General features: G+C 40.3%; 12 protein-coding genes across 20 annotated transcripts; 4 read left to right on the top strand and 8 right to left on the bottom strand.

The window, feature by feature from the left end:
• Positions 1–457: 457 nt before the first annotated feature.
• LOC112573979 (zinc finger protein 367-like) lies at positions 458–11,831 on the bottom strand. 2 transcript variants are annotated; one of them, XM_025254734.1, is made up of 4 exons: positions 11,184–11,831; positions 5,459–5,578; positions 5,041–5,188; positions 458–4,504 (listed from the first exon to the last, which is right to left on the bottom strand). In XM_025254734.1, the coding sequence occupies exons 1-4, from the start codon at positions 11,494–11,496 to the stop codon at positions 4,270–4,272; spliced, it is 816 nt and encodes a 271-aa protein (XP_025110519.1). In that variant the 5' UTR covers positions 11,497–11,831; the 3' UTR covers positions 458–4,269. The 2 variants fall into 2 exon arrangements, with proteins under 2 accessions (XP_025110519.1, XP_025110520.1); XM_025254735.1 differs by lacking the exon at positions 11,184–11,831 and adding an exon at positions 7,562–7,914.
• Positions 11,832–11,913: 82 nt separating this feature from the next.
• On the top strand, positions 11,914–17,947 carry LOC112573974 (plasminogen activator inhibitor 1 RNA-binding protein-like). Of its 2 annotated transcripts, XM_025254726.1 has the most exons (7): positions 11,915–12,241; positions 12,698–12,860; positions 13,096–13,338; positions 14,847–14,918; positions 16,033–16,119; positions 16,352–16,565; positions 16,904–17,947. In XM_025254726.1, the coding sequence occupies exons 1-7, from the start codon at positions 12,025–12,027 to the stop codon at positions 17,147–17,149; spliced, it is 1,242 nt and encodes a 413-aa protein (XP_025110511.1). In that variant the 5' UTR covers positions 11,915–12,024; the 3' UTR covers positions 17,150–17,947. The 2 variants fall into 2 exon arrangements, with proteins under 2 accessions (XP_025110512.1, XP_025110511.1); XM_025254727.1 differs by lacking the exon at positions 14,847–14,918 and having other exon boundaries at positions 11,914–12,241.
• An 802-nt stretch (positions 17,948–18,749) lies between these two features.
• Positions 18,750–33,441, bottom strand: LOC112573973 (intraflagellar transport protein 74 homolog). The gene is made up of 23 exons (XM_025254725.1): positions 33,350–33,441; positions 32,979–33,034; positions 32,658–32,704; positions 32,166–32,220; positions 31,872–31,949; positions 30,421–30,466; positions 30,132–30,230; positions 29,637–29,697; positions 29,291–29,350; positions 28,567–28,628; positions 28,078–28,156; positions 27,633–27,755; positions 26,623–26,656; positions 26,134–26,364; positions 25,753–25,806; positions 25,190–25,230; positions 24,667–24,723; positions 23,770–23,890; positions 23,126–23,289; positions 22,691–22,816; positions 22,377–22,437; positions 19,794–19,940; positions 18,750–19,590 (listed from the first exon to the last, which is right to left on the bottom strand). Coding segments are annotated over exons 1-22 (1,776 nt in total). The 5' UTR covers positions 33,352–33,441; the 3' UTR covers positions 18,750–19,590; positions 19,794–19,821.
• A 21-nt stretch (positions 33,442–33,462) lies between these two features.
• On the top strand, positions 33,463–46,248 carry LOC112573972 (transmembrane protein 214-B-like). Its single transcript, XM_025254724.1, has 16 exons — positions 33,463–33,620; positions 34,546–34,736; positions 36,016–36,169; positions 36,468–36,599; positions 36,775–36,857; positions 37,385–37,490; positions 38,512–38,593; positions 38,900–39,041; positions 39,243–39,344; positions 39,721–39,812; positions 40,377–40,539; positions 41,179–41,296; positions 41,982–42,078; positions 42,405–42,573; positions 43,040–43,191; positions 43,562–46,248. Exons 1-16 carry the CDS (start codon positions 33,497–33,499, stop codon positions 43,680–43,682), a joined length of 2,028 nt encoding a protein of 675 aa, XP_025110509.1. The 5' UTR covers positions 33,463–33,496; the 3' UTR covers positions 43,683–46,248.
• Positions 46,208–52,772, bottom strand: LOC112573977 (putative deoxyribonuclease TATDN1). 2 transcript variants are annotated; one of them, XM_025254731.1, is made up of 12 exons: positions 52,341–52,771; positions 51,993–52,013; positions 51,404–51,448; positions 51,184–51,233; positions 50,954–51,017; positions 50,433–50,576; positions 49,681–49,723; positions 48,983–49,109; positions 48,521–48,597; positions 48,061–48,131; positions 47,682–47,814; positions 46,208–46,923 (listed from the first exon to the last, which is right to left on the bottom strand). In XM_025254731.1, the coding sequence occupies exons 1-12, from the start codon at positions 52,381–52,383 to the stop codon at positions 46,821–46,823; spliced, it is 921 nt and encodes a 306-aa protein (XP_025110516.1). In that variant the 5' UTR covers positions 52,384–52,771; the 3' UTR covers positions 46,208–46,820. The 2 variants fall into 2 exon arrangements, with proteins under 2 accessions (XP_025110516.1, XP_025110517.1); XM_025254732.1 differs by lacking the exon at positions 51,993–52,013 and having other exon boundaries at positions 52,341–52,772.
• Positions 52,773–60,802: 8,030 nt separating this feature from the next.
• On the bottom strand, positions 60,803–64,374 carry LOC112573625 (protein toll-like). The gene is made up of 3 exons (XM_025254160.1): positions 64,370–64,374; positions 62,095–63,508; positions 60,803–61,604 (listed from the first exon to the last, which is right to left on the bottom strand). The coding sequence occupies exons 1-3, from the start codon at positions 64,372–64,374 to the stop codon at positions 60,939–60,941; spliced, it is 2,085 nt and encodes a 694-aa protein (XP_025109945.1). The 3' UTR covers positions 60,803–60,938.
• Positions 64,375–64,777: 403 nt separating this feature from the next.
• LOC112574585 (toll-like receptor 13) lies at positions 64,778–70,817 on the bottom strand. Its single transcript, XM_025255762.1, has 2 exons — positions 69,126–70,817; positions 64,778–66,951 (listed from the first exon to the last, which is right to left on the bottom strand). Exons 1-2 carry the CDS (start codon positions 70,521–70,523, stop codon positions 66,286–66,288), a joined length of 2,064 nt encoding a protein of 687 aa, XP_025111547.1. The 5' UTR covers positions 70,524–70,817; the 3' UTR covers positions 64,778–66,285.
• A 3,346-nt stretch (positions 70,818–74,163) lies between these two features.
• Positions 74,164–77,698, bottom strand: LOC112574584 (slit homolog 3 protein-like). The gene is made up of 2 exons (XM_025255761.1): positions 76,004–77,698; positions 74,164–75,643 (listed from the first exon to the last, which is right to left on the bottom strand). Exons 1-2 carry the CDS (start codon positions 77,396–77,398, stop codon positions 74,963–74,965), a joined length of 2,076 nt encoding a protein of 691 aa, XP_025111546.1. The 5' UTR covers positions 77,399–77,698; the 3' UTR covers positions 74,164–74,962.
• Positions 77,699–78,693: 995 nt separating this feature from the next.
• On the bottom strand, positions 78,694–82,808 carry LOC112574581 (slit homolog 3 protein-like). The gene is made up of 2 exons (XM_025255756.1): positions 81,375–82,808; positions 78,694–81,077 (listed from the first exon to the last, which is right to left on the bottom strand). The coding sequence occupies exons 1-2, from the start codon at positions 82,782–82,784 to the stop codon at positions 80,397–80,399; spliced, it is 2,091 nt and encodes a 696-aa protein (XP_025111541.1). The 5' UTR covers positions 82,785–82,808; the 3' UTR covers positions 78,694–80,396.
• LOC112574582 (protein slit-like) lies at positions 82,799–90,190 on the bottom strand. Of its 4 annotated transcripts, none has more exons than XM_025255758.1 (4): positions 90,068–90,190; positions 89,227–89,309; positions 85,660–87,172; positions 82,799–85,140 (listed from the first exon to the last, which is right to left on the bottom strand). In XM_025255758.1, exons 3-4 carry the CDS (start codon positions 87,076–87,078, stop codon positions 84,475–84,477), a joined length of 2,085 nt encoding a protein of 694 aa, XP_025111543.1. In that variant the 5' UTR covers positions 87,079–87,172; positions 89,227–89,309; positions 90,068–90,190; the 3' UTR covers positions 82,799–84,474. The 4 variants fall into 4 exon arrangements, with proteins under 4 accessions (XP_025111543.1, XP_025111544.1, XP_025111542.1 ...); XM_025255759.1 differs by lacking the exon at positions 90,068–90,190 and adding an exon at positions 89,930–89,952; XM_025255757.1 differs by lacking the exon at positions 90,068–90,190 and adding an exon at positions 89,897–89,947.
• Positions 90,191–93,043: 2,853 nt separating this feature from the next.
• LOC112574586 (neurocalcin-delta-like) lies at positions 93,044–102,253 on the top strand. Of its 3 annotated transcripts, none has more exons than XM_025255764.1 (3): positions 93,044–94,912; positions 98,541–98,938; positions 99,657–102,253. In XM_025255764.1, the coding sequence occupies exons 1-3, from the start codon at positions 94,843–94,845 to the stop codon at positions 99,864–99,866; spliced, it is 678 nt and encodes a 225-aa protein (XP_025111549.1). In that variant the 5' UTR covers positions 93,044–94,842; the 3' UTR covers positions 99,867–102,253. The 3 variants fall into 3 exon arrangements, with proteins under 3 accessions (XP_025111549.1, XP_025111550.1, XP_025111551.1); XM_025255765.1 differs by lacking the exon at positions 93,044–94,912 and adding an exon at positions 95,774–96,993; XM_025255766.1 differs by lacking the exon at positions 93,044–94,912 and adding an exon at positions 97,035–98,313 and having other exon boundaries at positions 98,545–98,938.
• Positions 102,254–102,385: 132 nt separating this feature from the next.
• On the top strand, positions 102,386–107,795 carry LOC112574588 (neurocalcin-delta-like). The gene is made up of 3 exons (XM_025255769.1): positions 102,386–104,448; positions 104,615–105,024; positions 105,266–107,795. The coding sequence occupies exons 2-3, from the start codon at positions 104,635–104,637 to the stop codon at positions 105,494–105,496; spliced, it is 621 nt and encodes a 206-aa protein (XP_025111554.1). The 5' UTR covers positions 102,386–104,448; positions 104,615–104,634; the 3' UTR covers positions 105,497–107,795.
• Positions 107,796–108,406: the final 611 nt, after the last annotated feature.

Raw genomic sequence — 108,406 nt, 5'->3', positions numbered from 1 at the left:
TTAAATAACTCTAAACACCAAACTATATGACAATGTAAAGATATTTGCATCACTAACTTATTGGTAGTAATTTTAAAATTTCCATCAGAATGGTCACTCAGAATAAGCAAAATAATAACCCAGCATCTTCCCAGTTTTCACACTTATTACCCTGGGTCAGTTCTCCAAACTATCCAAAAAAATTGCTTCAGTTTGGAAAACAATGAGTCAGGAAAAGGCAGCTTTGTTTCTAAATGGCCTCGAGTCTTCATTATCTTGGGGCCTAATGGACAGAGGGGGACAATGGCAGAAGTCTATAAGTAGACAAGAAATACTCCATCATTGACAGAAAATAGTAAGATATAGAGGTGACATCCCACTTTCCCTACATACAATTTAGCTGAAGTCCACAAAAAAAGAAAATATGATGCAGGCCCCTGTACTGTACAGTATTCCATCATAGCACTTTTTTTTTTGTGCGCTTCTGCCATTGTCTTACATAATGCGTTAGGTCCCTCATGTTTCCAGTTTAGAAATTGTCTTTGGTATTACAATGCAGTCCAAGTAGCTGATTCTTGATGTGCGATACCCACTCGTTCATGTTAAGGTCTGGCACTAGCTGCATTTCACATTATTAGCTGCATGAAATCTTCTGCCTGTCTGAGATTATCTTGCCAATTCAAAAAACATAAAAATGGACGGAACAGACTTTAATAACCAAATGGACGGTCTAATGATCAAATGCTTGAATTTTTTGCACCATTAGATTTTCTTAAAACAGGTTTTAAAATTATGTAACAGCACCATATCTGATATTTATTCAGGCTTGTAGAAATACTAAAATGAGGATTAAAAACAAATATGTTTAAAATGGGAAAAAAAACCAATGAGTTTCTTCAGCGCTATAAAGATCCTGATAAAATGTACAAGAGTCAACAATGATACATTAATGTGTCTCACTCATCTAATCAACATATAAATGAACAGTATAACAATCACTTCTTGCCATCTTGGCTGAACACACAACCAGTGGAATGTTAAATCAGCAGTGTATTAATAAATCACCAGGCGTTAGTAGGCATCAAGCAAAAAACCACCAACTACATATGCTACACATAGGGGTTTTTTAAAAATTCTAAACAGATAGAACAGTTAGAGCAAAAAACTCAATCCTGCAAACATTTTATCAATGCTTGATGAAGAAATGCTTTTGAGTACAATTGTTAGCACTAAGTAGCAGGTTAGGAAAATAATGGCTGCATAGTGCTAGACACTAGAGACTTAAGAAAAAGAGGTTAAAATGAATACTGTTGTTTAGAAAGATAAATAAAAAAAAGCCCAGATGAAAATCTGGAACTTAAATATTGCTTTGAGAAAATCAATCTTGCTGAGAGAATCAACCTTGAGCATCAGGTTAGGAAACAAATGACTGCATAGTGGTAGACACTATAGCCTCTTAAGAAAAATGATATTTGAAATCTACTGTATGTTGTTTAGGAAAGAAATAAAAAATAAATAAAGCAGATGAAAATATATTGCATTAAGAAAATCGATCTTGCTGTTCGAGATCACTTTGATTTATGTTTCCTTAGATGGAAGTTTGTTTAGCAAACACATAGGATGGAGAGAAAGAATTGACTGTAAAAGTGCACCAAGTATGTGTAAGGCTAGCTAAAAAAACAAAATGTACACTACATTAAATTCTTCCTGTGTAACGCGCAAAAAAAAGTTCAAGAGTTGTAAAAATCACCCCAGATAACAGATTAAATATTCAAGAATACAAAACAATGTGTGCACGTTTGTTAATGACATTTTAGCACAGAGGAGAAGGAACAGAGTGGCAAGAATGAAACAATAAAGTACACTTTTCATTGTAAACTTCTTTAAATCTTGTTCACTGCATTGCATGAATTATGGCTCAACATTTATCTTGCTAACAATTTCTTTGACTACTGGCAAAAGAAAATCTCATTCTAACACACACCCACAAATGAAGGGTTTGTTTAGAATACTTAGTTGCAGTGTTCTCACTGGCAGTGTAAGCAAGTGTACATCCTTATTTATGAAATATGTGCCTAATACAGGCCACAAGTTACAGTTCACATTTTTACTACAATTAAATCATTTCACAAAATCAATAAAATTTGCATATATAAATGTTCCAAATAAATTATGCAAAGAAAAAGATTTAAGAAACAGTCTCTGAATACAGGCATTAGTGATATGTGGACAGCACAACATAATATTGAATAAATACCAAAATTTTTGAACACATTGTTATCCTTATGGTTTAAAACCAGTAATAAGTACTAAAATGAGTAACTGATACCATTGATAAAATGAAGAACATAGATAGGCAGGATATACATTTCAGACATCTGTAGATGTGAGAAAATTTTAAGACAGTGTAGAATCATCTGTTCCATTCCCCTTACCTCAGTACTGATGGTTAGAACAAAATCACAGACTTTTTTATGCCAAGCATATAGGCCTTTATAATCTGATCTTTTTTGTCATTGGTCACATAATGGAAGTGCCCCAAGTTTTTCTTGTTCAGATTGATTTTAGCCAAATATTTAACTACAACTGATAGAGGTAAGATTTAAATGGGTTCTCATAATTTGTAATTGTATCAATATGAAGCATGAGCAATTTATTTTTTTAAAAATTTAGATTCATACACATTTATGCTGACACATGAGCTGTCATAATCTGCATTATCTCCTACACCTTGCAACACATCACCCCGACAAAAAAAAATAGTTTCAAAATTTATTATAATTTTTTGAATTTGTTTCAAAGTATTAAGATGATTCTTAATGTTATCCATGGCTCTTTTAACTATATCAAGATAAAAATGTTCTGTGATTTTAAATTATTTGGAAAGATTACTTTTATGATAACTGCTAAGTTATCAAAATTCTCAAAAAAATTATGAGAGAGAACAGTTTTTGAGGCAAGCATTTATTATCTCTCCAAACAGGGCTGATGTTCAATAAGAGAATATTAATCTTGAAATCTGAACACGTATGGTGTCATTAAAAAAAGATCTTGCAAAAATGGCAGCCTGTTACTCAGCAGTGTTTTTTGAATGTTAAATTTGCAAAAAAAAAGCAAACTTTGAGATGATTAACTTGACACATGAATACATTTATATCACTCTTAAGAGTTTATCACCTAAAGGTAGAATAATCACAATTTAAAGAAGAGCATGAATATGAAAATATTGCTTTTTTGGCTGAAAGGATGAATTGTTTAGCTGTTTGTATCAATGGTCAGACAACCAGAAATTTTGTTTTTGCTGGCTTTAATGGCAAAATCTTTCCAAAAGTAGAACCTTCTGAGCAAAAACATCTATGTAATTTTCTTTCTAAATCAAGAACTACATATCTTCTGTGACTTTATCACATCTATCATAGTAACTCAATAGTATCATTATTCTGTTTTGGTTGCTGTAGTAATACGAACTGCAACATCTTCATAAACATGCTGAAAGTAGTATGTGGCCAAAATTTGATGATTATTATGTTTAAGGCAAAAATGCTAGCACAGTATATCTTAGGAATGGAATGTAAACATGTTTATAAGCTACTGATGCATGGAATTATATAGTATTATCTGGAGGCAAACTGATGACCCAAACTGCAATCTTCAGCAGGCTTTGTTAACATATTTTAAATACAGACTGTTGTAGTACATGCAGCTGGCCCAGAAGTGTATGTGTGTTTTAAAGCCGACTATATCCTAATATTATATCTTTGTAGCTTGCTTTGGCAGCTACATTGACATACAGATGATTTTGCAGCTATCAGAGCAAAATGTAATGGACGGAATACACTTTCATGTGGCAGATGCTGTTTAAAAAAATATTAATGAAATTATTCACTGTCCATCCCGGCCAAATGTCACAGTGTTTTGTCAAATGCTATCGTTTGCACATTTTAGTAAATGCAGAGTTCCTTTATAAAAAAATTGACAGAAGATGGAAATTGAAAAGACACATGCACAGTAAAAAGACAACAAATTATTATGTCAGTATTTTCAAAACATTAAAACAAGAAATGGATTTCAGTCTTCAATCGTAATTGTTTCAGAAGTGATGTGATTGTCCTCTATTTTACAATTTTCTGCTCTATTCAGTCACCACACTGAAACAATTAAAGGGGGGTACACTAGCCAACTACAGCAAGTTCAGCAACACATAGTTTCAACAACGCCTCAAGAATTCGACCAGGAATTTGATCCCTTGTTAATCAACCCCTTTTGGAAAGGGAAAGCCAAACAACTTATCTAGATCATGGTGCAGCCTGTTGCAAGTTCAATCAGTGCAAGGGCACTGATCCACTTGTCGTGCTGATCCTTGTTCATGTCTAGTTTTGTTTGGATGGTATCAGGGTGAACATTTTTTGGATTTGAATTTGAATCTTCGTCGGATGTTTCCTCTTCCTCCTCAGCGCTGTGTTTCCGCTTTAGTTTGTGGGATGTGTTTTTGACTGGTGATTTGCTTTGTCTTTGTTCCGCCTGTCTAAACAAACAAAAAAAGGTCAACATGCTAAAGTTCTGATCTTTTATTTTGAAGTTTTGAAGAAGTGCATCTTCAGAGTGTTCAGTGCCTTTGGCTGTGTAATAAAATAAGTCGTGGGAATGAAGATGCTGCTGCTTTATTGTCCATTAAAATAAATGTCGCAATACAAATTTTGATTTCACAGAAAAGCAGACACTGTATAAAGGAATGCATGGCACAAACAACAAGAGAAGAACCAACAAAAAAATTAGGGAAGTTCCCCAGCAATATTCCTATTACCCTTTACAGTGGACACACCCTAATGCTAAAATCCATTAAAACATCTATATACAGCATGATGAACATCATGATGATAAATGATAATGATGAAATCATTGCTCCAAAATATTTTGATAATGAACTGTCACAGAAAGCTTAATGGCCGAGTGTGTTTTGAAAAATTAAAATCTAAATTAGTATCAGTGCATTTGATCAAAAAGGAAGTTTATAGTACATTCAACTTGTCAAAATATATTTTATTACATTATGAAACTTACTTCTGTAGCCATGTCAAAACTTCAGATTTGTCACTGTTTTCCCAGAAACTCTCTGGCTCCATTGAGACCTGTGTCTCCACCCGCTGTAGACTGGCATAGGGATGGTCACTACAATGTCGATTGGCATGAGTGAAACGGCTTTTGCAGCCTGTTCAAAAGAGTTTTTCACCAAACCATGCCAATGAAAGTAAATATTTCAAAATTACGCTACACTAGCGATCCATCTTTGTATAACTGCTAACTGGCTGATAAATGAACAATCCAAAAAGAGCACAGGTGCATGGTTAGAAAAATAAAGTTCTATAAAAGATAATAATTTAGAAAAATAAAAACCTAATATGCTAGTAGAAGATTTAAAGAGAAACTGCCACATACATGTCCATTTAAAAGAAAAATGTAATTTCATGGCAACACATACCATTGACAGAACAGACAAATGGCTTTTCTCCTGTGTGCAGGCGCTGGTGTGTTTTCAGCTGTCCACTTTGACAGAAGGCTTTTCGACAACCAGGAAAATCACAGGCATATGGTCTCTCACCTTTGTATAAAACAAGAAACAAAATCCATAAACTTCTAAACAAAAATACTAGCAACTTTTGATATTTCCTGAAATATGTCAAGATAAAAAAATTTGTCATATAAAAATATATAATGAAAAGTAATGTGAACTTCGTGAACAATTTTGTTTTGTTTTTGTTCTAGTGAATATAAAGCTCCCGTGTCCTTTATTGACATGAATTCTAATCTCATCCATGAATTTGATGGCTTCCACTAAATATCTGTAAGATCAAATCAATTGAAAGAGGCTGTATTGCATACTTGAACATTATTTATACGTATCAGGTGAACATGAAATAAAGTCTGCTCTACCTGTTCTTTGCAATTGCTTACAGTGTGAGAAAGCTTGCCATGTTCGCCTGCATTTTAGAAGTTATAACCTGACGCTTTCTTTTTCATCTCCATTAATTGCATTTTAATAGCAGACTGGTGTGTCATAGCTGTTTTAATGTGAGAGGCTTGTACACATAATGTAAGTTCACTGCCGACAGCACAATTTTTCCCTTGGGTTGCTGAGTCAGGCACCCCCTGTCAGGGGATACCAATGACCAGAATAGAGTTGGGGTTAAGTCTGAAACTTCATAGCTCAAGGCCAAGTAGAGATAGTCATGAAAGTGAAAACAATCAGCGTCTAAGTGCTCAATCTGTTCTTACTGTTTGCATGAGCTACACCTGAGCACTCAATCATCACAGGCTCATGCATGTATAGCTCGTCCAGTCATTGTTTCCCAGTGGACAAAATGTTAAATTGAGACGATAAGATGAACTTGACCTTAGCAAGACTGGACTTCAGTGGTGAATTAGTGCTGAGTGAGGCCAGCCACATGGAAGCGTGACGATTACACAGTTTTGTGACAGGACTGCTCCCAAGATGTTTAATTCAGAAATATTCTCTCCCCTATACTCCACCACCCACATTCATCCAAAATGTGACCTATATATAATGACCTCTTTCCGTTGACGAGATATACTGTAGACTTAAAGGAGTACAACCTATTAGGTCACGATTGTTTCCGACCCTAGCTCTCTCATTGACGGTATCCCTGACGACGTGAGCGAGCCAAAGTGACGTCACGAGAATCGACCCTTAGTTATTTCTGCACTTCGATGTTTAAATCTTGTGAATGGAAAGGTAGAAAGGAAGTTGTTTTAAGATTTGAACAACTGCCACCTTTGCATTAAATCCAGTCTTTTGAAAACAACATATTTACTCGATCGGGTGGGTCTTTGTTCAGTTCCAATCAGCAATATGTCCATTTAAACACCCGGCCCTCTATGACCACCAGAGAGATATAACTAACGCGCACTCGAAGATTGTTCGGGGAAAGGGAGGGGGGTCAATTTTTTCTTCCTTTTTTCATTAAATCAACCTCTCTCTCCTCTCGGACACGCAATATGAAAATATTACTAGAAACCAGCGTCTGTTCCGAAACTCACGAACCAGCGAACACGTGGTTCGATCTTCTTCGACTGTGCAAGGAATTAAGCGATTGAAGGCCACCCTTGAGACAGCCTTCCACGCGGCGCCGAACAAAAGGTAAACCAAGATAAAAATTAAAGCTCGACCCCAATGATAGGTTAAACTGACGCACAGCAATAAGAAAAAGAAAAAAATTGGCACGCAACGTCTGTGCACACGTATACAGGTCTGAACAAGTTGGGTAGATTTTCTTCCCTTTTTTTCCGCACATACTTATAATTTCAATACGGTAGTGCCAACTGCGGCACTCCACAGTAAAGAGGTGTACATGATAGACAGGTAACACAAGTCGAACAAGTTGCTTGGGGTAACATGACTGGCAGAAGACGTTGAGACTCGTTGTAACACGCTATGAGCACGTTTTACGAGTACGCGCGGTCTTTCAGACTTCTGTTCACATGGTCTGTTGCGATAACAAACTCGTCACAGTCATGTCACTGAGTCTCGGTCCTAGTAGTGAAAAAAAATTCATCCAAACTTTACAGCGTTTCGCCCGTCGATCTGAGTTGCTAGGATGAACAATTAAGGCATATCTTCCTTGGCCACTCTGCATTTAAGATGAACATGTTGCGGTCGTGCATTTTCTGGCAAACTTCAATACAAAATGTGCCTTTAAAAAGTTCACATTTCTGCTAAGCTTTTTAATTGTTGTGTATAAAGTTGTATTTAGCCGCAGGATACGCCACTGAGCAGAAAACTTCACTAAAAGTTTATGCGCCGTGCCGTGTGAGGTCAGCAGCTGCAAGGCCAAGGCCGGCGCTTGCTTTTTATTTTGAAGTTGATAAACATGATGGAGAGACATATAGGTGGGCAGACCACGCACTGTAATATCCCTGGACTGCTGGCAGACGATGTTTTTTTTCCCCGGTTAACTGCTAAAACGAGGCACGAGACAAAAAAGCTTCCGGTTTAGTCACCTTCTTTGGTATGGCTGACCGAGACTAACAGCGGATCATTTCGCAAGAGGCTAAGCGTTGGTCTTGGCAGACAGACAGCAGTCCATCAATACACGTCCTTGAGTAGACAGACGATCGGCATAATAATTAGGTATTAATACAGCGTTTTAAGGAGACTGTTAGTGACCGTTATGTCCGTATACGCATGTGATTGTAAGTCTTAATCGGGGCCACTTTCGGAAAAAGTTGTGCAAAGAGTCGCTGATCCAACTGCATAGTGTATTTATCAACAGAGATGTCTTCAACGGGTAGAATACATTTGTCCATCTGGGGAAGTTGTTAGAGGGATATATAGTCTTCTCTTTCTCTGACTGCATTTGCACACCAGCTTTGTTCTCTGCGCATGTTTCTCTTTTCGTCTTTGGTGTCCGCGTAACCTCCTGGGGCCATAGTCGTCAAGCGAGGGTAAGTATTTGCCCGGGGGCAACACGAGGAACGATAGGAGAAGCACACGTCTTGCTTCCGAAACTGTAAAATGGAGTTCCAGACCCCCCGTTTGTTGTTTTACCCCTAAAGCAGCAGTTCAAAGTGGTGGAAAGTTGCCCCAAGCTGTAAAGAAACATGAAGTAGTGACAAGGGGGGTGGGTGGGTGGGTCTGGTTATCACACTGTTACTACGAAAATAAATCGTTTTTCTGCGAGTTCCTCATTTTGCCCTTGGGAAACGACTTACTCTCGATTCAGAACTACGGCTCCAGGAGGTCTGAGGATTAGTCAGGACAAAATGGGAAAATATAGAACAACCTCTGAAAGTCGCTGAAGCTACGAAGCGGTGTCTAGAGCCCAGTGGGTAGTTCTTTATTACTTTACTCCCGGGACATATTTTGCCCCTGCTTTATAACTGGACACCGGTTTATAACTACAGAGACTTCCCCTTGATCACCCCCCTCCACCAACAGTGCGAAATCGCCTTAAGGAGGAAGCACTTTTTCCTTCCAACAACAACAACAATAATCTGCCCCTAATTTCGTCCTCTCGCTCCGGTCTGAGCAAATCCCCAAGTTTTTTCTACATACTTGCAGTTTATACTACTCGTAAACATAGCAAAGTGGAAATTCTTCTGGCATACATAGATCCTTTGTTTTCCTCAGGTCTGTACTCGCGTGTGTAATCTCTCAATTATCGCTATCCAAAAAGTCCCTTACACGATCCCTGAATGAAAAAAAAAGAAAGAAAAAAAAAAGACAGAAAACGGCCATCTCTGTTGTGTGAACCTATGCTACTAACCACACCTTGCACATTAAATACATAAATGTTTTGGAAAGAGATAAATAAATTAACCATAACCACATACCAGAACGAAATTATCTTTATTCATGTGTGCGTAGTTGCATCGCATCTAGTACGTTTCATTAGTGAGTGTTTTTTTGTGTGTGTTATTTTCATTTTTATAGGTGGAGGGAGTGAGGCCTGTAACTGTCGAACCATTTAATTTGCTCTGCTTCAAAACATTTTCGCCTGAGACACAAAAACCGACCGATGGCAATGTGACTTTGCCCCAAACGTTCACCACACGTTCACCGCACGTTCACCACACGCTCACTGCGACATCACCAGGATCACCGCGGCTCACGCGAGCGAGTTTGCACTCAAACATCGGGAAATCGAGCAACTGACTTTTTTTCTCTGTGTTAGTCACTGTATCTATCAGCAACACAAGACATGTATACATACACTACTAAGGTGATGAAGACTTATTTGTTACCAACCCTGTCTGCTTGCAGCTGGTAAAAGCTTCTAAAGTTATCCCCTGTATTTGGCAGTCTGAATAATGATGCTAAATATGTCGAGCACTATAGCTGGGCAGTCTGGCCGTGTGCAGCTAGCACTAGCACCAGCAGCACTCCAGCCATGCACATCCATGTGGTTGTCACCAATTGATTTTTCTCTGACAGCATCGACCGACAACTCCACTCCAAATGGCCGCCACTCACCATCTTGTATAGCGGCCTGTCACACCCTGCGACTTTTTTTTTCTGTCACTTTCCAGGTCGCTGTAAAGCCTCTACATCCTTACCGCACCCTAATAGATTACTAAAACTGATTTGTAGTGATCATTTTATGTTAAGCTGTTAGTGTAAACAATTTTTAGCAGAACTTCTCCCCCCGCCCCCCACCAAAAAAAAAAAAAAAAAATTCCCTGCGACTTTAGCCTAATCATATCATTACGTGATTGGATCCGGGTTAAGCCCAGCCACCCACCCACCCACCCTCAAGACCTAGATATAGATCAGTCGTTGGGTGCTACTTTCTTGCAGAGAGGGTGGAGGTGGAAGAGAGGTTGGAATTGGTGTAGTCGGTCGTCCGTTTGGACAGGTTTGGCCTAACTTATGCAGCCCATGGCCAGTTAACAGTAAATTGATGTGTAGTAAAAGTGCGGGAGTTTCATGAAGTCCACAGAGGTCGCTAAATGAATGCCCGATGGCAAGTGCCACGTGCACTTTCACAAATAAAGGCGGTCCTCGACCAGTTTGCAATCCCATGACAGTCGGTACCAGTTGCAGAACCAAGCCAGGATGACAACATCATTACACCTGGACCACCTTGCCCACGTCAGCAAAATATTCCTCTTATGAGAAACATCTTGTCTGTCCACTTTTGATCTAGTTTAATTCTTGTCCAGTCAAGCGTATAATTATGTTTATGAACTTTTCCTCCCACCAGCGAAAAACCACGGTGTTTAGAAAGCAGTTAATTCGTCTTCATTAGAGTACTGTGCTAGAATGCCTTCGACAACACATCAGTCTGCGACCAACACAATCCAGTCCAGTTACGGTGCATAACACTTGGCAATCCAAATAACGGTCTCGACTGGCAAGCGTGAAGGGCAGTCTTCTGATAATGGCAAGGTGAGAGAGGGCTGGAAAACCACAGTTTGTTCTTTCACCAGCAAAACATTTGAGAGAGACGATCGAGCTTAAAGGGATATAGAACAGATTTAAAAATAGTTATGTAACATCTATGTGGTGTTAGGTTAAAGGATTATTGGTATGTGTGTGCGTGTGTGTGTGTGTGTGCACGCGCATGCGTATGTAGTTTTTGTTATTTATAGAAAACCACGTAAGGAAAAAAATCATTACAGGAGCTCTCCTGTTGCTGTCGATTAAATAATCCAATCTCGAAGCGCTCTTCACATATATGATTTCTTACCTGTGTGAGTTCTCATATGCGCCTGCAGCGACTTCTCTCTGGGGAAAAGCCTAGTGCAGATTTTGCATCGAATTTTTCCCTCCGTTGCAGATCCTTCCAATATCAAAGCCGACACAACATCAGCACGAGGCCGCCCCCTTTTCGTGTAATCCATTTGTCTGGTCCCGTGCTGGCGTGTGCTGATCGGTTTTTCATTATTTTTCACACCGAGTCGATTACCCAGGAGTCCAGTCCTACCATACTCCACTTCACTCTCAGAAGTAACGGACAACTGAAAAGTTCTCACAGCCGCAACCATATCCAGCGGGTGCATGTTAAATGTCCTACCATCCCTACGTGAGCGAGATGGAATGTCTGCTGGCTCAATCGACCTGCAGCGTCTTTTAACATAGGATGTAAATAATTCCACATTGAATCAATTCGCAGCATGTTTATACCTGCACCGAAGCTAAATATAGTCCACTAACCCCTCACTTCGACCTCGGGAAACCCCCTGCCCAGCAAATGTCGAGCACTGAGTAACGCGCATAATGAGTTAATTTTTTAATCGGATAAAGCACGTAAAATTCTATGCTGTGGGATTGACGTGGATTAAATTTTTTTTATGCAGTGTATTACAAAATAAAGTGAGAGGAGCATTGTTAGAGAGAAACAACCGAACCTGAAGGGTAATGTTGCTACTGCCATATTAGGTGTGAGACGTCACAGGAAACGCGACTGAACATCTCTGCGCATGCCTAGACTGTTTGTGCGGGAACACGCCATCTTGCAGCGCTGAAGTCTTCGTCGAGAAAGGCCGTAAGGTCCAAATCCGCTGTCATCCTCTCTTCACAGAGGAAAAATGGACCTCCAATACGGCATAGCAGTTACCAACAAATATGCTCTCTTCATCGATGACGAGGAGGACCCTCTTGAAATTCTGAGACAGAAGGAAGAGGAGGCCAAAAACCAGAAAAAGGATGGTGGTGATAAGAAGACCAAATCCAAACAGTCGAAGAAAACGGCTGTTGTGACAGAAAGCAAGGTCAAAGCTGAACCACCTCCACCAAAGAAAGAAGGTATGATTATAACATGGCTTGCTTTCGCAATGTGCGTTATGCATTGAGACATAAGAAATATTTCCTTGCTATTTGCTGTGCAGACCGCCATTTTGGTACCATGTGGTATGTGTACTGTATACTAGAAGCAAAGAAGAACATTTATGAAATGTTGTTCACTCGTGAGTGGTAGCTGTAAGATGCAGCCTATTAGGATTTTTGTTATGAGTGCATCATTTTTATTATTATTAACGGATATTTAGCTTGAACATACCTGTATAACTTACGACACTATGATTTGTGGACCACGTGCTTGGCCTTGGAGCTTCTGGCTTAGTAAATCTGATACGCAAGACTAATACAGGAGGCAAGAGCAGCCTGCATGCATAATAGTAATATAGGATAGCACGTTAAGGTTATGACGAGGAGCGTGCTCAAAATTTGCTAAAATACAATATAAAAAAATTATTTTACTAGATAAGCCGAACCAGCCCAGACAAAACGATCGTGGAAGTGCCCGAGGAGGTCGCGGAGGCCGAGAACTGAGGGAAAACGATGGCAGCAGGCCCCCTCGGCGGCAGGGTCCACGTGAAAATAAGGAACTTAAAGGCGATGATGAAAATGTTCCACCAGAATCAAGGCATGTTCGAGTAAATTATTAGAGGGGTTTTGATAGGTTTTCCCTAAACACTTGGTATAGCAGTAATATGTTCATTCTGTTTGGGCATACTGTAATTGCTTTCACACTGAGGACATTGTACATACATGCAAGATTTCAGTTTCATGCTCAGTCATTGAATGGTTTTTGGTTTTTTTGGCATGAAATAATCAAACTGTTCACAGTATATTTTAAAATTAGCCATAATCATGTTTAGGGAACGAACCGAAGGAGGAATTAGACGAGAACGCAGAGAGGGTGGTTTTGAGCGTAAAGACGCTGGTTTTGAGCGTCGAGAAGGTGGCTTTGAACGAGAAGGATTCGAACGTGGTCGTGGACGTGGAGGACGCGGCAGAGGCAGGGGTCGTGGTGGGCCTCGTCCAGAAGGTGGTCGGGGTGGCTTTGGTGGAACTGGAGAGCGTCGACGTGAATTTGATCGTCATAGTGGGACGGACAAAACGTAAGAAATATCTTTTATGCTTATCTGTTTTTCAGAACGGCTATTATGATAGCCTTGAGTGTAGCAATATCATTTAATTTATGCCAGTAAATTTTCTACTGGAAAATTTCTGTAAATTATATTTATTTTGGTTGCTATGGAGTCCTCTTCAGAACCCATTGTGAGCAATAAAAATTAAAACTATTTAGTAACAAGCATGATTCCTCGTAAAATGGGTTAAAAAAAATGGCTTTAAGTCCTTGTGATAGAATTGCAGCTCAACATTCCTGTTTTGGAAATGGTGTAGGTCTGGTTCTCAAAGTATTTTGGACTATGAGCCCCTTTACTAAAGTAAAAAATATGGCAGACCACCAGAGCCTAAAATAACTATGGACCGACAGTTTTCACTACAATTCAAAAGTACATGTATTTTGTGGTATAGTAATAAGAATTACATACTTAGCAAAGAACACTTAAGAAGAAAGGGTTATTAAAAGGTAACCAATGACGCGCTTAAATAACACAATTCTCATTCTGTGACATGAAGCAAATACTTTGTGAACGAGTAGATTGGCGTCAATAAAATTTAAGCAGGTGTAAGATCGATGCTGGACTAAATAGCATATCTAGCGATTTTAACAGCACTTTAATGACATGACTATCAGCTGCAGAGCAAACTTTGAGAACCACTGGTCTAAGCCATGGAAAAGTAGTACTTCTTATAAAGGTTAGGCAAAAACTTAATGTGTCTGAATGTCAGATCTTTAAGCTGAAGGTATAAAAGTTGTTACAGGATGTGAGCAGAAAAGTTTGCAAGTTCTTGTGGTGTGTACAGTATGCAGTTTTGTAGATGTAAAAGTATATCTTTAGATATGTTTTGCATACTTTATATGCATGTTTGTAATAGCTTTTATGCATGCTTAAAAATTATTTTTCATTGCTTATCCTACATGATACGGGAGATGCAGTGATTTAAATATTATCCCGTAATTTCCCTCCATGAATCGTTAAGAATGTAGCCATCCTTTCCTTTGGTTCTCCTATAGATATAACAGGCATGCTTTTAGGCCTGGAAATTTAGGAATTTTTAGTTTATAAAAAATACATTTGAGGTTTTCACCAGTAGATTGTTGGTTTCTTTTATTTAAGGTGCTTTCATCACATTGCAGTTCTGAATAACCTGCAACTTCAAGCTTTTTCTCACAGTTTCTGCGTTAAAAGACATGCAATTGCTTAAGTTCATTTGACTGAGACATCTGTGGTCATTGAAGAAATGCATGTCGTCAGACTGTACTAGATGGTGCTTTCCTTGCAACTCTAGTGGCTTTATTAACAGTGTTCAGACAAAGTGTGGTGCTTCTCTAATAATTGGTCGTGCAAGAGTGTTGGCTTGCTTTTGGGTCAGCTGCTAAAATGTGTATTCAGTGCATGCCCTTTTTTTTTTTGTAAGCTGCAAAAGATGTGTATACAGCAGCAAAGCAGTGGGAAAGCACAGTAAATTCCATTCTTTGCATGCTTTTCCATTTCAGTGGCGTGAAGCCTGTTGATAAGCGGGAAGGCAGTGGTGCTCATAACTGGGGTACATACAAAGATGATGTTGAGTAAGTCTCGATCTCTTGCAGCTTTTGCATTTTTCCCTTATATTCTGTTTTGTGTATATAGTCTTTCACTGCATTTCCCGATCGTATGTAGTTTTATGTATATATGCCTGGTAGTGTCCATTGATCTTTAGGCTTGATGTGATGATCACGAGTGCCATCAGACATTTAGTGATGCTATTTTATTGGATTCTGATCAAGCAATTTTTAAAAAAGATTTGTCAAAGTCATTAAGGCCATTGACATTCAGCGTGAGCTGTGTAAGATAAAGAGAAAAGGAGCCGTTTCACACGAAAGCAATTGCATCAGCAGACTTTTCAGTGTTAGTGTGTGTTGCATATATTCCAGATGGCAGAATTGAAGCAGTTGCTAGCAAGATGTTTACATGAGAATTTGAAAAGAATATCTTGAAGTTGCCGGAAGTTGTAACAAGCTGAACGTTTGCATCGGAGCCATTGATTTCAGTTGACTATCACACTTTCACAAATGTGGTCTGATGTTTAATATTTGCTTGGCTTTGCAAAAGCAATACAGCCTAGGTATCTCGGATATCTGTAGACCTTTAGAAGTACAAACCTGTAGCTTTCAAAGCCAGGCAAGCAAAGGATTCCATCCGGCATTGCACATTAACTAAGTCTTAGTTAACCCTTTACATTTTTTTACAGTTTTTTTTTATTAGCTTTGACTGGACAATTGATCTGTTAAATATGTGCAGTGTAGTCACTTTAATGTATAGTGGTTTAGTGGTTGGTCAGCTGATTTGAATTGTGTGATCTAAGGGAACTTGACAGCCAGGCTTGACATGATGAACATAGTAGCTTCAGATAGTTTTTGATGACATTTTACCGGATTCTGATCAAGCCGTTTTTGAAATGGAGTGTATTTTAGTGCATTGTACAATTTTTCTACGCTGAGAAGCAGTCCAATGAATACCATTTTAAATTCCTGCAGTTCTTATGTGGTGTATTGTGGGAACAAATGTCATTGCTTTTTAGATCTGCAGTGCTGATTAAACTGTTTATATCAGTTATTAATTTTTATATTGCTGTTTAAATACATGCAGTTTCATGTTAAATGTATAGTGTACATATACATTGCTTTTAACTTAATCTTGTAGGGAGCAAACTCAGAGTCAGACTCCAGCTGAGGAGTCTACTGAGTGGGCTAACGCTCCTGCTGAAAATACTGAGGCACCCACACTGAAGTGAGTAGCTAACTTCTGTGTGTTTCTAATTTTTTATTTTTTTTTTTAATGTATGTACAAACTTCCTGGTTGTTGGGGCGAGTAAGATAAAGAGAAATGTTGCCTCTGCTTTTCCCAAGTAAACTGGTTTTTAGTGTGTTGCAAATTCCTCAAAAGTACCTTTACTTTATATTACAGCTTATTGTGGGTGTCATTGTCATTGCTTTAAGTTGCTGGTGCTTGACTTTTTCAGTGAAAGTGGTGAAGGTGACGTGCCAAAGGAGGACGAAAACAAGGAGATGACTTTAGATGAGTGGAAGGCGCTGCAAGAGCAGCATCGCATGAAGTCGAGCTTTAACCTCCGCAAGGCTGGCGAAGGAGTTGACAACGCTCAGTGGAAGAAGGGTATTGCTTACCAGAAAAAGCAGGAAGCAGGTGAAGATGATGAAAGCGACGAGGAAGAAGAGGTTGGTTCAAATGATGTGCTTATATTGCTCTGGATAATTTAAACACCGTTGGCGATGTGCTTTCTGTTATCAATATTTTTAATTAAGGTCAGGGAACTGCTCCAAAGATTAAAATGTGTTCAGTGGAAGGTTAACAGTCTGCTATCCATAAATAAAGTTTCGAGGACGTGTAAGAAAATATAAAAAGGCCCACCATTCTTTCAGAGAACCAAAAAAAAAATGCAAACAGCACTTGCTAATTTGTAGTTACTTGATCTACAGATATGTACAGCATTGCTGAATGGCATGTATAGTCATTAATTGGTTTTATCTGAATGGATGCTCGCTTGCAATGTCAGGACGAAGATCGCCACGGACATCGCAAGCAGCTTTTGACAGACATCCGTATCACGTTTTCCGATACCCCACGACGCGGTGGACGTGGTGGTCGGCGAGGTGGCAGAGCTCCTGGTGGAAGAGGAGGTCGTGGAGCAGGCCGTGGTGGATTTGGGGGCAGTGACCGGTCTCCAAGAAACTTGAAGGAAGCAGCTCCTCGCATGGATGATGAAACTGATTTCCCTCGTCTGGTGAAATCTGAAGCTTAAGCTGAATTCAGTCAGCAATATGTCTGCTGCAGATTCGTTGCACATGGTCGTATCTGGACAGTTTTCTGTTGTCATCGTATCGTCTCCTCTTGTGGCTGTTTTGTGGAGAGGAACACTTCAGTCTTTGCAACCTAGCCACATTTATTATTAAAAAAAAAAAACAAAAATATAAAGCATTTTCAAGACACTGGGAGATTGGGATGCCTCAAACTTGTTTTCACATGAATTGTGAATTTATAAAAATGGTCTAGTTTTGACATTTAAGTTCTTATTATTCTGTAACCCCTGTGGTGACCACGCGTCTTTGTATACAGGTGTTTGCAGAACCAGTCAGCTCAGCACTGCTGATTGATGGTATTGGGGTGCAAATGCATTTAAGAAGTCTTAAGAGCAGGAAAAGTGTAATTTATCATCACAGAGCTTCATTTTTGCTTTGTCATATGTCCATAGTGATCACCCCAGCACTGTATTTAATTTCCTGCAGATGAGATTTTAACAGCCTCTTCTTTGTAGGGAGAGGGACTCACCTTTTTTTAATAAAAAAAAATCTCTATTTGTAATTAGATGTCCAGTGGGCATAAGAATGATTGAAAGCATGTGATGGCAAGAGTTCTATAAGAGATGAACCGTGTCGCACTGAAATATATGGGGCAGATGATGGGAAATGCTTTTTTTTTTCTTGAAAGTTTCCCCCAACATTTTGAATTTCCAGCTTAGTGAATGTTAATATTTTAAAAAAATACAGTGTGTGGATTTCTTATGCATCACAACAGTTTAAGAAATAAACATTTCATAATATAGCTTGTTGTGTTTTGAAATGCTAGATAGTGTTTAGGTAGGCGCTGAATTTTCTAAAATGTACATTACAGGACTAGTTCAAAACAAAAAAAGTACCCCTGCATCCAACTAGTAATTACAAGTCTACCTTGACATTCTATTTTGAAAAACAGCTGATTGTATATTAAGTCTTACAAAGGCATTGAATTGAAAATTTCAATTAGAAAAAATATACTTGAAATTTTCAAACAGGAAAATCGCCTGCTTGCATAATGGAGTTTAGTTTATTCCTTGTTGCTCCTTTGAGGAGCATAGGGCTGCAATAACAGCTTACCAATTATGTAGAATAAATGGATTTTCACTTCACGCTAAGCACAAAAGGAGTTATAGAAACAGGGTGGGCGCTTAAATAATAAACAACTTAGGGCCTCACAAGATCTAGCAGGATTCTGGCTTATCTACTTACAATCTTATTTTTGATGAAAAAGTTCTTTTCCCCTCGAAAACTACCAAAATCATTTTGTGTAAAGCAGCAGCAACAAATCGCTAAGCTGGCCTGCCCTTGGTGTAAATCATTAGATTAGGCTAATTAGGGCGAGAAACTGGAATTTGTTCCTAAGTAATATTTTGTTTGTTCTTTGCCACTAGAGCTGGTAAGGGCAAACTTTGGACCTATGGACATCTTTGCATTGTCCCATCAGCCAAAATGTTTAATGCACCATTTCCATTTTTTAAAATTTAGCCTATTTGAGTGAAATTCATTAAGTACAAGAGTGCTAGAAATCAGCAGTCTGTAACAAACAGTACAAAGATGGCTGGCATATCTGATGGAGTACGAGAGCACTGGGGGTGGCTCCCTTCAAAAGAAAGTTTTATTGCGAGTAAATTCACACAGCTTAACTTCACAAACAAAAATTCAGTAAGCGAACACTGTTGTGTAATCATTTGTCCATTCCTATATCACTAGGTGTGTTGTGTAGTCACCTGGTCTGGATTGTTTGGTATTTTACCGGCCCACACAAGTAAACCTTGCCCACCCCTGCACCAGAGGATGTTCAGATTCTCGGTGTGTGTGATGTGCTTCATACTGAGGACTAATATTAGATGAGAGCACAATAACAGAATTCCAGTCTTTAATTACAATTTTATATATAACAAACACTGGACATGCCATTCAAGTGGCAATTAAAATTTCTTGGGGTCTTGATATTGGAAATCCAGCTTAACATTTTTTGCGTGGTAAGATCATGCCATTTAGCGCAATACAAAATCTAAAACATCAGCTATGTCTACACCAAGTGTTCAAACACTTCTCTCTCACTGAGAAGAGATTGATATTCTGAAGTATTCTGGGCCAGCACATGATTTCATGCTTGTACCAAGTTGACACTGGTGATCACATGATCCTTTAGTTCCCCCTCAGCAGAACCCATCCGAAAATGTTAAACTGATGAAGCAATTTCAGCTTGAATTAACTCTGCTCAAAATGTACATAAAATAAAAGCGCAGAGTAAGAAACATTCTAGGTACCTTATTAGCAATTGTTTCAGAGCTGCAAACAGTTGTTTTGAGAACGATGGTTTAGATCACAGTTTTTAACTTTATGGATCCCAGTTATCTCCAGCTTCGCCGTAGGATGTCTTTTTTTTTTTATTTATTAAAATCTGCAAGAAAAAGTACACTGTTGTGCATTAAGTTTACATAGAAAAGCTTATATAAATATTTTAAAATTCAGTATTAATTTATAAATTGCTTAATGTTTCTTTGTAAATGAATGATTAGCAAAAATGACCCCTAAGCCTTGAAAAAATAATCATGAAACATTTTTGAAATTAGACCTAACCCTCCAGAATGAAAATATCCATACCTTAAGTTTTGTGGAGTTAGCACTACATTCAGTAGCTGGCTTTTCCAGACATAAATGTTTGTAGTCTGTTGTTGAAGTCCTCTATTTTAGTGTAGACTTGAGTACTAATGGGATGGAAATCACACTCCATTGTTCTGGCAGAAATGACTTTGCAAAGGTAAGGAAAACCTTTGTAAGCAGCTTTACTGAATTTGATTTTGTACTTTGGAGTTACCTCCCATCAGCGACACAGATCAGGTGCTAGAAAGATCCATTCTTTGGTGTTAATATAAATACTGGCATTTTGATCTTGAAATACATGCTAACCTGAGTTCATCATTATGCTCAAAGTTGCTTGACGTAAGTTAAATGTGCCAATGTATATTTTTATTGTTACCAAAATGCACAGTAATTAATTTTTGTAGAACATACACGTGAATTTGCCATGGTTCTAGTGTTTGACAACACCACAGACCAAACCAAATGTGGGAACTTATAATTTTACAGTCGTGTTAACCTTCAAAGCATTCTGGGAACTATGATTAAGGGTAGAGATCATATCTGCTCAGCACAAGAATCTACTGATATGTTGAAAGCATCAGTACATTTTAGTTCTTTAGTTCTGACTTTTAACCTTATATTATGGCCCTTGACCTTGCTCATTTTCCCATTCTCTAAAGAAAAATAACTTTCGATGAACATGTCAATGATAACTTTTATGTCTGCTGAAAAGGTGGCTAAGTGCAATTTGTGCATGCACACAAAGAAACTATTGCACAATTCCGTCTTGCAGAAAGTCAACAGTTTTTAAGGTTAAAAAGTCATGAAATCATACTGATTCATTGACGATGTTTTAGACCATAAACCATTAAGTAGTTAAACCTACAAACTGAAAAAAATTGTTGCAGCATAAGAATGATTAAAGTTTGCAGCAGTTACTAACATTAAGTTAATTCACTGAATGTCTCAAATGCATGGAAAACCCATTCAAACGCTCAATTATTTACATATGACTTGGTTTAGATTACAAGATGTTAATTCCCCAAACGTAGCATGAGCACTGTTTTGAATTGAAAATGAAATTAAAACTTTGTTTCTATGAATTTACAAAAGTAGGTTTGATGTATTATCATTTATTCATTTGTCCCTTTTTACTGGTACAGGTTGGTGGTAGGAGGCACAAGGACTTGTGCCTGTCTTGGGTGATAGTGAGCAGGTCCTGTGTGGGATGGGCAAACCATTCCTTAATCATATTAAGCCAGTTCTTCTGACCATGGTGTCGACCCCCAAGGTAACCTAGAGTAGGCATGTCAAACATGCAGGCCGCACAAAGGACACTGTAGCGATTCACAAAATCTGTTATGTAGGTCTATATGCCTTCCTGAAAAACTTAAAAAACTTCAGGAAGTTTTCCACAAGGATTATAGCAATATTCGGTTCTACCTATGTGCGAACAGTTATTTTCCTTCATGAAATCATCAAACACAAAGAACAACACTGATCAACACCTCTCATCTCAGAACTGCACAGACATTTCTGACAAATTGTCATTAAAATTAGGTGTCAAGCCTCAGGATAAAACTAAACTTAAACTAATTGCCACTGTTGCTGTAATGATCCTGAAGTGTATATATGTTGATGAGGATGGCACCGAAATGTGAATAGCTGTTTGTTTTTGAGCCATACTTTATTCATGTAGATCTTTGTTTTGCTGTCACCAGTGGCCATGACTTTACTCTCTGTCACTGCTGATCTCCATTCCATATATGTTCAAACTGTCAGTCTATTGGTAAGGTCATGCAGTTCTGTTGCCTGCTACCATATTGATGCAAAGTGTGTGTTACAAATCAGCCTTCCACCAATGGAAATGGAAGTATGATGGTTGTGAAGTGCTTCATGTATGTTCTTCATCTCCAAAACGTTATTCAGCACAGGTGCTAGTAAACCACCTTGATATACACCTGCTGTTGTGTGAAAGAAAGCTCTCATTTGTTATCCAGCAGTATTGGTTTTGTTGATTTCTAATACAGTGCTTCAATGACTTGGACAGCAGGCCACTGATGGCAATTATTGTGTGCTTTAAAGCTCTTGCTTCGGCTGGATTCTTCTATGATGTAGGCAGTATAAATGCTGGTCAGTTCATATTTGCTTTTCATTTAAAAGAGAAAATATGGCTTTTGGCATGTGATGTTAGGCTCTACAGATGAGTTACCTTAATTTTTATGTTAAGCCTTTAAGGGTCTTAGAGCCGTGGACCACGTGGAGAAATTAGCCTGAAGGAACCCGGTAAAAGCATGAAAGTTTCACAGTCTATAACTCACACTAAGGCTCATACTTGCACCTAACAGTGTGAATGGATTGTGAAAGGTAGTTGAAGTGGACTGTACTGAATTTGTACACTATGTTGCTGAGATCTACTAAAGACTTTTAACAGAGGTATTCTAATGCTCACCAGGGCTTTTATAAAAAGCCTTGTTATGAGTGTAAGGGATATGAAAGACAGGCAAGCCTAAACTTATCTGTAAATGTGTGCTTTAGATATGCACAAAAACTTGGAAAGCTTGTGGGTCTCCATTAAAACTTTGCAAAATATTGAAAGGATACACTCCTTCATTGAAAAGTTGTTTTGTTCATGATGCTGCCATTTTTTCTCCAGATTGCACAGCTGCAAAGACCAATAACATTTACTGAAAAGAGCAAAAACCTTTTTTTTTTTACCATCCATTTGTTCAGATTTCTAAAGTTTTTATCAGTAATACATTTTGACCAGGAAAAAGAAGCATGGGATGGGTTTGGTTGGCACAGAAACATGCCTCATTATGTTTTGACAATGCTAATTGTTTGTGAATCTTGAGGGATAGATGCAGATTTTAATAAATTCCATGTATTTTTTGTAGTGTAAACATGCTACTACTAACCTGTGTGTATGTTTCATTTTCCATGAGCTGAGCTTTCAGGCTGTTGTAATCTGCATTCAAAAGCTGCATCTGTTTCTTAAAGGTATCCCGCCTCCTTTGTAAAATTACACGGCTCTCCATTAGTTTCTGTAAAACCAAAAAAAAAAAAAAAAGGTTAAACAGTAGCTCATCACTTCATTATGGAAACAGAAACTAAAAATGAAAAAAATCGTGCATCCAGAGAAAAAAGGCCTGTGCCAAAGGGGTACAGCTCTGGTGAGTTAACACATGGTACAAAGCAGCTCAATTTTTTTTTTTAAACATGTGTATCATCTGAATATGAATCCGGTAAGCATATGGGATATGTTGAAAATAAATGAGATACTACCAGTATCACACATTTAGTTTGCTACTTTAATGTTCACAGACTCATTCCTGATGGACTACTGCAAATACCTGTTTCTTTGCTTCTGCATCAGCCCGCAGTTTTTCCAGATCACTGTACATGGCCACATCTTTTTCCATCTGGTCTGCCTTCTTCTTGATTACCACTAGCTCCTCCTTCAGTTTCTCCTCAAACTGATCCATCTTCTGAAGGTCTTGCTGCAGTTTATCTCGTTCTGCATTGCATACAAGGTTAATTCAATGACTGGTTAGAATGATATCTTGATGATGTAAACTTCTCTGTACTTAGACTCTGCTCTCTTTTAGACTCTGCTCTCTTTGCTGCTTCTGATAAAGATGGTAGGAATTGGGGAGGGGGACATTAACCACTCCATGACTACATAATGCCCATTTCATAGCATTACTACTTAAATCAGGAATTGTGGGCAATCTTGTTATAGTCATTATATTGTTGATAAAGATGCATCTTCATTATTTTTTTTATCCATGCAAACTTCTGCAAGATGTACACATTTTCTGCAAACAGTTAATGCATAAGACATTTTTGTTCCATAAAGATCCATACTTACCTCTAAGCCTTGCTATCATAGTATTACTTCTAATTCAATATCTTGAGAAAGAAACTTTTGTCAGCAGCCTTCAGTATTTGCAGTGGAAACAAGCTCAAGCAACTTGAGGAATGGTGCAGAACTTACGTGTTGCTAGCTCAATGGTGGTGGTTTCTGACTTTTTCATCTCATCTTCTTTGAAAGCCAAGTCTTCCTTCATTGTCATAAGATCTTTGGGAGTTGGCAGATTTGTGAAGCGGCCCATGTTCTGCCATTGATTGTAGTAGTTGTTAATTTATTACTGGCTACTTTAAGACAACAAGCTTTTGCAAGGTAGGGGTGATAAATTTTGGCAAACAGAACTGCTATTGCAAGCTAAGGATGAAAAGGACAAGACTGGTTCAAGGACCAGCGGGGTGCATTTTTTCTTCTTCTAATGATTAGGTACAGTTCAGTCCAAGATATTCCCAAAATCTGTGTGAATACATCTATTCTTGAGAAATGCACCTAAAAAACATTTTAGCAACACATTTGTACCTTCAATATTATTTTTTTACACATCTCCATATTTTTGTGATATCCACACAACAATAGCCCTGTTTAAGCTCAAGAATTGTGTAGTAATGAACTTCATCTCAAAATTGTAACAGAAGCAAGGTATTAATAATATGCTTCTATTTAAGGGGTTTTTAAATAGTAATAAATTGTAACCCCATGTGGATGTGAGCTCAATGTGCTGCATTTGAAATAGCACAAATGAACTAGCAGTCAACCAAACAAGAAACATAAGTGTCAGAAAACAGTGGACACAAAAACATGAATTAAGTGTTTGGATAAAGAACTAAGGAACGAGCAAAACAGTACTCTTGATTGTGAGGTACAGAGAGGAGGGCTACACGACTGTGGACATGGGTGGTAAGGTGTCTGTAGCTGGACGCATAATCTGTAACACATTACCAATACCCACATTGACTCTTCCTATGAAATTTCCAATCAAATCGCTGCCTTTTATCTTTCAAGATGCTTTTCCTAACAAACACTTACCCTGCTCATGTGCTCCAGAAGTGTTGTGATATTTGTTTCCAGCTCTGCTATTTTTTTCTGTATATTATAAAATATTACAATGATTTGAAAGTGGTTTTAACAAATATGCAACAAACTCTTACCACATACTAATCAAACCTTCCTGCCACAAATATTAATTCTTCGCAACAAGGAGGAATGATAGAAAGACATTATTTCTTTATTGATGTTGATTCCTCTGAGAATATATAAGATTAAAAAAAAAAAAGATTATGCATGACAGGTCAAGGTTAAATCTCCAAATGGGCCCTCACTGGCCGATCAAGGCAAACATCATCAGTAGTACTGAACGACATGAAATATAGGGAAAAGAGAGAGGAACAAAAACTGAGCATGGACATTCAATATTTCTATCACTGAAAATTATCTAGCAATATTTCTATTTATCAGTACAATCACTGTAATTATAAAACCAGCAATTGATTATTTTTAAAGGTTTAAAAGATATACATAAAGCACAGTATTTGTGAAGTTTTAAACTCACCAGTTCTTCTGCTTTATTTTCTTCAAAACTGTTCAAAAATTCTGTTGGACAGAAAATAAAACATTCAAAAACCAAATCTAAGGATGATAACAGACCAGTAAATGAGGTTTAAAAACATGCATTTCTGTGCTCATGACCAACCAAACAACAAATGATAAAGACCCCAGTAGCCTAAATGTTGTAAAACAGTGATTATTCAAGCTTGAAAGTACATTTGCCAGCCAACAAACAAACGTGAATTTATCTAAAATCTGGTAAAGTATCCTCATCATTCATGATGAAAATTTTCAAAAGTTAAAAATTATTCTGTAATTAACTTTTACCCATACATAGTCTACATATCAGTGCTTACTAAATCACAACACAGATTATGCATTCAAAATATCAGTGTCACACTTCAATTAATTATATATATATATTTACACATAGTAAATTGGATGGGTTGGTGTCATATGACATTAAACAAAGCCTTAAAATGTAAATTGAGTACAATTTAAAAGCAAGCTGAAAAAGTTGCCCCCCATGAACACGTTTTATGAAAACTTTGTACACATCCTTCTCACCATCCATGCTCTCCTCCCTTTTCTTCAGTTCCTTATATTTTTGGTTTCGTTCTCCTGCAAACATGACAGCAATAACATACAAAATACAACAACTATAATGGGATATTTTCTATCCTTAATATGCAACTTTTTATTTTTTATTTTTTAAACACTGGATAGGATTAGAAATCAATCAAATCACAGATTCAAAGTAAGAATACTTTTAGGTGCCTAAATTACTGTTTAAAAGTGAAGCTGATTACTACATTACTTTTTTTTAATATCTTAAGCCATGTTTTGAGTACAGATAATTCCTTAACTCTTAACAGTTTCAAGTTTCTTGCTGATCCATAAAGTACAGATGTGTTAAAGGAGAGTTCTCAAAACAGGGGCAACTGTTACCTTGACTCTCTTCAATGTCAAGGTCTAACTGTGAAATTTCATGCTGCATTTGTTCAATCTTCTCCTGCAGTTCCCTGGACTGGCGGTCCATGGATGCAATCTCCTGGTTGTCCTCTTTCACCTGTTTCAGAAGTTTCTCCCTTTCTTCAGCTGGTGAACCACGTGTTTTCGCCTCTTCCTGCAGGGCATTTCGTTTAGACTCCAGCTCGTGGAGTTGATCATAAAGGCGCACTGTTTTTAAGCAACAGGATAGGTTGTTCAGAAAAGAAACTTTCAGTCAAAGTATGAAGGTGTCACTCACTTTTGTAAAAAGTTTACATTTTTCATTTGCAATTACTATTTACTGTTGTCTCCCCTTAATATGGAACCCTGATTATAAAGGCACAAAATGCTGGTTCCACCAGAAACATTTCGAACACACAAGAATGCTTTTAAAACATGAACTCGTGTTCAATAAGGATTTCTTCTTAACACAGAAAAAGGTTATACCTGCTTCTTGTTTCACTTGAGACTGAGAGAGTTCCTTAAAGAAAAAGCATACAATAATGAAAAAAATAAACTTTAAAACTTAAGGAATTTTTCTCAATCATAAATAAAAAATAATACTTGTAACAACAGGAAATTTTGTATGTACCATATGATAGCAAGCTCTGAATTATTTAATTATTTTACTTATAATACTTATAACTAATGCTTGTACTTATAACTGCAACTAACTTTCAAGTGCATAGTTCTGATCATAATTTAAGTGTTCAAAATTAGTGTCCACATAGAAAGTTCTCTTTGATAATGACTCTGTATTTTTTAAAGTTTAACTAAAATGATGCAGATCTTTAACATATAAAAATGAGAATAAACAAAATATCTGGAAAAGGCAACAAGGAATAGAGAGAAACTCGTGTTCAACAATATGATAGCTGTTGTCTAAATTGCTACAGGGTGAAAATTACCCTCCTGGTGGGAGCATGTGTTTCTTTTTAAATAAGGTTAACAAATGCTCATCACTCTTTCATCATATGAAATATTGTTTCACTTCTTGTCCCCCGCCCTTAAAAAAAGAGAAAAAGCTATATATAATAGGTAATAAGGTAAAAAGGAAGGAGTAGATAAAAAGTTTGGTATTTCTTCATATCTGTTTTCAATATGCATTACATTAAAGATAAAAGTGGGTCAGGTAACCCTTCCTTGACTCATTGTTCATTCTAGCTTCTTCCCTCCCCTTCTTAAAGTCCTTAGATTTGAATTCAACAAGAAGAAATGCTCTAGAAAATTATCAGTTTTCATATTTGCAAGAACTGGTGTTTAGGATGATAATGAAGTTTTTGCTACAATTTTCCTTGGGCATAAAAAGGCATAAACATATACACAACCTCCACCTTACTTTTGGACTTTCACAAACATGGTTACATCACACTCAATTTGTGACAGTGTATTCAGAGATAATAGATGCACAAATAATTGACCAAATATAGTACAAATGCATGTGAGTGATTACTAACTTCCTGAAGACCCTCAATGCGAGAGTTGAGCTGGTCTAGTTCCTGCTGTCCTGATTCTAACTGTCGCAAAAGGTGCTGATTTAGCTCTTTCAGTTTCATATAATGCTGTCTCATTTCTGGTTTCTGTTTAAACAAAGAAGTAAATATATAAAAGTGTGTATGTGTGCATGTACATACCTCGAACATGCAGGCTGGAGTATCCATTAGAATAAAATCTGCTATTCTGTAAGATTTCCTTTCATAATATTAGATGTAGCCACATATATATTTAGTTAGTTACTTGGTCACTTTTTAAAATATAACATTTGAAAGCATTCATGTCAATTCTTTTGAAAATACACCATACAATATATTTAACCATTGTGGTCACAAATCTTGCCTTTTTATTTATTTCCACAAACATTCTTTTTTTCAAACAAATTTTACATGTAAGAAAGCTACTAACCATATCATTCACCATATTATCTGCCATTCGTCGCTCCTGATCCATTTCTGTCTCTAATAGCTGAATCTGATCCTCTTTCCTGTTAAGTTACAACAAACAGGATGGGAACGTCTAAGTCTTTCAAATGTTTCTGTTGAAGAAAAATCTGCTGCCTGACATGAATTTTTCTTAAAAAGAACACCTCATATGAACTAAATATTATCAAAAATAAACCGGAATTCCCATATTTTAGAGGAAAGAACAACTGTCATATATATATATACACACACACCTAATGAGTGAATAAGCTGAAAAGAAAATCCCACCTACACACACAGAATGAAAAAGCTGAAAAATTACATCACTGTTCCAAAAACACGCTTTTCGAAAATTAAAAATCCAACACACTTCCATTCATAAAAATCGTTCTTAAAAGAAAACTTTGAAAACATACTGCTGTTCAAAAAAGGTCCTCTACAAAGTCACATTCACATGACATAAAATACTTACTGTTTTTTTACGTCAAATAACTCCTCAATCTTTTTGGCATCTCGGTCATTCTGAGACTTCAACTGGATGATATTCAAAAATGTTTATAATGGGGAGGGAAGGCAGGAGAAATCAAAATCACAGTAAATTTTTAAATTCTACTTGATCATACAAAAATACTGTATATATACACACACAAAAATGCAGGCACACTTTAACCTAATGCCTTTAATAATTATAGCTGATATTATAACTGATAGGATTGATAAAGGATTTTGACAAGTAGCCAGAAAATTCAATCAATAATTTAGTGGGTTTTATGAGCCTTTTATGGAAATTTAAAAAAGCTTTCTTACTTTTGTTTATAGGTATTGTACATTTGTGGTGACAAAGATGGCAGAATAATTAATTCTGACAAAAGCTATCTGAGCAATGGAGATGTCTGGGCAGGGCTCTCTCTCTCTGCCCCTGGCAATTCTATAAAAAGGCTATAGCTATCATTTGTAGACCACAGAATGCTTTCTCTAGCCGCTTGAATTTGCCTCCAATCTACATAAGTGCAGAACATCAGAAGCCAAATAGTGACGAGCCATTGTCCTTGCAGACCCAATGTAGGAAATTATGGGTGTAAACCTGTCTTTCTAAAATAGGTTTATCATACATTAAAATATGTTCCTTGATATGAACTGCAGTTTATAAATTAAATACTGCAGACAACTTGACTTGACAAGTTTGCCACACTCACATTGTTGCAGTCAAACTCAACATCTTGAATGTCTTCATCTGTTGTCAGCTTATCCACAAGCTAGGACAAAAATAGTTGTTAAATATAGTTAAAGTAAGTTTTCTTATTTACTCCATTCGTTTACATGGTTTTGAATAAGCAGTTTATGATCTTCCACTTAAGCAAAAAAAACAACAACAAAAATCAAAAGGAAGAAGAAAATTGCAAGAAATTACTGATAATTTATGAGATGTACCACATTTTATAAATTATGAAAAAAATATAAATTTGCTGAATGGGCAGAAAAATATATAACTTCTGATGCAGAATAAAGAGCCAAGAATGATATAAAAATTAACAAACCCACTGTGTTATAGTCGCCAAGTTCCCCCTGAAGATCTCGAATTTCAGTAGCAAGAGCTTCTGCCCTGTTGGGGGGGAAAAAAGAACTCAAGTCTATAGCAGAGGAAGCATATTTGATTATGCTGTGACTGGTGCAGAGTAAACCCAAGTCTACAATGGCCCTGTTGGTATTTTTTATAATTTCATGCAATTTGTAACATGATAAATTTTTTAAAAAACTTATTAAGTCCAATGCATACAATAATTATAATGATTTTTTTTAAAAAACCAAACTAAGCTGTAAAAGTAATGGAAAATTACACAAACTTCAGGCACATTATTCTGCAACAAGTGAATATTGGGATGCATGCACAAATGCATCAACAAGGGCATAATATGCACTTATACAAGGGATTTAGCTATAGACCATTCCTGCACCCCCCAAACTCTTCCCAATTCATTGCTGGGACAGGTCATGCAAAACGAAAGAATACTCAATTATGAATGTTAAAGAAATTACCTCTTTTCATAAGCTAAATAGCTAGAGTTTTCCTCGCTGGCATTTTCAATATCCTTGGTTAGTTTGATGATTTCTGCATTCAATTCATTGATTTTGCTTCTGCAAAGAAGAAAAACAAGAACTTTAGATACAATTCCAAGAGTAACTGCCAAATAGAAATAGAAATAAAGTAAATATAAATAACCAAGTCGATTGGCATTTAGTAAACATGCCAGGTAATGAATTATTAGCTTAATCAATGGAACTGAACATCCCTTTAGGTTATAAATATACACAGAACACAGAATACCTAATCAGACCCAGGTAATAAGTTTTGTCCTGAACCTGTCTGCCACCTGAAACACAAAAATAAAGAAGAAGGTACAAAACTAATTATTTGATTAACAACTTTAGTGTTATTCCTGTCACAGGGTATAATCATTTGATGTTCATCTGAATGTTCATATTGAAAACACACACACATATCACGTTCATCATTAACATCATTATTGTCGGTTGGTAAAGGTCTGGAGCTTGTTGTTGATGGTGCTTGTCACTCTCCAGAATTCAGAACCAAACAGTAGGACTACCTTCACATTGGTGCTGAAGATGCAGATCTTACTGTGGAAGGATAAGTTCCTTGCTCAGGAGTTCCAGATGGGCCTGGCTTTGTTGATGCAGCTTTTGATCTGCTCCACCGTCCTTGTTGATAATACTCCCCAGATATAGGAGGGTTTTGTTTCCAGGTTGTTCTCTCCTTGAAGATGGATTTGAAGTTTCTGTTTGTTGTTGATTCTCATCACTTCAGTCTTCTTTCTCTTGACCTTTAAGCCAGTCTTCTTCACTTCCTCTGTTTGGTTTGTGCATGCTGCTGCCGATGAGACAGAAGACTAATGTCAACTGCAAAGTCCAGGTCCTCTAGCTATTTGTTGACAGTCCACTGGATAGCGGTATTGTTGTCTTCGGTCAACTTGCGCTTAATCCAGTATATGACCATTAGGAAGATTATCAGTGATAATATGCAACCCTGTCTTACGCCAGTCTTCATTACAAAAGGTTTAGTGAGTTTGATGCTGTGGATAACTTGGCAGGATGAGTCTTCGTACAACCCCGGGATGTTTTTGAGCTGAGGCAGAATACCATAGTGGATCATCAGCCTCCAGATGACATCCCTATCTACACTGTCAAAGGTCTTCTCAAGGTCCACAAAAGTTATATAGAGGGAGAACTGCCATTCAATAGACTCCTCAATGATGATAGGGTGGGAATATGGTCAGTGCATGACCTATACTGGCAAAACTCTGCTTGTTTTGGCTTCAGTCTCTTATTCCATGCCTTCTTCAGTCTCTGGTTTTACCCTTGTCAGGACTTTGCTGGGGCTATACAGTAGTGTGATCCCCCACCAATTGTTGCACTGGGAGAGGTTGAAATCAAGCTGCTTGTCAGTATTATCCTATTCCAGCCCCCAACCACCCCTTAACACACAGACAACAGAGCAGTAATATTTTTGTTGACAGAACACATAGGATAGTGGCATTAAAAAAAGCATAAGAAAAAAAGACTCAAATCTCAGGATCAAATGTTAAGAAAATGATGCACTTCCCTTGTTAAAATACCTTCACAGATAAAATAAAAAGAAATTCAAAGAAATGTGGCAAATATATCTTGATTGAAAAAATGTTCAAACAAAGTGTGAAAACACTTGAATATTTTAGTAAGAAGACTGAATACCAGAGGTCAGCCATTTCTAATATAATTGACCTCTTGCTGCTGTCTTCATCCCCCCAAGTCCTTGCTGAGTCGTGGGTCGGTCCACCACAGTCACTTGGGCATTCAAAGCTGGAAAAGACAAATGAAAGGTTTATATTACCTGAAGAATGTCCGTCATTACAATCACAGTCAGCATGTATATGCAAAGACAAGAGTGTGAATGTTCAAGTGCATGTGCAGATTTATATGTGTGTGAGTGTACAAAAATGAGAAAGAAATAGATACAATAACAAATAATTACTGTCCCTGCATGCAATGAATTTTACACACTCATCACCAACTCACCAACACCACCTGCGACTTGTCCACCCCTTGTGCCAGGTCTTGCTGCTGCAGGATTCTGGAAAAAAACGAATATGAATAATGAAACTCTCCATTGTGATTCAATCTTTGAGACTTTAAAAATTGTTTCAAAATTATACTTCTCACAACAATGAGAGAAGCCTGTGCAGACAAGGTTGTGTGTGTTTGCATCTTTGTGCATATACTGTAAGCATCGTCTATCGTGAAGGTGAATTTGATGCTATCCCTAAAAAGGTGTGTGCTCATGGGCCTGTGTCTATGTATGTTAAGCACTTTAAGCCTGGCTGGTGCTGGGAAAAAGTACCATATAAATGTGTTGTATTATTATTCTTTTTATCATTAAAAAGATACAGACTCGATGTCAAATGTTTGTGGTATGCACTACAACTATTCAATACATTAATGCTCTACATACCTCCCTCCCACAAAAAAAAAAATCTTTGCTGCTTTAATGTCTATTAAGGAAATGATTACCATGGCTGTCGTAAGTCGAGTGGCAGTTCCAGGCTGTCGACCAGCCGCTGAATAGAGTTTGAAATTAAAGAAAACATGGGTGATTCAAAATGGTGTGTCACATATTTTGAACTCAGTGCCAATAATAAATGTGGGAGTCGAATGAACAATACATTTTTAGTGCACAAATTTACCATCCCATTTAACATAAAAATCTATTAATGTATATTCTATAGGATAATGTATAAAATAAAAAATGCTTGGTTTTATTAAGATCTACATTGATTTATTAATTAATACATTATTTTAAAATAGTACATCAAGAGACAGCGTAAGGTCTACCTGTTCCAGGAGGCTTCCCTGTGATGGGACGTGAGCTCGTGGGTGGCCTCTGAGACCTGCAAAATATTTCTATTGTAACTACATATTCTAATTTTTATATAAAAAGCCGTTTAAACCATCACATCAACCCACAGACAACAAAGGCATATTTAAAGTGTATTAGTAATTAATGCATACAAGGAAGTATAAATGATATGTTCAGATAATCTTCAGTTTTGAAAGGCTTTATCTAAAGTCAGTAACCACACGCTCAAGCTAAACATGTAAGAAAATATCTCAATTTTATATTAATGCATTACAAACTAAAAATTCAATGTTTTCAAAGGTTCTTTAGAGCAATACAGTTAGTATATATGAAGAAATAAATGTACATTGTCAAAACTTTTGACGACGTTTCTTTGTCGTTGTCAAGAACTCTTCCGTTGCTCACAGACGCATAGGAATTCACCGGAAGTAGAAATGTTCGACGGGAAAGTTTCGGTCTTTTCACGCCTTCAGTCCATCAAGAGCTGTAAGACATGGCGTCCGCTAACCAGTGGGAAGTTGTAGGCAAGGGGAAGAAAGGGAAACCTCAGGTTCAGCCTATGACTAAATCGCAGAGGAAGCAGTTCTTAGAGAAAATGCCTCGGATTGAAGCAAAAGGTGAGGTTTAAACTATGAACATTTATTTAGGATTGCATGCCATTTGGTGGAAGTAGCCAGGGGCGCGTGATTTCAATTTGCGTTGAAATCTGGTTGTCACGTCATCACTTTTATTTTCGTATGGTATAATCTGCAACATTTTAGGAATATGTTGCAGAGTACTTGGTACGCATTGTTATGGGAAATTTAATGAGGTGCTATCGTTTTATGTTTTAAGAAACTTTATAATTTATTTCACGATGTCGACTGTTCTATGTACAGAAACGAAACCGAGTTTTAACGATCGCGCAAAAAAATAAAGCTTTGGAGTTGAGATTAAGATGAAGTATTTTTTTTAATTGTATGCCATATGTTGACATAGTTTTCCTTAGAAAGTCTTTCTGAGCGATCGATCATCTGTAGACTACCAAAAATTAAGGATAAGATGTAAGACAAAAATAAGTAGTTTAACGTTCGAGATGAATACTTTTTAAATGATTATATGCATGTTGATTTAGTTGTTAAAGTTAGCTACATGACTTTGGAAATATGAACAATCGATGAAAAAAAATACTAAGGTTTTCTAGTAGCAGCCTTTTCCAACCGCCATATCCTAAAAGTATTATTTTGATAATTATGTTGTTTCTTAGTGTATGTAAATGATCGTTACTTAAAACAAATTAGTATGCCAGAAAAGTATGTTAAGCTGATATCAGTCAGTATATGCAAATATTCAGACAAGTAAATGAGTTGAATCAGACAAGAACAGAATAATTAAACTATGCGCAGTTATTGTTAAGGAGGAAAATTCCAGGTTTAGAACTAGCAGGGAATATTTCTGAAATTGTTTTTTGTTTCATTATATATGTTCTGCAGTAGTTTCACGAAATCATGTAATTTAACATAATGATTCTGTGAGTTGTAGTTTATATAAAATGTGTTGCAGATCCAGTAAAAGAAGACCGTACCATATATGATGCATTCAATGCATCAGATGGTCCCACAGAAAAAAATGTTCGTCCTAGTGCAGGAGATGCTGGTGGAAAGAAAGGTGCACAGGTTTCCAAGAAGAAAAAGCCCGAACAAAATGGAAAACATGTCTTAAAGCCATTGCCCATTGATGAGGCACTTGCAAAGGTATATTGAACAAAGTACTTGTAAGATATGATTATCTGCTTTGAATAAACTTTAGTTATTTTTTTCTATAATTAGATTGCTAAATTATCATTTTGGTTTTTATGTTTTTGTATTTTTACATTAGACAGTGTTAGTCATAATTGGAAGGGATATTCCTGATATATGTTGATTCCCGAAGCAGAAGGAGGCATTAACATGTTTTTGATGAGGGATGTTTACAAGAAGTAACTTTGCTGCCATGTTAAGAATCATTCTTTCATTCCCTCTTTAGTTGGCGAAGCTTCCTTAGCTCTTTTTATATACTTTCTTTGTTTTCTTTTTACTTGTGTAGAAGTCTAGTTTGGGAGAGTTGCTCAGGTTTGAGATTGAAGACTACATGTCAGAAGAAAGCATGTGTATCTGTAATCTCTATTGTGTTTAATCATGTCTATTTCTTTTATAAAACAAAATAGTTATAATTACTGTTTTCTTTTTTTTTTTTTTTTTTCTCGATGTGAGAAAAAAGATTTTTCTTTCTGGCAATAAATACCGATAAAGTAGCTGGGGTTGATTTTTGCTGATAATGCATTCAGCAGTAAATTTATTTTCAACTTTTGATCTCTCACTTTATTTGTGTCAATGTAATGAGATGAAACATTTGTATTTTTGTGGTCCTTTAATATCTAACCCTGACAACTTGTGTTTAGTAATGGGAATACCACACTTCAAGTAAAGAGGAAGATAAAAACTCTGCTGGTACCATGCACCTTGCCTGTTCATTAGCTCGTTTATTTGTCTCTACTCCACAGTCTCTTTCCCCAAATGCCTTTTGCTTTTTGAGAATGCTCTCTTGCATTATGTTGTCAAAATTTGTTCTGCACAATAATATGTTGAAATTTCTTCTGCATAGTATTTGTTCACTTTAGGGCACTAGCAGCATTTAAAAACAGAAAAAAACATAAACAGGGCATTGCATATAAACCATATACCGCAAGAATATTTCTGCCAAATTGTGTGAGATCAGGCAAAGGTGCTCATCATAAACACATATACATGATCACCATCTAGATCAGACCTGGGCAAGGATTAATAGGCCGGATCAGGCCCGCCTCCTGTCTCTGACCGGCCCGCCCGCTGGCCCGCCCGTCAGTATATATACTACACATACAGTATTGGGTAAAACTGAGTTAACTGTATTAGTCCAGCCCTCTGAAACCATCGCAATTTCTCATGCGGCCCCATGAGAAAATTAATTGCCCACCCCTGATCTAGATTATTTATAAGATTTACATTTTAACAGATTGACCATGCAGAATTGGAGTCCATTTTAAGCCAGTCTCAGCTACGTTTCCCCGATAATCAGGATGTTTGGCTTAAAGACCTTGCTTCATATCTCAACATAAAGCTGGAGAAAGTGCAGGAACCTGAGGGAGCTTTTAAAGGCAGAGAGAAAGGTACAGAGCCATAGCTAAGTGACAGGAATTTAGTTGTTTATAAACCACTTGTCTTTTACACTTAGTATCCATTTAATAATAGATTTGGAGAACTGCCTTTTTGTAGTCCAACCCTTTGCATTGACCTATGCATGCAAATTTCCCCATTATTTTCTTATGACAAAATAAAAATTTTTAGGCACTTGTTCTCAGTTGTCATTCTTAAAATAATTTATATTAGATAATCTTTTATTTAAAACTGAAAATCTCTTATAAGCTGTAACATTTACCCAAAGAGGTTATTGTTTATTTTCTATAGATTATCCGATGGCGCGGCTGTCCGGGGGATGTAAAAAAGTGATTTTTAATGTGTTCAGAAAATGCTCAAAAGAAAATTTGGATCACCTATTTTACCACTGCGTTCAGGGCATGATCACAGAGAGTAGTAAAGGTATGGTCAACAAGTGTAAGTTTAACTATTTACATGAAGAGAACTGTTTTTTTTTTATTGTGGAAAAGTGGAAGTGATCAAGCAGTTTTAAATATGATGCATGGATGTTAAAATGTATCTTTTGCCCAAAGAAAGGTTGATTTAAAAAAATTTACGTTATTACACATTTGTATAGGCATGTCTGTCATTGGCTACAAGGTCTTTCTGCAAATGCTGGCTCATTATAAACCTAACATCGTTCTTCAAAGACTACCACAGGTGAGTCTTCCTGGAATATTAAAGTGCTGTTTTGTATTTACCATTGTTCAAGTCTAGAAGATGGATTCATCTGCGGCTAATCCATTTTGATTAAATTCTGGGGTGAAAGGCAGTGATGAGTATGGCCCCGAACATCTCCCTCAATGTCAGGCTGAGAAGATCAGTTGCCAACCTACACAGCCTACTCAAAACACGATGTGGGACATAGTTAAATGCAGAAAAAGCTTTTGTTCTCCTTTTCTATCATTATTTAAACAAGTTATGCCAGAGATGAAATTAATGTGTTTAACTGGGACTTGTGCACCCAGATAATTGTCATCAGTTGCATTTTCTTATGAGTATGTTTTCGTTTTACTCAAATGTAATATGTTGCTCTTTACAAACTATTAGTAGTGTTACAGATATATAACCACCATATTTGCTTGCATACTCATTCACTCATGGGCAGCGCACACACATGATATAGCTTAATAGGTAACATGCTTTCTTTTTTTAAAAAAAACATTCTCTTTTGTTACATTGAACAGTACCTGGAACTGTTGAAAACATCTCAGAACCGTCCAGCACAATGCCTATCTATCCTGTGGGTGCTTGGCCAGTGTGGAATTACTGATCTTCGCTGTGGTCTTAGAGGTAATCTTAGACAAAATAGATCTCTGCCTTATGTTTATATCAGAGATGATAAAAGATCACAGCAAATTATCGTAAAACACAAGTCCATGAGGATCAGAAAAAAAACTTTACAAGTTGGTGGAGTTTGATAAATGATTTTCATATTCTGAAAAAGTCGGTATTTGAAGAAATTCACTAGAAAATGAGGAAGAAGGGGGAAAATTCAAAATATTAATGTGGAATAGTTTCTCCTGCTGATTTCAATATCATTATTTGTTGTTGCACATTGTCATCTATACATTAACAGTGATGTAAATGTCAGATTATTTTAGTAACTGTGGCTCACAAAAAAGTCTTTTTAAAAGCCATTTTGCCATGGCTGCGAATAGGGCTATATGACAAAAAAAAGCACCACGGGTTCTCTTTGCAACAAGGAAGGAAACTGTCAAAGATGGGTATTGATTCAGTATGCAGTAATGCTGAAACAATACAGTAGAGATTATTATATGATTTGGCAGGATTAGTGCAAAATTTCACTGAAGGGTGCAAAGTATGAGAGCGTGCACAGGTCTTGATGGCTTAAAATAGATAGAACTGTATCATACAGGGTATGACACAAATTGATAATGGGAATGTAATACAGAAGCTGTTAATATAGTTTTAGGTTTTGAGGTGACTAATAATCAATGCTTAGATCAGTAATAGAAAAGAGCAGTCAATCTCTACAGTCCTTTAATTTTGAAATAACAATAAGTGCTGCACATATATAGAAAAAAAACCCAGTGAAAATTGAAAAAGTCAGGAATTTATTTTCTGATAGTACTAAGTAGTCTGGACCATAAGAACTATAAAAAGAATAAAATGTAAAGTATGTTTGCATGATCATGCTTATCATGAATGAGTGAGAGATCGGGGGGGGGGGGAGGAAAGCAGTGGGGACAGTGGAGGTGGGTTCTTAAGTGGGGTAGGGAGAATCAGCCATACAGATCAGAAGCAACAGACATTGGATTGAAACAGTCTTCTGTTTATTTCCATATTTTAGTGTGGCTAGATATCATGCTGCCGTGTTTGGGAATTCGATCTGTTGCTGCTTACCCGGTGGAGTACATTGAGAATCTCTTCCAGTAAGTGATGTAGGTTAGGTTAGTTTGTTGTGATTTGCTGTTTGGTTTTAAGTATATGCCTTTAAGATCTATTGAAATTCTTAAGAGATTTGTGAATCTTGGACTTTTAGGCATGATTTTGTCTAAAAATTTTGTCTGAGTTTTCTTGTTGCTGCAGTAAAATAGAAAGCCATGATTGAGCTGTGTTTTTAAAGTTTTCTGCCTGAAACCTAGGGCAATTTGTTGCTGGTGAAGTGTAGTAATATAAAAGGCCAGGTTGGCAACATGTATTTTCCGCTCTTAGAATGCTCATATTATGCTGTGCAGGTGGCACAAATATACTCAGGAGGCCTACAAGGAAATGGGAATGCGTGACTATTTCCATGTGCTGGACACAGTCTTCTCACCGAATGTTGCCATCCCGACAGACCTCCGCAAGCGGCTCCAGGCAGTCTACCCTGACATTCGGGTAGGCACATGTGACAGCTGTTGATAATTTTTGTTTTCATTAAAACATTTTTTATGTGTTATTTTTCTTTCTATTACTATTTTCAGCAGTACAAAGAGAGTAAAATTACCTCCTTTTTAAAGTGGATTTAGACCATGCAGTATCATTTTTAGCTTGTAATTTTAAATTTAATGAAATGCTGCAAATATTGCATTTTTACAGACCATTGCCTATGGAGCCAATCCATCTTCCAATCTTCACAATTTCTTTGCTTCTTATCTACGGAGAGCAGAACCTTCTGCACCACTGATCATGAAGCAGGAGGTAAAAACATGAAACATCTTGAAATATCTGTGCTTGTAACTGTAGTCTTTGCAAAGTGAGATCTCTGCCTACATATCACATCATGTTTTAAAGTTTTACTGTCAGATATAAATACCTTAAAAACTGAAACTGCTGAAGCATACATAATATTTCCTTGATCCTCTAGTCTCTTAGAACATTTGAAAGAGAAGAAGTCATTTATTTATTGAGAACACATACAACATAAAGCAGTAAAAGCAACAGCAGACTGTGAACTTGTTGTTTTAAATGTGGGTTTTAGATGTTGAATATAGTAAGTTAGGAATCACTGGGTTAACAGAATGCAAAAGATTTAGATGCATTAATGTTAGTCCGTCTACTGACTGTACATCTGTAGGTGCTGTCCTGTCTGATGCAATGCTTGGTGAAAGATAAACAGTCGAGGAGCACCTGGTGTCAGATGTACACTAAGCATCTGCGACAGTCAGGGTAATGATGCCGCCACCACCATGTCCTTTACATTTCACACATTCTGGTTTTGTTGTAAATTTTAGGCTATAATGTAGTGATGGAGTGCAGTGTTTGCATGTTTGTATAATGACATACAGTTGTCATTCTGACGGTGTAAATATCTGATAATGCTTTTATGACAGTTTGTGTTTTTATCAGTAGTAAAAGTTTTAACATAAAATCTTGTATTAAAATTGTGACTAGACTGATAAATTCAGCACCATCTTCAAGTTTTGGGACCAGTTAGGAAAAAAGCCTTCAAAATCTGGCCTTTTCAGAGTTTTATATATATTTAAAAGTATGAAGCTTTTATTTCTTCGGTGTAAAAAGTGGAACACTTATTAATTTTAAAAGTACTAAAATACTTCTATTGCGGCCCAAGGAATAAACTTATACTTCAGATTTGCGGTTTTCACAGCAGCCAAAATGGTGTATCAAAAGGTACATTCAATGTACTTGAAGGTTGCCGTGGAAAGAGGGGAGTGCTTCACCCTTGCAGGGTTTGATTATGACTGGTATATATGTGAGATGTTCATGTTGCAGAGTTTTGCTACAGCATTTGCTGGAGAACTGGGATCATCTTAGCACAGCCAACCGCCAGATGCTGAGAGAGATGCTAAGGTCCTTTTCAGTCACAAACGAGGAGCTGGCCTCTCAAGGTCGTACATCACAAGAAGGATTTGAACTGTGCAACGTTGCTACCCAGGTATTAAAGTCTTGCATGTCACAGGCATTTGTAACTAACTTCAAATCAACTTTTTCCATCCTCCCACTTATTTTATCTTAATTTTATTGTATTTTTGTGTTAGGTTGACATTTTTTGCAGTATTCTTCATATTTTCCTTAAGTAGCTGCTTCTAGTTCCCAAGCATGTCCCTTTCAAAATTATAAGCTTTAACATTTCAGAATAGTAATCTTTATGCAAACATATGCTATTTTCTTGCAGATATATATTTTTTTCCTAGATGCACTTGTAGGTACATTGTTTTTATTTTTTTCTGGAAGAGAATGGAGTAGATGCTGGGGTGAGAATAGTCATGAACATTTTGACTAGGTCACAAAATTAGTAAAAGAATGTTTTCTGTGAAATATTTTAGCCCTGGTCTAATGTTTTATTTATATGTAGGCAAATGGAAAGTATTATTAATCTGGTACTTTTATTTTTGGTGTATTATAAGGTAACCTTAGATTATTGGGGTTCTGTGTTAAAGCAAGAAGTGAACAATAATTATTGGGTTTGTAATAAACTTTTTCATCATATGATGTGTGTGTATATTATGAGAGCTTATATTTTTGGAAAAAAAAGCAAATCTACAGTCATCTACACTCATTTTGTTTTTTCCAGGAACTGCTACAAAAAGCAAATCAGAGCCGTTTTCTATGGGGTTTTCTCATCTTCTTTTCCCTGTCAGTCTTAGTAGCAGTGGTGGTGTACGATGTTTTGACCAGTCCCAACATTAGAGGTATGCTGATAAATTAAAAATGTGAATGATCATGGTGTTTTAAAGCAACCTGTGAACTAAAATTATTATCAAATTATTTATAGTAAATGTTCTTAAATGTTAGACTTTAATTTAACAACATCTCTCTTGCACAAGGCCTTATCTTTCTTTAAGAAATATTTATTCAGATTCTAAGCAAAACGCTTGCACAAGCCAGACAGTGAACTCCAATCAAGAAGAATGAAACTGAGCAATGGTTTTCTGAGTCAAATTTTGTTAATGGAAAATGTGCATATCGTATGTTACCAATTATTAAACAATGGCTTCTGCTGTCACCTTTAGCCACTGTGGCGCCCTTTTGTTACTGCCTGTTGACACAATAGAGTCACGATTTCACAGTCAATACCCAACATGATGCATGTTAATGACTGAACTTAGCTGGGATTGTTTAGGCTGATAATAAGACAAAGCCAAAAGACAAGCAAATATGCTGTTCAGTTTCCTATCACTGGCAGATATGATGCACTGCATGTAGTACTCTAATAGTGGCAACAAAATGTTAAAATACCTTCTAGATCCAAAGGCAAAGTTTTGTTTCTTTATCCTCTCTTCTCAAGTTCATATTTACCAGACATGTACACATATAAATGTATGCACATGCCACACCACTAATTTGTGTTTAACATACTTCTGGTTCATTGATCAGCCTCAAGGACTGTAAAATTCGTTGAAGATTATGGATTGCTGAATGCTATTGAGCAAGCCTGGAACCGCATCACAGTCTTTGGCAATGTGGTCATAGGGTATGTTCAGCTGTTGACACCATTATTCTGACATGGATTTAAAGGCATTTTTCATGCCACCATTGAGATCAAAAAGAGATTGTTTGGGTTAGGGTTAGGTTAAGAGGTTGGTTTATTTTCAGTTGACTTTTGATGTTCTTGCAATGCCTGAGGCACTTTTTTTGATATAACAATAAATTATAGTGAGCCTTTATGAGATACAGCAGCAACATTTTAGTATGTGAGGCCTATGAAAGTAAAATGGTTACTGTGTTTCCCTGTCAGTGTTGAGCATTGTGTCCTTTTGTTATAGCTGGCCATATACACTATTAGTTGCTTATGTTCAGATGGTGCAGACAGAATTTCCCTTGCTGCTTCCACCACGTTCAGGAGACACTGGGGCCATGGGTCAGGCAGGCGTGGCAACTGTCTTTGGACTTTGGCACATACATTGTCAATGTTTCGCACCCTCACAGGCTGTGGGCTGTGGACAAGATGCAGCAGGCACTTCAGTGGGTGAGCATGCAGCTTGTTTGGTTAGAGAGGAGGTCCCAAGTACAATTAAGTCAATGCATAGCTCTTGACATTGATTAAGGCATATGTATTAGTGTACCTGATGCCGCATTGATCTTTGTAGATGTTGTGAGCCTGTTTTTATTTGGGGTACAGTGCTATTTATGTTCTCTGATCATTGTCAAACAAAATTGTATAGATTATACATCTGATTTGAATGACCCACATTACTATGTTTGGTGTGTTGTAATCATCATTTTTGTTGGAAAATGTTCTCTCCCTATAAAATGTTTAGGTGGATTTTACAAGGTCCTATTTTGTCATTTAGAGACTAATGTATAATCAGACTTAATTGTGCACAACTTTTCTGTGTTCAATACAAAGTCAAACAGAATCTTAACTCAAATTTTAATGGTTATCCAGAGATACCAAAAGAGCACCTGCTTTTAAAGGTCTGTTTCCTTTAAAGGTGTACAGTTTGTCACCTGAGTCCTGGGAGCAGTGTCGAACTTGGTTGTGGTTGAGTTGGGATTACTTGAAAGACTACACACATTGGATATGGAAACATGTGTTGCACCTGCTGTTCTCTCTCCAGCACTGGTTGGAGGACCATGTTTTTATGTAAGCAGTTTGTTAATGTGATGCAACGCACAGGCTCAGCTGATAAGCAGGCCCTAAGTCCATATGCCAAGTCCTAGGCTTGCAATGAAAGGTTGAAAAACTGGTGGGCTAATATGATGCCTTTGTTTCAGTTTTCTTAGGCTAAATTGGAGAGATGTAGTATTTTTAGGAGCTTTTTGTGGTAGGGGGAAGTGAAATCACAAGCTTTTAGATGGAGACAATAAAGAGAAATCATTTACCAATAGCATCTTTGCCTGTACTTACCTGTTCACAGCTGCTTTGGGGGATATGGAAATCACGTTTGGAAACTTGTACTGATGGAGGGAATTAAATATGCAAGTACGTAACAGGCAGCCTCTTTCTCTTGCAGTGGAAACTTTACAACAGACAAATTACAGCAGACGGCTGTGTGGGGCGTTGAACAGATGCAGCACTACACAGTCTCTTTCTTCTCCTGGTGCAGTCAGATGCTGTCTGCTGGTGGCAAGTAGCTTCAGCTCACAGTCACAAGCATGAACTGTTAACTTACACCAAAAGACTCATTTTATTTATTGGATATAAAATCTTGGCTAGCTGTGTTAAAAATTGATGTCTTGTTTTCATATCCATATCCCACCTCTCCATCAATGTACCGTGACAGTGGAAATTTGCTTAGTTTTTTGGATTTATTAAAAATTTTAAGCCACTACTGATATCAGTGGTATCCAGCCGAAATGAGGATGGTCCCATCATGTTCAGGCCTAAGTGGCACACATTACGTATGTCCAGTCTTTCTTTGATTTTTGATATCAGGTCCTAAATATTAGCACAATTCAGTAGAAGAATATTACTACTTATCAGAATTTTCCTAAGCAGCATGGTTACAGTTAGATGCAGACTTGGTAGATCTAATTTAAAAACATGTTCAGCTTGTGTTCAAGTTTTCTGCTGATCAAGTCAGAATATTTTTAAAAGGCCAGCAATATATAGATTCAATAGCAGTTGAACCTTTCCAACCTAAAAATGGGCTTCAGTTATTAAAATTACACAGATTTTGTATTCAACTTTGTGGATATGTGAGTGTGAGGGGGCTTGGCCAAAGAGTTCAGCCAAGTAGGGTTTTTCTGAAAATTATAATTAAGAATTCATTAGGTTTTTCCCGTAAAAAGATACTTCTTCCAGTCACGGGCTCTAAAACATAATACTTGCACTATGTTTTTAAAAAATGTTGGCTGCCTTCTAGACCCATTTTGAACAGCCCATTCAGAATTTTATGTGAGTCGTTCATTGAGTCTGTGTGTACTGGCACCATCAGCAAATCTTATTAAAATCTGTATAATAAGCTGTTGTCTTGTGTTCTCATCATGTACTGTTTTTCAGAACTGTTGGGTTTTGCAACAGTGTACAGTTAATGCAACTGCCATCAGCCTACTTGTTACAATAAGTTCTTTTTTTAAATTTTGTTTTCTGATAATCTGGTTCTGTAAATACTACACTATGATGAACCGGGTACAGTAAACCTTTGTTGCAATAGTGCTGTTTTAGCAAACATTATCTGGGTATTTTTTTGACCACATCTACCTGTTAGCCTGCTAGAACTGCCATTTCTTTGCTCAGACAGCTGAATATTACTCTGGTTTGATATGACTTTAGATCAGTCTTTGTAGATCAAAGTCTTAATACATGGAAGAATTGTGTGAAACTGAGGGAAAGTGATGCATTTTTGTCATTTTTTAGGATTTTCGGAGTGTGACTGACAAGGATAAAGCTTGCACCTTTAGTTTTATGCACCTCTTGAACATCAAGAACACGTGCAAAACAAATTTCGGGTATTCAGACAGTAAACAGGGTTTATATTAATCTATTGAAAACTTGTTAACTGCTTTAAAAAAAGAGTTTTTTTTTGCTGTGGTTGATGCCCTTCTGTTACCTTGGTCTGCAGCAGCCCAAGCAGCATTCTATTTAAGAGCATAAAATATCGAAAAATGTAAGTGGTTAACAATGTTAATGTCAAAGTTTAAAATGTATTAAATCTTAAGTACACCAATAGAACAGTTGTCCATGTCTTTTGGAAGCCTTTTTCTGCTCAAGTTTGATCATCTTACAACAAACCTTTTCTGATTTACAAATGTACCACAAAATGAAAAGATTATAAAATATCAGTTTGGGGCTATGGGTTGTAACAAGAATGTCAGCATTGTTAAGCAGTCACATCCTTCTTGTGCAAGTCATAATTTTGTGCACCTAGACACTGTTTACCCAGTTTATGGAGACAATGTGTTATGCTAAATTTTAACAAGCTTATGGTACTTGCCTTGATGCGACCACTGGGAATTTCTTTCCTGGTACTATCTGCACCACAACATATTAAATATGAGCCCCATTTTTGTTTTCTCACGATTTTTACAATCTTCTGCAAGTAGGGCCATTGTATATTCGGTTTCAATCAACATCAAGCCACATTCGATGAGTTGCTGGTTTAGATAATTTTCCCTAGTCCACCCTACTTTTTGGTGTTTCCAAATTTTAATCTGAAAACATTAAAAAAAGCACATCTTTGTCTCCTTGGGGATATCTTAAACTCAGATGTACATCTTTTCTTTTCAGAGATATTTTAAAGTCAAGGTTCTGTACAATGTATTACTCATTTTTAAATTTGGAAAGTAAAAAGTAAAGACTTTCAAGCCATTTCATGTTCCTCTGCCATGTGGGATTCATCTACTTAAATCTTTGAGAAGTTCAAAATATTTTAATATATGATGTGAAAATAGCTCAGATTGTCCTGTTTATATTGGTATTTACAAAGTGAAAGGACTTGTATTACTGAAACTTGCATAGGTTTTTTTTTTAAAAAAAAAAGTTTAATTACTTTGATGGAGAAGAGTGAACAGTTAAGAAACTAATTACTGGTCACAAAGAGCATGAATGTTCCAGTGCCATATAAAAGACTAGATTGAACTGAATCATGGTTATGTTGGCCTGATGTTACTGAAGACCCAACTCCATGTGCATCTTTACACTGTTATAAAACAGAGTGTAATTTTCAAATGGCATTTATTAAAGCAAACTGTAAACACAGATGAGTTGCTTGGTATTTATGTTTACTGAGTTTTTTTTATGATGTGTGCTTGGAGATGCAAGAAAGGTGCATACATCTTTTGATTAATTTAGATATCCAAGCAGATACAGTCATTGAAAGTACAAGGTATCTTCAGATTGGGTGCTAGCATTGCCATAGACCTCAACATGAATGAAATCTACCAATCAAACACTTTAATTGAATGGATGTTAAGGTAAAATGATAACTGTTAGCCTCTTTGTGCTTTTCTTCAACATGGTTGTCTAGCTTTGATGGCCTGCTTATTAGCTGACTATTGTGTCCACATGATGACTTTTGAGCTTGTCACCCATACAATAATATAACTTTGTGTCCTCTCTAGGTGTCTCTACACGTAGCACCTGTCTACAGTGGCTAGTTGCTTTGTTGTGATATTAGCTCAAACACTAATCATGAAGACTTCTTATAAAATGAAAATTAGTAGATACAATTATTTGTAAACTGTAGGATCCTTTGCTGTTCATGCTGATTTGTGCTAATGTTAATAACAAAAATACATGCTGATGAAAATCTAAATCACATACACGCTGCATCAAGATTTGTTAAAAAAGAGCCTGAGGGTGTTCTCGTACATAATCTGGGCCAGCTCCTCCTCATCTTCCTGCCTTGCAGCAGCCATCACTTCAAGGACTTGGCTGTAGACAGATAATATAATGACAAAATAATCATCTGGCCGGCACATTAGAAATGTCTTTCATACCATGTGGGAACTTTATGGCCTGAAGGTTAACTCAAATTATAAACACAAATTTCATAGTAAAAGGTTTCTGGTTGATTAAGACTGACCCAGGCATGTGACTGGAAAACTCTCTTAAGTATCTGAAAGGCTACTAATGGACCGCTGACCAAATGGAAATTCAGATAATATAAATCATAGATTCTTTGCAGACTGTAGGAGCTCTCTTTATGTGGTTAAATATTTTCCCATGAGACCATGTTAAGTGTAGTTTCATTCTTTGACTCACCACACTACCATTTACTTTAGTGTTTACTTTTCATATTGTTGGAGATATTTATATTCTTGGAATTGGTATTAGGGGTATCCGACTTAAGGCACAAGAAAAAAATGATCAATGAACTAGGAAATTCACTTTTGAATTCACCTTTTATGTTAAAATATAGTAATAACTAAAGCACATTTCACTTTTTTTTAAACTGCTAACTATTAAATTATCAATAATCTTGAACTTTATGTTTGACTTTGAATTATCTGTAAATAAGGTAGTAAAAGGTTTTTCACTACGTATCAGACACCTTATAAAAACAGCTTGCCCTAATGAAGTCTTACTTATTTTGGCATAAATGATCATCAAAGCATGACAGTTTATTGGATCAAATAATTATGAAGTGAGCCAAAATAACTGCAATGAGAATGTACAACAAACTTTCCTACATGATATGTGCTGGCTCATTTCTTCCCTTTATACAGCTTCCTTTCTCCCAGCGTTCTTTCTTCTTGCTGGGAAATGTCGTCTTAATGGATCTGAAGCCAGCATGAGTGGGTTTTATCTCACACCATGGAGCGTCTGCAATATTAATATAAATTATCATAATGGCAGTTCTAGAGTTAAAAACAACACTGAACAGTTTGGTTAGGACAAGTTCTAGATTTTACTTTACAGGCTTAACATTTAGACAAATTTGCTAACTACAGGAAAAATGTGTTAAATATAGAAGAATATAAAATTGTTAGTCTCAAAGCAAGGCGCTATTTAAAAGTCAAGATTTTTATTTCTAATAGACTTAAGCAAAACTGATTAGATTGATCTTACCAGTCTCTATCATCAAACGATCACAAGGGATGGAGCACATGACATCCAAGTTATCTTGTGTCTTCAAAGAGCTGTCAAAAAACATCAGTTTAATTGTGCATATTAATACCAATGGAACTCCTCTAATCTTCAACAATTATTTACTGACATCTTGTTAATGAGGCAGGGATGTCTTTTTCACTATGCATAAGGCAATAAGGTGACTAAAAAAAATAAAATTAGTGTGGTTGGTTTTGCTACAGAAGATTACTGGCATGAGGCTTAGGCCAGTGATTTATAAACTCCTGCCATCTCAGTGATGTGTGCTTGACAACTAAGAGAAGATATATGGAAATAGGAGGAAAGAGCTGGGCTTTGTCTTTTAAATGTTATGTTACAGACATATTAGTTGTAAGACCTCCAGACTATGGGACCTACAAAGTGGTGATAATTATGCTGTTGACATGGCACTGACCCTCACCATCCATTGATGCCGATATAAAAACCTTGATCCAAGATCCACGCAGCTTCTTGTTTGGTACCTGTAAAAGAATGAACCTGCAAGAGACAACCAGCATTTCTTACAATTTCAGAAACAGTATAATTGTACAAGGCAGCAAAAAAAAACCCCAACAATCTGTATTTCTTTGCCTCATCTTTTACAACATTCTTGATGACATACTGTTTTTGAGAGGATAGGGGAAGCTGTCCCGTTTTGAACTACAGTTGAGTCTATAAACAGATAAGACTTTGGTGTCAGCAGAATGAATGAGATGCAAATGGTTACCCATAAACTTGAACCCAGTACCACTGTTGTGCTTACACAATAATTGCCTCTTAAAGGTGCTGCCTGGCTTGTACTAACCCTGCATTATTCATTATAGAGTTATATTCTGGTACAAATTCTAAGCAGATAAAGAGGAAAAAGAATAATTTGACTGACCACGCCTCCAGATATTTTGTCACGATTTCTGGCAACAATTTCGCAGAAATCACTAGCAGCACTGCGCATGTGAAGGAACAGAGGCAGCTTTGTAGATTCTGCTGCTTCCATCTGCCTTTCAAAATATCTGCAAAGGTGATACATTCTTACTTTTCCTGCAGCATTAAGAACACTCAAAATGTACTGCAGATCATATCCACTCTATAACACAAAAAATGATCTTATAATAGAACCTTGATCTCAGTGTTAAGTGCAAACTTATTTACTTAAGGATAATTTCATTAAATTTACAAACAAGACTTGAACAGGCTGGGGAGATCAGATGTATCTCTTAAAAAAAAAAACCCACATTATTGAGGAGCTATGAAAGAGAATCAGACAAATAATTAAGCTCCCTAAAGACTTGGCCACAGGGAAAAGATGCAAGACTGAAGTGGAGGTGGCATGTCTCATGATCGTTAAGACTGGAAAAGATGATATTGCAGGGAATTAAAATGCACAGAAAGGTAGATGAAGAGGAAGGTAACATTCAAGAGAAAAGCTGACCTGTAATTCAGTGTTCAGTATTGGAAAGGTTTCAGAAAGATGGTGACTGCTGTTGGTGCTACCACCAGGTGCCCTTACAGCTAATCAAGGCTAATGAATGTATGATAAGCATGATGAATTTATAATAATATCATAATCATTAAGACACTTACTTTTTCTGTATCTCTGGTTCACAAAACTGAGTTCTGTCATAATCTGAAACATAGATTTCAAGCTATGATTTCTGCAGATTTTCTATAAGTAGATATAAAAGAATTTTTCTATGAACAAAATGCTGATAATTTATGTATAAACATATGACTGATCTTGCTGATAGTTGTAAGTTAAACCTACAGGCTAGTTAACTCAGCAGTTATTTAGTATTACAATTAGAATATTAGCATTCAAACATTTGCGTTACACACTAACACGAATTCATTTACAGCTAAATCCAATTTAAATAATACTAATTTTTTTAAAAATCAAGTGCTGTTCTTGCTTTCTTTTAGAGATATTGCAGTTGGACGAAAATAAATAAGCCTCTGAATACATGCAGACTCTCTGCCATCCACTATTTTATTTTTCTAGCAAATCTACTTAGTTTTTCAAAAGATTGGAAAGATCACAAGGAATTTTTCTCAGTAGGAAGAGTTAAAATCTCATATATAAACGTTTATCAAACTGTTGTTGCTAATGTTAAAAAATTTTTTCGGATGAAGAACTGGTTTACTAATGTAGAGGTATGCACTGGTTGTCCCATGCAAGACTAGCTCGCCATTGCTCAATTATTTGACTCTTATTCTCTATGTTTTACATTTCATCTTCATGCAAAATCTAGCATTGATTATCAGCCCAAATATTTTTGTATGTATGAGATGTCCCTTGGCATAAAACAAACAATATGCTACTTGCTTGTTCTACGTACCAAGCCCACACTCCCCAAGGGCAGCAACTTTCTCACTGCTCTTCGCTAATTCAATGAGGTCACTCAGATACTTGTCTGGATCACCATGTTTATCAAACTCATTGCTTCGTGTGGGATGGCACCCTACAGTGCTGAAAAGACATTCTGAAAAACACATCAAATGCATTAATGATTTAAATACAGCTGAAATTTTGTTAAAAAAAAAAGTCTTAACAATGTTTTGCACGTCAATATGAATCTGAAAATTATTTCTTAATATTGAAAAATATTTAAAAACATTTGAAAAATATGTTCATGTTCATACCCACATTTGAACAATTCTTTGTCCTCAGTATCTAAAGTGTTAGGTGACAGAAGGGATTTGGTTCTACTTGTCCACATTAATTATACAAGCCAACGAGTGAAAATATTTTCCAGGTTCCTTACATCTATAGCTACTACTAGAGATAATGCACAAAATGCACCCAGTGACATCCTCTGTCTCCTCTTTCTCTTCCCCCACTCCCATGTTTCTATGTTACCTTCTGTTTCTGCCAGTTTTAGGGCATCTTTCGAGTCCTCTAGGTTCCCTCCAGTTATGATGATCTAAAAATAGTTATGAAATTTATTTATTAAAAAGCATAAAAAGAAAAGCTCTTATGTCATAATAAATGTTGACAGAAATCTGTACCATCAATAACAACAGTTTTAAGAAGCCTTAACCATACCCACTTCACCACCACACAAATACATATGCACACATGCACATCACCTTTTGGACGCCAACATCAGCAGCTCTTTGAAGAACATCTTTAAAATCATCTGAAAGAATAGTTGTAAGGCAACTTTAAATGTTTCAACTGATTTATTGACTGAGTACCCAATTATAGAAAATAGTAAAAACTCTGTACTTAGTAGAAATGCAAAAGTACAAACAATCAAAAATTTCAATATCAATACAATATAAAAAATATTAACCACAATAATCTCACCTTCATGTTTTTTTGTACGATGATAAAGTCCTCGGAATATAGGATCTATTAAAAAGTAGAAACAATTAAAATACAGTCATGATACTTTGCAACATTGTATAGCTTGTGATATAGGGTTCATTTAATGTGAAGCAATTAAATGAATGATAGCAATTCTTCAAAGCATACAAATACTGATATCAATGTGTCAATGTGTATGTTTTTAAGATGTAATGATATTGTAAAATGTTCATAAATTTTATAAATATTTAATTACCACCTGTGTAGTGTGCTATTGCCATTTTCTTCAAAATGAGAGCCACATGAATCCTTATACAAATGTGTTTAGGTCATTTTATTCTTGCATTTTCTATACACAACAAACAGAACGAAGTATGCTAAATTCCATGAACTTGTGTGTATAATTATGGATAAGCAGATCAGTGACTGTTGAGATATGGCATGATGGGGGAGGGATATGTCAATGAAGACAAAAAAATCATGTCTTTCATTTGAAAAAAAGAGAGAATTGATTACATAAGAATCTGCATGCATTTTTAAAAAAGGTACACAAATCCTGGGTTTATTAAAAGTTAAGATATAAGCTTACCTGTCAGATTTGCACCGATGTCTTGTCAGTTGACAGAAGCATTTTTCCATTGGAAAATTAAAAAATATGAATCAGGGAAACTTGTTTGAAAATACATAATTTAATTAAGACATATCCAAGTATTTATATAATTTTTTCAGAATTTGTTATGCTTTACATTATTCAGAACATACTCATAGGTTCAGCATAATGATACCTGGTTTAAAAACAGCATGTTCAGTATATGAGTGTGCAGACCTCACATTTCCACACCTTACTTCCTCTCTCTCTCTCACATACAAACACAGAAAGAGAGGGAGACAGACATACAACAAAGAAAGTTATGCGTCTGCCAAAAACAGAGTATACCTATGAATTTGAAGGCTGATGATATTACTTTAGTAGATGCCATCAGAACAGCCTTTACGATGTTATGCAGTCTGTTAAAATAATAAAGAATGGATCCACTTGTTTAGGAATAAGATTGCTGATCATTTAAGGGAGTGAAATTGAGTCAAGTGTCAATAAGACTACGAATCAAGCAGTGAAGCATGGCAGCATGACAGCTCGCATAAATCTTGACCAGACGACAGGAAACGTGTACGGGCGTATGCGCGTGGAAACGTTTTGTTTCAGCCCAGATAGATACTTTTTACTTAAGTCAGTTCATTCAATTCGTTTACGAATCTCTTATTATTAAAAAAAAAAAAAGATAAAATGTTCAATGTTGTTGTCGTCGACAGCTTTGTTTTCTCAGTTGCACGAGACGCGACATATAAATGAGTTGTTCCCCTTTGTTCCCTCTCTCAGCAAGAGAGGGAGAAAGAGTTGTGGGGTCAACACCACCACCACCACCACCGCGTTTTTTTTTTATTTTTAAAACGCATCTCGCAGCTTTCTGTTTGATTGTAACTGCTTTGTACCCAGAACAGCTCTCTCTGCGTCTTTATTTTATCACAGATTTCGAGCAAGTGACACTTACCTAGCTATTTGAACCATTTGTCAATAAAACTTTCAAATACTGCATTGGGAAACACTAAGGTAAACCAATGTATAATAATATATGTAATACGATCGACACAGGCTGAGAAAAAGAATGTAAATATTGCTTGAGGGCTGGAGCTCAGGATCTTCTTCGTGTGGTCTTATGGCCATCTACTTGTAATTTGGCTATTTTAATGCTGTTTCATCTTTCTCATAGTTATTTTCGTTGTGAAATGGAAAATAGCGTGTGCACGCTATAGAGGGGAGACGGTGGTGGAGCTCTTCTGTAATGTTTTTAATATTTCTTTACTAGAACTCACAAATAATAAAACATTATATATTATCACTACACACATAAAAATAGAATAGGTTCCTAGCGCGAAAACAAAGAAAGAGCAACTGCAGGCATTTGCATCGCACGTTTGCAGTCTAGTGGTTAAATGTATCTCTTGCACCGACCCGGCCGTCATGTTTGCCGCGTGTATACACAGTATACACACAGTATACGCACACGATGAGAGGTGATGGGGGAGAGCGTATTGTTCATACAGTTGCGATGTACTTCCACAGATCTGACGCCATTTTTAATTTACATTCAATATCACGAGAATGATGAATTCGTTATAGTACATCTCTCTGTTACATCCCGACTCCCCATCCCCACCCCCATCACCACACAGGGGGGGGGGGGATTGGTGTTTTACGCCGAGCCAGCAGCTGAGGCTATATTACGGCAAGCAGTCAGCCCTGTAAACAGATGCCACGTGCAGAGAAAGAACAGCGTGCCCGAGACGAGAAATGAACTCTGGGCAGCCAACCTTCACTGTATTGGTGACAGGCGATAACCGTTGCGCCACCGGACCGCTATCACCACACAGGGAGAGAAAGGATATGGTAGGTATAGATACAAAGGCATAGGGGAAAAGGGAGAAAAGTCAGACGGTGTTCTACGATTTTGTGTTCGACTTCTGACTGAGCAGGTTGAAAAACGCCCCTCTTCCGCCATCGACTTCTCGCCAGCAGATGAAAACTTTTTAAAAGTCAGTTAACTAAAACTACAATACATTCAAGTAAAGTTGACTAACTCTACAAAAAGTAAAAATTCAGATAAGGTTAAAAATTCTTTATGAACTGCATGTAATATATGTCTTCTTCTTGTTCCTATTTGCCCCCAGTGGAGCATAGGGCCGCAACCACACCCCACCATCGGACCCGGTTCTGGGCGTCCTTTTCCAGTTGGGACCATGTCATGCCAGCTGTCTCTGCCTCTCTGTGGACTGATCTCCTCCATGTCTGTCTGGGTCTCCCAACCCTGCGCCTCCCCTGTGGGTTCCATTCCAGAGCTTGTCTTGTTATGTTATATATGTGACATATAGTAATGTACGCATATATGCAGTTTTCAACATTTATTTAAATGTGATGTTATGCTTCCAGAGAGTAAACAGCTAAAATTCAACTCTAACCGTTCTGGGTAAGGCAGCAATGATTTTATACTAGTGTGTAATGTATGCAGGCAACATATATACAACTATAAAGTTACACATAGTTGAAATTTCTCAATTTAAAGTGTAAGGAAAACATTTACGAGAAGTCAAAATCATAAACATAAGAAATTTGAATGTACACATCATGCAATAAATTCAAACGCTGAACAGCAAATTATACAGCTTGGTGACACACAAATGCAAGAGATATGTGTGCAATGTGCGAAATACTCTCGTAAGGTACAGCATATTTAAGTAGTTGGGGTCACAGAAATAATGAATACACACAAAGTAATATACACACAAGGGTAAGGTATTCAAGCCCAGCATGTTAAAAGTTTGGAGAAAAGGAAAAATAACCGTAAAATATGTGATAGCATTTTCACACTTAGAAAAATAAGATTACCAAGCAAGCACATTACCAAAACACAAAAAGCTCTGTTGGCATCGTGTTACCAGCTATAAAATAGTGTCAACATGTTATTATGCATACGAAGAAAATATTCAGTATCAGGTCTTTGCTTTTTGTTAATCGTAAACGTAAGAATGTGGAGTGAATTGGAAATATTTCTTACAAATTTTCATCATGATACATAAATGAGCTCTCATATATTTTGGAAGCCATATACATCAGCTCATAAGGCCTCGTTTTGATTTCACAGACCCCCATGCTGCCTATTCTATTGAGTAATAATACCTTGAAGAAAAATATTGTTGGTCGTCGAAATTTTCTTATTAGTGAAATTTCGCAAGGTACAACCCCAGCAGCAAAGGAATATTGGCTACAGGTGGGGGACATGTCTTGAGTATCCGGGGGCCATGTGGCAAAATGGCGTCCGACCCATAGCGAAAGTGAAACCGGGCCGTAACAACGGGGTCATGTCGGTTTACCTGTGAAACAAGCGTGGACGCTTCTCTCCCCCTTGTGACCGCTAGTCAACCCTGATGGCTCATGGGTAGTCCCATCTTTTTTTTTTTATATATCCCACTATTTATATCTTCAGATTATTGGTATTTTTAGGGATTTCGGCATATCCTGATTTACATATTTCTAAATCAAGACATGCCAAAATTCCTAAAAAATACCAATATCAAATGGATTAATAATTTGTGTATTTTGCAATAATTATATATATATAACAAGCAGCAAAAGAGTGCACAAAAGTGCAAAATGTTATAAAAAAACAAACAACATGATTGTTATTTATTGGCGTTTATTGAGGTAAAATAAGGATAAAAAGCAAACTAAAAAAATTTTTTTTTAATATAAAATTTTTTTTAAAGCATTGTCTCATTTGTATACATAAACAATTTTATCATTTATCAAGGTAAAAATATTATCACAAATAAGGATAAAAAGCAAACTAATAAAAAAAATAATGTTAAAAAATATACAATTTTTTTAAAGCATTGTCTCATTTGTATACATAAACAATTTATCATTTATCAAGGTAAAAATGTATCATAAATAAGGATAAAAAGCAAACTGATAAAAAAAAATAATTTTAAAAATATATAAAATTTTTTTTAAAGCATTGTCTGTTGCATACATAAAAGATGTTTCCTCTTGATATATTAATGCAACATTCGTTATTAATTATAAGTTGTAGAACGATGCAAAACATGTATCCATTGACAAAACAATTAAATTAAATTGCAGTTTCCTTAACACTAATTACATTTTCCCAAAGAAAAGTTCAAAGATCTATGAAATATATATCAAATGATAAGTATGAAAACTGAATTGCTGTCAAAAAAGAGTGATGCTTTAATAGACATTTCTAAAAATAAATCAAAGTCATGAAATTAACTATAAAGGTTCTAGGTTGGATTGCAGCTTATGTATTAACTACAATCTTTTAAAACAGATTAAAATTTTAAATTGCACCTTTATCACTAAGAAAAGGAAACCATCAAACACATGTTTGAAACACAATTATGTTCAAGAATTTAAGAAGGTATTAGAAAATGAACTGTAAACATATAATGATTCTGAATTTACCACAACACATCTCTATTGGATCGGGTGAAAATATCCTCATTGATAAATAATGGGTTAGAGTAAATATAATCACAGCACAGTTTATATAACTTATATAAATCCAGATTTAGTATATGCAGGTTTATGTAACAAAATTTACAACTGTAGGTAGAAAGTTGCACAGCTTTACTTGTCCTCCACCAGAACAATTAACTGACGTATAGGCTGTGCTCAACCCTTTCCTTCTGCATTCTCTTGATCCTAGCACCAGCCTAACCAAGTTGATGCATGCAAGTCAGCATCCGTAGCTTCAGGATAACTTTTTCTTGCAGCATCTAAAAATAGAACAAATATAAGAATAGAGGTCTGCATAAAAAAGTAATCACTTAATTGTAGGTTACTGACCCTAAAATCCAGAATATAATGTGAAACAAAAAGAGGTACAAGCAAATTATACTGATATGTAAAGTGGCATGGGGGGGGGGGAATTGGTGTTTTACGCCGTGTCAGCAACTAAGGCTATATCACGGCAAGCAGCCAGCCCTGTAAACAGATGCCACGTGCAGAGAAAGAACAACGTGCCCCGAGACGAGAAATGAACTCAGGGCAGCAACTTCACTGTATTGGTGACAGGCGCTAAAGCGCTAACCGTTGCGCACCGGACCGCTCTGTTAAAGTGGCATAAAAATTTAAAGCGTTATAAACAGAAAGGAACTACAAGTGAACTGCATTGAATTTCAGTTAGAATTTCTATAGGCAGAAAAACTCTGGAAATTCTAATTCAAAACAATTCAATACATGGAACTGTAAAGATGTCTATAAACTGTCATTTAATTCCTTTCTACACAGTGTTAACCAGCTGATTAAAGGACTACAGCACTAGAAATTGCGTAAACATGTGTCCATATTTATTTGGCAATGTAATTCAATCACAATAAAATGAGGTAGGACAGTTCTCCAGGCCTGATTTATCTTCCTGTCATGTTTTTTTTTTATGACTCATGAAATTCTGTCTGCACCTAGCAGAGTCAAAGGTTAAGGTTCATAACTAAAAGATAAAGAAACAATCCAAACAGTCCTATTTTATGACAGGCATGTATTAATGTACCGTAATACACACACACACACAGAGTCAAATATTTAAATCCTTACCCTGAACTGTTTGTAAAATGAAGGGGTGGTTCTTGAGTCCCATTGAAGTTGTAAGATCAGGCCAACTCAGTTGAAAATAGCACAGATAGAATGCCCTCACTAATGCTTTAATGTGAAGCCGACGCATCACCGAATGGCATTCCTGAAAACAGACAAAAATAAATACACAATTTAAAAAAAAATTGCAGTGGCAACATTATAATACCTGTTATGACAATAGTATTTAAAGACACCCCCCCCCCAAAAAAAAAGACAGCAACAATTCAGGAAGTTTCATACAACCAAGCAAAAGTGGGTACAGAAAATTTACTATTGCTCTAATCAATGCCACATAACAATGCCTTTATTACTTTTTAGTACTGCAAACATGTCATTAGTTTTATACAATGAATGGTATGGTATGGAAACCTTTAAAGGGAATCAGATAAAAAGATTTGACTCTCCTACTAACAAATCAGAATAAAGCACATACCAAGCATGTCCTTTTTTATGGGTCTGTCTTCATATCTCCTCAAGACTCTCTACATCTTCTGCTGATTGTTAAGCGAGACTGAACCCCTCTGGCAGATTTCCCGTGTCATTTGCCTTTCCTGTTCTTGTTCCTCCATCCATGTAAACATCCTTTTAAGGTTGTTTGTATCATTCTTCATCTCTTCCAGAAGAGACAGTTGTTGCATCCCAACTTTCTCTAGTTTAGTTCAACCTAAGAACACAATAGCAGAAAACATGTAAAATAATGATCTTTTTCTAGCTTTGCTATAGTTCACAATGCGCTGGAAAATACCATTAATTTTGGTTAATCTTTACCATTTGTCATATCTATCTGATATGTGATCCATATTTGTTTCAAATTTTTTCACTATGGCAAAAGGCTGGATTTTCCGCTTCCAGTTTAACTCATAAAAGCACTGTTCATAACTCTTGGCCAAGGGTAAGAAGAAAAAAAGCTAAAATGATTATAAACAAAATGGCTTTTAATTACCTTCCAAGGGGTTATGGGTCTTTATGCTGGCAGGCTGAAAACCAGACAATGGAATCGGAAGGCGCTGGGTGTGAAGGCAAAGGTGAAACAGTCCTTTTTTGAAAGCTGCTACTTGGGACACCCTTGAGATGGTGCCAACCACTAGTGGCAAAGAGTATGGCAATGGTGGTGGACATTGCTGCATAACTGAATGGTCAGCATATAGTGATTCCTCGGCATCCTTCTCTCCTTCGCTGTTAGCTGTGCATCCCTGTGTCAATGAATACATTTGCATAAACTTTTTTCAGCTTAGTACATTTAAAACTGTCAGCTGCTGATAGGTTGTTAAAATTTTTTTAAAGAACATTTTTATTGTTATTGTACAAAACTTGTTTATCACTGTATGCTATTTTACCAGAAAGAGGACACAGCCTTGTGTCCCTACATGATGTCCACCAAAAAAAATTCCTAAAAATTAAGCAGAGGAAATGAAAACAGACCGAAATCTAATCGGAGTTATCCGTATCCTTTTTGGTTGAGTGGGAGCATTTTTGTCATCACTCTCCACCTCCGACATTTTTGTCCCTTGCAGATTCAGCTAGATTCTTGGTAGTTACCTGCATGGAAATAAATATAGAAGCAAATAAGATTTCACAAATCAAGATCAAAAGTATAATAATAACACACTCTATAGTGCAGCATCACAACAAAAGCTACACTATCTGTGGTGTAATGACTGTGTTCAAACAGTTCAGGTATATCTTTTTCTCCTTCCTTAAATCTGCAGCACATAATAACATAGAAGTCATTTTGACCATTAATGGTCACATGCTTCATAAATTTTCTTCTGCACAAGGATTATGAATATTATGAATCAAAAGTAAATTGCACTTACTTAATGACTTGTGCAGGAGAACTGGAAGCATAGGACATGAGGAATCAGCTTTATAGCTCTAATTAATGAAGCTTGCATCTGGTTCAATAGATTGTAGTGGGAAGTTGCACACCCTGTGACCACTTCATCTTAAAATGCAGCAGCCAGCTATCTAGAATAACAGTAAAATAAATTATTGACCATTATGCAGTTATTATGATTTGTTGTTGAAAAAAGACCATTAAAGTTGTCTGAAATGATACTTCCAGTCACAATCAGTTGTCAATGGGCTATCTATATAAGTTTTTTTTTTTGGTTCACCACTGGGAACACAATCCTTATGCTGCTCTTTGACAAATATTCTTAATTAGCTGCTGCAGTGGAAAGTTGGTGTTTGAAAAAGTCGTTTAAGCTAGCCTAAAAAAAATATAAAATTGAGAGGCAGAGTTAAGAGTCCAAAGGACAAATCTGTCAACATTATCAGCAATATGTGACAAAGCAAGTACATTTTACACCAAAAATCCTTTACCATACAAACACTGCTTCTTGAACAAATAAACATGAAAGGTTATGAGCTAATAATCAGCATAGTTCACACACAGCCAGGACTTGCAAGACAAAACAAAAAACAAACCCACAATAAATAAGAGAAAAAAAATATTATACTGCCCCGAAGAAACCTGGCATTTTAACGCTATCGTACCAGTAACAGACGGAACTGTCGAAGCTCTGTTACGTTCCACTTTCGTATCGCAATTTGAGGAAATTCTGACAGCTCCAAATTCTCTCCATTGCTAACGCTAAAGAATTATCAAATGCAAGCGTTCAGAAACTGCTGAGCACGATTTCTACCTCTGTCTGGAAAACTTGTGCATTTATTGCGTTAATGTGTACTCTTAATCTTTTTTCTCTTAGAATGATATTCTGCATTAAATTTGGACATTTCTGTAGTTAAATCTCAATAACTATGTTAATATAGAGTATACAAATTATACGTACTGTTATCGAAGCGCGAACACATGTATCAGTATAGAAATTGACCGCTTGAGAAGCTTTTCTGTTGGGAAAAGTGTAGACTCACACATTTGAAAATGGCGGCTTTGCCTGCACGCATGTGGTCGTATGTAGCACGCTATGGCGAAGAGTCATTGCCATTGTTAGGGTCATGACCCTATATGTGGGCATGATCTCCCGCACTCTGTTTTCGCCTCGGCGAGCGTGGAGCTTGGCTTTGTGCGCATGCGCTGACAGCGCATGCAAGACGAGTCAAGCATTGCGATAGATTGACCCCCTGTATCACAGTCGGATCAAGACAAACTTGGTGGACCCCTTGAGCTTATGGTTTCCGATGCTGCTAGGGAAAGCTTTGGAAACAGTTATTGTCTCTTTTTGGTCATTGCTGACATATTGTGACGTTCATAATGTACAGATATGCAAGAGATCCCAACAGCATACTATCCTTAAGAGGATACAGAGTGGTTTGACGGTTAAGAATGATGTAACCGACAGATGTGGTTCACCAACTGTATGTTTATATGCGACTGAGGACAGCGTCAAGATGTTCTGGACAGTGGCCTGAGTACGCCATGTTGAGGTTGAGCATGGCTCTTAGGAACCTATCCTGCACCTGACCCCGCTTGACCTTCTGCAAGCACACGACGAAGACGCGACCGCGACCCTCCTTGACCATCATGTCGTACGCCTGGCGGAACTGGAAGCAGCAGATGGGCTGGGCCAGGTAGTCCGGCGACAGCAGGATGAGTGCACACTTGCTCTGTCGGAGGGTTTGAACCACTTCGTCCATGGGGATGGCTCCCGGCAGGTAGTCTCGCTGTGGCACAAAGTAGGTCAGTCGGCGTCTGTCCATGGCCGGCAGCAAGATCCTGCTCACCCAGGTGGCGTCGTTGTCGCTGTCGCTGGCCGTGCTGACGAAGACGTCGTAGCGAAGGTCGTCCAGCAGAGCGGGGAAGTGTTTCTCTGTGTGATGACGGTAGAATAAGCGATGTTTGAGCACCAACACCTCGTGACGAAACACCACAGCGAGGATGGGGGTGGCGACGACGACGGCGACTACCAAGATGATGGAAACCAAGGTCACGTGAGGGGTAGAGTCATTGTTTTCTTCACAGCCGAGTTCCTTTCGCGTGGCGTTGATCAGCAGCACGTGACGACCGTCCTTTTCAGATAGGCACGTGACCTTTGGAAGAAGGAAACTCAAAATAATGTCAAGAGATCGTTACATTTGTTAGATGCTATTTATTGTTACAAGCGTGTTAAGTACCAGACTGGCATATATATATAAAGTCGTTTGCTCTTCTGTTCCGTACTTATTGTTATTTCATTTTAAATATGTATATGCAAAATGCTTTATATAGACACGTCTTAATTAGGACTATGAAATGTCTGTGCAGATGAGTGTAGGAGAGGTGGACAAAGACTTCTTTTGTGGGTGAGTGCATGCGGGCGTGTGAGTGTTTGTGTGTGTGTGTGCGCGCTATGAAGAACAATTCTCATACCAACGAAGACATGCTTATACAGTATAAGGCATTTTAGTATTTTGATCACAGACACAACAAACTCACTGCTATATTTCCCTTTATCGTTTTATAAGAGCACGTGCAGCATCTATCAGGTAATGTATGACAAGAAGAAGAGATACACTAAGAAAGGAGTGAAGCTCCTGTTACCTTTCGTATGTTGTCACCGACGTAGTACCTGGCCCAGGCGGCAAACCACTCCAAGTCACAGGTGCACCTGAGGGTGTGGGTGTCCAGGTACAGCGCGTTAGGGGACACAACCTGTAAGGTGCTGGGCACATGGTGAAGGTCGTTTCCGCGAAGGTCAAGGGTCTTGACGTTCCGCAGCGCCAGCGCCGCCTGCCAGTCGATGTCGCGGAGGTGGTTGTCCGTCAGGTTCAGATGAATCACTCGCTTGAGGTAATGTTGCCAGTCCAGACGCGTGATGGCGTTTTGAATCATGTTCATAGTGAGGCTCCCTTCCGGCGTGTCGTCAGGCAGGGTCGGCAGTCGCTTGTAAGTACAATTCACCAACAAGTCTTGATAATAAGGCCTCTTAGTGCACGTGCAAGACGACGGGCAGTTCTCTGTGACGTTGCACACCAGCTCGTCCAGTGGTACTTTGTTCAAAGGGACGTCCTTGAACTTTGGTGGGCTACCACACGTGACGTTCAAGGCATCTGCCCAAACAAAGAGTGTCAAGTTATCGAAAAGCCCAATAAGTTCGTACATTTGACAGTCACAGTGGAAAGGATTGTGACGAAAATCAAATCCCCACATGACAAATTTCATGGTCTGGTCGATGTTCTTGATGCCAAACTTCATAAACTCTTTTCCTGGCGATACAATATTATTGTAAGAAAAATTCACTAAGCCAGGTCCGTAGTTTTCAGACATGTTGATATTTCGATGATGCTCATTACTTAAATCCTTTATGTGATTATTGCTGAAATCGAACTCGCAAAACTCGTAGGGCAGGAAGAAGAGCCAAGGATTGACGACGGTCAGAAGGTTGTTGGCGATGGTGAAGATCTGAAGGGCAGTTACGTGTGGATCGAAGGCGTCAGGATGGATTGAGGTGATGACATTGCCGTCCAGATAGACCTCGCGAAGCTCGGGGAGACCGTGAAAGGCTCCTTCCGGAACCTGGGTGATTGCGTTGCCGGTGAGGTTAAGGACGAGCAAACGATGCAGGCAGGTGAGGCGGGGAAAGGTAGTCAGGTTGTTGTAGCGGAGGCTGACGGCCCTGATGGAGGGAAAATCACAGATGTTGACAGGCAGATCCGTCAGACATCCGTTGTCGTGAATCAAGGAGGTTTCGTTGCACGCTGCGGTAACAGTTGTAGTCTCCTTGTCCACGACGATGACCGCGTGATGAGGTTGCGTGCAGTTGACGTCCACGCGCAGCTGCTTGTACAGCTGGATGTGAAGACTACAGCACCGCGCCTCGCAATGTGGACAGCTTGTCACAGCTGCGTTTGCTCCGAAAGAGTTTGTTTCCAGCAGCAACAGGAAGAGAACTCTAAACAAGCTGGTCGCCCCATTGGTTCCTTTTCCTTCTTCCCCAGGGTGCGCACAACTTAATCTGCACACAGGTCTTACAGAGATTAAAAAAAAAAAGAGCTAAGGTGGTAGGAAACAGGAGAAGGTAGAAGAAAATATTGAATACTTCACCACAGAAAAGCGTTAGTAAAGAACTGGGAGAGAACTTCTTCAGGACCCGCAGCAGTCTCAGGAACTGTGGGAGATATAATACAAAGAGTTGGCTCCTGTGGGTGGTGTCTGTATATATTGTCTTCTCTCCACGAAAAGATCAAACATGTACTGCAAGCAACTAGTGACATTGGAATATATACACCTACAATTTACACGGGTTTTCTCGCCGCCAATCGACACGATGGGTACCACTTCCTGCTATAAATCATATAAAGTGTGCAGCAGTCTTTTTTTTTCTTGCTAACCTTGATAAGGGTACAATGTGCGTTACATACAGCCACCGACCCTGTTACCCCGGGTATCTGTCAGGGACAGAAGGCCATCAGCAGTTGTTTAAGGGATTCATTTGTTTGTGTTTATGCGTGTGTGTGTGTGTGTGAGACTGCTTAGCCTTGATCTTTCCAATGTTGTAGCCAAAGTGTAAAGGTACTTTGACTGATTCTCACGATGATCTTCACGACCACTTTCTTCCACCAACTGCAAAAATTCAAGTGTCCATTGTCCGTTCGTGCGGTCCAAGCGAAGACAGAGAACGGAACCAACAACCCAATGGGAATGTCTCCAGGAAAGTACACGAGTTGATGAGGTGGACGAGGAATTTGGTGCAGGAGACTGTTTTGATATAATAAGTAGCAGTAAATAACTGCTCCCAAAGAAAGCAGCAATTCAGAGATGATGCCAGCTACATTGACCATAGCAACCTGTGGGTGCTAGCAGCATGACCACCAACCTCATCTTCTTCACATCTCACACATTCTGTCTCTGTTGTGAATGTCAGGCTATAATGTTGTTGTGATGGAGTGTGGCGGGTGCATGTTTATGTATTTACACACAGTTATCTGCAACCAGTTGTGGTACTGACAGTGTAAATATCTGATAATGTTCTCATGACAGTCTGTGGGGACTAGAACATCACCGCTCAGAGGTGGTAGTGTTGATGGTATGCTTTTTAACTTTATTTCGCTTTTCAGGAAAAAATAATCTCATTTTCAGTTATTACACTTGCGGAAAAGCTTCCCACTGTTCCACCCAGTGTTGTTTGTGTCAACATCATCACATGACAATATGCGTGCATACCATTGCTCACCTGCATTCATCTTCAACTCAGAAGGAAGTTCGTCATATCAGAATTAATATGAATATTTACAAGAACAGCTTTATTGCTTGCACGCGCACACCAGACAACAGCTAGAGTGGAGAGGTGGAGGAGCACTTTGAGTAAAATGTTGTTTAATATTTCTTTAATAAAACTTGCAAATAATAAGCCATTATTTATTATCACTACACACATAAACATATAATAGGTTCCTAGAGCAAAACCAAAGAATAAGAGCAGCTGCAGGCAATCGCATCGCACGTTTACAGTCTAGTGGTTGTCTCCCTTGCACAGACCGCCATGCGTGCCGCGCGGGGCGCTGCGTTATGAATGAAGTCTGGAGGAAGTCGTAAACCGCGTCGTGCGCTATCTCCGTGTTTTACTATCTTTGAGAGAGGCGAGGACAAGCAGTATTGTGCTTGAAACCTCGAAAGAGAGCACACTACAAACTCGACAGATTAGAAGAACGACGTGGACATGACCTTAGGACCTGCACAACATTTATTAACGAGGCCTCATGGGTCTCATGGTTACGAGAATGACTGCCTGAGAACCTCACAAAGAAAGTCAAATCGTGCAGACACATGTGTATACCCACCTGTACAGATGATGACACATGTGACATTGTGGCCACATTATCCTTGCTTTCGATTGCAAGTGAGAAATAAAGCTTTGAAAGCTGTAACAGATACTTGAAATTTCTTAATTTAAGGTGCAAGGAAGACATATTATTGAAAGAGAAACATAAACATAAGAAATTTGAATGTACACATCCTGCAACAAATTCTAAGGATAAACAGCAAATTATACAGCCTGGTGACACACAAATGTAAAGAGATATGTATGCAATATGCGAAATACCCTCGTAAGGTACAGCATTTTTGAGTGGTTGGTGTCACAGAAATAATAAATGCACACACGAAATAATATACACACAAGTAAACGGGGTAAGGTATTCAACATCAACATTTCAAAGTGTGTGGAGAAAATGAAAAACAAACGTAAAATATGTGATAACATTTTCACACTTTCACACTGTTAAGAAAAATGTGAATACCAAACAAGCACACTACCAAAAAAAAAAAAAAGCCCTATTGGCATTATGCTACTTGCTATAAAATAGTGTCTACATATCATCCTGCAAGCGAAGCAAATACAACGACACATAAGGCCTCGTTCTGATTTCAAGATGGTGACTTCGAGGATAAGGTCAATGGCTCTAGGCCACTTTTTATTTTCCGTCTTTAAACACTTCAACGTGCTCGTCTGAGAATCGACTCAGGCACGGACATACTCAAGGAAATTTTAAAAAAGTTATGGCAAGGAGGAAGAGGAAGATAAAGAAAGAATGGGGTGAGGGTTTGTACGGTTTATTTCAACAGTACAAGTCCCCCAGGCTGCCCATTCTACTGATACATTGAAGAAAAATATTGTCAGTATTCGACATTTTCTTATTACTGACATTTTGGCTCAGTTACCCTTTAGAAATAATACCCTTAGTGACGGTCAAGAATGATGTAACCGACAGATGTGGTTCAGCAACTGTAGGTTTATATGCGACTGAGGACAGCGGAAAGATGTTCGGGGCAGTGGCCTGAGTACGCCATGTTGAGGTTGAGCATGGCTCTTAGGAACCTATCCTGCACCTGACCCCGCTTGACCTTCTGCAAGCACACGACGAAGACGCGACCGCGACCCTCCTTGACCATCATGTCGTACGCTTGGCGGAACTGGAAGCAGCAGATGGGCTGGGCCAGGTAGTCCGGCGACAGCAGGATGAGCGCGCACTTGCTCTGTCGGAGGGTTTGAACCACTTCGTCCATGGGGATGGCTCCCGGCAGGTAGTCTCGCTGTGGCACAAAGTAGGTCAGTCGGCGTCTGTCCATGGCCGGCAGCAAGATCCTGCTCACCCAGGTGGCGTCGTTGTCGCTGTTGGTGGCCGTGCTGACGAAGACGTCGTAGCGAAGGTCGTCCAGCAGAGCGGGGAAGTGTTTGTCTGTGTGATGACGGTAGAGCAAGCGATGTTTGAGCACCAACACCTCGTGACGAAACACTACAACGAGGATGGGGGAGGCGACGACGACGGCGACTACCAAGATGATGGAAACCAAAGTCACTTGAGGGGGTGAGTCATTGTTTTCTTCACAGCCGAGTTCCTTTCGCGTGGCGTTGATCAGCAGCACTTGACGACCGTCCTTTTCCGACAGGCACGTGACCTTTGGAAGAAGGAAACTCAAAACAATGTCAAGAGATCGTGACATTTGTTGTGATCGTGACATTTGTTAGATGCTATTTCTTGCTATAAGCGTGTTAAGTACAGGACGGACATACACACAAAGTCTTTTCATCTTCTTTTCCATACTTTCCTTTATTTTCTGTAGACATCTATCTGAAGACCCCGTATGCATGTAGACCGGAGAAAGTGCTTAAACGTGCCTAGCGCGGATCAGGGTGAATAGCATCGAAACATTAGTTTGCATGTGAGCTCGGAGAAGCTCTCCAGGCTGGCTGATCGCGTTTAGTTATCCGAGTTCTCGGGCTGAATAACTCGCTACTCGCGAGGGAATATGGCGGCCTTCACGGTGTTCTGTGGCAACAATGTCAATTGTTGAGACGAAATCGGGTGTTTGGTGACAGACCGCACTCATCTGAAATGTTGATGACCTACAGTCAAGTACATGTTTACAAGAAAAATGTAGACAAAACGAGACCCTAGAAATGAAAGGCTCTACAGTCAAATCTCCCTACTATGCCAACCCGCTACTATGCCACTCTCGGTATTATGCCACTTTTGCTCGGTCCCGACTATAAATTCAATGTAAAAAAAAATTTACTATGCCACCCCTACTCTCGCTACTATGCCACTTTTTTGTGATTGTTAAAAGGCACAAGTTGTGAAATTCCACGCAGTGCTCGATTATTATACTGTATGGTAGTGTGGGACATGGCAGTTAGGTGGACGGAACCTAGCACACACAAAGGGGGAGGGTGGAGGCTGGCGATGGGGGGGGGTGTCGCTGGCGGGTGACAGTCACGTGACAGAGGGAGAGCGGGAGGGGGTCGACTAGCGACAGGATGCAGGTGCGAGGATGTGGTTGGGAGGGGTGGAGGATGAAGAGGTGAGGGGGCGAATGAGAGGAGACAGCTAGTGCCAGCAGACGATTCTCGAGAGCTTTGGACTGATGCGTAACTTGAGCAAATAAAGCCGTTTTTACGAACCCTCCGTATTATGCCACTCTCGCTACTATGTCACTTTTGCTCGGTCCCGGTAGGTGGCATAGTAGGGAGATTTGACTGTATATACTTTGTAAGGGATGAATTTCAAAATCTATTCAACTCTAAAAAATTAGTTGACCAACGTGCAAATAATTTATCACTTTACTATACTCACAATCCTAATGCCTTTAAGTTCCATTCTTTATTGACAACAAATAAAAAAACATTAGATGAGCTCAGTTTGTTGTTACTCAGGATGGTAATCTACAGGAATTTAGAGAATGTGTATATGAGTGTGGAGGGGGATGGTTATATGTATACAAGCAAATATGAACATGTGTGTGTGTGTGTGGGTAGTTTATATACATATATAAGCAGATAAGAGCATGTGTATGTGGGGGGATTTACATATGTAAGCAGATGTGTGTGTCGGGGGGGGGGGGGGGAAGGTTAGATAAACATATATAAGTACATATGAGGCTGTGTGTGTGTGTGGGGTTACATATAGACACATAAGCAGATATGAGGCTATGTGTGGTGGTTGTGGGAGTACACATGTATAGATAAGCAGATACGAGTGTGTATGTGGGAGGGAATTATGTATCGCGGAGACGACAGCTCGATGTAAAGGAAGGACGAGGTGACGATAGGAAGTAGTTAGCCTTCATTTGCCTTCACTGACAGCCATCGGGTTATCGCCGCTTCTAAAAATAGCAGCGGTTGTCCCCGCTGCCAGTCACCGAAAGCTAATGGAGACCGACTACAGCTCTGCGCATGCGTAGTTTCATATAGGCTCTAAGCGCGTCTAGGTCTCGACTAGCACTCCGCGAATAGCGGGTAAACGGAGTTGTCCTCATTCCCGCAACATGCATACGGGGCCTGCAGTCTGCCTCCCTCTCTCTTTATAATGAAGTCTTTTTTTTTATTAGGGTGAGCGTGATAAGAAATGCACGTCACACACACACAAAGGAAACTCCTTGTCCATCTCTCTCTACTACATCTCAGGCCAAACAGAGACATGCTTATAGGAGGTATTTTAGTATTTTGATCACAGACACAACAAACTCACTGCTATATTTCCCTTTATCGTTTTATAAGAGCACGGGCAGCATGTACCAGGTAATCAATGAAAAGAAGAAGAGATACACTAAGAAAGGAGTGAAGCTCCTGTTACCTTTCGTATGTTGTCCCCGACGTAGTACCTGGCCCAGGCCGGAAACCACTCCAGGTCACAGGTGCACCTGAGGGTGTGGGTGTCCAGGTACAGCGCGTTAGGGGACACAACCTGTAAGGTGCTGGGCACATGGTGAAGATCGTTTCCGCGAAGGTCAAGGGTCCTGACGTTGCGCAGCGCCAGCGCCGCCTGCCAGTCGATGTCGCGGAGGTGGTTGTCCGTCAGGTTCAGATGAACCACTCGCTTGAGGTAATGTTGCCAGTCCAGGCGCGTGATGGCGTTTTGAATCATGTTCATAGTGAGGCTCCCTTCCGGCGTGTCGTCAGGCAGGGTCGGCAGTCGCTTGTAAGTACAATTCACCAACAAGTCTTGATAATAAGGTCTCTTAGTGCACGTGCAGGACGACGGGCAGTTCTCTGTGACATTGCACACCAGCTCGTCCAGTGGTACTTTATTGAAAGGAACGTCCTTGAACTTTGGTGGGCTACCACACGTGACATTCAAGATATCTGCCCGAACAAAGAGTGTCAAGTTATCGAAATATCCAAGGAGGTCGTACATTTGACAGTCACAGTGGAAAGGATTGTGACGAAAATCAAATCCCCACAAGAAAAATTTCAACATATCGTTCATTGTCTTGATGCCAAACTTCATAAACTCATTTGTAGGCAATGCCGTGACATTATTATAAGAAAAATCCACAAAGCCAGGTCCGTAGTTGACAGACATGTTGATATTTCGATGATGCTCATTGCTTAAATCCTTTATGTGATTATTGCTGAAATCGAACTCGCAAAACTCGTAGGACAGGAGGAACAGCCAAGGATTGACGACGGTCAGAAGGTTGTTGGCGATGGTGAAGATCTTTAGTTCAGTCACGTGTGGATCGAAGGCGTCAGGATGGATTGAGGTGATGACATTGAAGTCCAGGTAGACCTCGCGAAGCTCGGGGAGACCGTGAAAGGCTCCTTCCGGAACTTGAGTGATAGCGTTGTAGCGGAGGTCAAGGACGAGCAAACGATGCAGGCAGGTGAGGCGGGGAAAGGTAGTCAGGTTGTTGTAGAGCAGTCTGACGGCCCTGATGGAGGGAAAATCACAGATGTTGACAGGAAGATCCGTCAGACATCCGTAGTCGTAAATCAGGGAGGTTTCGTTGCACGTTGGGTCGTCGCGGTGGTTTGCGGCATCACTTGTAGTCTCCGTGTCCACGACGATGACCGCGTGATCAGGTTGCGAGCAGTTGACGTCCACGCGCAGCTGCTTGTACAGCTGGATGTCAAGACTGCAGCACGAATCCTCGCAATGTGGACAACTGCTCGCAGCTGCGTTTGCTCCGAAAGAGTTTGTTTGCAGCAGCAACAGGAAGAGAAGGAACTCTAAACAAGCTGATCGCCCCATTGGTTCTTTTGCCTTCTTCCCCAGGGTGCGCACAACTTAATCGTGTTTGCACACAGGTCTTATGGCAGAGATTAGAAAACAAGAAACAAACTAAGGTGGTAGAAAACAGGAGAACGGAGAAGAAAATATTGAATACTTCACCACAGAAAAGCGTTAGAAAAGAACTGGGAGAGAACTTCTCCAGGACCTGCAGTAGTCACAGGAACTGTAGGAGTCGCTGCCTGTCATACGAAGAGTTGGCTCCTGTAGGTGGTGTCTGTATATATCGTGACTTCTCTCCACCAAAAGATCAAACATGTTTTGGAACCATCTAGTCACATTGCAATATATACACCTAAAATGTGCTCGGGGTTTTCTCGCCGTTACTCGACACGAAGGGCGGCACTTCCTGGTCTTGACGATGTTTATTTTTAAAGAAAGCCAAGTTCTAACCTTGATAAGGGTGCAATGTGCCGTTGCATGCAGCCACCGACCATGTTATCGCAGGTGTTTTGTAGGGTCAAAAAACCCCAGTTTCTAAAGGGATTCATTCGAGTGTGTGTGTGAGAAAAAAAGGCCGCTCCTCAGTTTACTTAAACTAATAACTACTCGTCTGCCCGGGTTACTCAATTGAAGAAGGACCAGAGCAAAAGCAGCGAGCGATTTGATATCAATACATGGCTAGTTGCACTGTGCATATTCTTGTATTAATGAGTCTCTTATTGTTGTTATTATTACATGTTATTGTTTCTATTGTAGTACTATTTAATTTTTTCACCTACAACTTATAATGATTAAAAATAAATAATACATTTTAGGCTGCTTTCTTACATGTGTCTCATTCAAGCTACACAAAAACTTCTTTTTAACATGGTATAGGATACCGAGTTTTGAATTCGCCGAAGGCGGAGTTTGTTTTTTATTTATGTCCTTTGACATTTTATGTGAGGGCGATGATTGAGTTTTTATTCGGTAGAGTTTGAAATATAACTAAATATAGAGTTTTGTATAATATGTAGCAGTAAGGTCAACAACAGCTTCCAAAGATAGAGGCAGTTCAGGGATGTTGCCAGCTACATTGATATCACAGCATCCCGTGGAACTAGCACACGACTACCAACACCTATACAATAAACTTGCATCAACCATAAAGAATATGAGACAGACACTAGTGAGGGAGGCTCGGCAGATGTAAGTGACCGTAAATCCTCATCAGAAGTAGTGGTGCTGCCATATATTTCACAGCAACCTTGAGAGTTCCTCTAATTGGTCTGTGGTCCTTGGGTAAGCTTGTCAGCGACTGAATGCCCTTCTTCCTATTCTTTAAGCGCTGTTCAGCCCCATGCCAATACTTTTAGTTTTCAATAAAACAAGGTATCACTTAGTGTAGAGTGTAAAAGTCGCTGACCTCACGCTTCCGAAGGTTTCTGAAATTGCTCCCTTCCATGGGAAAAAAGAAAACAACAGCACAAATAAAGAGTCTGTCACGAGGGGCTATGGCATGCCATGGAAAAATTCGAGGAAAGCCTCGTTCAAGTCACCTAAGTGCTGTATAATAGCTTAACGAGTGCAGGTCTACTTGATAACCAAGCTGGAGATTACTTGGCACTACAGTAAAGTGTTTCTTGTCACCTGTGCTATTCAATAACTTCCTGGAGAACAGCATTCGTCAACCACTTCACGAAAGCATTTGAGATGGAGAATAACACTGATAAGAGCAAAGTTATGATAAATATCAACGGCAAAGCAGACATCTTCATCAACAGGATGCAGCTCGAGGAGGTCAGCAGCTTCAAGTACTTGAGAGCCAATCTCTCTACGGACGCTAGGTCCACGACAGATATTTGCTTCAGGGCAATGGCTAGAGTAGATAGGATCTGGCATAGCTATAATATCAGGCTAACTTCAAAGTACAATCTGTACAAATCCCTCGTAGTACAGATCCTGCTTTACGGATGTGAAACGTGAACCCTGCTTGCCGATGACGGGAGGACAATCCAGGTATTCGAGAACAAGTGGCTGGGAAGGCTGCTAAGGATCTCGTAAGAGGACATAAACCCAATGACTTTGTGAGAAGGGCGGTTGTCCCACACGTAGGACACTAGGATCATCTCCTTGCAACAGGCAAGCGACGTCAGTTGGTCTGCTCTGGTCATGTGACCCGGCACGACACCTTGTCCTTCAAGGTACCATGAAGGGCTGTCGACGGTTGCCAGACGGTTATTTGTCCTTCGTTTCCGAAGAAGACAAGGTGGCCAGAGGAAGAACTGTCTTACAAACGTTAAAGATTGGACTAGTCGTCATGTGCAGGACCTGCTGACCATCGCTCTAACCAGTCGTTCTCTCTCTCTCCCCCCTCCGACAACTACATGCGACCGTCAAGAGACGAATAAATAATAAACCATGTTTTGTCTTTGTTCACACTGTGAACAGGTGGGTCGACCGGCGCCAAAAAGAAAAAAGTTTTTAGTAAGCGAGTTTATTGAATGTTTTTCATCCAATATGGAAGTTCAAAGCAATTTTGCAACCAATAACGAGGTGACAGTTCTTGTCCTCCTAGATGTTGGTGCTAGTATTTCTAGCATAAATCATGAACTGTGACTGTCACGGCCCAGACGTGACCTGCGCGTGTATACAAATAAGGAACTCGTTGGTCTGTCTGTGGGCTTCCGGCTCGTATAATATCAAACGGAAAATAAAATAGTCATAAGTAAAGAGGCCATGTATAAATCTACATGCCACACAACTTAAACAAAAGTCACATGAATAAGGGTTCTCTTAAAAACATTTAAGTACACGCTCTAGTCCCTCGTGTTCATGTCAATAGTCTCCACAACCCTTTTCTCACGGGTTCATGGCTTCTCTATTACTCCACTTATCAATGTCCACACATGTTCTCTGAATGTTCTCGACCTCTGATATCACGAGGACTATTCAATATATTTATACTGCCATTAGTCAACCCACTAAATAACACGTGGAGTGGCGTAGACGCGAAACACTACACCACAGTCACGTGACATCCAACGTCTACCCGGGGGTTGGTGGGGTGGGGGTGAGGGGTGGTAGTCGATGGGGTTACATTGTTTCACGAGTGGCGGATGTGTGAGATTTTCGTGAAACCCGATCCACCTTGCCATGGAGGGTAAGAGGTCAACGAGTTGCGCGCCAATCATCTGACGAGCAGTTCGCTAGGAAAACAAGCAAACTATGGGGCAGGTGGGACTTGCACTGGTGGGGACATGCCTCTGTCACAAATGCATTTGCAGTGTAAGCTGGGTTATCAACAGAGCACGTGACTTCCTCAGGTGTTCAGAGACGATGGATTTTACGTCCTTAGATAACGGACGCTAGCAAGTACAGAGACGGTTTTACATCAGCTACACAGCTACATAGACACACAGAGCTACATCGACACAGACCTCTGCCCTCTCCAGCCAGTTAGGTGAAGGGACATCACTCTATCTCACTTTGTCACGGAATAATGTATATCTGTCGGTCACACTGTTCTGTCTCTGTATATGGCGTGTGTTTACAGGGCTGCCTTAGTTGTTGACTCGGCTTAATTAAAACAACAATTCCCTTCCCCTACCCCACCTTGTAATTATTCATACAATGAGAAGGTGATGGTAGGGGAAAACAGGAGACAAAGAAATAATACGACATTATTGATATAAAATTTATATAGTTTGTATAAAAGCTGGTGATGGAGTAAAAATTATGAATTTTGCGTGCTTCAATGATGCCTACACTCACTGTAATAAAACCTGAAGCTTTTTACTTTCGACACTTACACCAATGTCAGTCCAGAAAAAGAAAATCAAAAACAAAGCTTAAGTGGGAAAACGACTTGCAATAACCCTACACCCTTTAACGGCCAGGGTAAGGGTTAGAGAGGCTGAACACTGATAATTAGGGCACGAAATATTGTATCCGTAATAGACACACACATGAAGAAAAATCGTTTAATGCAGAAAATTTAATTAATTAAAATACGAATTACAAAGTCTATGAAAACTTGGTGGCAACAACAACAGCATGTAGTTGTCCATTTTCGTCGCACACACGACGGTCAAGGAGGTCGCACAGCCTCGGCGTTAGGGGCGAGCAGGGACAACCGCCCAACGCCCCGTGCGCCTGGTGGGATGATACCTCGGGAGATGAAGATAATCCGTAGTTTTTACAATCTTCAAAATTCCAAGAACTCATATCGCATCTCCTTTCAGAGGAGTAAAAGTAAATTTAATTTGGGCATTACTTTTAAAGCCGGTTCTTAAACAGAGTGTCATTTATTACCGCGCAATGTTACCCTGGTTTGGAAAGATCCCATTTATTTGCCCGAGGCAACGCAAACCCGCTTCGCTGGGTCACATCAACACAGCCGTAGTGAAGAAAATGAACGAAACAGGAGGTAGGGATGGTAGACAAGAAATGAGACAATCAAGTCTGACAGATGGCGTTCAATGAGTGTAGGCGTATATGCGACCGAGGACATCATCGACATGCTCCGGGCGGTGGCCTGAGTACGCCATGTTGAGGTTGAGCATGGCTCTTAGGAACCTATCCTGCACCTGACCCCGCTTGACCTTCTGCAAGCACACGACAAAGACACGGCCGCGGCCCTCCTTGACCATCATGTCGTACGCTTGGCGGAACTGGAAGCAGCAGATGGGCTGGGCCAGGTAGTCCGGCGACAGCAGGATGAGCGCACACTTGCTCTGTCGGAGGGTTTGAACCACTTCGTCCATGGGGATGGCTCCCGGCAGGTAGTCTCGCTGTGGCACAAAGTAGGTCAGCCGGCGTCTGTCCATCGCGGGCAGCAAGATCCTGCTCACCCAGATGGCGTCGTTGTCGCTGTTGGTGGCAGTGCTGATGAAGACGTCGTAGCGGGAGGAGTCCAGCAGAGCGGGAAAGCGTTTATCTCTGTGCTCCCGCAAGAGTACTCGGTGTTTGAGCACCAACACCTCGTGACGAAACACCACGACGAGGACGAGGGCGATGACGATGAGGGTGGCCGCCAGGAGGACGTAACCCCAGGCTACATGAACGAGTGACGTGTTTGCTGCGTCACAACCGAGATCCTTCCGCGTGGCGTTGATCAGCAAAACGTAGCGACCGTCCAGTCCAGACAGACACATAACCTTCAAATGGGCGAAAAGCCGAAAAAAGTCTGTATTTATAAGACAGAGCATGGAGTACACACACACACATACACACATGATAGACAGAGTGATAGTCTCCTTCCTTCTACTTCGCCATATTGATGCATTCTCGCTTCATCACCTTGTCTATCATACGAGAGTTAGGCAATGTACCTTAAATTAAAAAAAAAATTCCCTTCCTCTCTGTCTTACACAACGTTCAAACTTCTTGCAGATCTTTGCTTTATAATTAATTTTTGCTTTATTTGTGTTTGTGTCAGATGCAGTATTTGTTGTGTGCAAAAGAGCTTTTAAAGCTGCACAGAAATAACAATAACCCGCGTAGACGCTTTTTCCTACCTCACGGATGTTGTCGCCATCGTGGTGGCTGGCCCAGCGCGGGAACCATTCCAGATCACAGGTACACTGCAGGGTGTCGGAGTCCAGGTACAGCGCGTCAGGTGACAGAACGTATAAAGTGGTCGGCAGGTGCTGAAGGTTGTTTCCGCGCAGGTCCAGTGACCTTACGTTCCGCAGCGCCAGCGCCGCCTGGGGGACGATCTCGCGCAGGCGATTGGCTGACAGATTCAGGTGCACTACTCGCTCCAGGTAACCTGGCGTGTGCAGAAGCTGTATATCGTTTCCAATCATGTCCAAAGTAAGATTTCCTTCTGGCATGTCATCAGGCAGCATTGTCAGTTGTGCGTGAGCGCAGTTCACCAACAAGTCTTGATAATAAGGCCTCGTAGTGCACGTGCAGGACGACGGGCAGTTCTCTGTGACGTTGCACACCAGCTCGTCCACTGGTAGTTTGCTGAAAGGAACGTCCTTGAACTTTGGTGGGCCACCACAGGTCAGGTTCAAGAAATCTCTCTGAACCATACTTGTCAACTGATCCAAAACCACAATAAGTTCGTACATTTCACAGTCACAGTAGAAAGGATTGTGACGAAAATCAAATCTCCACCAGAGAAATCGCGACATCTCGCCGACGTTCTTGATGCCTAATTTCTTTAGTTCGTTTACAGGTGAGTAGGTGACATCATTGTAAGAGAAATTCACTAAGCCAGGTCCGTAGTGGGAAGTAATGCTGACATTTCGATGATGCTCATTTACGAAATGCACTATGTGATTGTGTTGGAACTCGAACCGGCAGAATCTGTAGGGCAGGAGGAAGAGCCAAGGATTGACGACGGTCAGAAGGTTGTTGGCGACGGTGAAGATCTGAAGGGCAGTTACGTGTGGATCGAAGGCGTCAGGATGGATTGAGGTGATGACATTGAAGTCCAGGTAGACCTCGCGAAGCTCGGGGAGACCCTGAAAGGCTCCCTCCGGAACCTGGGTGATAGCATTGTAGCTGAGGTCAAGGACGAGCAGACGACTCAGGCAGGTGAGGCGGGGAAAGGTAGTCAGGTTGTTGTAGCGGAGGCTGACGGCCCTGATGGAGGGAAAATCGCAGATGTTGACAGGAAGATCCGTCAGACATCCGGAGTCATGAATCAAGGAGGTTTCGTTGCACGTTGTGTCGTCGCGGTGGTTTGCGGTAACAGTTGTAGTCTCCGTGTCCGCGACGATGACCGCGTGATCAGGTTGTGAGCAGTTGACGTCCACGCGCAGCTGCTTGTACAGCTGGATATCAAGGCTGCAGCAATGCTGGTCACATTGGGTACAGCTGCTTCCGCTAACAGCCTGCATCACCTGTACCAGCACCAACAGGACGAGGAGAGGAGTTCTAAGTACAGATTTGTTCTCCATCTTTCATTGTAGTTTTGTGTTCTCTGAGTTACAAGCAGCACAAGTGAAGACCAGTCTCAGTTTGGAAGATAATTTCTGTTTGCTGTAAGAAACAAGTTATAGAAGACTGTTGTCCGGGCTTAAAAAAAGAAAATAAACAGCACAAACCAGGACTTCTATTTAGAGAAGAGCCGTGCAGCACAATGAGAAGAACCTTTCGTGCTTTGCATCCCAATCCATTTGTTTCAGAGGTTTCGGGAAGTGACAGAGGCAACCGGCAGCTCCCGGCGATACCGTCAGTCTTATTTTGGAAGCATTTATTCATAGCGAGTTATACACTGTGTGCATCACACAATAGAATTATCTGATGTCACGTGACAACATTATTTGAAACTGCGCATATGCTAAACTATGCAAATGCAACTTTAGCTACTGTGACCAGACGGTGTTGCTCGAGCTAATTATAGAAACCCTTCTTTGTCAACATTCGCAAACAAAATTACCGATAGACAGAAAATGTCAACTAGTCTGCTCAGTTTTATTTTTATCCGGAGTGTTGGTCTTTATCTTATTTACTAAATATTATTTACTTAACAGTGTTTTTAACCATCCTTTTTCTAGGATTGTTTATAATGTTTCCAAAAGTGCTTTGTTTTCTTGTGTTGAATTAGATTGATGGAACCCACGTGACAAACTGCCCGACTGTATTCAGGAGTGGCGTGGCCTCTCATTCGGTACAGTGCAGGCTAGGGTGGAAAACTGAAGGAATGAGAGATGATGATGATAATAATAATAAAAATAAAAATAATGCAAAATTTGTAAAGCACATACACTCCTAAGTAGCATGGACAGCATAGACGACATGAAAACAACATGAACTATGAAATAATAAACAACCGTGCTAAACGAAGAATAAAATCAAATACAGAAAACACCAAGAGGAAGTAAATAACAAGAACAAGCTGTGAGTAACATGATATTGCAAAAGGAAGTGTGTGACAAAGGACTAACATTATGGGAAAGGTTGTTTGGACTCGTGTTACGGAAGGTGTCCCTGCACGTTTAATGATTCACTTGTGAGTAGGTGGCGGATATGGACAGGGAGGGAGCTCCATTGTTTTACTGCACAATAACTAAACAATAACATATGTGGCCATATGTTGTTGTTCTGGTGACAGGAAAAGTAAGGAGACAATCAGCAGTTGAGGAGTGGAGAAATATCTTCAGGGCTAAGGGATCGACGATAATGATAAGGAGGAGGAGGAAGAAGAAGAGGATGATGATGATGATGAAAGAACTGGAAACAAGGATATATGGGCTGAGAGAGATGATCTTTATTCACGACGGTGTGGAATAAACAACAGTTATGCTTTATTACATCTAACCATTGGCCCCTAAAAACACTATCGCTTTCTGTTTTCACCCATGATTCCCTCCATGCGACATTAAAGCTGCCTTAACTGAGAAGTAGATTCCTAGATATCTGTCCCCTTGACTTTGTACTGAGTTGTGGTAGGTCTCGTATTGTCTCGTGTACAATGGTGTCTTGTGTCTGACGTCTTGTGTGTGTCATGTGTTCCACGTCACTTGAAGGAGAAATAAACATTATATCTGGTGTGCGTCATTTGTTCCACGTCACCTGAAGCTGAAAAAACGTCATATCTGGTGTTTGTCATTTTTTCCACGTCACTTGAAGCATAAAAAAACGTCAAATATGAAAAAAGAAGTTGCTAATGGCCGAGTGAGCGTGAAAAATTAACGGTCTTCGTCCGCCATCTTCTTTCTGACTCTCTCAGTGATATTCCTCTGAACTTGTGCCTCTTCAACTCGATTCATCTACAATTCTCGTCATCCTCATCGTCATCTGTGGGGGCTCGTTGAGCGTTGTGTTGTGTGTGTGTGTAATACGTCGTGCGTATGCGAGGTAAGTGTACGTTGGTTTTATTGGAGACTTAAGTATTGAATCAAAACTATTTTATTTGTCGCCTTTACTTCCATCTTATATAAAACAAATTTTACTTTCAGGAGAGTCATTTCTGTTTTTCTAATTAACATTGTATTAACATTGTGTCTAGATTACCAGTCAGACAGTTGTAATCAATCAACATTTTCGCCTCTCGCTTCATCCCATTCACTCAGTTTTGCAGGTGAACAAAAGCTTTGGAACAAATCAGCAAAACAGTGAGAGAAAAGTATTTTTACATCATGGAGTATCAGCTGAATCATTTCTTACCGACCTCGTTTATTTTAAACTCTACCTTATATTTTGAAGAAAAAGAAAACAAAGGATCAAGAAGAGTGATGTCCCTTTGCCTGACAGGGACTCTCTGTCATTTTGTTTTCTCGATGGTTCTGCGTCGCGTTTTAGTGTATTTTACCTATCTGTGATGCTTGTTGCTCGTTTTTCTTTGTTCTGAACTGTTCTTCACTGCTTGTGCTGCGTCGTTCCTCCAATTCAACACTTTCATCCACTAACGGCTTCGCTTTGCCATCTTGTTTTCGAGCCTTCTTCACCGACACTGAAACTTTTCCGACATTGTAAAATATGTTGCTTTTCATTGTTTCATTTACAGATTATTCAGGTTGCTGCATTTTAAGTTTAGATCCTATTAGATTGGATCATTTAAAAAAGGGGGAATGCCTGTTCGCCACCTATCATTTTTCTGCTTCTTTTATTCTATCCATAACCCTGATTTATTAATTAATATTATATTATTTAATTATATTAGGTATACATTAATGTAATGTGCTTGCATGTCTATATGTAAAGCACCTTGAGTCTGGCTGATGCTTGAAAAAGGCGCTATACAAATAAGCTCTTTACTTATTTAAGCAAACGCCCTTATTGCTTTCGGGCATTCCAACAGATGAGCCCTGACTGAATGACCATTCAAGGACCAGGCACATTTTTTCGTGTTCACCAGTTCTTTGCAAAATTGGCAAAATCTGCTTTTGTTGCCATATTTGGTTTGAGGAGTGTCTCACAGGCACCTATTTCATCTCAGCCAACAGACAGCGCTCATCGGACGTAGGCGCATATGCGACCGAGGACAGCATCGACATGTTCCGGGCGGTGGCCCGAGTACGCCATGTTGAGGTTGAGCATGGCCATTAGGAAGCGATCCTTGACATGACCCCGCTTGACCTTCTGCAAGCACACGACGAAGATGCGGCCGTGATCCTCCTTGACCATCATGTTGTACGCTTGGCGGAACTGGAAGCAGCAGATGGGCTGGGCCAGGTAGTCCGGCGACAGCAGGATGAGCGCGCACTTGCTCTGTCGGAGGGTTTGAACCACTTCGTCCGTGGGGATGGCTCCCGGCAGACAGTCTCGCTGTGGCACAAAGTAGGTCAGTCGGCGTCTGTCCATGGCGGGCAGCAAGATCCTGCTCACCCAGGCGGCGTCGTTGTCGCTATCGCTGGCCGTGCTGACGAAGACATCGTAGCGGGAGGAGTCCAGCAGAGCGGGAAAGCGTTTATCTCTCAGCTCCCGCAGGAGTACTCGGTGTTTGAGCACCAACACCTCGTAACGAAACACCACGACGAGGATGAGGGCGACGACGATGAGGGTGGCCGCCAGAAGGACGTAACCCCAGACCCCCTGAACGAGTGACGTGTTTGCGGCCTCACAACCGAGATCCTTTCGCGTGGCGTTGATCAGCAACACGTGGCGACCGTCCAGTCCAGACAGACATGAGACCTGTTGGAGGTGAGAAATCCAACGTAATGTCAAGAAATAAAACTGTGGAGCTATGCGGATGCCTGTACCTGCGTGGTTGCGAGTGCATGTGTTCGTGCTTGATTGTAAACTATACAAATGCAGGTCGTTTGTTAAATTACTGAAGGAGAATTTACTTCGTGTACTAGAAGGTCGTAGATTGTGGCTATTTGCAGATTATGTCCCATTATTAGTTAATTTTTTTATTTTGTATGATTAGGTGAAGAATACAACTATTACTAACATAATCGTAAAGAAGAGAGCAGAGGCTTCTCCAACCTTAATAATGTTGTCCCTGGCATGGTATCGGGCCCAGGAAGGAAACCACTCCAGGTCACAGGTGCACTTCAAAGTGCCGGTGTCTAGATACAGTGCGTCAGGAGATATAGTCTGTAAGGTGCTCGGTATATGCTGAAGGTCGTTGTCGCGCAGGTCAAGCGACTTGACGTTCCGTAGCGCCAGTGGCGCCTGCTGGTCGACCTCACGCAAATGGTTGGCCGTCAGATTCAGGTGGACTACTCGCCCCATGTAGCCCCTCAGGTCGAGGCGGCGTAAGGCGTTACCGGTCACATCAACAGTGAGGTTCCCTTCGGGCATGTCGTCAGGCAGCGTCGGCAGTTGCTCGTAAGTACAATTAACCAGAACATCTTGATAATAAGGTCTCTTAGTGCACGTGCACGACGACGGGCAGTTCTCTGTGACGCTGCACACCAGCTCGTCCAGTGGTAGTTTGTCGAAAGGAACGTCCTTGAACTTTGGTGGGCTACTACAGGTCACGTTAAAGTAATCTCTCCAAAATAGTTTTATCAGCTCATCGAAAAGAACAAAAATTTCATACATTTGACAGTCACAGTGAAAAGGATTGTGACGAAAATCAAATCCCCACTCAATAAATTTTTCGCTCTCGTCGATGTTTTTAATGCCAAAAGCCGTCACCTCTTTTTTAGACATGGACGAGACATTGTTGTAAGAAAAATCGACGAAGCCTGGTCCGTAAAACACTGAAGTGTTGATGTTCCGGTGATGGTCGTTAACGAAATACGATATCTGATTATGTCGGAAATCGAACAGGCAGAATCTGTGGTACAGGAGGAAGAGCCAAGGATCGACAACATCCAGGAGATTGTTGCCGATGGTGAAGATCTGGAGGCCATTCACCTCGTCATCAAAAGCAGCAGGATGGATTGAGGTGATGACGTTGCTGTCCAGGTAAACCTCTCTGATCTCGGGGAGGCCATGGAAGGCTCCCTCCGGAACCTGGGTGATAGCGTTGCCGGTGAGGTCAAGGACGAGCAAACGAGGCAGGCAGGTGAGGCGGGGAAAGGTAGTCAGGTTGTTGTGGCGGAGTCTGACGGCCCTGATGGAGGGAAAATCACAGATGTTGACAGGAAGATCCGTCAGACATCCGTAGTCATGAATCAGGGCGGTTCCATTGCACGCTGGGTCGTTGCTGTGGTCTGTGGCACCAGCTGTAGTCTCCTTGTCCATGATGATGACCGCGTGATCAGGTTGCGAGCAGTTGACGTCCATGCGCAGCTGCTTGCACAGCTGGATGTCAAGTCTGCAATAATGCTTGTCGCAAATAATACAGCTGCTGTTAGTCGCACTGACATCGACATACACCTTCATCTCCAGCAATGGCAGCAGGAGGAGGAGAGTGGATGATGAAAAGACTTTTTTCCTCCTCATTTTACTGTTTTTTTTCTTTGGTTGACACAGTTCTATTGTGTCACGATCAAGGCTAACGAAGGTTAAGTCTTAGTGGTCTGTAAAAGACGGAACAGCAGGGATGGAAGGATCGTCTTACATAGGACTAACTGGACAGAACGCGTTCAGGATCCACAGCAAAGTAAGTGTTTCAGAAAACTGCGTCTTATACTTCTTCACAACCAGGAAGAAAAAACAGACAAAACTAAATAACCAACACCCATATTAGGGCTAAAACTGCCCTCTGGGCGTATAGCCAATCAAACAAAATGAAAATGAAACCAGTATCTCTTCAGCAACGTCGGGAAAGGTCAAATATCTTTCCCGATCAAGTAGTTTTAATTTAAAACAGTCATCATTTATTGCTCTCAAATTTGCATTTCTTCCTCCTTGCCAGACGATTTTAACAAAGAAAGGATGGAGGCGGATGAAAGCCATTGTTACACGTGACCCTTGTGTCAGGGACGGAACTGTTGAGTAACTGAAGAGCTGACAGTAAAAGTCTCCTTCATGAAGTCCACGCTCAACAAAAGAAGTGAACATTTCCCGCTACGCAAGAGATGAACAGTCCGACAATCTCACAAACGTCGACGTCGACGTTAAAGACGATCGCATGGAACGAGCACGCTGACGTCGGTTACTCAGGCACGCAAGCACGCGCGCACACACACACACGCACGTCAGAGCAGACATCTGAGCACATGTGTACACATATTATCAGACAAACATCTGTTCACAAACGTAGAGACAAAGATTTGTGGAAATATGAGAAAACCGTTAGAGACAAACATTTGAGAATATAAACAGAATCAAACATTTGTTCGTTTAATAAAGCTACCAGCTTTTCCGTGGGAACATAATCAGACGAATACAAACGTGAATAACGGAAGACCACTGCATTATGACAGGAAACAGAAGGCTGGGAGGAGGATATGTCTTTATTTCAATAAGGACGAGAATATAATTACCACGTGATCACCTGTTTCGGTAACAGACTTGAGGAGGGGTTGGGAGGGAGTCTGTGTGTGTGGAGGGAGCGCTCAATGTAAGCAACGGTTACTCTGACGTCACCAATAAAGACCCTGTATGAGCGTTCGACTTCCTCTCGACCTCTCAAGGGGTGTTGGTCACGTCCGATGACGTAGTCTCTGCTCATCGACTCACCGATGTACGTGAAGCCTCGACTTCCATTGGTCGGTGTGGGAATAGTTTGCCAGCAGCCACCACATGATTAGCTCCGTCGGCTTTTCCCACATCGCAGGTTTTCCCATTTGACACACATCCTATGTGCTTACACGATTTTAATCATTTCCGTGCATTGTTGTGAACATCAGAATTACAATTACAATTCACATTCAAACATCCACGTGACACATAAATGCGGACGTTGGAAACAAAGCTATCTGGAGAGTAGGTGGAGGGTTTTACAGGGTTACAAAATAAAACTGGAACAAGAAATCTCACACACACACACATACACATACACGCACACACAGAGGGCACTAACGGAAAACTACTATCTTCCGACTGTTAGACCTGTGAAGAGGTGTCACGCCCCAAGGGAGGAATATCGGAGTCAAGATGAACAAAAGACGATGATTTCTTTCCCAATCCATTCTCTTAAACACCAAACACTTCTTTGCAGGACTTGACTTTGTTTTTGTGACAACACTTAGATAAGGTTAATAAGGTTGTACAGATCATCTGGGTTATCACCCGAGTACGCCATGTTGAGGTTGAGTATGGCCCGTAGGAGGTGGTCCTGCATTTGACCCCGCTTGACCTTCTGCAAGCACACGACGAAGACACGACCGCGACCCTCCTTGACCATCATGTCGTATGCTTGGCGGAACTGGAAGCAGCAGATGGGCTGGGCCAGGTAGTCCGGCGACAGCAGGATGAGTGCGCACTTGCTCTGTCGGAGGGTTTGAACCACTTCGTCCATGGGGATGGCACCTGGCAGGTTGTCTCTCTGTGGCACAAAGTAGGTCAGCTTGCGTCTGTCCATGGCGGGCAGCAAGATCCTGCTCACCCAGGTGGCGTCGTTGTCGCTGTTGGTGGCCGTGCTGACGAAGATGTCATATCGGGGAACTTCAAGAAGAGCAGGCAAGTATTTCTCTCCGGGCTGACGATGAAAGAAGCGATGATACAACACCAGCAACTCGTAGCGAAACACCACGACGAGGATGGGGACGATGAGGACAACAGCTGCCGCCACAATGACGTAAGCCCAGGTCTCGTGTGAGAGTGACGTATCTTCTGCCTCACAGCCGAGGTCTCTTCGCGTGGCGTTGATCAGCAACACGTGACGACCGTCACTTTCAGAAAGGCACGTGATCTACGCAAAGAACAAACATCAAAGGTGGCAAGAAGCAACTTTAGTTTTACTAGCGTGTCCTACTGGCTAGCCGGATTAAAACTGCATTACATTATACATGATGAATGTTTGTAAACGTTATCCAATAAATTCTTTTCAGACTTGCTGTTTCGTTTTTTATGCTCTTTCAGACAATTGTAAGCTTCATGGTGCAACCGCTCTCCTTTAAAAGGAATAATGAGTTTACAATATTTCTAACGTCCATGAATAGATTTTGACCCTTTGGTTCTATGTTTGCACGGTCTTCTAATTTAATATGCAAATGATATTCATTTCTCGCAATTTGTAGAAGAGCACTCGTATAGCCTCATCACTACATTAGAAAATTGTTTGTACATCGCGTTTTGTCGTAATTATGTGAAAACACCAGCTGAAGTAGTGAAAACTGAATGCGGAGGAGAAAGGACAGCTGCAAGCAGAAGCAGAAAGCAAATATCTGTCAGGAACCATCGTTGTCTCCTACTTAATTGTTTTTCTTACCTTTTGAAGATTTTCGTAAATATGTCTCCCAGTCCAGTGCAAGAACCACTCCAGTTCGCAGGTACACTTCAAAGTGCCGATGTCCAGGTATATTGCGTCAGGGGAAACAACCTGTAAGGTGGTCGACAGATGATGAAGGTTGTTTCCGCGCATGTCTAGTGACCTGACGTGCCGTAGCGCCAGCGCCGCCTGCTGGTCGACCTCGAACAAATGGTTGGCAGTCAGATTCAGGTGGACCACTCGCTGCAAGTAGTTCTGCAGGTCCAGGCGTCGTATGGCGTTGCCAGTCATGTCCAGAGTGAGGTTCCCTTCCGGCAGGTCACGCGGCAGCGTCATCAGCCGCTTGTGACTGCAGTTCACTAGAACGTCTTGATAATACGGCCTCTGGGTGCAGGTGCAGGGCAAAGGGCAGGTGACTGTCACGGGACACGTCAGCTGATCAAGAGGCAGCTGAAACATAGGTACACCCCTAAACTGGGACGGGGAAGCGCAGGTGATGTTGAAATAGGATCTCCACAGGTACGTCGACACGTAGTTTAGGAACTTGACGACTTTGAAGAACTTGCAGTCGCAGTGGAAAGGGTTGAACCGCAAGTCGAAACCCCAGGAAATAAACGGCAGCAAGTCCGGCACCTCGTAGATGCCATACTGCTTCATGTCGTCCGCCGGCGACATCACCATGTTGTTGTACGTGACGTCAACGAAGCCAGGGCCGTAGTGGGCTCTCGACGATCGCCCGATGTTGAAGTGCTGTTCGTTAGTCAGGCGCGCGATGTTGTTGTGACTGAAATTGAAGCGACAGAACGGACGGGGCAGCAGAAACATCCAAGGATCCAGGACGGTCATTAAGTTGCCCGAGACCGAAAAGGTGGTCAGCATGCTCGTGCTGGGGTCAAAGGCCAACGGGTGGATGTAAGTGATGGCATTGTCATCCAGATACACTTCTCGGAGAGCGAACAAGCCCTTGAACGTGTCCTGGGGGACAGTCGTGATGACGTTCTTCCGGAAGTCCAGATAGATGAGGCCAGAGAGACAGGTCAGCTCTGGAATCTTGCTCAAGGAATTGTTGCGGAGAGAAACAGCTTTTATTTGCGGAAAGGCGCACAAGTTGGTCGGTGTACTCGTTAAGCATCCGTCGGTGTGTGTCAAACTGTGACCGTTACACTGGGACTCCGGGTCAGGATCCGTGGCCATGGTGACGGTGTCAAGAATGATGACATCGTCGGGCTGCGAGCAGTTGACGGCAACACTCAGCTCCGTCAGACCGCTGGGACTGAAGACCTTGCAGCATGGCTTGCTACAGTCGTCACATTTACATCGCACACACTCTTGCCTCGACGTGAGCTGACCAAGCGATGCCCATAGAGTCGAGAAGAGCATCCACACTCTCACCACACCCACAACTGCCGACTGCTTCATGTTCCACGGATGCAGACAGTTCTTGTCACCTCTTCCCACCCGTGTGCTGCTCCAGGGGAGTAGTCTTACAGTTCTAGTGATCGGTCTCCAGCAGCTGGAAAACGCAAATCTCTTGTAATGCGTCCAACAACTAAAACACAACAAACTGAATAACGGATCCTATCACGTGTTGTACGGGGACATAGCCTGCAGACGGTTTCTGGACACAGTTCCTGGTGACGAATGAGGGACAAAGTCTGAGGACACTCACTATATGGGAGAGAAAAGCCAGTGACTAACACTCCAGGGCACTGACAATAAGGAACAGCACAGGACAGAGCGTCACACACTCTACTGGCAGCTGTGACAGACAGAGGACAGCAGCTGTGACAGACAGAGGACAGCAGCTGTGACAGACAGAGGACAGCAGCTGTGTACACTACCGATGCTACTGCTTTGTGGACCTATCGGGGTGGGCAACTTCAAACTGCCCGAAAAAAAAGTTTTCGTGGGAAGGAACAAGAAAGAGAAAAGGAACAAGAACTAGGATGTTTGTCAAGTAATGTCACCAACGTTGCCTCTGGTGTTTGCGTTACCCCACAGATAACCCCAGAGAATCGTCTAATACAAATAAAGCTACCGGTTCAAAGTTCGCTTCGTCACAATGCTCAGTTTTCGTCGGGGAATTTGGGGAAGCAAATCCCTTCCTGGTACAGAAATAGATTAGAATACAGAGCAGGCCCGTGGGGGGTGTGTAATCTCAGGAAGCAACTCTGGCCTTGTTTTCTGGTAGCAGGAATCTAGGAACAAGTTTCGCACAGTGTTTGAAGCGTGTGGCGATGACGACGATGAGGTCGATGACGATGATGAGGAAGATGACTGCAATGATGACGACGATGTAGACGATGGTCAAATGTGAATGAAACACACATAAAATTTTCTTGTATTTTTTTAGCTTCTCTTTTTATTTTACCAGAGATCGGATAAAAAAAGAAACAAAACTGTAAGTTGGTAAGGTACGAGTTGAGTTTTATATCAGTCGTCAACTTACAATCGCTGACAGACGTCAGTAGAAGTGGAGATGTTGGCTCTGTTGTGTTATTCCAACAGCAAATAATCCATACACAATAATGCATACACTCAATAACAACTATTTATATTTAGACACATTATCCGATCTTTGGACAAGATCCAACCTGGTAATCTTACCTCTGTTAGTTGTGCCGGGGAAGAAACTGATCTGGAACATTCCTCAGGAGGTACAGAGCAGAACTTTTGCTATGGGGAGAGTGTGATCGTATTCCACAATCATGTCAGACTGACAGCACATTCACAAAGGTGTTTTCTGGGCATGTCTCCAAATTTCCTTTGTTGTGTTGAAAACTAACCATTGCCTCGCGCTCTTCACACTGTGTATTCTTAGAATCCACTCATTACAAATCTTACACCAGTCTGTATTTTCTGTTTTCATACTGTTTAATGCCAATGCAATTTAAAATGTATTTATCTTTCGGTTTTGATGGTCTGAGGTTTTATATTTTCAACCCTTCATTTAATATATCCTTTTAGTTATTCAACCCTGATCAGGTTATTCTTCCCAAACAAGAGTTCTATCATTTATTTTCATGATTACAATTTGAACGATATTTGATTTCAAAATCATTTTCTTTTTATTTATGGAAAACTTTCTCGTCCAGCCTCTCAGCCAGACGCACGGCGTCTAATGGCAGATGTTATCAGCCTCTTGATTTATCCCAACTTTATCTCTGCTTTTGCTTTCTCGTCTTCATGGCCTTCCCTTCCCACCACTCCTCACACGCGACCTGGAATGACCTCTAAATCTCACCTGAATAAATTTCTTACGGCACCAGTGAGACAGTGAACAGTTGATGTCTTCACGTCAGTGACCTCCCCTTTTGGACCAGGTGATCACAGTGTTCAATTCTTTATTTTTTTTAAAAATTGTTGGGTAGGTGAGTGCAGGGTACAGTCACGACAACACAACTATGATTAAGGAGAAGAAAGGCGGAGTAGAATGGAAAAGAGAGAAGGAATGAGAAAAAACGTAGAGTCGCTGCTCAACACTAAGTGCCACAGCCACACATCACTATACATCCAGACGCACGAATTCTTTCTTTCTCTCTCTCTCACACAGAGAAAGTTTCAAACCTGCCACGACGTCCTACATCGTCTGTCTTCACTCTTCTTTATGTTTTCCATGTCGGGATACTCGGTGTTAAAGAACAGGTAAACTGCGTTAAAAAGAAATTGATTTGTTGACAGGTTCATTGGCAAGCAGATAATTGGTAAGTTTTACAAAAATTACAAGAATTTGTCTAGCACATCAGTAATAACTTTTGAAAATCAGTAAATAACCAGAACATTGCGTTTCCGATGGCGTGAACACGTTTTACTCGAATTCATTTTAACAGCATTGCCAAGATGGTCAGCGCTCCGTGTGCTCGCGGACCAGATCAAAGGGCAGCGCGAGATGCTGTCCACCGCTCCTACAAAAGGAGAGAACATCGCGGAGTGCGGTGCTGCCGACCTCAGGGTGTTTCCTCTAAAATTATGTTGACGTTTGTGACCTCTAAACTTGCTCTGCATAGCAGATTTTTCTTTTATTTTGTATGTGGTTCGTTTAAAACGAGTGAAATAAAGATGGTCCGAAGCAAACTACACTAAAATATCACACAAATACTAAACATAATCTAAGACCTTTCTGTAAATGAAACAAGTGGTCCTGCAAAAAGTTACCATCAGATCAAGGTGTGGATTTGTATAATTCTACAGACTTCCTCCCCCACCTGTACTACACAACACACGTCGCCACACTCACCTCTCGCTTTTTTTTATATTAAAAGACATGCACCTGCAGACACATGCGCACACACGCAATGACGCACTCGGACTGCCGCATGCAGCTGCATGGAATGAAAAGAAAAAATAAAACAGGAGAACAAAGCACAAGCTCGTCTAATCTGTTAAAAGCCCGCTAACCCTAACTCACATCCTGCTATAACTGACAGTCCCATGACCTGCACACAAAGATTATCTTGAATCAACATGTCCACAGCTTCTGCTTCACTTCACTGAGTCCGTAACCTGACACTGCTTAATCTTATTTTTATTCTTTCAATAGAATACTCTGGAGTCTCACTGCTCTCGGGTTTTTCCGACTGGTACGTTTCATGCGTTGACTCATACTTGTGTCCAGATCTTCAAGCCGGAAGATTCAAAGGACCCTTCCGGAATTTTAGTTGAGCTAAAAATAGAAATTAGGAACACGTCATCTTGTGCAACACACGTGGAGGCAGGAAGTGGGGGGAGGGGTGTGGAGGGTATCGTCACGCAAGTGCTTATCGCGGATAATGATCCGCCCTTGACCTGACCTGACCTCGCAGGTTGAGAAATGAATTTCTCAGAAAACAGAGAATGAGAGAAAGAGGGTGGGTTGGCGTGGGGGATAAATGTCGGACAATAAACGGGGAAACAAACCAGCACGTGACTTCATCTGTTAAAGGGAAAAACAACTTAAGTGGTAAGTTGGGCTTAATGATACTGTCACTCTGAATCATGTCCAATCAAACTTTCTGGTGGATAAACAATCACTTACAAACGCTTCTTACGCACAGCTTCAGGACGATTCTTGAAGATCCATGTCTGCGCACTCTTTTGCAAAAGAAAAACTTCCTTTCATCTGTGACGTAGGCGGACCCACTGGACAAGAAAACTGTCACGTGTCGTTGCCTTTACTGATACAGTTACGTTGTGTTGAGGAACTGAGAACTCCTTCATGCAAAGTTCTATAGCCAGCATTTCGGCCTCTAAATATGTGTATCGTGTAGACATGACTGTAAGTAAATGATCGTTCTAAACCCCAAAATTAGAAAAACATTCTCCAGTAAGCCAGAATCTATCATTTAGGTCCAACTTTTAATTTGGCTTGCCTTTTCCTTTAAATTATTGCGTGCCTCCCTCGTTAATGATGAATCGAAAAACACTGATAGTGTCAAGGACAAACGTATTTTTAAAGTATTTGTTAAAAACTGGAGAAACAACCGATTTTAGAACCACACACACACAGAGTTAAGTAGAAGATCGTGCGAGTGGGCAGGTAACTGAGTTCGCGAGTCTCAGCTAACGGGGATGTGCAAAAAAGGGAGGTAACTGTCTAAACATGGTTGCTGATTTCGCTTGTCGCACTTGATAATAATCTGGGATTTCGTTCCTTTTGCTCTAACAGAAACAAAGAGTGTTGGAATGACGGCGACACCGCACCCCGAAATATTTCCACAGGAATGTTACACAGTGTCACATGCACGCAGACATGCACGCAGTGTCACTGCCGAGTAAATGTACCCGAGTGTCACACAAGACACACACCCTAGAGTTTTACCCGATACACGAGACCCGTATACCCGAGTATCGCACGGGAAGACGTACATAATCATATAACAATCGCCCTTTGGCACAAACTGTTTGCCAGACGATGACACGCCATTTCTAGGTGTTGTAGACATTTTAATATTACTACCCGATCTTCACTGTCGTTGCCGTCACCACCATCATCATCACCCCACTACTATATCTGCTGCTAGAGCTCCTACCATGCTTCACTGGTGTTCAGTGATCAGCATCATCCATGTTCACATAAGATTCACTCAGCATCGTATATGTTCACATGACATCTCCACCCTGTCTGAGGTTGATTAGCCCTGAGGACCGGATTATCAGTACTTAGTGACAGGGTTTGGTGACTTGGGACTTAGACACAGGGTTTGGTGCAGGGGGAACTTTATCCGTTTAGCGTTTAATTTTTAAAAAAAGTGGGGGAGAAAAACTACACCAAAATTTCCAGATGAAGGAAAAACCAAAGGCATCTAATAATGAAGTACATAAACAGGATAGTTTACACACTGAGCTATGTACACTGCAATGTTGCACAGTTGGAACTGGAAATTTTATTTAGTTCCAGAGTTATGTTCCACACATATATATATATATATAAAAATCATACTAAAAGCACACTAATCTACATTTTTCAAAAATTGACACAGGAAAAATGTAACACCCTGCATGTCGGTGAGTTAGTTTTAATATTTAACACCATTTTCACCATTGCATCCTATCACACATATCAACAGATTCAAAAGCCCAGATTTCACTCCCATGCAACAAAATAGTTTTACACAACTGTCAAAGAGGATAATTTTAGTGTCGAGGGGCAAGTCGAGTTTTCTACATTTCTTTATCAGTGAAAACAGCTTTGTTAGCCTGTACACGTTGTAGTTTGATAGCTTTATTACACGTAGACAGAGCAGTCAACTGATCAGGGTACACTAGAAACATGAGTATTTCATATGAGACTTTCCCTAGAGTGAAAACTAGTGTCGATGTATGCAACTACATGACATGCTCCACACACACACACACTTTCTGTCACCACAATTACTTTTATGTTATGCATATGTGAAAGTAGAAAAAACCTTGTTTTCTAAATACATTGCTAATTTTGTTCTCTGGACTGTCTTTATTCAAATCCCTGATTCAAGGAAGAAGAAGGTTTCATGAACGCAGCAAGCGTTTGTCTGGTGATTGTCACGCTCGACTTCACACCAGAAGATCAACGGTCGAGGCTGGAAAACTTTGGCTTGCCAACCTCCCTCATCTCCTCCCAACTTCTTCCCAGGATGCCGTACTTTGGAACTGATGGTAGGTAGTGAGGGAAATGATGGGACATCCTCTTGTCTCTGTAGTGACAGTGTCCAGACCACGTGACTGCTCTACAGTCTGTGGTCACAAGGTGGTGGCAGTGATGTCCCGGGGTAAAGTAACAGAACAGCAGCAGTGAAACTGAGACAGCTCTCATTACGGACGCTGGTCCTTGATCTCCTCATTTTCAAGCGGGGTGTTTTCTTACTTCAGCTTTGAAGATGAGAAATGACTTTCTCAGAAGAGAAAAAAGAGAGAGAAGAGACGGAGAGAGGTAGAGGGAGAGTGCAGGTGGGGGTGAGATGGACTACATACAACAAACTTTTAAGAATGTCCCGAGACTTCAAATACGGATCCAAAAATCTCTCTCTCACACACACACTTTGAACACCTTTTTTTTGACAGAATGAGTGACCTGGCGGTAGGCGTGTCTGTCAACAGTCATCACAGAGCAAAGAACTCTACCTTTCGGAAGGAGGTGGGAAGGGGGCAAGCAGCACCATAGAGTTGTCTTTTCTTCGAACGACACCACGTCAGCATATTCTCGCTGCTCAAATGACCGGTAAGACCGAGATCTCACGGTCCCTTCTCCGTTAAGGACGTTGTGGGCCGTAATTTGCCCTCCCCTGGCTCCCACCCTTGCTTAGACCCTGGCTTACTCCCCTGCTTAGTCACAATTCCCACGCATCTGGGAGGAGAAGGGTCGTCAGACACCTCTAGAAGACTATGACATGGATGTGTCAGTAATGGACTACAAGAACTATGTTTATGGTTAACAGCATGGATACCTCATGGAGAGGAAACTGAATATGTTTGGAGAAAAGAAACAAAAAACTTGGAGGTTATGAAAGGTGGGACCGGAGAGAGAGGTGCGAAGCTCAATAAACAGCCAGCGACGGTTTAAAGAAAAGACTGATTGTGAGTGTTACCATCGTGCTCCACCCACGGCACATCAACCACAGCCTACAGTGTTGTGTAGATGCTGTGAACGAGAAGATTACATGCAGAGCACATGAGGTGGTCTTAAAAAAAAGACAAAGAAAAAAAAAGATAAAAAAGAAGGAAAGAATTTGGAAGACTGCCTTGTTTTGGATTGGACCAAAAAAAAAAAAATATCACCTCAACAGTGCCACAGATTCAACGTTTCCTCAGTTGTCAGCACGAGACTGGAAGAACAACGACCTGCTGTGACATCACAAATAATATGTTTAACTCTTCAGCACAGTCAAGCAACGTGCCACTAGGTGTGAAGGCGAGGTCACCCAAGTTCAAGAGAAGTAAGTCTGGCAACTTTTCATGACGACGGAAACATTGAAGGCTTTTTGTGAGAAATTTGTTGTTGATTCAAAGACCAGAACATTCGGTGATCACGGGGCAGTGACATCGAGAAAACATTTATGCGACCTACACAAAGCCGCCGAAGAAAGTTGAAAAGGAAATGTTTATGTTCATCTCATCAAAGCGCGCGGTCGGTTCCCGGTGTCGGAGCGGCAAATAATATTAAAAAAAAAAACCGACAGAAATTCTCTAAACATTTAGCCAGTGACTAGTACAGTGCTTTTGTTAACCTCCGTGTAGGCTTTAAGTGGATCTTTAGTAGCGCCTTCTTACAAAGAGAAGGCCTCGACTATGCCATTTCACTGAGACGATAATAAAAGTATCAACAATTTATTTTCTTCTTTCGATCAAGCGACACACGAACAGTCTATTCCTCTTGGCAGCAACTGTGGTGGTTAAAACAAAAATTAGTGTTCTTGGGGAGACCGAGACAGTGATATTGTGTTTTGTGAACTTTGCCTCGTTACTCCACGAGTGATCAAAATCTGGGCAGAACGATGACTTTGTAAAAACAATGATGTGAACGTTGATTTTCTTTATAATAATTTCGTTTCACAAAAAAAGAATTACAAGCCGTCGTGGGTCCATGGTGTGGCTCACTTCATATGTTTCCTAAAAATCGTGGGGATTGGTGAACTTGTTAGCGGACGACGGGAACCCGAGGAGGATGTGGTGTGATGGTTGACACTGGGCACCTGGCCGAGAGTGAGAGACCTGGAGGCAACTCTAGACATGGGCACCTGTCTGAGCTGTCTCGATCTGGAACAAGACCTGCGCCCTGAGGCACCTACAGCTTCTCCAGGTAACCTTGATTTGTCTTTTGCTTTTCTCTCATTATGAAATAGAAGTTACGTAGCCTTTCGTTGTCATTATGATGACACACACAAAACATGCATACATGTAAAACAAACATCGACAGAGATAAACCACAAAGATCGCAGATGAAAAGGTAGTTCCGTGATCGTATGGCTACAGGTGAGAGAGGGGTTAGACCCTCACCTGTGGCACGCTTTATTGAGGGGGGTGTCCGTTACCTCCCCCTGTCGTCCTACTTTCCACAACCCTCTACAGCAGACCTGGGCAAACGCCGGCCCGCGGGCCGGATCCGGCCCGCCTCCTGTCTCTGACCGGCCCGCCCGCTGGCCCGCCCGCTGGCCCGCCCGCCAGTATATTTACTATATATACACTATTGGGTAAAACTGAGTTAACTATATTAGTCCGGCCCTCTAGAACCATCCCAGTTTCTCATGCTGCCCCTTGGGAAAATTAATTGCCCACCTCTGCTCTACAGAGTCAGTAGCCGTTCCACAGGTGCGTCCCACGAGTATCGAACCGGATCGTGCTGTAACCACAAACAGGTCTACTAACACAACGAGAACTGTGTGATAGAGAGAGAGAGAATTTAAGATAGTGGGACTTGTAAAGAGATACCCGTATAGAAGTGCTTACGTATTTATGAGCTTTCTATACTGCCTGATGCTATACAATTATATCAGTCCGTTTGATCAAGTGGATGTTTATGCGTGTGGTAGCTCAGATATTTCAAGGTATATTTTTTTTTGGCATTAATACAATATGACAGATCTTTGTTTTGATTGAAAGAACAGGTGTCAGTACCTGTGTTCAGTCTCTGTGTGTTGACTTTTGTGAGGTGGCTCTGACAATATGTTTTGTGACTTGTTGGTGTGGTGTCTGTCACGTACTCCGGACGTCGTCTACGTTGTGCGACATTTTGTCTGTTTGTTGACACGACAGCGCTCGGATCACGCAGTAGCAATCCCGGAGGTACTTGCACATCATAGGATGCACATTTTTGTTCAGTAGGAGTGTCTAGAGTGGTCAGGCCTACCCAACTGTTGTTGCACCAGCCGCCGACTGTCATCAGCTGGACGCGAGCGAGTCCCAGACGATGACTCATAATGAAACAGCTCGTGACGAGTTTCCTTGTCATTCTTGGTGTTTCCCAGGAAACTGCAGCAGCTGGCTTCTCATCAGGTCGTTGGGTGCTACTTTTCTCTTTAAGTCTGCCAAATGTTTTATCTTAAAGGCGGCCGCTAGAAATTCTTGTCCATTCTCAGAGTTCTTTACAAACCTTTGGTCCGACCATCATCACATCTACTATAAAGGTGCCTATCTAGGGATAAACAAAAAAGTCACAGTTGAGCGAGAAAAGGACGAAGCAGAACAACAAGTAGAAGAACTAGAATAAGAAGGTGGCAGGTGACGGGAAGAAAGAAAGAAAATGTGACTGAGATAGAATTTACGTGAGCATTGAAGCGGATTTCCTCAAACAAAAAGGCAAGGTTGACTTGTTTTCATTTCTGAGGCGTTTCAAAACAAATCATGCCAACACCAACAGCTACAACTAGAAAACAGACGGGATCCGGGTGGGACACCACGCATAGCTGAGAAGTCCTGACAAAGTGCAGGTAGACTACAGTAGGTCAGAAGTGCAACTGGAGAAGCGGCCAAGACACAAGACGCAGACACTGAGTCTGTCATTCTCAGAGTGAAATCACTGTAGGAGAGATGAAAAAAAAGAGCGAAAGAAAGACCAAAAGATTGACGAAACACCGCAACACATCGTCGCTCCATGACGATTGTTAGATGACGACGGACGATGACAGAGAACACCCGGTCCTGCGGGCGGGGGGTCGTCGCTGGAAAAGTGTTTTGTAATGTCAATGACAGGCAGGGGCACGCTCTGCCCCTCTCCACCCGAAAGTGGTCTTATCACTGGATTTGAACCCTGCTCGGCTTATCTCCTCGCGTGTTATTAAATGAATGTTGGGCTGGACACGAGTGATTTCGCTTCTGACTGGACCCGACACCATTTTGGATATAATTGTTTGTGCTTGTGTCATTCATTACAAATCTGAAAAGGTAAATAACTTGTTTTTGATCTGCCTGTTCGACCGTGTATACATTATTTTATCACTTCATAACACGATTTTCCAAATACTTTTGTTCCTCTCCGAATGTTTTGAATTCAGTGAGTGCGATCTATCTTGTTCATTGTGCTGCACATTATAAATACCCATTATTATTATTATTGTTGCTTCGGATTTTCAATTAAAGGCGGTAATCAATCTAAAGACATTGGTAATTGTTTTGTTGTTGTGCTCTGTATAATAGTTATTGAATAGTTTGTTTTAATTTGTTTAAATTTTTACTGCACACGTGTCATACTCCCGAGAGTATAATTTATGTTCATCATGCGTTCAATGCAAAAATATCCCACCGACTGGGATAATAAACGATGAATAGCATCTCAAAATTTATGACACAGAGTAGATAAGTCCACCATTTACTGCCTACTGACAAGGAGAATGATTAGCAAAAAGAAAAACATAAACAAATATACTCAATGTGAGCTCTATGATGGGGCGTCCCCCCGACACCCTGAAAATTTGTTTCGGATTCAAAATAGTTTTGATCTGCTTGACATCATTGCCAACACTTGGTTTTATCACTTCCAGTGTTAATTAGGATTAAGTGACAAGTTCTATTTAGAGGCTCTATAACGGGGAAAAACACAACAACAACAACAACAACAACAATAACCCCAAACATCTTTCTGCAACCATAAGTGAACACTACGCGTACCAGGACAGCCATTAACAGTAGATGCAGCATGATTTGTTGGTGAAGATAAAAACTAAACACATTAATTTTTTATTTTATCAGCTCAGGCACTTGCTGAGACCGTCAACACTGTCTCACGCCCACCCGGTCTGAGTGGGTGATGAGGTCACGTGCAGCTCCCCGCGACATTTTGGGGTAAACAGGAGCCTCGGGTAGGGTCAAGTCGCCAAGGTTGAAATACATTTTAATCGGGTGGAGAGGCGGGTGGGGTCCGGAGGATAGAGATAACGGGTGAATATTCAGGACACAGGGAGCACAAATCACTACGCGCACCAACCACGTCCTGGACTTCGCCCTCCCAAGGTCTCCAGAACTCTGACAAGAAGTTTCAATCTCAGGCCGCCGGCAGTCAGGTTCCGGGCGACGAGAGAATGCAAGACTAGTGATAACCGGGTGTAGCTAGCAGTGTTCCCTAGCACTACTCTCTGGGAGAAGTCTGAGCTGATTACTAGATTTATACAGTCGGACGTCCGTTTATCGAACATTTAAAGGAAGGAGTTCATTAGAACTCATCATCGCCGCGCACACATTGCTGGACAAAGGTTCACAAACAGGCAGGTGTCTCACGCCGTTATCGAGTGATTCATGTTATTGTCGTTTTGTTTTCGTCGTCTTTGTCCTGTGTAATGTGGAAGGCGAAATAATCAAGGATGGAATTTGTTTTTCATTTTACAAGAATATTTTAATATGTTTATTTGAAATTTTTTGATACAGTTTATCGACAGAAGTTGACAATTGTTTGATTGTACTTTTTCTCTAAAGTTTCATTTATCTGGCATTGTTAGGCAGCGGCATGGGTCAACCAGGGAGCAAGCTGCCCAAGGAGAAGGTGCGCGCGCTGCAGCGGAAGGTGAGCTTCTCGGAGAAGGAGATCCAGGACTGGTGGCGCGAGTTCCTGCGCAGCGCCAGGCGCACGGCGGGCAAAGGTCGCTTCCTGACGGAGCAGGAGTTCGTGCAGGTGTACAACTCCGTGTACCCGGGCGACGGCCACGACTTCGCTCATCACATCTTCAGAACGTTCGACAAGAGCGGCAACGGTCACGTGGACTTCCACGAGTTCCTCATCGGCATGTACAGCAGCGGCAGCACCAAGCCGGAAACGAGACTTCGCTGGGCCTTCGAACTTTACGACATCAACCAGACTGGCTTCATTACCAAGAAGGACATGGAGGAAATAATTCGGGTACACATTTTTAAAAATCTCATTAAATTATACATGTATAGTATCGTCTACTTTGTGAACTAATTTTGTATTTAAACTTTATAAATCAGCTGACTGGACACAAGAGCATCTTGTAACTTAACACTCCCCTAGCGAGTTTCTAGACAGTTACGACCTTCCTGACTTCTTAACGATATACACTCCAGTCAAACCAAGAAGAGAAGTATAGCAGGAGTAGCAGGTGTCATATATCTCGAAGGTGAATTGAACAAAGTGCAAAGACAAATTACTGGCTGCGTTATTCGCGAGATTTCGTCTTCTTGGCCTCCCCAAGGTGATGTCATAGGAGGACTTGAGAGCAGTCAATAAAAGTTTAAGAGCTGGGAAAATAATGTCAAAGTTTTTCCAGCTGTTTTCCTTATTGGAAGTGGTGTGCACTCCAGTGAGCTCCTTCTCACAAGATGTCGCGTTGTTAGGGTGGTTAACCCTTACCACCTCGCTCTAGTGTTCTGAGTGACCTCACCTTAATGTAGTGGTCTCTCAGTTCTTACAGTCTTATACTTTTTTGTTCTTATTAGTCTGCTGAACCACACTAGTAGACTGTTTCACATACAATTGTATAATCAAGTCGTCATCGTGTGTCTCGCATAAAATGGAGTCTCGCCTCGCCATTATGTCTTTTTATATTTATATTCCCCAGACGTGGATTTATTTCTCATGCCATGTTGTTCTGTTCCAGTCCGTGATGAAGATGCTCAATCCGGCCCTCAGTTCTCGAGATTCCGGCTACGCAGAGACGATGGCTAACGACCTCTTTGGGCAGCTGGACCGGAACCGGAACAGCAGGATTTCGTGGGACGAGTTCCGCGACGGCGCCATGAGATGCTCGCTTGTCGTCGACCTGCTGCAGTGCGCTCCCCCTGGCGAAGATGACGAAGTGTTTCAATGACTCATCCGGGTTCTTTCCCCCTCGTCATTTGAAAGAGAGGCAACATGGAGGCCGTGAAAACAAATTAACAAAATGCAGCAGTAGTGAGAACAGTGGAGGCAACAACCAGACGATAAACAACAATGGTAAAAGCTATGACGTAAGGCAAGCTATTGTTTATGTAAACAATAATGGGAAATCTGTGAAGTAAACTACGGCAAAATAACTGCATAATCTCAAGGAAAACAAAGAACCAAAGAAGCATGACGAAGACAATTGGTTAATACAAGAAAATAAATACTACAACAGGACTTCAACCGTTAAAATGCAGCGGACTGGTCCTGAGTGGCAGTCATTTAATTTATGAACTTCTGTGTACATACATTCTGTATGACTCTTCTACTGGAGACAGTCACGTGACACCCAGTGTTGATAACAAGACCTCTGGGGCAAGCTGCTCAGGTGTGGTCACAATCATTTAGTGCACTGCTAATAGTAATTGGACTCGCTGGCAGGAGAGTGAGCTCTTCTCATTTCGACAGAACGCTTGTGAGGACGAATGTGTGCGAGAACAGACTTTTGGTCATCGTCAATTATCATCTGGTCATCAACATTGGTGTTCTTTTGTCAAGAATAACAAAAGTTTGGTCATCAGTTAGGAGATGTGGATGTCTCGACTGCCATGTTTGTCAAACGAGGTTCGCCTTCCCTGGACACCTTCCTGCGGAGCCGTGTGGTCAATATTTATTTACAACATTATTGACACACATGTGCATCCTTGAGAAACATCGCAAAGCACACCCTTCTGCCAGGAATATATTACAAATTAATTTGTAATGTTTGTTCCAGGGATAAAAAGGTCTCCTATTCATATGACTTCAAGGTTTGACCCTAAACATTTTTAGAGCTGTTTTTTTAAGGTCAGGAAAAATCTTTTTAGGACATGATGAATTTTGTCTTTTCATTTTTCTGCGTTTAGCACATCACAAGAAGCCAGCGGACCTACCTGTCAGTTTAAATTTAAGATCCAGATATGTTGTCACCAATGATTTCAGGGAGACATTGACTGCGAGCCTCGCACAGACTGCCGGGAGTGTTCCAAAGATCTCAGGTTGTGGAACATGGCATTATCATGCTTAAGTCGCCATTATTATTATTCGTTATCATCGTTAAAATTATTGTATGGCAATGAATTCATCCTCGGAAGGTATTCTTTCTCTTTGTATTTTTCGAGTCATTCCTTTTCGGACACAAGCAGAGCTGAACAAATACGAGTAACATAAACAAGAGTGCTTAATATTCACACACAAGAAAAAAAATCTGTTTTCTAAATAGATAGATAATGTGTGTGTATATGTGTGTGTGTGTGTGTGTGTGAGAGAGAGAGACTGTACATGGTGTAAGGATGTGTTTTATGTGACCGTTCTTTTTTATGGGGCCATTGCTTCGATTTCTTGAATTAATGGTTTGCTGAGTCATTACATCAATGTTTATGTAGTTTATATTGATATGCACTAAGACATTAATTTCCACAGGGGGAAAACAACTTCAGTGGGGGTTTGCCGCACGGAAAGATAAGTTAGATAAGCCATGACTTGCTTTTTTGGCACAAAAGAAATCGCATGTCAAATGGTCTTTTGGTAAGATCAGAGAACGGCCTGAACACATGTGAACTTGATCCCTCGTCTGTTCTCGCTGCCAACTTTCTTAGTTGTCCTATCCTGAACGATTTTATCTTTGATGGTCCTTCTTGACTCTGTTCCCACTCTCTACTGGTAATCCTAACCTTTTCTGGTGCTAAGACGACTGTGTGGGAGGCCTATCAGCACCTGCTAAAGGCCAACGACTTCTCCATGTTGAAGATTTCCACAAGACGTGTGAGCTCTTTTGTCCAACGTGTGATGCCGACAGCGAGGACCAGAACGGCATCAGTCCTTGCAGACCTCCATTCTCCCAACAGGCCTTTCAGTATTAACGAAAGTGGATTCATCCTGGTCTGCACTTCCATTGGACTTCCATCTATTCGTCTTTCTGTCTGCTTTCTTCATTGTTTGCCTTTCCTGTTTCGTCTGCTGGTCTTTCTGTGTTTTCATGATGTCACACATGATGAATGTTTATTACTGTGAGCTGATTAGTCAAACTTAGTGTAGCGTTAATTTGTTTAAATTTAAAAGATTTTTGAAAGTTTATTGTATTATTTTGTTATTGTGTTGATCTAGTCAAAGATGTCACTGGATCATTCAATCTGTTCCTTGATTGTTTTATTTGCTCAATGCCAGTGTCGATCACAGTTTTTGTAATTTGTGTGTGGATATGCGTTTGACAATGTAGTGTTCCTGATGTTAAGCAGATTCAGTTGACTAAGTTGCTTGGTTGAGGATGTACTAATTAAAGTCACAAGAATCGTGTGTGGACCTTGTCCTGCACCTCGTGAAGTGAGAAATGACAAACGTGGGCGCGAGCAAGTCTCAGTCACTGGGTCACATTCCACAACATGCAGCTTGACACGGTCATCAACCGATAACATCTAGTCTTCCACTCCCTGTCTCCCTTCAGGCTGAGGAGCTCAGCGAGGGATGCAGGCAGTGCAAGCATCTGATGACGAGCACACGTGACTACGTGACAAAGACGTCGTCATCACGGCACCGGATGTCCTCAGCCTACACCCCAGGCCATTCAATGCCCACGTCAGTGCCCCAGCAAACGATGTTTATCGAGGGTTTATGAAAGCATGTCTACTTTTAGTTGGCTCAAGGGGCGAGACCCAACTGCTTATGTGTTTAGTTTATCCTGATAATGTCGGTCGGCGCCCATTCTTTGTACATTAACACAAGAAGAGCCCGCGGGCATGCGCCAGCCCCTAGCTAATAAAACTATAAAACTGCGCTTTTATGCCCGAAGAAAAGCATCTGCGTGTGATTATACATCATTTTGCCCACAAAGGCAATTAATCAGGTCGCTAGGAGGAGAATAAAGGAAGAGTGAGAAAGGACTAACGGTTAACATTGCTGACGTCCACGTCGTCAGTGACAGCGACAAAACCTCCTACGACATTTTATATTTGTGGGGGAGTGTGCATATTTATGTTTTTATTTTTAATCGCACGAGGCGTTCTCACTCATTCACCTGCCTTTAATGGAATATCTAATGTTTGACGGCTGTACTTAAAGGTCACAGGTCAGACAGGATGGGGAGTGAATGCCCGCACGTACGCACAGAGAGAGAGGTAGGAGGAGTTTTTTTGGATAAAAAACTGATCTTCTGCAGAAGAAACCGAAAACAGTCATAAAACATCAACAAACTGGAGTGGCTATCTAGCCGCTTATCAGAAATGACTCACGTATCGAATGGAGATAAGGATGATGGGAGGAGAAATAAACAGTTGAGGGCTCGTGTCTGAGGCACAAAGCAAATAATCAAGTCCACTTGATATCAGGGCTAGCCAAGACACAAACCCACCTTTAGGTGTGGGCGGTACGCGCGCATGAAGAAAAAAAGTTCAACCTGTCTGTTAGAAGGTGGGTCCGTGTGGTTGTAGTGGGAGGCAGTGTTGACACGGGATTTTCGACAGTTAGGGTTTATATTGTTGTTCTCGTTGTTTCTGCAATCATTTTGCTACCATCCCAAGCTTCTTGCTGTCTGTATCACCCTGGTAAAACTGTCGTCCATCAGATTCTGTCTTTTCCTACACCACCAGATCATCCGCCAACCAGAATCTTGATAATCATGTTACGCAACTGACAATTAATTTCGACCAACCAATCAACACACACACACTCACTCGTTTTTACAAAAGCGAGACATCTTTTTTATTATATTACTGTTTTACGATTGTTTTGTTTTCTCCCCATTCTGTAGGGCGATGCTTCTGGAATAAATCGAGCAATTAAACTGATTCATGAAGTGTACGCATCCTCTCTGCACTCAGTGTCTCAAACAGCGATAGACAAGCAGATGGAAAGACTGTAACAGTAACTTACGGTAGCACACACCACCTACATGACTGTGTAGCTCCAACTTTTCTCATCAAGGACTAGATAATGTTAACATTAGACCATCATTTATTCATCTCTATGTACCACTGTCCTACAGTTGAGATAGATCGCATACAGTAGCTGTAGTCACCACCCAGACATCTCACTGCTCTCAATGCCAGACAAACCAGCATAAACACGAGCACATCAACACCTGTCTACTCAGACATCAAAGTAGGGCAACATCGAAAGTACTTCACGAGACGGAAAGAGCACACAATGGTGAAACTGTAGAACCATTACGAAAATTGAGCAACAGAGCTCACGACGACCTGACCAATCACATCGCGCGACACGGAGTCAGTTCTCAGTACCCAGAAGCACCCACCCGTATCCAGCTTAAAGCATGGCAATAGAATGCGACCACTGCAGGGTGTCAGGTGTTCTTGCTGTTGCCCTACCCTTACACGACTTGCTGGGACGTGACAATTCCTCCCAGTACCTCCGCCAACAGTCAGTGGAGCAGCAGACGACAGTCAGACCAGCGAGTTCTTAGGTCGCTACCTTTCTTTAGACCGTTGGAAGGTTCAGCAATCGTATCGCAACAGAACTGACCACGTCATCTGCTGGTAAGCTTAAAGTTCTCTTTCAATACTACATACCCCGATATAACATTTACTAAAGTACAAGTTAAAATAAACTAAAATAAATAAAAATAAGTAAAAATAAAATAAATTCATTGAACAACACCCTTGCTATTTTCGCCTCATGTTTCTGTTCACTTGTTTCCCACAGCTTTCTCCTCTCCAGAAATCATGGGACAGAAAAGCGGAAAATTAACGAAACAACAGACACAGTCGCTGCGACAGGACGTCAGCTTCTCAGAGGATGAAATACAGGATTGGTGGCAGGAGTTCATTCGGAGTGCAAAGGTCAGTTCTGGATCAAAACCATTCTTGACTCAGAAAGAATTCATCGAGGTGTACAACACAGTGTACCCGGGTAACGGAGAGGAATATGCCAAGCACATCTTCAGGACCTTTGACAAAAATGGCGACGGGAGAGTGGACTTCCGGGAGTTTCTCTTGGGTCTGTCCATCACCAGCAGCCTAGAAGAGGAGAAAAAGCTTCGGTGGGCTTTCCAGTTGTACGACATCAACCAGTCCGGATTCATCTCAAAAGACGAGATCATTGAGATCCTTCAGGTAAGACAACATATCTAAAAAAAAAATAAAAAAAAAATTAGTTACAAAATATATGTAAGGTATTTTTCTATGGTGTTCTAAACTGTGTGAGGTGGTAAAATTTTTCCGAAATGAATGTAGGCGAGGGGAAGAGGTGATCTTGGTGCTAAAGAAGACATCCAGAAAATTCTTGTACTGAAAACTTTTGCCATACTTTAGTTTAACGAGATTATTTTTGTCTTTTTCCCCGCTGCTGGATCAGGCCATATTCAAAATGAATGGTCTCAACCAATCGTCGACAAAGAGTGCCGGCTTGGGAACACCTGAGGAACTGGCGTCCAGCCTCTTCGAGGTGATGGAGACAGACGGCGACAACAGCATCTCGTGGTCGGAGTTCCGCAGTGGCGCCACACGGTGCTCGCTGATTGTCGACCTGCTGCAGTGTTCTCCGGGGTCAGAGTTCGAGGCTGTTCTCAAGCAACATTCAAAGTAACCATCTACTCGCTCAGCAAGCATCTATAATTATAATTATATATATAATTATCACTTTACAACATACCCCTTAACCCTATCAGCACGAAGGTCGGAGGTATGAGTGAAGATGTGACAAGTTGTCAGGAGGATGCAGCACGAGGCCGTTGTGGCAGTTAAATAAGCTGAGGAGTTAGTGACAGTTGCCTGGCTGTCATTACTAACTGTCCGTGTGACACTACTGACATGTCAGGACACAAGATCACTGGTGCTACAATGGTGCTTGGTGCTGCAAATATTTGGTCTGACCAGCTCCGGCCAGTATGCCAGAAACCCATGGTACACAGACTGTGGTGGAACATCGTCAAGAGCTTTGCAGGGTCTCGGTATTCGTCCCAACACAGTGAGATTAATGTGAATACTGAGCACAACATGGAGGTTAGTTTATTTATTTATTTTTTAGACGCGTCTTGAGAAGATTCGAGACTTGACAAGGCGAAGCCTAACTTTTAGGAAGCGTTTCAGTTATTCTGTTAATGTGTATGTAGATTATGTGAGATGAGAGTTCTGTCCCTTCGCCTAACCGTGATCGGCTTTCTTTGATGTTGTTTATGAGTTGTTGTCATGCTTTGGTTTAGATAAAAGTGTTGGACCTTTCTGTTTCATGTGCTTCTGTTGCGTTTTTCTTCCTCTTCTGGATTACAACAGGACTGCATATAATGTATATAATGTATATAATACATATACTGTATATAATGTTATTATGAAGTATGAACTGTGTGGACCTATTGGCTGGAGTCCACTCCGCCATGTTCTACATCTTTGTTACTATTTTGCGATTTTGTTCAGCGCAATGAGTCCATATTTGACTGAGATATTTCGCTTTATAAATTTCTATTATTATTATTATTATTATTATTATTATTATTATTATTATTATTATTATTATTATTCTAATAGAATATATGTGTAAATTTTGTGTTATTGTCTATAATATATATAAAGTATAAATTGTGTGTGTGTGCGTGTAAGTTATGTGTGACTGTCCGCGAAGATTTGTGGAGCTCTGTACAGAAGTTATGCTAATATGAGTAGTATGTAAGCCCGAGGACGTGTGAGCACATGCCTGTGTGAATATGGGAATATGCCAATATGTGAATATATAAATACTTAATATGTATACAGCTGTCCGTGTCTATTAATACTGCTGTGTGCTTGGTGCAGTACGTGTGTATGTTTAACACGCAGACTTTGTATACAGAAATCAACTGCTGGCTTCCTAAAGTGAGAGAAAGGTGGTGTATAAAGAATCAAAATATTTCAAAAGGTACAAAACATCCTTAAGCTACTCATTAATTGTTTAAACCTAAAAAAATATTTCTTTAAACATTTTCTGATCCTTCTCTAATCCTTTTCCCCTTTTATCTCTCTCGCAGCTTTTCTAAATCTTTAAATCTGTACAGGTGTGTGTGTGTGTGTGTTAGAAAGAGAACGAGAGGAACATATGCTAAACGACAAACATCTAGACCACAGAAACCTATATATAAAGTTTTCTATGAAAACCTTCCATTGAAATGCAAGTCTCGTGCGGACCGTGAGAAATATTATATATCACGAGCAATAACGACTTCATCAGACCGTGAAGCGAATCCTGTTGACTTGTGAACTATTCTGGGTGACATCCTTCACAAAAAGTGATATCAGGGACAGATTTTACTGGAACTTCACTGATTTATCGTATGCTCCCCTTCTGTAGGGGGATGCTTTCTGGAATAAATTGACCAGTTAAACCGATTCATGAAGCACACGAATCCTCTCTGCACTCAGTGTCTCAGACCGACAGCGATAGACAAGCAGTGAAAACACCTGGCCAGACTGTAACAGTAACTTAGGGTAGCACAGACCACCTACCTGACTGTGTAGCTTCACATCTACACATCAAAGATTAGATAATGTTAACATTTGAATATCATTCATTCATTTGAGAGAGATCGCATACAGTAGCTGTAGTCACCACCCAGACATCTCCCTGCTCTCAATGCCAGATAAACCAGCATAAACACGAGCACATCAACACCTGTCTATTCAGACATCGAAGTGGGGCAAAACTAAAGTATTTCAAGAGACAAAAAGATCACGACGGTGAAAGTTTACAACAAATACGAAAATCACGAATGACCATGATGGCAGATAAACTCTAGATGCAGTACCAACAGGACATGAACTATCTTCTCTGTCCTCATCAGTCATCTTTTCAGAGGAGCTTGGTTTATTTTGTGTCTATGATGAGATTTATTTACTTCTTTTCTCTCTCCCCCCCCCCAATAAAAATATGCTTAGCATGAAAATGAAAAATACACAACACTACTCACCTTCAACATGAAAATTAAACTAAAAATACGGGCAATGGATTGTTGGAAGGAACATTGGATCCTGTGAGCAGTCACTTCATAAATATGCATGTGAACATGTTTGTGGCTCAAGGTCGTCAAACTATTTTGTTTTTGCTTATATCCAAGTCTAATGTTAAGGAGCAGTGGAAACTTCTTGTCCATTTGCGACTCGCACATGACGAAAATAAATAAACCGACGACAGTCGCTGAAGAAACACACAGACTTCAAGGGGAAACACAGATATGGGAGCAAGATGGCCGACTGAACCTCGTTGCTTAGAGTGTCTCCCCTGCTTGTAAACGACTGATTATAGTTTCAGATGAGTGCTCTGTACCTAATTACACCCGCCTGACGAGAGGTGGGGACAAGGGGTCTGCTGTACCCGGGCCCGCGACTGTGAAGTGGTCTGACCTTAGTCTGTGGAATTTCTTCCTTCTTTCTTTAAAAGACAAAGAAAAGGAAATAATTCACCGACCAAGGCCCTTCTCAGCGAGCAAGGAACACCCTAACATTACACATTCAGATGTTGAGTTTCAAG

Source organism: Pomacea canaliculata, linkage group LG10 (assembly GCF_003073045.1).
Source record: "Pomacea canaliculata isolate SZHN2017 linkage group LG10, ASM307304v1, whole genome shotgun sequence".
NCBI lineage: Eukaryota > Metazoa > Mollusca > Gastropoda > Architaenioglossa > Ampullariidae > Pomacea > Pomacea canaliculata.
Note: the sequence above shows the minus strand (reverse complement) of the source record. Positions and strands in the feature narration are given on the sequence as shown.

Bases quoted from the DNA above. Each gene is read 5' to 3' on its own strand.
- LOC112573625 (XM_025254160.1), bottom strand. The intron at 61,605-62,094 runs GTAACAGGAGCT...CTTCTTCCAAAG, and splicing joins TCGGTGACAACATACGAAAG to GTCACGTGCCTATCTGAAAA.
- LOC112573979 (XM_025254734.1), bottom strand. From the start codon at position 11,496: ATGCACCCGCTGGATATGGTTGCGGCTGTGAGAACTTTTCAGTTGTCC. The intron at 5,189-5,458 runs GTATGTGTTGCC...TCTTTTGAACAG, and splicing joins ATTTGTCTGTTCTGTCAATG to GCTGCAAAAGCCGTTTCACT. The intron at 4,505-5,040 runs GTAAGTTTCATA...TTGTTTGTTTAG, and splicing joins GTTTTGACATGGCTACAGAA to ACAGGCGGAACAAAGACAAA.
- LOC112574581 (XM_025255756.1), bottom strand. From the start codon at position 82,784: ATGAGGAGGAAAAAAGTCTTTTCATCATCCACTCTCCTCCTCCTGCTG. The intron at 81,078-81,374 runs GTTGGAGAAGCC...CACCTCCAACAG, and splicing joins CCAGGGACAACATTATTAAG to GTCTCATGTCTGTCTGGACT.
- LOC112574588 (XM_025255769.1), top strand. From the start codon at position 104,635: ATGGGACAGAAAAGCGGAAAATTAACGAAACAACAGACACAGTCGCTG. The intron at 105,025-105,265 runs GTAAGACAACAT...CTGCTGGATCAG, and splicing joins AGATCATTGAGATCCTTCAG to GCCATATTCAAAATGAATGG.
- LOC112574586 (XM_025255764.1), top strand. From the start codon at position 94,843: ATGGGCACCTGTCTGAGCTGTCTCGATCTGGAACAAGACCTGCGCCCT. The intron at 94,913-98,540 runs GTAACCTTGATT...TGGCATTGTTAG, and splicing joins GGCACCTACAGCTTCTCCAG to GCAGCGGCATGGGTCAACCA. The intron at 98,939-99,656 runs GTACACATTTTT...GTTCTGTTCCAG, and splicing joins ACATGGAGGAAATAATTCGG to TCCGTGATGAAGATGCTCAA.
- LOC112574582 (XM_025255758.1), bottom strand. From the start codon at position 87,078: ATGAAGCAGTCGGCAGTTGTGGGTGTGGTGAGAGTGTGGATGCTCTTC. The intron at 85,141-85,659 runs GTAAGAAAAACA...TTCTTTGCGTAG, and splicing joins TTTACGAAAATCTTCAAAAG to ATCACGTGCCTTTCTGAAAG.
- LOC112573972 (XM_025254724.1), top strand. From the start codon at position 33,497: ATGGCGTCCGCTAACCAGTGGGAAGTTGTAGGCAAGGGGAAGAAAGGG. The intron at 33,621-34,545 runs GTGAGGTTTAAA...AATGTGTTGCAG, and splicing joins GCCTCGGATTGAAGCAAAAG to ATCCAGTAAAAGAAGACCGT. The intron at 42,574-43,039 runs GTGAGCATGCAG...TTTCCTTTAAAG, and splicing joins TGCAGCAGGCACTTCAGTGG to GTGTACAGTTTGTCACCTGA.
- LOC112574585 (XM_025255762.1), bottom strand. From the start codon at position 70,523: ATGGGGCGATCAGCTTGTTTAGAGTTCCTTCTCTTCCTGTTGCTGCTG. The intron at 66,952-69,125 runs GTAACAGGAGCT...CTTCTTCCAAAG, and splicing joins TCGGGGACAACATACGAAAG to GTCACGTGCCTGTCGGAAAA.
- LOC112574584 (XM_025255761.1), bottom strand. From the start codon at position 77,398: ATGGAGAACAAATCTGTACTTAGAACTCCTCTCCTCGTCCTGTTGGTG. The intron at 75,644-76,003 runs GTAGGAAAAAGC...GCCCATTTGAAG, and splicing joins ATGGCGACAACATCCGTGAG to GTTATGTGTCTGTCTGGACT.
- LOC112573974 (XM_025254726.1), top strand. From the start codon at position 12,025: ATGGACCTCCAATACGGCATAGCAGTTACCAACAAATATGCTCTCTTC. The intron at 14,919-16,032 runs GTAAGTCTCGAT...TTAATCTTGTAG, and splicing joins ACATACAAAGATGATGTTGA to GGAGCAAACTCAGAGTCAGA. The intron at 16,566-16,903 runs GTTGGTTCAAAT...TTGCAATGTCAG, and splicing joins AAAGCGACGAGGAAGAAGAG to GACGAAGATCGCCACGGACA.
- LOC112573973 (XM_025254725.1), bottom strand. The intron at 28,157-28,566 runs GTAAGTATTTTA...GTAACTTAACAG, and splicing joins TTATTTGACGTAAAAAAACA to GAAAGAGGATCAGATTCAGC. The intron at 24,724-25,189 runs GTGAGTTTAAAA...TATAATATACAG, and splicing joins AAAATAAAGCAGAAGAACTG to AAAAAAATAGCAGAGCTGGA.
- LOC112573977 (XM_025254731.1), bottom strand. From the start codon at position 52,383: ATGGCATCTACTAAAGTAATATCATCAGCCTTCAAATTCATAG. The intron at 49,724-50,432 runs GTACGTAGAACA...TCTATGTTTCAG, and splicing joins CCTTGGGGAGTGTGGGCTTG to ATTATGACAGAACTCAGTTT. The intron at 47,815-48,060 runs GTAAGATCAATC...TTAATATTGCAG, and splicing joins TCGTTTGATGATAGAGACTG to ACGCTCCATGGTGTGAGATA.